This window comes from Tyto alba, unplaced genomic scaffold, assembly GCF_018691265.1.
Source record: "Tyto alba isolate M040663 unplaced genomic scaffold, T.alba_DEE_v4.0 Super-Scaffold_41, whole genome shotgun sequence".
Classification (NCBI taxonomy): domain Eukaryota; kingdom Metazoa; phylum Chordata; class Aves; order Strigiformes; family Tytonidae; genus Tyto; species Tyto alba.
Window position 1 is genome coordinate 9,544,051 of NW_024881317.1, and position 135,014 is coordinate 9,679,064.

At 41.0% G+C, this 135,014-nt stretch overlaps 3 protein-coding genes across 11 annotated transcripts; 2 read left to right on the plus strand and 1 right to left on the minus strand.

Annotated features, from left to right (window-relative positions):
* The first annotated feature begins 6,801 nt into the window (after positions 1-6,801).
* On the plus strand, positions 6,802-45,005 carry ZFAND6 (zinc finger AN1-type containing 6). 9 transcript variants are annotated; one of them, XM_042803940.1, is made up of 7 exons: positions 6,802-6,822; positions 9,750-9,837; positions 32,349-32,518; positions 33,744-33,855; positions 36,032-36,132; positions 43,330-43,443; positions 44,037-45,005. In XM_042803940.1, the coding sequence occupies exons 3-7, from the start codon at positions 32,368-32,370 to the stop codon at positions 44,183-44,185; spliced, it is 627 nt and encodes a 208-aa protein (XP_042659874.1). In that variant the 5' UTR covers positions 6,802-6,822; positions 9,750-9,837; positions 32,349-32,367; the 3' UTR covers positions 44,186-45,005. The 9 variants fall into 9 exon arrangements, with proteins under 9 accessions (XP_042659874.1, XP_042659875.1, XP_042659873.1 ...); XM_042803941.1 differs by lacking the exon at positions 6,802-6,822 and adding an exon at positions 6,847-6,889; XM_032983002.2 differs by lacking the exon at positions 6,802-6,822 and adding an exon at positions 7,413-7,544.
* A 3,150-nt stretch (positions 45,006-48,155) lies between these two features.
* On the plus strand, positions 48,156-65,543 carry FAH (fumarylacetoacetate hydrolase). The gene is made up of 14 exons (XM_009969782.3): positions 48,156-48,290; positions 50,537-50,647; positions 51,262-51,383; positions 52,536-52,585; positions 54,092-54,182; positions 54,686-54,783; positions 55,056-55,108; positions 57,085-57,184; positions 57,882-58,012; positions 58,788-58,863; positions 59,462-59,508; positions 60,486-60,587; positions 61,577-61,694; positions 65,405-65,543. The coding sequence occupies exons 1-14, from the start codon at positions 48,210-48,212 to the stop codon at positions 65,482-65,484; spliced, it is 1,260 nt and encodes a 419-aa protein (XP_009968084.2). The 5' UTR covers positions 48,156-48,209; the 3' UTR covers positions 65,485-65,543.
* Positions 65,544-72,771: 7,228 nt separating this feature from the next.
* On the minus strand, positions 72,772-106,845 carry CTXND1 (cortexin domain containing 1). Its single transcript, XM_032983014.2, has 3 exons — positions 106,650-106,845; positions 80,583-80,760; positions 72,772-75,859 (listed from the first exon to the last, which is right to left on the minus strand). The coding sequence occupies exon 3, from the start codon at positions 75,803-75,805 to the stop codon at positions 75,626-75,628; it is 180 nt and encodes a 59-aa protein (XP_032838905.1). The 5' UTR covers positions 75,806-75,859; positions 80,583-80,760; positions 106,650-106,845; the 3' UTR covers positions 72,772-75,625.
* Between the last annotated feature and the right edge of the window lie 28,169 nt (positions 106,846-135,014).

Consider the following 135,014-nt stretch of genomic DNA (forward strand, 5'->3'; position numbering starts at 1 on the left):
CCCAGTCCTATCTCGAACCCCAAGCCTGGCTCTCTGTCCCTTCTCATTGCCGGAGGGGAAGGGAGAGAGAGCTGCTGCATTGTGGTTGGCTGCCAATCAGGCCTAAACCACAAGAGGAGAACAGGAACATGATACTGCTTGCTCTCTGGCCCTTCCTTCTCCTTATCTAGAGAGTGCAGGGAGCGTGGTCTGTAACCTGTGTTCACTAGCAATTCCCTGGGAAACTGTCAGCATGGAGGTGAGAGATGGATAGACTCTGTCCCTCCTGATATGATATAACGACAAATAAAGTACACTTCAGAAAAGCAGTAAGGCTGTGTCTTATTTCTGACTAGGAAGACTTGGGGATTTCTGTGATTGCTTTAGGATGCTTGAATGAAAGGTACTGCCCAAAAGCAGACACAGTTATCAATCTTCCAATAGGCTTCTTTCCTAAGGTAGAATACCAGGACAGCAGTCATCCCATTTTAGCTTGATGTCCCCTATCAAAGTTTATAAGAAAGCTCAAAGCTGATCATGACAAAATACTTGGATATTACGGGACAAAAGTATGTACTCCAGGTATATTAAAATCCTCAGCTCCAAATTTCCTAAAGAAAGCATACAAAATCTCAAATGCATTATGAACATCTGTGAAGATATAGAAATGTCCTGGTTTATTACTTTTTCTAGTAAAACATTTTATTGTTTTTAAATCCACCAAAATCTGATGACATTTTGGCAAAGAGGATTAAATGTCTCACTTAAGGAAACACTGATCAGATATGCTTTGCTGTAAAACTTTTTATTGGCTGCAAATTTCAAGTCATTTCAGTTTCCAAGACTGCTTGAGAAAAAGACTTCAGGCGTTATAATTTTACAAGGAGTGAATAACTGCTTGGAGATTTTTGCAAAACAAATGGCTTGCTTATAAGCAATCAAAGCGATGTTTTAGCATATCTAATGAGGTAATTCCCTCAAGGAGCTGGAGAATACTGACACCAGATACTCCCTCTGTTGTTGCAGCAGATTTCTCTGGCACTGACAGATAGGCTATCTGAAATAGCAAGGTCAGATGGACAGTAACAGTACAAACAGGAGCATCAAACCTGTTGTAGTCTGGTGCTTTTGGCATTCCTAAGCAGGCAGGTAGACAGATGAACAGACATTTTTGTCATTTGGAACATTTGTATCTAGATCCTTGACAGACGCTTCGAGCATACTGTTTGCTTTCTAGTCACCAGGATGTGCCCAGGCACCAAGATTATTTACACAGAACAGCCCTCTGAATCCAAGAATCCAGCAACACAATATGAGTTAAGAGCTCTGCTACATGCAGTGCAGGCAATAGAAAGTTGCAAAAGCAAAAATTGGCCCAGAGCACCCTCAGGAATGCACTAAATTCTGCTAGCTTTTAAAGGCCTCGGACGGAGCGCTGCTATTAAGGGATCCTGCCCTGACAACAGGATCTTTGCTCCCCTTAAATTGCAACGACTAGAGCAGAGTCAGATAGGGCCAGCTTTCTTGTGTGCACGGAGACTTTTCTGTGGCCAAATGAATATTGCTGTCCTGTTAGAGTATCTCTAGTCCCTTTATACTCACAATCTAGCACCTGGCCTCCAGAGCAGTTGGTAGCCTCTGGGCTTTCTGTACAGTGACCTGTTTGTGCAGGGGTTTATGCAAGCATGGTATATGTATGCTTTCATGTTACAAAATTTAGGACTCCAGATTTTAGTTTTAAATGGTAATTAATACTAAAACCCTGCTTCTACATCAGGGTTGAAAGGCAAGCATATAGAGAGGCAGACGTATTAAGATGCTACTGTTAGGGGTAGGATTGAAGAGCACAGAGAGGCTCTCAGTGAGACTGGAGTTTGCTGTGTTAATGACTAGGCATGCATACCATGAGACACTTCTTCCCTGAAAGGCCTTATTATCTACATAGACAAAGCAAATTCAGGAGAGGAAAAAGTACAGAGGTATGAAATAATTTCTCTGCCTGAAGTTACTCATAAGGATGACAATGGCACGCTGTTCTTCTGAATACCAGGCCATGCTCAATGAACTATTTATCATGGATATTAAAAGCTTAAGTAGGGAGTCGTTAAGGCTTTAAAAGGCCCCAGCCCAGATTTCTAAACAAGGCTATCTAGAAAGAAGCTCCCAGACTTGTAACCATGTGGCAAAACAGCCTTCTTCATTTTGAAAGGTGCTGAGTAGCCCAGTAGTTCTGACTAGAACCAGACAGGAGCTCTGCTCTGTAGAGGACCTCCCTCCTACGCTGCTCCCTGCTCAAGAGAGACACTGAGCAGCTAGTTCGCTCCTGGGTCCCTTTTGCAGCTCCAAGAGTATTCGTGAGCCACTGGCTCTGAAGCGGGTGCCACCACTCTGCACAGGGCAGCTGGCTCCACTGGCTTCTCGGATGCTTTCAGGCAGCAGTGGGCATTGTCTTGACGTGCTTTGCTTGGCATCCTGCTTGTTTTTTACAGTTTTGCACCGGTTGTTCTCAAGCTTTATCTGTGTTTTCACATGTAGTCCTTGGTGATCACTCAGCTTTCCCCAGATCTCCTCCTCTTCTCCCACCCTTTGAGTGGCAGAAAAATATTAATTACTTTTAGGGATAGACTCATCTCTCTGCCTGGGAAACCACTATACAGAAAGTAAAAGCAGAGTATTGAACTTTTTGCACATTACAAGGCTTTTTTATTCTGACCATTTTCATAGCATACTTGATGAGTAAGACTCCAGAATGCCATACATAAATGCCAAGAAATGGGATTTTCGTTTGTGCATTTTTTTGATAAGAAATAGTCCCTGGGTTGTTTTGGAAAATGAATGCTGAAAGATGGAAATCCTAATGGTAATCAGTGTTTTTTCATTTCCATATGTGCATCTTTCTTGTAAACTATGTAGCATCAGCACAGTAAATATCCTTTATGTAATTTAAAAGTAAAATGCAGCAGGAAGCATGTTGTTAGTTCTTGATGAAAGCATCATATAAACAGAAGCATGAGGGAATCTGAAAAGATCCTGGGCCAATTTCTGCTCCTGGCTAAAATCCTACTACCCCCATGAAGTCAATGGCGTTCTGGGCTTGCAAATACAAGCAGAATTTGGACTCTAATTCTACAGATCTCTGAATGTGGGCATTGCAACAGAGAGCTGGCATTGCTGCTCTTGAAAGGCCACTGCCAAAAGACTGCTGGGCCCGGTTTCCAGTAGGCCTGGGTAACTGAAACTCCAGATCATCCTGTTAGGATTAGGCATATCTCAAAGGTCAAAGTGGCTGGGGAAAAAAAGTCCAGTGAGATTCAGAATCAAATGAAATCAAATTTAAGAATCAGTTCTTCAAGAAAGTCTTGTGCCTATGTCTTTTGGATTTTTATAGGCTCTCAGGAAATAGGGTCTGATTCTTCTTTCATTAAAGCCTATGGTAAAAATCTCAGCAGTCTCAGGGGCTGCATGCTGGGCCCCAAACAACCAGATTAGAACTGAAATGGTGTTAGCACTAAACACCTGATCCAGAGCCCACTGAAGTGAATAAAAGACTTTCTATTTACCAGCTCTGAAGATACATCTACCTCAAAATGAATACATTACTATGATATCTCAAGTGAGTTCTAAAGCTTTAGCAAAAGAAACAACAAGCTGCTATAGCAGAAGCAAGCATAAAAGGAACCAAAGAAAAAAGGTCCTCTGTGTTAGCAGACAGATTAAATGGATTTGGGAGAAGAGAGAAAAAATTAGAAAAATACCTCCTTTCGGAAAATTTGTCCCAATATTTTCGAAAGAGGTTTTTGAATAGATAGCCCTTAACACTGTGAAAATAAGTTGTGCTGAGATATCAAGGTGATGAGAGTCTTAAAATATGGCAGGCAGATCTAAATAATGCAGATCAAGGAGATTAAACACTGTTTCAGTTGTGACGTTATAAATGAGGAAGCAACATTCACTGGTTGTTCTATTTTGCCATACATCATCAAATCACTGGCACAGCTGGGAAACCTTTCACCTCCCTCCTGGGTGTTTCAGGTTGCACCAGGATCCCCTACTTAACTGTCTGGAGCTTCTTTTTGACTGCTCTGTTGAAGCAAAATCATGCCTAGTAGAATGAAATTGTTCCATGAAGATGAACATCCCATTGCATGACAAGATCCATATGCTTCTGGTGGTCCTATGTACTGCTGAACATTTGTGTACTCTTAAAAACCAAAACTATTCCTATCAATGAAGGTGGATGAATAGCCTCTAACTCCTCTGCAGTGGTCTACAGAAACAGTCTTCTGCTTTCATCTGCTGGCTCAGGGTCACTTTTGACTTCCCATGTTCTCTAACTGACTTCTGACCCTTTCTCAGAGTCAGGGGTGCCCTTCTCCGGGAGGTTAACAGCTTAGGCAATTCTCTGAATATACACTTCTCTCTTTCCTTATCCTACTTGATTTCAGCAAGGTTTTTTTAGCCTATTAGTCTTGAGGTCCTCAAATGAGAAAATTGAACTCTATTTCTTCAATATTATGTCTTTCTTTCACAGTGGATCAAGTTGTACATTTAATGTTTAACTACAACCTTTATTCTACCCCAAGAATAAGCCTGGCCATCTTGTTTATGAAATATCTCCCTCAGAGGCAGTTTGACTATTGGCTCTTTTTCTGAAGATAACATAAAACTTTGTGTTCCTTATTTCCTGATTGTTTGCCTCTCTTGAGTTGTGGCAGCTTCTACCCATACCAAATATACCGATTCTGAATGCTTCAAGAAATCTACTTACTCCAGCATTACTGTAACGGAGTTTTCTCATTTTGACACATCAGAAAATAGACAAGCTTGAAAAGAGACAACTTGAGGAAAAGCACATCTGAACATTCTGCTGCCCCCCCTTGACATTCGATGCCATAACTTAACATTTGTTCCACCATGTGTTGCTGGTCAATAACTCCTGGCAGGAGGTGTCTGTCTCATTCACTGTTTGCATTTGCCTTTTTATTCCCACTGCTGTACTGCCAGCTGTTGTGCTGGTTACTCACAACTGCAAAAGAATCAGTTGTCTTTTTTTCTAAACAGACACAGTAAATGTTCCACCCTACTATTCTGCATCTATATTTCTAACGATGAGATGAAACCTGGCACAAAGAAAGCAGTCTGAGTTGAATCAAAGAGAATTTAAGGTTTCAAAAAAATCATATTAAAAAAGATGATCATGGAGAGGCTCGGAGGAATGTGATCATCACTCCCCACAGCTCCTTATGATTACTGCCAAGACCATGAAAGCGCTCCAAATAATGTTGTGGGGAATGCTGTGATACCCACATGCAATGCAGGTCATCTTCTGTTCATGCAACCTGGCATTTGGAAGACTTATTGCATCAGCAAAGACAGCCAAGAGTGAATAATCTTTACCAAAATAGCTGTAAAGCGATGTTAGCACTTCCATGCTGGTTGCACCAGCATTTTCTGGTGTTGATCCAAGATACTCAAAACAAAAAAAATTAGGGGCCTTTTTCCCATTAAGGGCTTTTGCCAGGTTTAGGGATCTGTCTACTTGGCTCACAATGTTGACGATAGTGGGTTCTTACCAATGGAAGATGTTTGCTTGGACTTTCTTTACTGAAATCTTTGTGTCCTCTTGCAATGCCTTCCTTAGGATAGTGTCAAGTTCCTCTGCTCATAAAAGACCAAAAATTTTAAAACCTGTTCACTGTTCCCCTGGGAAATGGAAACATGTTTTACCCATCCTCGGCTTCTTTGGCTTCCCTTGAGCTTCACAACTGCTCACTTTTTTTTTCCTCCTTCAAAACCCTCTACAAATTCAGCAGCTCACACCCTGGCAGCTCCTCCAGTCTTGGCCTGCTCCTCTTCACTATCCACAGATAAAATTCCTCTTTTATTTGGCTTGTTTCATCTCTCTGGAATCCTGTCCTCCCTTCCTATCTGCTTTGAGCTGCCAAGTCACTCATCATCCTTAAATCTCACCTTTAAAACCTTCTTTCATGGTATACTTTACAGCCGCCTGTGACATGAAGCGAGACTGTGAATAGCAACATGAAAATGTTCCATATAAAACCAAACTGTGGTGTATTGTCTCTGAGCCCCACAAAGAAGAAAAAAAAAAAAAACAAAACAACAACAACAAAAAAAACCAAAACCAAAACAAAACAAAAAAAAACAGAAGCAAGTCATGTGACATAGTGTAGATAACAAGAAAACCCCCAGCTGACTTTTTACAGGGCCTGTAAAGCGGGTGAGCGGTGAGAGGGCCGCGGGGGCTGTACAGACCCCACAGAGCCGCCCTGAGCCCACCCAAGCGCAACCCACTGACAGGAAACCTCTTCACGGGTCTGAAACCCCCGTGGGCAGTGGGGGGTGGCAACAGGCAGCCACGCAGGATTTTTCCAGCAAAATTAGTTTATTTGGGCGGCGGAGAGTGGACGACGACGAAAGGCTGGGAGACCGCGCGGTGCGAGGGGGCGATCTCCTCACGGGCTGCTCCGCAACGGCCGGCGGCAGGCCCCGGCCACCAGCCTGAGGGGAGCCGGCCCCCGCGCCGAGCCAGGCCCCGCGCCCGCCCCGCCCGGTGCCGGCGGTAGCTGCCCGCTCCCGCCCCTGCGTTCGCCTCGGGCCATTCGCGGCGCCGGGGGTGGTGGGGGAAAACACGGGACGGGCCGCTGTCCCTTTAAATAGCATTCTGTGGTTCACGTCGCCGCCGTCTCCTTATAATAATTAGTCGTGGGCCGTAGCACCGCCTCCTCCTCCTCGCGGCCTCCCTTCCTCGGCTCTGCCAATCAGCGCCCGCCCGCGTCACTCTCAGGGCAAGGAAACACGGAGAAAGGGGAAAAAAAAAGTTTGGTGAGGAGCGAGCGGGGCCAGGCGGGGCCGGGCGGGCGGCGGCGGGACGCGGCGGGCCCGGGGGCAGGTGAGCGGAGCGCGGCCGGGCCGGGGCCGGGGGCGGGCGGGCTGGGGGCCCCTTTCTGTGGCGGGGCAGGCGGGGCGGCGGCGCCCGGGCGTCTCTGGGGAGCGTAGGGGGTTGTGGTGGGGCTGAAGGGAAGGCTCACCCCCCCCCCCTCCACCACTCTCTACTCCGCCGACCCCCGCACCCGGCAGGCCCGGGGTGGCGGTGGGGCCGGGCCGGGCCCAGGGCCCCGGGGTTCTTTTTCTCCCTTTTTTGGTCGTTCCTTCCTCCTCCTCTCACCCTCCCCGTCGGGCAGCTCCTCGCTGCGTGCGCAGGAGCCATCCCAGGGCAGAGGTGTTTGTACTCGTGTCCTTGGGTGGAAGGGGAGAGGCGGCCGGCCGGGCCGCGGCGCGCCGCCAGCCCTGCGCCGCCGCTCCCCTCCCTCCCTGGCCCCGGAGTTATTTTAGTTTGGCTGGGAGAGGCCGGGGGGGGGGGGAGAGCCGGCGGGGCCGGCTTCCTCGGCCGGTGGGTCTCCCAGCTTCTGTGGGGGATGGGACTGGAACGAGCGGCGGTGCCCGGGGAGCGGGAGGGCTTCCCCGTCTCGCCGCCGTGCCGGGGCCTTCCCCCGGGCTGGGGCTGTTGGTGGCCGCTGCAGTCGGGGTGCCCGTCTGCGCCTCGGGTAAGTTCAGTGCAGCGGTTTTGGCCGGGTTGGGGACGGGAGTATTCAGGAAGCAACATGTAGTTTGGGTCGTGGCACCCTTCCAACTGAACCAAGGGTTTAAGCCTGCATAGGCTGTCATCCTTTTGCGTTTTATTGTACGAAAAGTTCTTTTTGTTGCTGCTCTTGCGTTCGCTGAGGAACCCTGCGATATTTAACCAAACTTACCTCCCTTTAGCCTCTGCAAAACGCCTGGACTGATAGATAAGAGGTGGAGGCATCCACCCTTGTTTCCCCAGGATGTTAGGATGGGGGAATCTTAAAAAATAAAAAGCACTAATTATCTTACTGCTGATAACAATGCCAACAGCAACAAAATATAGAAGCTTCCACAAATGCGCTGATGTAATGTGGAGACGTTCAGCAGAACCGACAGTGGTTGCTTCTCCCCCTGCACAGACCGACTTGAAGCTCACCGTTATGTTGTGAAGTCCATTCCTTCGGTGTTTGTCTAGACTTGTCCTACAATAGATGCCATTGCATGAGTTACGGGCTGTAAAGAGTGTGCTGAGTATTTTCATTCTTCTAAGGATCTGTGCTCGCATCTTAACTGTACCAGACAGTGTACACTGTAGAGAGAAGGGTGCAGCTTGATAAGGTGCCCCATGAACTTCAGGGGAAAAAAAATAAAGAAGAAACTGTTCTCTTCCTCCTCCTTCCAAGCAAATGGTTTTGTTTGATGTCATCTTAAATAATTTCTTTCATAGAGTGCTAATATTCTTCTGAACTGTGGATGATGGTAACTCAACAATTGAGGAAGCAAATATGTCAATTCCTTCCTCAGTCTCTTTCCTGTTTCGTCTTTAACTTTTATAGCTTTGCTCTTTGAATTCTGCCCGATTTGTTCATCTAGTGCTGAGGTACCTACACCTGTTCTTTATATTAATTATCACCTAACCTAGAACAAGGGGGCTGGCTTTTTTCTGATCCATCATATATTTGTTCAGGACAAAATAAGTGTGTTTTGGGAGGATTTTTGTTCTTTATGAAACTGAATGTTAAAGTCTGTGGCATAATTCCTTGGGTTTACCGCTTTTCAGATAGAGGAGAAGAAATTCTTCAGTACTGAAGAAATTATGTCCTCTATATATTTCATAGAATACCTGTTGAAATATTTTTTGGCTTACAAAACTATGAATCATATTAAAATAATAACATTAAAATAAGTTTACTTATCGACTAATCATGAATTTATGGCAAAAATGAGCAATATTGTATGTTACATAATATACTTTTAAGACTGTGATCTAAGAATGTAAGTTTACATTCCCACTTCTTGTTACTTTATGGCCTCAGATGGCACATTCAAAACCTTATACAAATAGCTTGAATGAGATAGTGGCAAGTTATCAGAAGGAGAGTAGCTTTAACACAAACTACTGAAAAGTTGCTATGGTTACAGATAAAGGTAATCCTTGTTTCTGTGAAAGCATGTCCTTTTGTAACAGCTATATTAATCAGTCTGATTTCTGAGAGAATTGTAAGTATACAAACTTCTGGCTCCATTTTCTTGGCAGCTAATAGCTATGCAGCTATTTTATTTTTTTAAATACTGAATGGGCTATGACTTGCATTCAAGATACTTGATTTAAGCTATAAAGAATATTCTAGATTACATATAAATGTACTTGGAGCATGCTGAATTCAGTGGAAACTGTAGTATACTTTTTTTTTTCCCCACCCACAAGATATCTGATGTCAAGGAGAGTCTTCTAAAATGTTTAGATCCTTTCTCAAGGACTCTGACTGAAGCAAGTGATGTGGCCATCCATCACTGGAGGCCTTGGTGGTACAGCTGTGCAAGATATAATTCCATGTCCCGATTTAAAAAAAGCAAACAACAAAACAAAACCAAACCAAGATGGCAACTGTTGAGAGTGATTGAGACTGGCTACGGATGTGCCATTTTATACACCAGGGGATAATGGGGTGGGGGGGAAGTGATTCTCTTAACGGCTTATTCCCTACATAGAAGGCAGCATTTGCAATTTAACATGTGGATGAACTTTAAGTCCTTAGGGTAGCTAAGCTTTGGGTGGTTTGAGATTGCCCTGGAAGTTTTAGCATCTGTTTTTCTGGTGCGTCTGTACTGCTGTCCAGACAACTAACCAGTTCTCTCTGATGAAGACCTAGTACTTACCCCGTGCACCTCTTTGTTGTTTCCAGATTTGATTATTGCAGTAGTACATCTTGGATTGAAAGCAGCAAGAGAAATCTCAAAGTTCTTCAAGATTACTGCAATCTCATCAGTCTGGTATGTTGTTCTATTTAGACTCCTGGCATAGCAAGTTGAAATCTTTGTATGCGAGGGCCTCCCTAGTTACTCCTAAGAATACTGAAGTTTATAGGATCTTGGCTTTTCATCAGCGACTTCATTCTCAGGAAGTAATATGCTACTAAGGACTGTGGAACTGTGTATTGATGGGGTTGTATAGAAGACTGCTTGTGGTAGTGGTGTTCATAGCAGGACAACGAACCTGCACTCCAGAGCCTTCAGTCAACATACACTCTGAACTTGTTTTCATCTTACCTTTGCGGCCTGGAAATTCCAGGTATATCTGCAGACTTTTAAAACTAAAGTCGGGTTGGAAAGGAGCTATTGCTGTTGACTTTCTAGAGACTGCACACTGATGTGTTGAAGAATGTATAAGAATATGAAAAGGAATGTTTATTTCATCACACAAGGAATCTTTTTCCCCCGTCCTTATGTAGACATGGCCATCATGAAGTTTATGTTGTTTAAGTTTGATTAAAAAAATATTACTAATGTCTCAAAATCATTTTTCAAATGCCAAAGTTCTGAAATTCCTATATTAATGTGTTTTTAAAATGGATCTATTTCCAAAAATAACTTGTACAGCAAGTATATGATAACTTGTTTATAAACAGGATTGTGGCATCTGAGGGTGTTAAAAGGAATGGGAAACTAAATATTACTTTTAAAACAATCTCTAAGAATAAAAAAGCTAAAAGAGCTATAAGTGGTTGAAAATAATGAAAAATTCAGCACATGCTGTAGTGCTGACATAATTGACAAACAGAGGGTAAAGTCCTTTTCTACAATGCAAGTTCAGTATGTGTGTGCAGCAGTTCAGTTGCTTTGCTACTTATTAACGTGGACAGGATCCAGGAGGTGAAAGTATGCAAGACTGAAAACAGGTGCAAAATTGTGAAGAAAGCTCTTGTGGTTCACACTGATCCGTTGGGAACTGGACAGCAAGTAACCATCTTCATCTAATCCCCGAACAGCCATCACTTGTGGCTTTTTATCACTACTATTCTGGTCTCTGAACTGGTGACTTAAAGATGAAAGGCACTGTTCTTGATCTCTTGAGCTGTCAAGTCCTCCAAACTTGCTGTCTTCTGTATGTATAAGATTATAGAACAAATGGCCTTTTAGCTGTTCCATGATTACAGTAGTCAAATGAGAGTCAGATGCTTTCTCTTGTTGCTGTCCTCAGTGCAGAGTTCGGTGGCAGCAAACTAAATCTCTTTTACACTGCTGTCAAAGCTTCCCTGCTTAATGTACTTGCAGCTGCAATCTGCTATTTTCGTTTTTTTCTGCACTGCTACAGATATTGTAAGAGTAGCAAAGGCATAACTTGAGTCTGGACCTTAAAATGGTGCCTCTGCATTTTCACCAAAATGTTTGTGTTTACAGGGAAAATTGGTGGTTTATGTGCAGAAACTGAGTTATAAATTAGGCTTTTTAATGTCTAGTTTCACTAGGTCTCCTTTAGCATCAGATAATAACTTGAACAGCAATTTTTTTTATGCCCGGATTCCCAACAACTAGATGAGATGTGTTAACCTATGATTTCTAGTCCAGTGAGGTAGGGTCAATGGTGAACGTAGTTTAGATAACCCCTCTTCACAGATTTTTTTTTTTTTTTTTTTTTTAATTTTTATGCTAGTTTTGTGGGTTTTATTTGTTTTTGCATGAGATGAGGTAAGCAAATCCAGGAGGTCAGTGCTGAATGGAGGAGAATCTGCTTTGCCATTGCCCTGATGTTCTGGGTAAGCCATGCTCTTGCTTATCAGAAGCTGGCCAAATTTCTGCCAGATCAGTGACTGGGAGGCAGATGGAAGGGTCTGATGAGCACCAGAGCTGGGCTGAGGAAGTTGGCCAGACTGTGTGACTGGGAGGGGAAAGGTGGGGAGAAAAAAGGATGAAACTTCTCCTTTGTAGTGATAAGGAGCTGCTAGTTGCCTGTGTAACAGAAGCATGAGCTGAAGTATGGGATGTTTGATAATAAAACTTACCTTTCGTCACTGTTGCAATTACAAGGTGGCTAGACTTCTGTGGTAGCATACAGAGCTGGAAAGTTTTGGGGTAGTGTGTTTGGTTTGGGTTGTTTTCTCCTCCCCTTTTGAAAGTACTCAAACAATAACACTGAATTTAGAGTTGTCATGTCCTCTTCTGGCACTAAGCAGTTTGGTGGGTAAGATTCATGACTTCTGCTGTGGTTTTTATGGGCTTAAAGTTAATGTGCTCTAAACTGAAGCTTTCCAAGATTGGTTACTGAGATACTTGGAGGACACTTTACTGGTGTATTTTATTTGCATGAACTATGTTCTTGGGTTTGATTGCTTAGATAGCATTTGGTCAAAAAGGTATCATGTAAGTATGGCCTCACAGTTATCCTCAGGGGACCTGATTAGCTTCTAGCAGTACTGACTCTTCAGGGGTGCTGAATTCAGGTGCAAGGGTTAAGGTCTGTTTTTTTCAGCTTATATTTTAGGTTCTGTAGGGGAAGTTACATAAATTTTGTTAATTCTGTTCTTGTCGTGTTTCATACTTACAACTGTACAAATTGCTGCTTTTCAGTCATATTCGGATTTGTGGTGTGATAGTTGGATCTAAAATAGATGGTAACACAAGATGTGCTATTTGTCTGTTTTAGAGGAATTAAACGTCCTTCCTGAAGGTGTTTTTTATACTCTTTTGGTGTATGTGTCACAGCTTAAGGGAGTACTTAGCTGTAAATATTTTCCTGATGTTGGGTGGTATTTGCAGTAAAGCAGTGTGCTGAACTGCCTTGGGTTTGATTAATCTGCATTAGGAAAGTTAAAACAGATACCCATTTTTCAGTATGGGCAGTAGGTGAAATAAGGGAAGGCACGCTGCTCCAGTACTGGCTAGAGGAAAGGGGGCAAGAACCAAGGAGGAGTTTTTTCTCTCTGCACAGTACAAAAACAATGAAACCGTGCTTATGTTGACAAGTGCTGTATCTTCCTCTAGCTTAATATTTTTAGTTATTTTACACTAACACATGAAAGTGTTTTCTGTAAGGCAACCTTGCTAACCAAGTAAGTCTTGTGTAACTGTGATGATACTCTGTGGGTGCAGGAGGGAACGCTGTCTGTGTCCTGGCTCTTCCCCACATTGTTCGGAATGGGGCAAGGGTTTTCTCAAACAAGGTGTCATATCTGCACTTGTGAAACATTTATTAAGCCTTGTTTTGTTTTTACTCTTCTTGCATGATCCAGGCTTTTCACTTGATAGATGGGTAGGGAACTGCATCAGTGTTTACACCAAGGAAAAAGAAACACTCTTAATCTAAACGACAGGTTTTTGACCGATGTTAAGACGAATCTGTGCTGTGAAAAACACTGTTGATTGTCAGAATGTGAACAATCTTGCAAATTTGTTCAGCCAAGTGAAGCCTGAATAAGCACAAAAAGTTTCTGGCAGAAGCCATGGTACCTTGTGAGATGGAGACAGTCACTTCCTGCGGAGCTCCTCTTCTGCTGACTCATGCTTTAAATTGGTAGAAGAGTCTTTGGAACTGGCAACCCAACGTATTTTTAGGCGGAGTTACTAATTTATATAGTGTGCCCGGCTCGCCAGGGTAACTCCAGTCACTCTTTAAGAGTGGATGGGCTCGAAAGCCACATCTAATTTTATCCTGTTAAGTAGAGCGAGCGGCAGCTGTGTCACTGCAGCGGGAGAAGCGTCTCCAGCCCGGGTGCCCTCCTCGCCTCCACCCTCCACCCATCCGGCCCGAGCGCCTCGTGCTGGGCAGGGCGGGCGCCCCCCGGGAGCGGGGCTTCCAGCAGGCTCGGCGGGAGGCGCAGGGGGGCCGCCGGCGGCCTGGCCGCCCGCTGCCGCTCGCCGGGGCACTCGCTGGAGCTCGCTCGGGGCGACGCGTCGCCGGAGGTGGTAGTTTGTCACAGCCGGGAGCGGGGTCCTGGCCCTTTAAGAACCAGCTTGCCCAGGGTGTCCTAACCTGCTCAGCCGAACCTGCTAGCAAGGAAAAGTTCTTTAAATAATGGATACGCCGCTCCACCAATGGGGGAGCGGAGCCTGGCTGACGGGGTGGGGCTCCCTCGCCGCGCCCAATAGGAGCGGGGGAGGCGGGGTTCCGCGTCAAGGCTAGGTTGCGCCGAAGTACAGCTTCAAGTGAAGTTAATCTGGGGTGAAGCAAACAGAAAATTGTGAAGATTTTGTTGGTAGGAATTTTCCGGTTCTAATCGCGTCGTGTGGCGTTATTTCGCCCTCTGGGGCAGTGAAGTTCATGTGCGTGGGGCTTTTTTTCATTGTTTCGTTTTCTAATGATGGCAGAATATTAACATTTATGCAGGGAAGCAGAACAAAAGGGCTCTTTATACAGGAAATAAGGTGTTGAGAGGCTCAAACTTGACCGAGTTTCTTTTATCATCAGTTGGCTTGCACAGGGTTTTTTTGCGTGGAAGGATCGAGTCGTTTCACCTTATTTTATGGAGAAATTTTAATTCTAAAATCGCGAGGATAATGCTGCTGTTTGAGTTACACAATGTTACAGGAAGAGAGCTCGAATTTAACTCTAACTTCTCTGATTCTGATGAGATTTGAGCTAACTAATTATGACAGCTGTTGTGGGATTATTCAGTGATAGCATTTGCTCTAAGTCATTTGTCTTAAATTGTCTTTTGTTGTATCACTGAAGACTGCTGTGCTGTTGTCTGTATATTTGTTCTTGATGAATGTCTCATAGGTCTTTAGCATTTAGAACAAAGATATGTAAAAATTATGTAAAACACTGAAATTTTTGTTTTTTAAAAATCAGTTTTAGAGAGTGTCTGGGTCTGTCATAGCTCTGATTACAAACACAGGCAGTAAAATTATGTATTCTTGCCCAGTGTTGCAGCTACTACCCTTCCAGCCAAAAAAAAAAAAAAGGGAGGGGGGGATGGGGATTTTTCTTCTTTGGAATTGGTTAGAATCTCTTTTGAATCCTGTATTGCCTGCTGGTAGCAGGTGTTTTCTTTGAGGGAAGATTCTTCTCAGTTTCTGTACTGGGCTTATCATCTATGTTATTTTTAGTCACGCTTTCTGCATCTGAAGGGGCTTCAGGAACAGGAAAAGTACAATTTGCCATGGGTGGCATGGGATAGGGTGAGAGGGAGGAGAGCAGGAAGTGGAGAGTCAGGAAGCAGGGAGTATCTAATGTGAATGAAGACTTTAATTGTCATCCTTTCTGTATCTTTGACAAGCATGTTAGATGAGGCCACATACAGAACAATGCTTTCAGAATGGTGAACATATTTTCTTACTTCCCTAAATATTTCCTGTTTTTTATAAAAAGACTTGTGTCTATATACAGCTGCTCCTGGGAATTGGAAAGAAATACTCATGGCACTAATACTTGTTGAGTCTAAGTTTGATGGGGTTTGTATGATTAGTCAGGATGATAGAAGAATGGATGTGAAAATTGAGCAACTATCTTCTAAATGACGGTGGAAAGCAATTGCGTAGGCCTTTACTGAATGTAAACAAGTATGATTATTAAAGTATACCTCATTATTTCAGTTTTACATTGAGCCATTTTGTTTTCTCCCAAAATGCTGGCTATGGATTACTTTTATATATATGTCATAGTGTCTTGACATGCTGGCATCTTGCCATGGTCCAGTGGCTTAGGTCTGAATTACTAATTCACTCTTGCTGTCTGTTTTTATCTGTTTATAGCATGTTTTAATGTTCTAGATTGTATTTAAACTCTGAAAATACTGCTTTCAAAGGAGCAGTGACTTTATATGGTCTTTTAGCTGAGAGGTGGGCCAGATCTCATGTATCATGGGAGATATTTAAGACTGGAATATGTAAGTGTTTAGGTACCTGGATTGTGATTTATTTATTCACTGTCGAGTGGTGCCAGGCCTAGGCTGAGTGGCTAGATGAGATATCTGAGGTGAGAGCAAGAAGAATTAGTTTGCTATAGTTTCTGTAAACTTATGAGTATGTGTATTAGACTTGCTTAAACAAAAGGGAATAAACTTAAGTATTTGTGTGCTATTAAATACTATGTTTAGCCAAAAGCTGGTTTTACTTAGAACAAGAAAAAAGCTGAATATATGAGGCAACTTGATTCATATTCCTTGATGAACAAGTAGCCATTCTTCTTGGGTCCTCTCTGCCCCCCAACTTAGTTAGGAAAGATGTATTATCTGGGACCAATTTTCCTGATTTATTCAACACAGAAGTGAAATTCTCAACTCTCTCACCACATGTATACAATTCTAATGCAGGCTGTTTGTAGAAAGCAAATCTGCCCTAAAGGATAAACATACCACTTTGCTGGCACAGCTGTACAACTTCTGTATTCAGGCTACAGCAAATGTTTCTTGCCTGCATTCAAAGCCGTCGCTGGCAGGACCTGTGTTGTCCCTGCACAACGATTGGTTGTTCCAGCATTTCTTGTTCATAAAACCTTCTCCTGCACATGCTCCATCTGCAGATCTTAAACACTGTGAATGTGTTGTGTGCTGTGGGATTTATGTGTCTGCTTCTTGTGCCAGGATGGAATACACATATCCGATGTGAATGAGATTCTTAAAAGTGATTGTAAACCTGTGTACAAAATGCAGGACCACATTTTACGTCCCCTGTTTGAGGCAGAAGGGACATGTGCTCTACGGTCTACCAACTGCTAGTGGCACTTCCCAGTGTTGTGAAGTGGGTGGCCCACCATGTGCTGGGATGGTAACCCTGTGCTCTGGTTCTGTTTAATACTACGAGAAGACTGCACACCTCGTGGGATGATCTCTGTAAAACAGAGGGCAGACATCCATCCTGTGAACAGTGACGTGGGCTTCAGATCCCTACTTGAGTGCCCTGTGCTATGCGTGCAGGGGCCTGCTGCCACTTCCAGCAGAGTGGCTTGTGTGAGCACTGGAGGCAAAGTCAACTAGACAAGCTTAAATTGTTTTAAATTAGTGGCTCGAGCCAACCCAACTGGCTCTTTTTCCCTTCCCTTCTCTTCTTCCCCCTATTTCCCAAGTGGTTTAGTGATCATTTCTGCTAATTGCTGTGTGTCCAAGGCAGAAGGGAGTGTGAGAGAGGAATAATGTAATCTTAGAGAGTTTCAGCTATTTCCAAAGAGGGACCTTTGCCTGTAGTTTTAGAGATGGGGTTAGGCTGTTAACTACTAGCTTCTAGGAAAGATGTGGTGAAGGGGTGAGCTAAGGAGCCGTTGATCATTACAGCTGTGCAGTCGCAGGGAAGGTTGGTACTGGAGGGACAGCCCTCTCATGCAGATACAAGGACTCCTCAGGGAGATAGTTGGCCTCCTGTGGTGTGGAGCTCTGTCTGGGTGGGGCAGATGATCTGGCCAGTCATGTTTACACTGTAATAAGGTTTTGTGAAAATAAGCAGTTAATTACACATGACCTACAAAGGAATAAAAATAGCTTGGATCTGTTATTGCTTTAAAATCCATTTGAGGCATGAAACGTTGGGGGATTTTTAAACCTGCTTATTTTTTTTTTACCTTTAGAAATATCAGGAACATTAAGTCCTTCTTCCCTGTTCTTGTTGGATGTCTCAGATGTGTCATAAGCTTCTCAGCCCTTAATTGAAGGGGTGGGGTGATATATTTTTAACAGATCCCTTCTTCCAACTGTGTTTATAGGGCTTTTGAGCTAAATAGAGATTAGCAAAACCAAAGCTTTGACAGTGCAAAAATTGCTGCTTCTTCATCAAATTGTGTTTTCCTGCTTGTTCTCCAGTTGTTGACAGAAACAGATTTTTTTTTTTTTTTTCATTTGAGAAGCAACTTTTTTGGCTATCAAATTATGCATTAAGAGATAAACTGAGTTAAATTCCAACTTGATCCATCTTCTGCTCCATTTAGATCAACTTAAGACAATCTTTTGAGTGTTACTTAGACAAATGAACACTCGCATTTGAGTATTTCCTAAAAATAACTCCTTTTTAAGCAGCAGTTTTATTAAACATACAGCTCTTCCTTTAACTTAATGGTTCATCAGTCTTGCAGAAGTTGAAACTGTCTCCATGCTGAAGACCACCCCTGCTCAGCCATTTTGCCTTGTCAGGATGTATTTGTATCGCAGGACTCTCACCTTTAGGATATGGTATTTGTCAATCTGAAATGTAATAATCCTGTATCTGAAGAACTGAACTATAAATAAACAGTGTGGCTGACTTGGCAGGCCCCAGCAACCACCTGAACAATTTAACTAGCCCAGGGTTTAAGACAACACTGCACTGATGTGTCCTGTGATTCATGATGCTAATGCATTTTTATCTATGTGAAGGATTAAAATAACAAATATAAACTTAATAATCAAATTGGAGTGGGAGCTTAATACCAGTATTTTTGAGGACAGGAGTGAGGTGCTTTCAGCTAGTCTAAATGTTTTGCATTAGATGTGGGTTTTTTTTAAACAAGGACTAAAGTTTTCACCATTAGCATGAACAAGACAGGAGGCTAGACAGTTTGTGTGTGTTGCCATTGAATATAATTGGGCTGATGAAATCAGCATTTTGCATGGGGCAGGCAGATATTTTCCACTTAAGTTTTTAAATTGTGTTTGGAGGTGAGAGGCAAAAAGAGAGAACCACTGATTCTACAGGCAAAAATGTAGATTTTCTGTACCTGAATTGGACATATTCATGCCTTTATATACAAAAAGCTATCTTTGAGTTAGATTGTCAGAAGAAAGCATTTAACGAGTTGTTGTTGTGGTGTTTTTGAGGATGGGGTGGCAAGGGAGATAGGAGACTGCAAAGGATAAAATTTACTACCTCCTGTATGAATTTAAGGTGGTTTTCTAAAATCATATATAGAATCAAGACCTTAATGCAATGTGATATTATCATGTAGCAGAATGTTTTCTGTGCAACAGAATGACCTTGCGTTGGAATCTGCACCATTATCAAGGTGGGGGCAAAAGAAGTAGCTATGTTTTGAGCGTTAAGTGTTTGGAGATTGTTCTTCCTGCCTGGCTCCTACAGAATCAGGTAAGAAGCTTACAAGGTAGCTTTTATTGCTGAAACAGGGGAGTTTTCTAAGTGAACCTCACCAGACTTCTTATGTTGGGATTATGCTATCTGAGTATCATGCTTGTATGACATACTGTTGAATACTGATGTTAAGTCCTTGAATAAAGTGATTTTGTAGGTATTAGTTAGAATTAGTTATGAGACAAGTGTTATTGCCTTGGTAATTGTAAAGTAATTATAGTGATCTGTGATACCAAAACCATTTGATCACTAACTTACAAAAAAGAAAAAAATAAATTGTGGCAATATGGAAGGACTTACCTGGAACTTTTTTTAGGGAAGAGACTTTAGAATTGTTCAATGGGATTGTTTTGAATATCAGTGCATTTTCATGGGATTTGTTTAAAGTATCCTGGGAGAAGAGGAAGGTAGCATTATAACAATAGGTCAAGGTAAGTGTATTATTAGTTACATAAAAAACAAATTGTCAGCTGAGTGTGACAAACCATGCAGGGGCTGATACCAGTGCTGAGATCAAGGAGTGTTTGAGTCGTTGTGGACTGGCCTGGCAGCCGTGCATGAGATTTTTGCCATCCCAGTAAGTCTAGTCAAACTGTACTTAGTGCTCTGATTGCGATTTAAAATTCCTACACGTATCAGTGGAGTAATTGACTGGCTTTAAAAAATGTTTTGGAAAACAACAACAACAAAAAGTAATTTCACACTCTGGTCACGTGGTTGATTGTGCTGCCTTACTGCATTTGCCTTTCTCTAGCTTTGCGTCTGTGCAACTTTTGACTGTTATCTATGGTCTCTCTTACTGCAAGAACTAGCTTGTTATTTTGCAAAGTCATAATGTGACTGTGACCCATGGTCTTAAGTTTATACCTAGTCATCCCGTATATAAATAAATCCCTGATTAATTGCTACCAACTTATGCTTCTATCTCCTACCTCAGATCCCTCACCGCACAGTCAGAATGCTTGAAATGTCAGTCTGCTCTATTGAGGAATACCTCTGTCCTTGCTGCAGCTCTTGACACCTTAATTTCTCAGACTGTCAAGGCATGAGATGAAGAATTTATTGAAACTTCTGTGTATGACTTGATAGCTCTATCTGGTGAATTTACACAGGGTGGATATACAGTGTAAAATACGTGTTGCAGTGTTCCTGGATTTACTTAAGCAGCATCAAGGTAGTTGTTAAAATGGGTAAGTCTTCTCTTGAAACCCAGGGTTATGGTTTAAAATTAGTGATTTTTTAATGTAAAGGATACAAATATTCTTCAACAGTAGCATGGGGTTTTTTGCCTTCACAAAAGGAGTATGACACGAGATTTCTGGAGGACAGTGTTAAGGCATTGGGCTTTTGTTTTTCAAGCCGCAGCGAGGACGTGGTACTTGTGGAATGAGCCTAGGATAATGCAGCAGCTGAAGCTGCAGTGCCTGTAAAGGTATCTTTAGGCCAAGCTGAAGGTCATTGGTCTTGCTGATGTCCCTCTTGTTTCTGATCTTATACCATAATAAAAGGGAATATATTGTGCTCTTCCATTGTTTCTTGATAGAAGTCCTGTTGGCCAGTGTTTGTGAATGAAAGGGAATGAGCATTGTGATAAAGCCACACCTTGTTGACAGTTGAGGTTCAATACCTTGTGAGCAGATTTTGTTCTCTCTTCATCCATTATGAGGAGTGATACAGGCTTTAATACACAAAGGAAAATAATTGGAGAGATCTGGCTTGCATTTTCTATGTTTGTCTACTCCTTTATATCATGAATTTTTCCTTCCTTTAGGAAATGCTGTCATTCTGTCATGTGTCAATCTGTTCTCTGGCAGAATACAATCACTGTGGCAAGAGGATAAAAAGACAAGTCAGATGTACTTAGAGGTATTGTTCAAAATGCTTCTAAAAATGCAAATTTCTGTTTATGTGGCTTGAGGAAAAAGGGGGAATCCCATGGCACTACTTAACTTGGTCCTTTTGGATGCAAGTCCCTCCCTTAAAACCATTTATGGCTGTATTGTTCTATGTAGAATTATAGAAAGAACTCTGTACAAAGGTACCATCATAATAAATGGGGAGACAGTGGCATCCAGCCATGCTATTTTTAGGCTATTGTGCTCTTAACTTGCTGATCTAAGTGTTCTGGACAGTAAGTGGGGGAGACATTGTACTAGAAATGCATGCTCACATAGCTGAATCTTGTCTGAAAACAGAATGAATAGCAAATGTGGTTATCAGAAAGGTAGTTTACAGAGTTCTGCCTGGAGTGTTAGTAGGTGAAAAGGATGCCCTGGTGATTAAAGCACAGTGTTTGCAGTGCAGACTTTTATTCAAAAGCTGTCATCTCTGGCTTTCTTGTCAGTTGAGAAACTGAAATACGTGCAGTCTGTTCTGTATGGGCTTAGGAAAGAAGTGTAAAAAAAAAAAAACAAAACCTCTTTTCTGTTCCATGATGGCAGTGGGAAAAAATGCCAGTTGTCCTCAATCAAGTTTCTACCAATAGTTTTTAAGCCTTTCCTAAACAAACAGTGTAATGACCTCTCCATCTGATCAAGTGGTGTAGTTTTGGAAACCTTCAGAAAGGGGCGTCTCACACTGCAAATTTCTGATCATTCCTTAGCCCCTTACCTATGAATCTGACACTGTCTTGGATAGGTAAGTCTGACACAAGGCAACTCTTACTTAATTTTCACTCTGACTTCTTGGAGATGCGTGCATTTTTTGTTGATTTATACTATGAGTGAGGCTGTGCCTTAGAGTTCAGTTTTGATATTAATAAGGTAGTTTCATCTTCCTCTTGCAGTGCACTGTTAACCTTGACTCTTCTGGCACAGAGCTGTAGAGCTGGACCATAAACCAGATATAAGAACCAATCCAAGCTTTTGAAGAATGAAGTTCTCAAGGTAGATCAGTTCCTGGCCCAGCAACACTGTAGAAGAAGTATCTAAAGCCCCAAATTACCTATGTCATGAAACCATTGCAGTGGTTGCATATGTGTTAGTTGCACTTGGACATTTACATGTTGCAGTGTTTCAGGCTGTGTAAGGTGACAGTTGAGAGGAAACTAAGGAAAGACGCAAAACTTCATGCTGTGACCAGTTGGTATATTCATATATTCGGTGAAACTTGACAGTCTATTAAAAATATCAGTTGCTTGGCATGGTGGCTGCTGATCAACTGTATATTTTCATATGCTTTGTGCAGAGTGATAGGTTTTAGTATTTAGACATCCAGTAACTTTTTTGGGGATCGTGTAACCTGTCTGCCTCAGTAATTGAAATCATAATTAAGGAGAAAAAAACCAAACCAAAAACCAACAACAAACCCCCCTAGAATAGCATTAGGGTTAAGACAAAGTAGCACCTTTGAGTCCCTTGGCTAAATTTAAATGCATTGCAAAAGATGAGGAATGCAGCTTTGCCACAGGGAACATCATACTTATACCTCTTCTGCTGAAAACTTGTCCTTAAATACCCTCTTTGTTTGGTCAGGCTTTAGCTTTAGGTTGAGTTCCCCATCAAACCACAGTAAGGGTATTGTATAATTTTGAACACTTAAATTAGACATAGTGCATAATTCTAAATAGAGCAACACATCATGCATGATAATCACAGTGTTCTTGGAAGTTAAGTTGAATTCAAGATGCCCTAGCCAAAAATGATGACGATGATAGTTTTATTTATTAGCAGCTAGGAACCCTGATATTAGAGCAGGACCTCCCTTAGCATTAGGCCTACGTAGCACTGTAGCATTATAAGCTAATTAAAATTCTACATAGTGCTGTTTACAAAAACAAATTATAACGTGTTTTGTGCTTACTGTCAGTTCTCAGCAACAGGTGTTTTGTTAACAAGAAGCTGTCTATTTTGGGAACTCGTGTTAAAGCGGCTTTTATCTCTTCTGGGTTTGATATGCTTAAAATAAGTGAAACATGCTGTATTGAGAGAAGATTACTTATTCACTGAAGCTCAAAAGAAGCGATTACTGAATCTATATTCTTTCAGTAATTATGTGGGTAATCTTATAAGTGTTTGAATCCTTATATTTTTCATCAGTTTGTAAAGCCAAACCTGTTTTAAAATACAGCATCAAAGATAGTTTATGGAGTTGCCCTCCTGCATCCCTTAAACTTTGGTCTGGTATTTGAAGGGAATGTGGGGAATGTTAGAATCTCCTGATTCTAATTTTACACAACCTATGATTTCTGAAATGGCTGACTTCAATGTATGATGCCAAAGAAAGCAGAATGTAGCCTTGTCTTGTCTGCTTCAGAGTAGCTTTCTTTTACAGAGCATTTTAAAAGAAGGCATTTCTGTAATCTGACAGATTTCAAGTAAACTCTACATTTATAGGGCTCTGTAGAAATACGGAGAGCAATTTGAGGATTCCTGCAGTCTTTGGCTTAGGCACCTTAATGCCAAAGTACAGCCATGAAGCAGCACAAACTCTAGAAGAAAGAAAAGGACTCCTGAGGCAGCATCTGCAACTAGTTCAGCTTGATGCCGGTTCAGCTACACATGATGGAAACTGTGGTTTGTGCGAGTTGACGTAGCAGACTGCTGACAAGCAATTACCGAGATGGTTTGATTTTGCTAATGTTTGTAACTCCTGATTTTTTTATTCCTCTTGAGCAGAGACACCAGAGCAAGCACTCCCTAAAAGTATGCTCTTCTATTAGTAGTTGTGTGTTCTGTCACAAGTGTAACTTCATGTAAGGTTTCTGTGGCTGTCTTGTCAGAGACAGCCATCTTCCAAAAATGGACCTGTCAACCCTATTTGCCTCTAGCCTTAAGTCTTGGGTGATCTGGGTAGGCTAAACTGAGTGAGTACAACCTCACATTTTGGGAGAAAAATGCTTCGGTGACTCCTCTGGCTTGTGTATGAACATACAGTGCTTTGGGTAGGACAGCATGACCAGTGTGGCGGCTGGCCAGTGTCCTCTCTGCATTCCTCATATCCCTCTTGGACTTCTCTCACCATGACTCTCCCAGAGATACCAGTACAAAAACAGCTTCCCAAAACACGACATGCTCTTTTCTCACGTTCACTTTTCTTGGTCTGTAATTCACTCAGAAATTGACTTTATTTTGTACAGAACAGCTGTACTTAGTGTTGCTCTCAGTGCTTTTAATGTTTAACTAGTTATCTTTACTGAAGGTCACTGTTGTGTTTTGCTGTAAACAAGCCTGTCCATCTCCAAGGGGTTATTTGATGTTTTTTCTCCTGAATCCAAGAAGTGACTTTGGTGTGTGTGGGTTTTGGGTTTGTTTGTTTGTTTGTTTGTTTGTTTGTTTTCTCACTTGCATTCAGGTTGAGTTCTCCAAAAGGCAGGTTTGTCAGTGTAGATTTTCTGATGGTCATCACTGGAGACAGAAACTTCGAACATGCTAGTGATGTTCTTTTTGAAAGTATCTTTGTATTTCTCTGGGTTGGAGTTTCCTGGATTAACTGGGGTTGCCTACAAATGTATTGTGTTGCTGGGGAATTAACAAATAAGAGGCTATTAAGTTTTCTGAGAGAAAAAGTGATGTTTTGAATTTTACAAGGTTTGGGTACTGTCATATACAAGGGCCTAGTTCTAGTGGTACTGCAGTGTTAGCCTTTAGCAACTAACAAGTCTAAATGTACATATTTAAATATACTAACAATGATAATCCTTGGCATCTTGAGTTGTATTTTGCTGCTTTAGGGTCAAATTGAAATACATGATAAATGGGAGGAAAATTCTTGAAGGCTTTATACAGAGTGCTGCATTTAATCTTTTGGGTGCCACAGCAGTTACCAGATGCTCCAGCATAAAGTAGTTCCCGCAAAAACCCCACCATCACATAGTAAAAGCTGGTACCTCTGTGTTGGCTTTCTGGAATTCCAACACTTTCATGAAACTCCATTTGTCTGTACTCTGCCTCTTTGAAATCCCATGTAAACAAAATGTGATTCCTCCTACTAGTCAATAAAATGTACCTGTTGCATTGATCATTACTACTTTAGTATTACTCTTCAGTAGAGTAGTGAACTTCGTGGTACAGTGACTATACTAAAAAGTTTGGAAATTAAATAAGAAATACTTGCTTATACTTCTGGTTTTTGTTTGTAGAGTTTAGGTGGTCACTACAAGTAATTTGATGCATTTGCATGAGGTGAAAGAGAGTTTCTGAGGTACCCTGTTTTACAACAGTTAATCTTTGGTTCTAGTAATCCGTACTTTGCAAAGGTTGAGTGTGGCCACAAGTAGTAATTAGTTTCAAAGTAACATCTATTAATAGTGTATGCAGACAGGCATAGAAAGCTGAATCCTTATTATTAGTGATCTTCTTGATACCAGTATAGAATCTGTGCCTCTTTGTTCTTGCCTAGTAAGAGCAAAGGGGTGATAGTGAAATGTTCTCTTGTTCCTCGTGTAACCTTGAGTACAAGAGCAGACAGCTGTAGTTAGCAATATGCGTGCTTTAACACTAGAGGCTTTGTCTATACCAAGTGTTCCTCGGTTGTATAATGATGTAACATTGGTAGTATGATATTGTGGCTTAAATTAGTTATGAAAGTTGCTAATGTTCCTTCTCTTACTAAGACCTGAGCTCTCATATATGTGGCTCTTTTTTTCCACAAGTGTGATTCTTTCATAATCTTTTTACCATCTTAAATCCATGATTTACACTGTACAGGGAATGTAGCTTTCTTGAGGGTCCAAATTTTATTTATATTTTAATTCTTGTGCTGAAGGATTTAAACTTTTTGACTACTTAGAATTAGAAGTGAAGAAAAGACTACTGTTACTCTTTCCATCTTTTTGTAAAGTTTCTGCTAGAAGTGTCTAATAAGTGCTTGATTTAGCCTAAAATAAGCCTATCCATGAAACAAAAATAAAAAGCTGTTCAACAGGAATAGACTAGAACATAAGTAGATATTGGATGACTTGTCAAGTGAGTTGAGAGAACATCTTATGTAAGTCTTTGGTCACTAGTTTGAATATTTTGGTTTTGATATTGTCATATAAATTCTACTTCAGTAGTTCAAATTGCAACTTAAAACTGTATTTAGTTGCGAGCAGGAAGAAAACCAGAGATCTACTGGAATGATTTGAAAGCTTTAAAATGCACAGATTCTTTTGGTGCTGAGGAAGTTGGATCACTCCTGTGTTTTGAAAAATGCAGCAGCTGTGTGTTCTGCTGCTACAGGAACAAAGAGGTCACTGCCCTTACAGATCTGCTTGCATAGTTGGTCCTTAACCATATTCACTTTTTTAACTCAAAGCATTCTGATGAAATGGGGTCAGAGTGTAACTACACATGTAGCTATGCTGGCAAATCTGAACCAGCTGTAGTGTTTTAGCCAGGGTGGGCTGGAGATGAAATGAGATGTCTGACTGCAACCAGCAAGCGGGGCTGAACTGTAATGACTTAGGCCCCTATTCAAATCTGCCAGTTCTTGGCTCCATAGCAAGTTGCTGGGACATGGTAATGCCTTAAAGCAGCTACAAATGACTGCTCAGTGAATGTAAATTGGGGCCTTTTGGGAGAGAGCAATGGAGTAAAAAGAAAACAGGACTGTTCTGTAACTTGCTATTAATTTGTGAGCCTAGTGCTTTATATCGTGAGCATTGTCCTGCGACCAGCAGGACACCTGAGCAACTGTGTATCTGCAAGTTCTGCTATGAAGTGGTATCCTTGAATTCAGACACTGCTTTGATAACTTCTGCAGCAAGACTCAACAGAGCTCTGCTCTTAGGCCTTTATTTGCCATTTGTTTTGATAAGCCTGTAGAGGAATGCAGTTCATATTTATTGTTTTTTGTACCAACATGCCTCTTCATATGGTGATACAGCTGCTATCAGATATCTGTACCAGTACATGCTCTAAAATGAAATGTGTTTTTGTCTACACAACGTTGTATCTTTTATTTGTGCTGGGGATGAAACTTTATATGTTTAAGCAGCACAGATTACCATTTTTGCAGCTTCTTCCTTGCTTCATTAGTACTGAAGTAAAATGACCATTAGTACTGGTGCTACTTAAGTCAGTGCTCAACTGCTTTATTATAAGGTGATTATGATAGAGGAGGGAGTATTTTAATTACTTGTTTAAAAATTGGATTCATCCTTTGAGGTGTCAGCTGAAATTTGTCAGTGCGTTAATCTTTGACAGTGAAGAGAGCAGCTTACACTGAATGTTCTGCTTTCTTCAAGAAGCATTTTCAAAGCTGGCATCAGTATGGTTCAAACTGCATCTGGTTTGGTACTGCAGCTGAAGCAGAATGCTGTTTGGGTGGTCTCTTCTGCTTCAGCATTAGCATTTGGGAAAGATTCTCCCCCTAGCAGTCACAAATTTTAGGAGTGTTTGCAGAACACGAGGCTGTACTTCAGCTGGGGTAGCAGATGTGAGGATCTGCTCACTTTCCCTACCCCAGCTTTAAGTATGAGGACAACTAGAATTCAAGAGACCTTTATCTTTGAGGAAGACAGATGAAGGGAAGGCTGGCTTCTGTGCAGGATTTTTCTTTGTTGTTGGGGTAGGGGGAAGAGATTATTCCTAAACCTTGTGTGTTTAATCCTGCTAAATGCTGCTCTCTCTGATCTTACTTATTAACATTTGAAGCCTATAAAGCTAGGGTATCAGTTATCTGAAACTAGTAGCATATAAACATTTTAATTAAAAGGAAAAAGAAGAGGGAAAATAAGATCAGTATTGTGATGCATGCTCTGTGGGAAAGGGGTATACACAAGTATTTTATTACTTGCTTTGCAGAGTATTGGAAGATGTGTTTTGTTTTGTTGTTTTTTTTTTGTTTGTTTTTTTTTTTGTTTTTTTTTTTTTTTCCCAGAGAACCTGATGTCCAAAAGACTTATATTGATTTAGTGTTTCTACAGCTTCAGCTCTATATATTTTATAACCAGGAATGTCTTTATATGACTTAAATGTGGGTTTTGGTTGGTACAGAGAATAATTTACTCTCTAAAGTTTTGTCGTAGTGAGGGGGGAATGGTGGGACCTGTAGCAGCAGCAATAAGCAGGCCTTATAGGTGCATGAAGTTGTCTGTGTATGACAAGAGTAACAGGAATGGGTAGACTTTAAGCACCAAATTTGTAGGAAAGGAATTAAGCCTGCAGAGCTGTGTGCTACCATGCTTCTAGTGGCAATAAATACTTTTGAGAAGAAAATTAACAGAGATAATATCAGTTTAAGCTTGGCAGTTTTTAGCTAATACAAAAAAGAGGCCGTTTATTCCATAATTTTCAATGAAGTAAACATTCTGGAGTTGTGTTGAGGTGGAGGTGTTTAAGGCTCTTGCCCTTCCTTCTTCTTAGTGCTTGTACAACTGGTTATACAACTATACTGTAAAGCAAAGCAGGGAACATACTTAAAATATTGTAAAGATTTTGGTTGTTTTTTTTTTCTGTAAGATCAATCAATTATGCATTCGGAGTAACAGGATGACCCTATGAATGTTGTGCAAGCACAGCTCAGGGGGAACAGGCAGAGCCCAGAGGTATTTCCAGCAGCTTTACAAGCTCCACATCTTGTTTTGTGACACCTCAAACCAAGTGGTACATACATGTAGCCATGTTGATTCCAAGGCCTTGTTGTCACTTCGGCTATGAAGTTGGTTCAAGCTTTGTTTTGAAGCTATGGATAGGATATGTGCTAGGGATATGTTTTACAGTAGGCTTGATGCTCAGCAAGGGCTAGCTGCCCCTAAAAAGGGTCATCCTATTTTTAGCCTTGTCACTACTTTTTCACTGTGTATCAGTTCTCTAGACTTGATCTTCTGTCAGATCAGCAAGTTCTCCAGTCCACCAGAATAAATATTCCTGTATTTTCCATCCGATGGCTGAACTGATCTGACTCGAAGGGGCAGGTGTGCACAGCAGGGGCCAGGGCTGCAGGAGCAGGCTCACTCCTCTCACAGGATTTCCAAGGGTGCAATTTCAGGGACAGCCCACCATCACTGGCTTATGGGGTGGTTGGGCTCGGTGGTACTATGGATCTTCCTGCATGAGGAATTACGGACAGTTTTAAACTAAAAATCAGCTGAAGATGAGCCAAGAACTGGGACGAGGGGAGGTCTTCCCTCCCCCCAAAACATCTGTTCAGTGATCTCTTGCTGTTCATGCTTGCTGAGATGGGAACAGTACAGCTGCTCTGCTTGTGGCTGTTAGACTCCTGCCCGAGCGGTGAGGAAGAAAAGTCCCTCAGGCACAGTGCTGTGTCATCTTGGCCTTTGCCCTTGTGCAGTAATGGATGTGTACGGGAGAGGCATGTCTCAAGTGCAGTGGCAGCAACCAGCAGCGCTTGGATCTCTGTTCTCTTATATTTTCGATGCCTGGTGTTGGCCAGTGGTTCTCCTAATGCTTTAAGCCTGTTCTGCTGCTGAAACAAGTGGTTCCACATGCATCTTCAGCTAGACCCTTTCTCATGCCCACACAGCACACGTGATAAACACAAGCTCAGAAACCTGTCCATGTCAAAACTAATTGGCAAAAGATGGACTGATTGGTTTTCTAAATTTGGTCACTTCCTTGATTCATTTTGGTGCATGTGAGCACTGAGAGGGAGGAATCAGCATGGGAGAGGTAGTGAGAAGCTGTGGTGCAAGAGCTTATACAGGTTTGGCATTTCATGGCTTTCAGGTTCAGATAGATCAGTTCAAGCATCTCAGCAGCTTACAGACTGCTAAAGGGTGTGTTGTCCCTCCTGGTCACATGTCATTCCATGCATCAATTCTAGAGTTTTCCCCCTGTGTTTTGTGCCTCTTTTTTTTTTTTTTGTCTGTATATGTGAACTGATTGAACTCACTGAACTGTCAGAAAACTTTCTATGGTGTGATGGCCCTTATTTTCCTGGTGGGTTTTTTGGTGGCTCAGGGAACTAAGTGGGTGGGTGAGGGTCCAGCTGAGCACTGGAGCTTGTGTGGTGGATTGTATGTGATTTCCCCCTTCTGAATGCTACAAGCGGTTGTATTGGTTCCACTTCTGTCTTATTCGACTTCATAACATTGCATGAGTTTGATCCTATCTCTTCTCCATTTTATTCCCCAAACATTAGCACTGATGAAGGATCTTCCACTTCCTGTGGCTTTTAATAAAACTCTTCAGAAGAATCCCTGGCACTTCCCCTTGGACATTTAAGTGTTTTGGAGCCTCATGCCAGTGGCTTGTGCCTTGGATGGTGGCAGGATCCACTGGTTAATGAACTTGGGAACTGGCTTAGCTGGAACTCAGTCCAGCTTTTCTTGTTTTTCTTCCGGACATCTTTGTGCACCTTTCACAATTTGTTTATTGAATTGGAACAGACATTTTTTTCTATGTCCATGTTAGAAATTGCTATGCTGTGATTGCATTAGCACCTGGTCCCTTCAGAAATGGTTGTATTTGGAGAATGGGAAAATTTTCGGTAACTGGTGCTGTTATTGAGTTCCTATGTGCTGCTTGAAGCTAACTATTGAACAGGAAGGCAATCATGGTGAATTTTGAAAGTTAGGGTGGTAGGGTTGTAATGTGCTGCTGTCTAAAATTAAAAGGATTAATAATTGTATTGTGACATTGAATCTCTATTAGCCCTTGAAATATTCTGTTCAAAGTGTTGGTTTTTTGTTTTTTTTTTAATTAGTCTTTCAATCTTAAACATTCTATGCCAAGAGTGACTTGCATAAGGTTTCATCTTTAAATTGGTTTGAGTTATCAAAGCACAGGAGACTCCTGAAATGGCTTCGCTGAATGTTGGGCCCAGCACAAGAATTGAATTCCCACATGTGCTACTTGCAGTTTCATTCTAAAGGGCTGTCTGGAGAAAGGCAGGAATGAAAGTGCTCTTTCAGCTACAAGTACAGTACTTCAGCAAAATCAAATTTAGCTGTTGTTTGAGGTCAATGGGGGCTTTGTATGTCGAAAGCAAATGCTTCTGTATTGGGGTGGGGGAGTACAGTCAAACAGCTGAAATAAGCTTAATTGCAGGTTGAAGCTGCATAAGATACTATCAGAGATTTTTTTTTTTTTGGTCTTCCTGCCTGTACATCTTCCTTGTCTTATCTTGAATACTTTCTCATCCTTAGAGTACCTTCTTTCTGTGAACAGAAGACTTGACTGTCATTTCTGTGTTGCTGCTAGCTTTGCAACTGACAGGTTTGCTTTTTGAGGTATCAATTTCATATGCTTTGGGGAAATAAAAACAAAATACAATGGATGTGGGTGTGAGAGGAGATGAGGATATTTGTCTAAAACCAAAGTAATGGGAAACTTATTTGTATTTGGCTTCAAGTACATCTTATGTAAAGGGGAATCTTTTTACCATGGTGTACTTATTACTGTGGTTTAATCTAGTTTTATAACTTGGCAATTGGTGAAGTATTCAAATATCTTGAAACGCCTTCCCCTCTGGATTACTTTGCTTTTGAAATATATACTGATGTTACTTGAAAGATTGATTTTTATTTTTTTTAAATCTAGTAATATTGCTTATCTTTTGTTTGACTTGCAAGAATTAATATTACCCATGCTTCAGCCTAATTTTGAACTAAGAAATATGAACGATAGACCTAAGTTGATCTTAAATTAAATAATCGATGCCTTGAGATACTTAGTTTCTTAATGAGAAGGTTTTTTTCTTTCAAAAATGATACAATAAAGAGCAAGAATATATTGAGGGGGCGTAAAAAATGGAAGATTAATTTTATCACACTGAGTAATAGATGTCAATAACTGCCTTACAAGTTAGACCCTTTGAGAACAGTTAGGAGGCTCAGAACACTGTGGAAAATGGTCATTTGTTGTCATTTTATTGTAGTAAGAAGTTTTACAGTTCTTTACAAGCCAAGAACAAAAAATATAAATTGTACAGTGTTTATGAAAACTAAGGATGTTATATGAATTGTCTTGATAGTTATATCTTATTTTTCATTTTTAGTATATTTTCACAGAAAATTGCTATATAGAAGGTATGTGTACCTAATCTAATAATTGTGACTAAAAGGGTGATTTTTCTTTCTGCATGTGAAAAATCATAATATGGGTTTTGTGGTAAGTAGTTGTGTTGTCCTTCACTAATGACATGGTGACTAAACAGTAACTTGTGAATTCATGTGACTATTGTTAATTATGATTATTATGTAGTAAATAAGGATATGTTACCATGCTTGTCTTTCATTTTATAGTTCCCTTCCACAGTATCAGGTGTTCAGGTTTCAAGAAGAGTTCATTATAGGTGTTCCCCTTCCCTGCCTCCCCTTAACTTACTGCTAGAAGTAATACTTCCAATATTTTCTAAAATGATTTTTCTTTGTGAGCTATGTATTGACCATAAAATAGCAGGGCTGTAAGGGTTTGTATGTATGGGTCATGCAAATCAATCCATATGGCTGTATTTGTATTACTGGGCAGACTTCGTAGACTTTTTAGGAAAGAGCATTGGGTTACCTGCAAGGTATCTTTTATAGAAGATCTTTTTGCTGAGTTATAGGAAAATCCAAATTTTCAAATGTCAGCTGTAAAAGAAGGGTTTTATCAGGCTTCTAAATACTGGGTTGTATGTATCAATTCCAGGTTTATAGAAGAAGGGAAAATGGCTCAAGAAACTAACCGTAGCCAAGTGCCTATGCTTTGTTCCACTGGTTGCGGATTTTATGGGAATCCTCGTACAAATGGCATGTGTTCGGTGTGCTACAAAGAACATCTTCAAAGGCAGAACAGTAATGGTAGAATTAGCCCTCCTGGTAAGTAATGTTAACATACATCTGTTTGAAAAATGCAAAATGACACAGTAGACAGCAACTTGCTTCTTGATTGTGTCCAAATACCAGAAGTGTGGGAGCATTAGTGCAAACCATTTTATTCAAGTATCTTACTTTATGGAATGAGCTTGGGTGAAATGCTCGTAATATAATTGTGCTGTGATTAATCTGATCAGAAGTAGACTCCTGCTAATACCTTTTATATTAATCTGTTTCCAATTTGAAGATACAAAAATGCAGAAAGTACTATATCAACATATTTTTCCTGAAATTACTGGCAGTAGAGATAATGTTCAGCTTGGGGAATGTTTGTGAAAAGCATTTAAAGTGAGGATATTTAATTTCTACAGCCTGATGCTGCAGGATTAATCTGTAGACACTTTTTTAAGAACAGTTTCTCTTAACTTCAGATAGATACTTCTGTTCTTTTTGGCCCAGTGCTGCATGTAATAGGGTCTTTCCTACAAAGCAGATTTCCCATTGAAAGAAATGCTGTCTTTCTGCATTCACTCGAGAAAAAGCTAGAGGGATCTTCTCCTTTAAGTTAATGGTAGTGCCCTTAGAAAGAGGAATCCTTTCTCTGCTCTGTTCACTCCAATATTTTCAACTTCAGCATGTCCTTCTGGGAGATGAACGGTTAGGGAGTGCTTCCCTGGAGCTTCTAAAATGACTCTTCTGGCTTGGCTGAATACTGACAGCAAGGAATCTCATGGCACACTCTTGAAGACTTCCCTTCTTGATTTAATATTAACTTGACTTCTAAAATCAAAGGAATAGCTTCCATTGAAATGTGGGGATCTAGGTTCTACAACTTCAAAATGGATCCTAAGTTGACATTAGGATGCTACAGTACTGTTTCTCACAGATGCATCTTGGGTTTTTAAACAAAAACCTAGCTTATGTCAGAATACTGTAGTTTATGCTGAGAAAGCTGTTTGTAGATGCTTTAATTAGCAGAAAATACTATTTTAAAGATCCAGCTTCAAAATTTTGTGCTGTGTAACTTCTGGGGGCCTGGGGCTGGAACGTGATCAAAATATGGCCAAACGTAATTACTTTTTATAAAATTATGTTTCATTATGATATAGGCTGAGATTCAATTACTTTCCTGGCTGGTGTCATGGGATTCGAAGAATAATTGCATTGTATAACTTTTGTAATCCCAGGAAGTAGTGTAACACATTTTACATTAGTGTCTTCCTTCCAGCAACTTCTGTCAGTAGTATAACTGAGTCCTTACCGGTTCAGTGCACAGAAGGCAGTGCCCAGGAAACTCAGTCAACTTTAGATTCTACATCGACTCCATCTATGCAGCCAAGGTAAGCTGTTTCTGTCTTCTTTTGTGTTTTTATGTAAAAATCTATATAAAGATGATTAAATTAAGTGTATTGATACTGCATAATTAAATGCTAGGACCTGGATTAGGAAAACGTGTAAGATTTAAATGCTAACTTTAAAGCATGGGATCTCACAGTAAATAGTAGCTGATCTGTTAGCTACGTCTTCCATTCAAATGCAAATTAATCTTTAGAATTTAGCCTCAAATAGGAGCTTTGCCAGCTTCATGCTGTTCTACAGAGATTTGTCTGGCTAGTCTTCTGACTCCACAACGTGCAGTTGGTTGTACATTTACAAAAGGAGAGCTCTTTCCATTTTAGATATTTGAGGATTTTGTAAAATGGCAGAAAGCTGTTTACCAGAACTCTCAAATGTATGATAATGTGTTAACTAGTTGCTTTGAGAAAAGTGGAGTGTACTAGAACAGGGGAAATATATCTGAATCTTAGTACAAGTTGTGCCACTGAAATGATTTCTTATTAAACAATTTCCAACTGGATTATTCAAGGAGACATAATGTCCTCTTGTAAATCACTCAGACTTACTAAGTGCTCTCCATTTGTAAAAGCTAAATATTTGCTTATATTTAGTGGCTGCATTTCAGTTTAGAATGACATAACTAACAGTGACTTAAGTGCTTTGGAAATTTGAGAGAAAAATGTTAGTGTGTTATACTGTGGAAGCTAACTTACAGTAATATTCATTCCAACTTTCCTTTAAAAATCAGAATGTAGTAAAACACAGGCCAAGGGTGAATTCATCAGTTATTGTTGGCTGATTTTGTTCAGGCTGTTTTCTGCTCCTTAGTTTTTTTTATAGGAGGTGTTATCTCATGCTTGGATCCTGCATATGAACTGAGAGCTAGGTGCCATACTTGATGCTACATTTGGTCTTTCCATTTTTGGATTTCTAATTGGGGTAGAAAATAGATATCTTACCCTCATACAACTCTTCCGGTATGTGTGTTTTCAAAAAAAAAAAAAGAATTCATCCAGGTCAGTGCACAGAGGTGAACCAATCCAATTACAGTGCCTTGGGTTTGTTGTCTCACACAACCTTTATGATACCATGAAATGGGGGGGGGGTGGTGGTGGAAAAAAAAGGTATTTCTGATCGCTAGCTCGATTACTGGTTACAGGAGAAGTGAGTGGATGGTTGCTCTTAGACTTGAACTTCAAAAAAATCAGTGTCACTCATTCTTTTTTTCCAGAATAAATACAGGGATTCAACTTCAGTCTCTGGTAATACCTCAGAGTTCTGATACTCTGAGGAAATGTCTAGTAAATTGACAAGTCCTTTCGTAGGTGACCAAACCTGCAGTTCAAGACCTACATGCAATTCTTGGCAATTAAAATTGCGATTTCAGTGCCCTGGTTGTGTCATGGATTACTGGTAGGGCTCTGCTGGTTCATGGGCTGCTGGATAATCCAGTTTCTTGGATATAGAGTGAATCCCTAAGTGGAAGGGGAGAAACAAATTGGGCAACTGGGGTAGTGCTGCCTTTTGCTTGGGACTTCAGCTCTGTCTTAGTCCATAGTAGATCTGTTAGATGAGCAGTTTGGCTATGAGTCACTGTTGGTATTGAATCTCTCTCCCATAACTGTCCAAGGTATTAATCTGTGAATTTTCAGCCATGCTGTGATTTTTAGCAATGTGGCTGACAGGGTTGCGAAGTTTGTCCAGCACCACTTTACACTGTGAAAATCTACAGGGTTCTGAGTACAGCTGCAGGCGCCTTATTTCTGGAAACATTGATGTGCTGCAATTTTCTTGTTTGTATCACTAGAACACCAAAAGTAGCTCCTCTACAATTATCTTGCTGACTTATGTTATAAAAATCCTTGCATATTGAATGCTGCATTGTTGCTTCTGTGTGGAGGGATGGCATGCCAAACTACCCCAAAATATTTTTTCCTTTTTTATAGTTGGTTTAGTGCATTTGATATGAATTCAAGTATGTTTAACTTTTTCATTAACTCAGGTTGTCTAATATTGTTGGGATTCTGTGGTGTTTTTAAACGGTTGCAGAAGCAGCTTCAGAGCAAAAAGTTTTGGCATGGTCTTTCATCAAGACTACTCTGATGTATTTCTTTCAGGAATGCTCTATAGAACATGGACATGCCTCATAAAAATGATAACTTTTTTTTTGCCCGCCAGCCCTGTGTCAAGTCAGTCACTTTTAACAGAATCTGTAGCATCATCCCAACCGGATAATACAGCTGTGGACAAAACAGTACCTGAGACAGAAGATTTGCAAGGTTGGTGCCTAGTTTTCAGAGACAGAACTTATGAATAATGTTTTTTAAACTTTGACTGTTCTTAATATGTTCCTGTTCAAGAGATGGCTTATACTCCAACCAAATATTCTGTGAAATCAGAAGGCAAAATAAACTTTCTTTTCTTAAAAGGCAAGTCTTAAACCGAAAACTTTTATGTTTAACTGGTGATTTCATAACAATGTGACATAACAAGTGTGTTAACTAGGGTTGGAAATGAACGTCATACATCAATCTACTGTTCTGTCTTTATGCCACAGATATTACATGTAAACAGAGTTTCGAGTATCTGTTACTTCTCAGGGTAGTCGTTTGCAACAATCACCACAATTTGAGTGTATTTTGTGATACAGGGTGTTATGACAGCAGTTACAAGAACAATGTTAGTATATTATATAAACATGAAACACCTATAAAAGAACCTTTCACCTATGAACTGTAGTGGTGTAATATTTTTATCCACTGAAATTCACTTTATCAAATATAAAATTAGCAAGCCACAAACTCTGGTTGCTTGAAGGAAAGTAGCTGAGTGAGTAATTTCAACTATATTGGCCTAAAATTCTCATTGCTGCAACAGTGTAAAGATTTTTTTTTTTATCTTTGACTTTTTTCTTCTTTATGTGCAGGCTTGTAGAGCTTAAAACCAAAAAGCTTTTAATAGTATTTCTTAGGAAAATGCAAAAATCCCAGATAGTATATAAAATTTGCTCAGACTTGTAATCTGTAGACATTATAAAAGGTATTTAAAGGTAAGTCAGTAAGTATTCTGTCTTTACTTCTGCTGACACAGCTAAGGCTTTAGTGGGTAGAGTTATGTTTTGGTAGAGTACTCTAAACATAGGAGTTCGTTTTCTCCACAGATACAACATGTAATTCCTCTTAAAGATGCTAAATATAAGTTTTTTTTTTCATTGTACCTCTGGTATCAAAGTTCTGCTTTTCAGATACTTTTCTAAACCTGAGCTCTCCCTTTCTATAGGGTGTAATAGAGGAGTCATTATTCAGCTACTGTGCTGAGTAAGACCACCTACTCGGTCACACAAACAGTAGCTGTAAAGCTCAGAGAAAAGGTTTTATTGCTAATGCCACTTTGTATTAGCCTTTGAGATGTCAATTATTAGAAACATGCTTACTCTTAAAAAGATGTATTCTATATGTATGTTCTAATACCTGCTATTTAGTTTTTCTGGAGCTGAGAGCTCTTGTTGCCTCAGCTTTGACAGTGCACAGAAGACATGCTCTTAATAGTGATCAGTGATGTCTGGCCTTACCCAGCTTGAGAGAAGAGCAAGTACTGAAAGGGCTTATGCTTCTTAAGTTCTATATATTTGCACAGCAGAGGTAGGTTTGCAAGCTAGATTTTTAGTCGATATGCATCTGAGTAATACAGATACGGCTCTACTTCCATCCCTGGTTCTGTAGTATGGGGAACCAGGGATGTGCTGTGTGCCGGCTCTAACCCAGCTCCTGTGCAGGTACATCCCTTCCTGGGAATGCTCAGAAGTAGCACACCTCAGGCACATGAATATTGCACCTCAGGTTTATGTGGATATGGATGTGGCATATATCAGAGAATATAAAGGCAACTTTTGTAAGCTGATCTTCCTTACCAGCCTGTGGGGTTTTTGTGGTTGGTTTTTGTTGTGTTGTTTTGTTTTTTTTTTTTTTTTTCTTCCTGTTAGTCTCATGATTCTTCATCTTCCAGCCAGTGCCTGAATTAGTCTCTCTGTTTACATATGTATCTTACTCACTTGGCTTAGCTTTGAGCTGAAACTCTAGGTTTGCAGCATCTACTGTCTTTTTGCTTTGGTGGAAGGGTGGGCGGGGGAAGAGCTTTATTATTTTAAAATAATCTTTGATGCTTGTCCTGTAAGGTGGCTTAGGCCTGCGAAAAGACTTTTCCCAGAAAGTTTTCAGAGGAGTGTCTCTGTTCTTACCCATTTGGATAAATCTGTGCTTCTTCTAATTGTCCACCTCTAAAGCTAATTCTCCCTATGAGAAGATACGTTTCTCAGAAGTTTTGATTTCAGGGGCATATTCGCATTTTACAGTCTGTATTTCAAAAAGTGTCAGGTGTTTAGGTACTCAGCTGTGTCTTGTGTCCTTTTCTTTGTACCATAGTGATTTCTAAACTAAGAACATCACCACCGTGTAATTGCAGTTCTAAATTGCAATCCGTATTTATAACTCACTGTGGCAGGGTCAGTCTTGTTTCCTGAAGAGTTGCTTCTGTGCTGTCCCTTAACTTAAAACCATAGCAAAAGTAGTGTTTCTAGTTTGAAAGTATTTTGCTTGGAAAGTGTAAGTTTGGAAAGCAAGCAGCTTATAATGGGTGCTAAGTGGATTTAATTGATTTGTTGTCACAATTGTGCATCCTAAAGTTTTAAGAATGTAATAAACATATGAATAGTTATTTAGTATTGTCTGGCTTTGTATCATTTAAAAAAGAAAAAAAATGTCACAGAAATGCAGTAGTTGGTCACAGGCTGAAGAGCTTATTTATAATGCTACTTCTGTTGACATAGGGGAGGAAAAAAAGAAATTATGTCTGCTTTGATCATTTGTTCAGTATTTATTCTGATAAAAATCTTGCCTAGTTGGAATGCCTGTTCTGGCGCAAATTGTTCTGTGCTACTTGTATAATAAGTCAGTCTGTTGTATTTAGTTGAGGTCCACTTAACTTGCTGTTTAACAAAATTTACTAGGCTACAAAACCAGTGAAAGACTGTGTGAATAGTTAAGCTTTTTTAGATTACTATTATTATTTTTTTTTAAAGCAGATAAATGGGACTTGAGCTGTGTGCACACCAACCTTGCAGTTTGCAGACAAGCTAAAACTACAAAGGGATAAAAATCCCAAAGAGCTGTTGGGATTTGTTTGTCTCCATTGGATTTATGCATTGCAAGAGAGATAGAGGGAAATTATCAAATATGTTAATAAATCTAGATTTTACATGTAGTGATTGTGTGATAATACTTGTAACTATGGAACACTGCAGAAAGCCGAGATGCTAGATATGGTCTAATAGACTATTATTTTACTTTAATGTTCTTAAATGTCATGAACATACCATTAAAGATGCCCTAAAATGAATCTCATTAGGGTACAATGCAGCTTTTTTAGCTGCTTTCTTCTATTCTGATCACCTCTCCAGCTCATTTTACATTCCCCCCATGGGCTGCTCTACCTTCTGTTCAACATTACGGCCCTGTTTGGATTAGCCAGTCAAGATTCCCTGTTTGTTAGCCAGGGGATTAACGAGGCTGCCTCCCAGCAAGCCTGCAAGTGGATAAAGAGGGGCTTCACTTCTCTAGGAGTCTAAAACCATCCAGGTTAGGATTCATGCTTTATATTTCAGGGAGCTTTTTTAAAGGTAAGTGAAACTTGTCATAGAAGGCGGGAGCACTCCACCACATAGTTTATGGAGCTCTTAAAACTCAAGAACATAGGGCTAAAAGTATAAACCATCTTAACAGGTGGGCTCTCAGCTGCTTTGAGGCTGAAAACTTCTGAGAGCCAAAATAGCTGCTCTGATTTTTGAACTCGTGGAGAGGTCCATATATTGGCATTGCAAAATGCAATCAGTTGTGTAATATGGTGTGGTTACTATTTTGAAAAAATTAAAATACAGACTAAGATTTGAATAACTATCTAAAAGGGACGTGGCTGCACTTCTGAATGTAGCTGCCTGGTTTTGCCCTCATCTAGGTTTTTAGTGAGGTAGAACAGTTAAACTTAGTCAGCAATGACTGCATTAAAAAACTTGTTATTGAAACAATTAAGTTGCTACAGAATTTTATGTAGAGAGAACCTGGACCCAGGGTGAATGCTGTTGAACTACTGGTATCAACTTCAGTGGACCTTACAAGGGCTAGCTCAGTAGACCTTAGTGGAAAGGAATTGATGGATACTTTTGATTTTTATGACAGAACCAGGGGCTCAGAGGTAGAGTATGGTTATGATGGAAGTGTAGAAGATAATGTAGGATATCTTGATTTACTGGATGAATGCTTTGGGGAGAGAGGAAACATTAATGAGAGAGATTTAAAACTAAATTCTGTAGATAAGTCTGCTCTTATTTAATTTACCTCTTCCTAATGCTGAAACAGTATATTTTAGGCTGATTATTACTTCAGCTTAGTGTTAAAATGTTAGAAAGTATTGATCTTCTTTTTAGTATTAACTTCACATTTCATTTCTCTGGAGAAGTGGGTATTCTTCTTCCTAGGTCTGGTTCATACTCTTCCTGTGGGAACGAGGAACCTTTTTTTTTTTGAGAAGTTCTGCCTAGTAATGCAGGGGTTACAAATGTAAAAGGTCCAGAGTAAGGAGAGAGGAGAGAGCAGATGAGGTGTTGCGAATCTTGCAGCAAATGCATGGAGTTCTTTGGTGGGCAGTGGGGATGCAAGGGCTGGTGTATGCTTTATCTTGCAGGTGCTGTTTTCACAGTCCATTGGAATACACTGAAGTTCAAGCAGGGTTGGCATAAGCAAAGCTTCTGCTTTTAAGGGGAAATCCAGGCTCTGCTTGTTTTAATCAGCTATGAACATGCTCTGTGAAACAGGGAACTTCTAGTGGTCAGCCCAACTCGTGAGCTCGAGAAAAATGAGTGTGTTCATGCTTTATTCCTTTCTGGTTAGTTGGCAGCTTGTACTGGTCCTGCAAGTGCTTCTGTTCTCCAGCTAAAGGCAGAGCTGGGACGAGGGGAAGGGAGGGAAAGGGAGGGAATCAGTTCAAGCAAAGCAAGCAGCAGCATCCTGGAATCCAGACAAAGTACAGCAGCTGGGAGTGGCTGCAACATTTCCTTCGAGCTCCAAACTGGGCAGTATTGCCTTTTACCTGGCTTTTTCCTATTGCGTTCATCACAGCTAGCTTGTAGATGGATCACTGAAGACTGACACTTTGTCATCTAAAGGTGGCCTAGAGGTTGGGATATCCGTGATTATCAGAGAAGATTTGAGTCAAATCTCTAGCTTCTATGCAAAAGAAAATTGAGATCTAAAATTTATGGTTACTACAGTACATATAAGGTGACTTGTGGCAGCAGTAGAAGAATCTTCCCACTCAGTTCTACAGTGAGCAGCAGCCCTTAAATATTTTTAAACCTTTATAGTGAGAGTCATACGCACAAAGAAAATGTAAGTATGTATGTATTATCCTTGTCATTCAGGGAACAGTGCCAGTTTTTCCTAAATTTGGCTAATAGTTACAGAGGCTTTTAGTAAAACTTATGTTGAGGTAACTGGATTTTGCTACAACAGGAAATGCAAACTTGAGAATGTTAGCTGCTAAATGCTAATTCATGGCATGAAGCTTTCTTAATGAATTAATAAACACTGCAGTGTCTGTTCTGTATAACACTGCAAGAGTTCATTTTTATAGTTCTTCTGATACTTACCTTGCATCTTTTAATCGTTACTGCTTTTTATTCTTATCTTGCAAACCTTTGGATATTATCTGTCCGTTCAGAAATGTGCCCTTTATTGTCACTGAACCTTTTTTTGCACACTGTCAATTCTTAAAAATTTCAGGGCAAGGAAAAGCTCTGCTTGTAACATAGGTAGTGGGTTTTTTAAAGGATTTAATAAGCCATGTATAACAGTCTATCTTTGTTAGCTTAACCTTTGGAATATACTGTCCACGCAGGCAAAGTCTTTACAGGTGGTCAGGTATTTTGCTACCTACTGATGTTGCTTGGTACAGATGACAATATTTTGATACGTTGCAAAAGTGTAAAGTGCTCTTTCAAAAAAACCAAAAAAACAAAAAACCAAAAACCAAACAAAAAACAATCAACCCAACAACAGCAATGGAGGAAAAAACCAAACCAAACAACCCAAAACCACTACCACCCACCATCCTCCCTCATCCCCCTTCCCCCCCCCTACCCCCACCCCCCCCCAAAAAAACAACCAACCAACCAACCAAAACCAAACCTAAACATCAGAATAGCAGCACAGGAGAAAACCCCACCAGAATTGTCATGCAGAATAGCAGTCGACTGGCGTAGAACTAGCACAGAACGGAATCTGACAGTTTCTTCCTAACAAAAGTCCAGCTGCAGAGAGGTGCCTGCAGCTTTTCCCCTGACAAATGGCTGAGGTTGCTGTTGTATTCCCTTCTTTACAGCATTGGTTCTAGCTCTGCTTCCATTGACACTCCTCCCGGCTGGAGCTTGCTTTCATTCTTTGCCTCTTTGCTGCAAATACCCGTAGCTTCTGTGTACCTTATTCACTGGAGACTTGTCCTGCTGTGATCTAGCAATGGCTGGTAGGCAGAGATTGGCTCTTAGCCCTTCTTGAAATGAAGTTGGGGTTTTTGGTTTCTATTTCTGTTTTGTAATGTAAGGAATGTGCAAATACTTGAGGAGAAGCATCCAATTTCTATTTTTACCTGGGCCAGGCAAATACTACCATCACTTGTATATTCTCCCACACAACCTGTAACCTGTCTCTTTCAGATGTGAGAGAATATTATAGTAGGTTAAGAGTTGTTTTAGTGAAAGTGTCTTTAAAATTAGGTGTTTACCTGCCTCCTTCTGGGTTTCAGGATAGTGTATTTCCTTCCTGTAAGTCTGTGTATCTTGAGCTAATGGTATGTCACCCCAGGTAGTGACTAGCCCCTGTGTAGGCTTTTTCCAGGTATGCAAGAACAGCAACATCACAGTGGTAGAGATTGTTCTGAAACACTGCATTTTGTGTGACCTCAGCGTTGCAGCCTTCAGCAAAAATAATGTTGATTCAGTGATTGAAAGGGAGCGTTTTACTCAACTGATCCTAATAAATACAGTGCTTCTTACAAGCAGAATTTAGGACCTGGACTAGTAACACTGGTGGGGAAACATTTAGGCGTTGGATTCTCTTCCCAAATCTGACAGCACTGGATCTTACTCTTAAGCCTCATTTTAAATTATTCTGTTTGTTTATGGTATTTTTGTATTGTGAACTCCAAGCATTCATTGAATTATCTCCCTAAATTATACTGAAGGTCTAGAAGGAGTCAGTTCCACTACCCTGAGTCCATTACACTTCAGACATGGCAGCTGCAGCAAAATGGCTAACCTCAGAACCTAAACTTACAATATGGGCTCTAGATTATCATATGACTTAAATAGAGGAAGGGGAAGAAATCAGACATTTGTTTCCATTGTTCTTATTAACTTTTTTTAATGTTAGCTTCAGTGTCAGAGAATGCAGAGCCTACACCTGAAGAACAAGACAAGTCGCTTGACAAACCAAAACAGAAAAAGAATCGTTGTTTCATGTGCCGGAAGAAGGTTGGACTTACTGGTAAGAAATACTGATTTCATTTTTCTTAGACATATTTAGGCTTTAGAACTTTGAAAGATTCTAAGGGGAAAATGGGGCATGGTTATCTCTGTTGATTTAAAATAAAACTTGGCCAAAGGTGCTTTCAGCTGGCTCTTACTAGATTTAGTCATTCATGTATCATTTTGGGTTTCAACTTCCTGTCTTTAAGTGAAGTTTGTAATTCAAAATACTTGCCCTTGGAAGTCTGCCTAGCTGAGGAATTGGATGATAGTTTGCTGCCATTTACTAGCTAGCTTTGCCATGATTCAGTGAAAGGGCCTAAGTAAACTGAAGTTCTGCAGGGTGCAGATCCATAAACATAGAAAAAGATCAGGAAGACGCTAGGAATGTGTTTTGTGCTAGTGTATCATGCAACTGGTCAAGTCAAATCTTACTGTAATCGCTTAAAAATGTATTATTTGTGATTCTTATGCTTTCTGCAGCAGAGGCTCTTTGGCTGATTGGCACTGGTGACTGAGATTTATTGCTAGTGAGTGAACACATTCAGGATTTAAAACAAACCAGTATAATTAAGAATGTTGAAATGTCTAAGCTAATATTTCTGTCCACAGGGTTTGAATGTCGGTGTGGAAACGTTTACTGTGGTATGCACCGTTATTCAGATGTACACAGTTGCTCTTACAATTACAAAGCTGATGCTGCTGAGAAAATCAGAAAAGAGAATCCTGTAGTTGTTGGGGAAAAGATCCAGAAGATCTGAACTGCTGCTTCTGCTGGAATACAAAAATCTTCTGACCATCTGCAGATTAAATTGACTTGAGCTTTTTTCCTTAGTCATCAGGAACGTAGAGCAGTGTATCTTGCCTAGACCTTTTAATCATGCATGTCATCAGATGAATAGATTTTTTTTGTTTTTGTTTGTTTTGAAAATGACTCTGAACATTTATTTTCATTGCAGTTTTCTGTGGCTGAAGACTTAAGTAAACTTTACAAGTATTATCCTTTAAGATCATTTTCATTTTAGTTGAGTGCAGAGGGCTTTTATAACAAACGTGGAGAAAATATTGGAGGGCTGTGCTTTTCCAGGATAAAACATGCATGCGTTAACTTTGCAGTTTATTTTCATGTTGTATATAGCTTTTCTCTGCAGCACAATTTCCTTTTTTTTGATAATGCCTTGTATGGCACAACTAGTTATCAGTAACTGAATGTATTTTAATCATTATGGCTGCTTCTTTTTTTTTTTTTTTTTCCATTAACGAGAGGTTATACATGTTCGCATATTAGCTTGTTTGCACCCTCTACCTATTTATGTATGAATCATTTGTAATGAGAGTGTGTGCTGAGATTCTGTGTGTTTTGGTTTGTTTTTTGGTTTTGTTTTTTTTTTTTTTAAATTGGGTTTTGTGTTTGTGTGTGTGGGGGGAAGGCTGTATGCACTTCATTGACTGCAGGTTTCATTGGGATTACATCCATCGGTCTGTCTGTACACAAATATGAAGAATGATCTGAAGTACCTGTGCTGTATTTATGTTTATCCACGTCTTAACTTTGATTAAATAAAATTTAAAAAAATCAGAGCCCCTGTGGCTGTCACTGGCATCTGTAATTTGGATTTCTCTTGTTTTATTGTTACGGGGACCTTCCATTGGTAGTTCCTTTACTTACAATGTATTTTTATTCACAGAGACTGTATATATCCCAGTGCCAGCTAACTTCTGATTTATTTTTTTAACTTTTTCACCTACAACTATCAGACTGACTACAGCTTCCAGAAACGTTCTTCTCATTCAGTGATACATTCTGCCCAGGGAGTTCTCTGTGCTTCCTGTGCAGTGTGTTGCTTGTGCAGGAGTTGGGGGTCATTTGTGATGAGGTACTTAAGTTGAGGGCAGACCTACAGGTCCCACAGATGTGGCCAGTGACTGGGCTGTCTCTAAGTGCATGGGATTCTGGTTCTAGGAGATACAGCTGTGGGGTCTGTGATCCACTGCCTGACAGACAGCACGGCACAGGCTTCCTTGAAGTTAGGTGAGAGAATGGTTCTTGAGACAGTTTCTCCAGTGATATGTCCTTACTTCTGAGGTTTGAAATCTATAGACTTCGATGTTGATCGCTGCCACAACCACCCTCCACATGTTCCTTAGCAGATCTACAGACTTGTAAGTGATCCCCATTTGGGGGTAGGGGGAATTGTTCTCTTGTTGTCTTGTGAGGGTGCTCAGTAAGTTTCTTTTACGACTGCCTGTCTTGTCAGATCAGAGTCTGTGCCTCAGCCATTCAGCTACCCTGGTCATCTACATAACTTAAAAGTCGAGTGTTTCATGTAGTGTCATGGTAACAGCCAGTGCTGCTTGTTGCCAAACTTAACAGTACACTAAAGTAGAACTAATTTTTCTCCAGATGGTACTGATCTGCAGTTGAAATTTCACTTGGTGACTTGTTGCTGCTTTGAAGCATTTGTGAAATAAATGAGATTGCATGGCTTTATTTAAAACGTTAAATTTTTAATCAAAGCTGGCTACATCCTTTAAAATTCAGAATGCTCTTTAAAAGCTATGGTTGGCAATTAGTAGATAAAGCACTACATTTAGCATATAAACACTACGCAACAGAAGGAGGTTTCTCTCAGATAGCTGTGGAAAGTAATCTGCAAGACCCAATAATAAATGAAATATCTTGTTCTTGTGAAAATGGCTTAACCACAATCTATGAAGTGCACATGGCTTTTATAGTAAAGGAGGGAGTATTTCACTCTTTCCAGCAAGTTTCGGTAATGGGCTGTCTTTTTATGGGTCAAAGATCCTGTATTTCCTCAGAGCATTTGCTAAACTTCCTCTTACACAGCACGGAGCATGGAAGAGCAGCAGTGTCTTCTCTTTCATGGGTGCTTCTCAGCTTGCTTTCCTCTTTGTTGCTATTTCCCTATTCCCTAATCTCTCTTCTCTTTTTGACTTTTACCCCTTCCCTATTTCTGGTGTCTGTCTTCCTAAAAGTATCCTTTTCTCTCCTCTCCAATCTGCCTTTCATCTGACAGTGATACTGCTGGGCCAGGCAGAGAGCAGACACTGTAGATTTCACAATGGGGGGAAAACCAATCATGTTTGTATTTTCTGGTGTCTGGGAGATTGAAAGAAGAAAAAGTACAAGAAAAGCGACTGCCTTTAGAATTCACTTACTCCCTTTACCACCACCCCTCATGAAGCAACAACTCCTCTGGCCCTCCATTGTACAGTAGGAAACAAACTGTGCTGAGGGGAAGCTTGCCTTGCAGTGCCCGGCAGTGCTGACAGGGAAGCAGATCAGCATCGGGCAATTTGCTTCCACACCTATCATTCTCAAAGCGATCTAATAAACCTCTTTTGGCCTGGCTTGCGCAGGTTTCTGAGAGTTAAGAGTATTGACGCTTAAGAATTGCATGTAATCTTTGTTTGCTTTGGCACTGGCTCTGTGTTATCATGGTGGTTGATCTGCTGCTCGATCTGGGTAACTAGTGACGCTTTATATTTTGTGTCATCAGCTTGAGGTTAGCATATGAACATTTTAATATCAGCACATTCACAGCACTACAACGCACTTGAGTAAATACATCTTTTCAAGATGTGCTGCACAAGCTTTCAAGATGTTTTTGGTTTGTTTTTTGGGATAAGCAGGTTCTACCTAAGTCCTGTAACCTTTGCGTGAAGCATCTTCACTGTGTTAAAAACATTTCTGACAGTAAGTAGGATGGAGATGTACCTTAGCTACAGGAATTTTACAGGCATTTTTACAAGAGGTTGTGCTAGGCATTGTATTAATTAAGACCCCTTTTCAAGCAGCACCACGTGAGTTTGCATCTCCATTAGTGAAGAGCTGTCACAGATGGGCTGTCATCGATGCTGTTGTGTCATCTTACACTGAATATCTGGCTGTACAGCTTGCTGCATTTCTTCTAATGACTCTTGTCTTCCAAAAAAAAAAAAAAAATTGAGCAGGAAACCAGTTCTTTGCCTTGGCAGCCACAAGTGTCCAACCATTTTTATTGAAAAGGGGTGGTCCATGCTATTTAGTTCTAATTTCAATGATCTTTCCTTGTTGGTTTCTACTTTTCCTGAATACAGGTGAGTTTCCTTCTGCAGGTGGGAGAAAGCTGGGACTGGGAGCAGAAAGACCAACTTCCCTGTTCTTTATGGTTGATTACAGATATATCTCTGTTTTTAAGCTGCTGGAACTGTCTGGAGAAAATGGAAGGACTCACTCAGGTGCAGCGTTACAAAACTAAAAAGCAAAGTGCAGTTTCAGGTGTGAGTTGTGCAACTTCCTGGGGTTGCTGAGCTCCCGGTGGAAGAGCCGCTCGGCGGTGTGGGCACGGTCATTTCACCATCGCTCTGGCGCAGAAGTGACCCCTCAGGTCAGTGTGTGGGGTTACCTCCGCTCTTGGAGCTGTCTGCTCCCATCCTCCACCCACAGCAGCGTACCTGGGAACAGGCGGCCCCAGTTTCACGGGAGGGTTTATTGGGCAGGAAGAGCCCGTTGGTGTTTCTCCACTGCTCCCTCGCGGGGACCAGTTCACAGCTGCTGACTCATGCAAACCTCAGGCACTGATTAACCACTGCCCAGGGGAGCAGGCAGAGGGGTGGGATGGAGACGGATCAGCGATTGGTTTGGGGCTGAGGAGGGAGGGTGGGATTTGGTGCTTCCGTGCTCTGGGTTACAACATCTGGAGAGGATCTTCTGCTTAGGAAGTCGGGTAGCAGCCCGGGAGGTGGGTGCTCTCCGTCAGCAGAGACCGCTCGGGGTTCAGCATGTCTTTCATCCAGGTAGACAAGGACTCAGATTTTCCTCTCCAAAATCTCCCCTATGGGGTTTTCTCCACTAAGGAGGAGGTGAGTAACAGCAAACTTTGTCCTTGGGGTGTTGTAGTTGTTCCAAGGCTACGAATAAGAGCAGAAATTCATGCAACCTGGGATAAAGGAAAACTTCACAGCCTGAGACACTTGCACGGGCTTCCTGACTTGACAGCAAAACTGTAGCTGCCACATTGTCTTTTTTCTTAAAGTGGTTATTTTGATGACAGCTTCTTTGAAATTTCACAAAAGAAAAAGTTATGTTAATACTTAGAAGTACTTTGGATAATACAGTAGTTTTTGTATGGTTTTGACTGCTTTTGTGAGATCATTAGATCTGTGTTTGATCCTTTCTAAGTAGAGGCATGGCACAGTTCACACTGACTCTCTTTTAAACTCGATCCCTCATTTTCTTCGTGACCGAGTATAATCGCACAGTCACTCTTAAGAAGCCACATGAAATATTTATTTTAATCTGCTGTTAATTCTGTAGCACCCAGTCCCTCTTGCACAACATCAGTTGACATAAGGGAAGTCTGAATTGAAAACACTGGATTTGCAAACGAGTGTTGTTTTCTGGTCTGTCAAGAGCCTGCTTTTGGTGAGCTTGTTTGGTGGCTGCAAAAGCATTAAACCAGGGCACAAAATGTGCAGATGACCTGTTGTGTTTTATTGGGTATACAGGGCCAGGGCCTTATATATTTTATGATCACAGAAGAAAATATGGTTCAACTTTTATTCTAAGGAGATAGTAGCTGCCAATTCCCATTTTCATGAGGACTGAGCCCAGCTAGGCTGAACCTCACATCTCTCAGAGCCCGATGGGCTTATCCATGCTTATCCATTCTTTTTAAAAAAGAAAAAGAATTTAAACCAGAAGATTGTGTTTTCTGATGTGGTATTTTCCAAAGATAAAACCAAGATGGCTTGTTTAATCTCTTCCTAGACACGTGTGTTGCTATCTAGCAAGTTTGGATTATTTTTCTGCCTTCTCCAGTAACTGTTCTCTGAAGCAAACATCTTCACTCAAACCCTATGAAAAGACAGGCAAGGGCTTCCAGAAATTATTTAGGAAAGCAGTGTTCTAAAACTAGCACAACGTTTTAACGATTTCAAGCTAAAGCAGTTGATGTCTTTCCTGACCATCCCAGTTACAAATTAAGCTGACGTGACCTTTAGTTTTTTTTCTGCGGGAATGTTTGCTGAATAAATAATTATCACATTTTGAATCTTGTTTAGAAATTAAAGGTTATAAAATAGGTTTAATAGCATGGATTTTCACAGTTACTCCCTTTTGGTAAACCAGTTTTCATAACGTCTGCAACTAGTTTGTCTTTGCCTAAAGACACGAATAATTGAAATTTGCAGTGTTTTTTAGTGACATTTGCATGCCCCCTCCCCTCCCCGCCCCGTGCAGCTGTGGCAGAGCTGCAGTGGGATGGCCCGTGCTGCATCCCCGCCGTCGCCGCCGGCTCCGCACACGCTGGGCGCCGGCCCTGCCAGAGCTGCGCCGGGTGAAGAGGGACTTTGTGTCTTCGGTGGCATCTGGCCGGCGAGCGCAGCCACGCTCTGCCGTACGCGTGGGAAGCTGTGCCGGTGGCGAGGATCTAGGCCAGGGCTGGCGAGCAAGTGGTGGGCTCCTTGCATGGCATCAGGATGGGTTACGTAGGGCAGCCTCATTCGTTGTACAGAAATAATGTGGCTGAGCAAGATGTGCTACATTCCCAGTATCACCAGTGGAGTCCAGAGCACCCTTCGACTTCTGGGGAGGAGCTGTGGTGCAGAAATGCATGTTTCTCTCTCCAAATACATGGTTATAGGGATGAGATCAATCCTGTCCATAGTCCGTTGATGCTTCAGTTCCCCACCTGTAGGAGGAGTAGGATTTTCCTACTTCACGGTGTATTTCGGATGTATGGGCTTATTCTGCAATGCTTGTCATTAATGAGGGGTGAGCAAATACTCCTGGGGGAAAGGGAGCAGGGAAAGAAATCTCTGCTTCTTGTCTTGTCCTTCCCCAAAAAGATGGGGATGACGAGAAGGCTCTCTCCCATCTCTCGAGGTCTGCAGGGAGTCTGCAATGATGCTCTGTCTCAAGTTCTTAACATTTTTCAGCAGCTAGTCTCATCGACTAGCATTTAATGGTCAGTGGCAGTGCTATCAGACCCTTGTCCCTGGTGGATCGAACTCTCTGTGGTCACTGTCTTCCCTCATGCCCTCTTTGGAGGATTTGTGGGTACAAGCAAAAACTCTTCTTCTCTTCCACCCCTCTTGCTGCTTTGCAGCCTAGGCACAGGCTCGGGGTAGCAATTGGAGACCAGATTTTGGACCTCAGTGTCATTAAACATCTGTTCAATGGACCAGCTCTTGCCAAACATCAGCATGTCTTTGACCAGGTATTTATCAGAGTCTGTTTTTATAATTTCCATGCACATATTAGAAATACTCTGTAAGGGATTTTAGCAGCCTGTGGTGACATTATCAACATGAACTGAAAATGTGTGATCAGGCGGGTTCTGCTTACAGGGAAATCTCATCACACCTGCAATAGCAAGGAAAGCAGAGGCATCAGGGGTCCAGAGGACATTTTCCCTGAAAGTTCCATCAGACTTTGGCAATGCAAGGGTCTGACACAAAGTCTAAACATTAGTTCAATTCCGTTTGTGCCTTCAACGCTTCATGGCAAGGTATCGGATGGGATTTTAATGACAGGAGATTATGTTAAGGGTAAAAGTAAGTACAAATGACCTCTGGTTACAGCTAGCTGAGATCGCAAAGCTGCTAAGGTCTGAAGTAGTGTGTTAGGACAAGCACGATGCAAACACGCATCAGGTCCTGCTTCAGAGGACTTGGGGACAGGAGTGCAGGCAGTTCTGAGGAGGGAGGATGGGCAATCCGGGCAGGCACTGCCGCTATGAAAGTGCAGGACATCTTCCCTGCAGGCGAAGGTTAAGCACAAAAACATGGTCTTTTATCTGCCACCCCCCCACCTCTCTGTGTCGCCTGTCAGCCTACACTCAATGCCTTCATGGGGCTGGGCTGGGCGGCGTGGACGGAGGCGAGGGCTTTTCTCCAGAAGCTGCTGTCAGCCGGCGAGCCAGCCCTGAGGGACAACACGGAGCTGCGGAGGAGGTGAGGGAGCAGAGCATTGCTGCGGGGCGCGGTGGCCGTTCAGCGGTGCCCCGTGTCACCCCCATCACTCGGTGGTGATCCAAGGCACCAAAATCAAAAGTCTGAATGTGGCCACCTGCCACATGGGAATTAACTGGGGGTCTGAGCATGCTGAGAGCTTCTCTCTCCTAATTACGTCTCTGATTAATCCTTTAACTGCACACAGATCCGGGGTGTCCCCCTCCACCTGGGAACACGGAGCTCTGCGCTGGGGAGTGCCCAGACGTGCCGTCTCCCTGGGGAGGGCTGAGCTGGGCTGCCTGGGCTCCCGCTGCTCTCTGAGCACATCCCCGCCACCGTGGCCTTCGATGAAGACGTGGCTGCAAGGGTTTCCACTCCTCTGCTCCCACCTCCTCCAGCACTGCCCTGCCTGGAGCATCTTCTGGCGTGGGGAGACCACTCCGATTGCTTCTCAAAAACTGCCTGACTTGGCTAAAACCAAATCTGTTGTTGCAGATTGGCTTCAGATACAGGGCAGCACGCTGGTGCAGGGGTGGGAGGGGAGCACTGTGCTCGGCTCTGTGCTGCGCTGATGGAAAACGTGGGTGTCCATTAATCACACACCTTGTTTGTCTGGAGTGATGCTTTAAACACTGCAAGCCTGCCCCAGCAGCAAGCAGGAGCCATTCCTCCCTGTCTTGCTGGGGTGATTTGGGCATACGTGTGCAGGAGAGGGGTTGAACCACTGCTTGAACCGGGGCCCTTCCCTGAGCAGGCCCAGCAGTTCAAATTGGGCACCACACCCCATAAAATCATCCTTTCCACACAGCAGAGGCAGTAGTGACCTGCTCAGCTGTGTGCATGAGAATGGGGTGTTTCTCTGTGCCCCTTGGAAACCAGCCAGCTCACCCCAAGTGTGCCCCCCTTCCCGCTCGCACCCCAACGGGTGCTCCTGTCAGTTGTAACTATCCCAGGCAACAGCAGCCTGTGCAGTCATCTTAGTTTTTCTGCAAGTTTGGGGTTTTTTTTGTTTGTTTTGTTTTGTTTTGTTGCAAGGCTTTGCAAAATAAATCAAGGAGCTAGGAGAGCAACTCAGCCTCTTACATGCTTCTAAACCACTTAGGGGCAAGAGCTGCAAATTTTCTGAGAGCTGAAGTCTGTTTTTCATTTCAGAGCGTTTGTACCTCAAGCTTCTGCGACGATGCACTTGCCAGCCCACATTGGTGAGTCTCCCACAGCTGAGGGCTGCTCAGTGCTGCCCTTTGCTCCCACCCAGAGAAGCTGCTTTATTTCCAGCCTGCTCAGACAGACAGATCATAGCTGTGACAGGGAATGGGTTTTGCAGGAGCCAGAAGTAGATTATTGCACATAATGAAAGGTAGGTGCTGTCTGTGGCAAAAGAATAAAAGCCTGGGGAAGCTCAAGAGCAGCCAGAAAATTCCTGGATGCATTTTTCACTAAATCAGGACTGTCTGGTGCCACATAATTCTTGTCATCAGATTGGCATCACCAAAGGCCTTTGTGACTAGAGCCAGGAAAGAAACATTCAGTTTCCAACATTTTCCCCTTTTGCCATCAGAAAATAGTTCAGCTCTTCCAAAGTTTTGCAAGGCAGATACTCCAGCATAGCCTGGTAAACAAGTGTGAGTCTCCACTCCCAGGTGATTGCTTTGCATCCTAGATCTTACCTCCACTCGCATGAGGCCATGGACTGCTTTGGAGTTAGTGTATCTATATAGATACACAAACATTTTCCTGTTTTTAACAGAAATTTATATTTGGACCCAAGCCAACTTGATCAAAATCACTTGGGGGATGTGACCTTCCCAGAAGCAGGGATGTGAAGGTGTCCATTTCCCAGCCCAGCCCTGTTCCCACTGGGCTTCTGGCTCTTGTGGGGTACAGCCCTGGTTTGGGACAAAGTCTAGCCTGGCCCAAAGGAACCGTGCTGAGTTTCCCTAGTTGTGATACCCTCCTGAAAATAGTTTCAGGTTGAATATATCTTGTCAAAAAATTGCTGGCTCCTAGCGTTCGCAAGTGCTGCGAATGCCCTGGCAGTATGACATCAGCTGCATCATGCAGCTACAAGTTATTTAGGTTTCCATCACACTTATGTTCAGTGCTGCCCTGTGAATGATTTGTGCTCGTCCTGTGAGCAAGCACTGGTTGTATCCTCTGCTGGGGCTGCAAGATAAGTTACTGAGCTTGCGAAACAACGTAATGCAAAGGTCCCCTCCCAAGTTGAGTTTTTTCCCCCAGATGCCCTGATTTCCCATTTATCCGGAGGGTGGGGAGCTGTTTGCCAGGGATAGCAGCAGAGGGCAGCAGATGCCCTGAGTATGAGCCGGTTCCCTCCACCTGGGTACCACTGGCAGGACAGAAAGAGCAGTGGGACTGGGCTTGCCTCTGGAATGCTGGCTGCTGCTTTATGTCCTTGCACTTTCACCCCCTGCTTTTCTACTCAATGCTTAAAAAAAAAAAAAAAAAAAAAAAAAAAAGGCCAGTTTTGCATGCATAATTTATAGGTGAATTATTAATCACCACATTTATGCTATTAATTACATCCCCATGCTAATAATATCAAATGTTGTTACATGCCTCCGCTTAGCACTCTCACTGTCTCCTTTTCTGCTCTTTTCATTGCCGGCAGCATACTCTGTGCTTTAGCCCCAGAAGATGGGGGACTTGTCTACCATTGATCCCTATTTTATGGACTCTTTTCCACACAGGAGATTACACAGATTTCTATTCTTCACGCCAACATGCCACAAACATTGGGATCATGTTCAGAGGGAAGGAGAATGCTTTAATGCCTAACTGGTGGGTAATTCAGGTTTAGAACTGATGCAGCATTATTTTGTTTATCTGCACGTATATATATACTTTTTAAAAGATCTGAGTAGTCTTTCTGCAAAATACTGATTTGAGTTCATAGCAGATGAGAATCTGACTGTCAAGATTCTGATAACAACTGGAAATCACATTTCCCCAGGCTTAGCTGAGTTTGCATTGCATTTCATTGCAGCAGCTGCACTTATTGCAGTGCAGACCTCTGGTTCAAAGACAGATTTACCTAAGAAATTGTTTTTTGCTGAGCGACAAGAAGGCAGTGGCACAAAAGTGCATTAACACAGCCATGTGGTTTTGGACTATAGCTTGTTTATGTCTTTCTCTCAGAGCAAGTAAGGTGTGAATGTCCATGCCCATCTATGCAGAGCTCTCTCCTCGTACCTCGCATCTCTGAGGTGCTTCTACCCTGAAAAGCCGCTCTGGGTGACGATGGTTACACAGCTAACCCATGCTCTGTGGTGCTCTCTCACAAGGCTGCACTTACCTGTTGGTTATCACGGCCGGGCATCGTCTGTTGTGGTGTCTGGGACGCCCATCCGGAGACCTGTGGGGCAAATGAGACCTGACAATGGTGAGTCCATAGTAGGCTTTTAATGTGGCTTTGGTGTTTTTTGTTTTGTTTTGTTTTTCTTTAAATGTTTCTTCCACATAGAATATTGGAGAGGAAGGGTCTGGGGTGCCTTGTCTAAAGTCTAGCCTGGGATCAGGGCAAGAGAAAGCCTTGAGTTAAGTCCATCTTGTGTTTACAAGCCAGGCAGCATCAGCTTCTCTGTTTCTTCTGGCTGTTAGTTTTATGTCCCTACCTCCCTACCTACTGCAAAATACTCTTCCTTCTACTCACAGATAAACCTCCACTGTTTGGTGCTTGTAAACGTCTGGATATCGAGCTAGAAATGGTAAGATGGGGCTTTTTTCCCCCACGACTTGAAAAACATTAAAATAAAAACAGGAGATAAAAGGTAGGTTTAGCTGCTTCTAAAATGAATGTCTCATAAGATCCATTCTTGTGTTTCCCTCTGAGCAGTCTGTGCAGCAGGCAATAAAGATTTCTAGGGGGGGAAACTCTCCTCTGACAAGTTGCAGGGTGCATTAGCTCATTGAGTGGTTTGCTAATACAGCTTTCAGGCTGGAAACAGCTCATCTGGCCACATTTAAGCACTAGTGCAGCAGTCTGGAAGCAGGCAGGCATAATTCCTTCTATCAGACACCACAGCCTGCTGTCTGGTTAGCAGCTACCTCTGCACAGCAGCCAGGATCTTTTAATGGACGCTGGGGATTTTGGAAGTACAGGCTGTCAGTGCCTTGAATCTAGAGTAGATGAAGCCGTGAGTTCTTGGGAGTGCAATTCAAACTCCTCATCCTTCTGGCTGGAAAAATGAAACCTGTGCTGTGGGTGTTGTAACAAGACATCCTTGTAAGGTGCATCTTCTTGTGGCTTAGTGTGGTCCAGAATGGAGAGTTTTATAGGATTGTTCGTTATGTATTATATAATTTTTATATTATTTATTCCCCATCTATCCCCTTAAAAGAATAAAAAAATGTGGAAGAAATCTAATATTAAGGGAAATGGTACTAAAAATGAACTGAAAGCTTTTAATGCTGTATGCTTTGCAGATCAATGCTATAAAGTGAGAGGCAGTCCCATAAAGTGGGGTACACAAAGTGCTGCCCTACCTCTGTTTTGCGGCCTGAGTTTTACTGCTGGCTGCCGTGAAAGTGGATTTAGACCGATGAAGGCTTTGGAAGAAGAAACTTGCATGCTGTTGACAGAAAGAGATGACTGAGATTCCCTGCAGAATTCCCTGCCACATGCTCGGGCTGTACATTTTCTAAGGGAGCAAGCGCAGGCACGCGGTTCATGACCTGTTTTCCTTGGTGGGCACATCTCTCCACCTGCCTCCTCTTCCCCACTGTCATGACAGGCTCCAGCCACGTTCAGCATCCCCTCAGATGACTTTAAACTCTTTCCTGTTCACTGTCTGTAGCAGAGTCACTTCAGTGGGCAAACCTATCCTGCATCTGGATTGCAATGAGGAGACACTATTTTGCTCCTGCATTTTGACAACATCATGCCCTTGTTTAGTGACTGGCTCGTAGCAACACTGTGCTCTTAAGTATTTCAAGCCTGCCAGCTTCACGGAGGGGAAGAAAGAGGGAGTAGGGCGTGGGTTTTGTCTATTTGTGTGTGGGAAATAATGCAAAATCCCATCCTGCCATCCTCTGTTGCTTGTGTGTGTAACCCTCTGTGCCGTTGCCCTGGTTTCAGCTGGAATAAAGATAATTTTCTTCCTAGTAGCTGGTATAGTGCTGTGTTTTGGATTTAGGATAAGAATAATGTGTAAGAATAATGTTGATAACACACTGATGTTTTAGCTGTTGCTAAGCAGTGTTTATACTAAGTCAAGGGCATCTTAGTTTTCATGCTGCCTGGCCAGGGGAGGCTGGGGGTGCACAAGAAGCCGGGAGGGAACACGGCCAGGACAGCTGACCCAAACAAGCCAAAGGGGTATTCCGTACCATATGATGTCAAGCCCAGTGTATAAACTGGGGGGGATCTGGCTGGGGGGCACCGTGGCTTGGGGATTGGCTGGGGTTTGGTCAGTGGGTGGTGAGCAATTGTATTGTTCATCACTTGATTTGTATATTTTCTTATTATTTTCCCTTCCTTTTATGTCCTATTAAACTGTCTTTATCTCAACCCACACATTTTTCTTTTTTTTCCCCCGCTTCTCTCCCCCATCCCACTGGTGGAGGGGACAGTGAGCAAGCAGCTGCCTGGTGGTTAATTGCCAGCTGGGGTTAAACCACGACAGCAGTAAAGATTTTTAGCTTCAAAAATTTCCTTAATCAACATTTTGTTTTCCAATTTCAGGCATTCTTTGTAGGTCCTGGAAACAAGTATGGGGAGCCAATTCCTATCAGCAGAGCCCATGAGCACATCTTTGGGATGGTCCTTATGAATGACTGGAGCGGTAACCGCTGCTGCGGGAGTCTGCCTGGAGAGGGGGTTACAGCGTCACGGGAAACCTTAGAGAGGGATAAATTATATGTTTTAATAGTAGAATAGCAATCACTGAAACCGCTGGGTATGGTTGAAAGGGATGAAAATGAAATGCTGTCTGCATTTCTCAGGCTCTATCTCAATCCATCTTTGATCAATCAGTAGCAGCAGAAATTGCTGCCTAATGAAGATTTATTTACTTATGAAAGAGCTAATATCAGTCTAGTTTCTTCCAGCTAGGGATGGTGCAGCCCTAAGGATGGTGATTCCAAGAGAGGATTGATTTCAGTGTCAGGAGTAGGAAAAGGATTTGGCAATCACAAATCTCTCAGTCTCAACTAGTTAAATCTATGCAGAAATTGGCCCTACGTCTGGCATGGACCATTAGATGAGTGTAAAAGCATTATTTAAACTGGGATTAAAAATACTGGTTATATGAGGATGGCCTGACTAGTTTTAATTATTGACGACTTTTCTTCCTAATCTAACTGGTTTAAGAAAATTGGTTGAAGGGTCTGAAAGGGATGGATTTAAATCAGGATTTGGGCACAATAGCTAGAAAAGGGTGGTGATAACATTCCCAATCTGTGTTACATTTTCACAGATGTGATGGCTGCACAACTTCTAGGATATGTTTAACAGCATGGCTTTGGATTTTCTCTTCCTAGCCCGCGACATCCAGAAATGGGAATACGTTCCTTTGGGTCCATTCCTGAGCAAGAGCTTTGGCACAACCATCTCTCCTTGGGTTGTTACCATGGAAGCTCTCATGCCATTCGTGTTGCCAAACCCTGTCCAGGTTAGTGAGAGAAAGGGCTGAAATAAAGGAAAAGCAGTGCTAGAAAAATCTCAGCAGAACTGATAGGTCCCATCAGTAGAAATCACTGAGCTGTGTCAATGCCAAGAACTTTCTTCATAGAGTTTACAAGTGTGATCCCACTTCCAAACATATGAAAGCACCCTGGGCCCTCTGAGTCCAAATGCTCATTGATGTCACTGGCGCTGGCACATGGTTCCCTGAGCTGTCATCCTGCCTGCTTGAGCAGGGCAGAAAAATCAACCTTATACCACCTGGAAAATAAACTGATCAAAGAGCTTCTTGTTAGCGTTTGGTAGCACTTTGCATCCAGCAAGCAGTGGGGAGAGAGTATACTCAAGCCAAAACACTTTGTTCAAGCATTTCAAATCATCTGCATTATGTAGACATTTAGTTAAAATTGAAAAAGATAATAAAGAGTCTTGCAGAGAACTGTTCATCTTCTCTGTGCAGGCACAGAGCAAAGGTGTGTTAGCACTGTATTTGTTTTGGATTAACATCCACGCCATAATGATGGAGAGGGCTTTTGGAGACCACGTGCAGAAAAAGGAATCGGTTTATATGGATACCACATCTGCTCAGAAAGATCTTTAAAAGTGTGTGCATGAGAGCAAGCAAAGCAATAATCCAAGCAGTAACAACAGTGAAGTAAATGGGGTGTGCGGCACAGGCTGGTTAAACAAAAAGTCACTGGGATGGCTTGTGGAATTTTTCCTTTCTGCTTGTTTAGACTGTGATGCCTTTTACATGCTTTTAGGATCCAAAGCCGCTGCCCTACCTTCAGGATAAAGAACCCTACACTTTCGACATCAAGCTCTTTGTTGCTATTAAAGGTATGGCAGTGCTGAATGGGTTATAAAGCTGAAATTGCCAATTAAGGAATGCAGAAGCACCATGTATTTCAGACAGCTTGCTCTTGGCTCTGCAGTCCTCCTTTTCCACCTCTGCCCTGATTGCCTCCATCAGACAAAGAGGCAAAGCTCTCCATGCACCCGTTGGCCATGCAGCAATGTGTCAAGGAAGGAATGTCACCCAGGAGACCAGCAAACGATGAGGAGGCCCCTGTGGGGTCTGCCTGCATGAGCAGGAGTGAGCAGGGCAAGAAAGAGAAGATGTATGTGGGATTCAGATTTTACCCCAGCTCAGACCCCCCAGCTCATGGCCCTGCTGACCAGTAGGTTCGGGTGTTGCTGCTGTAGTAGAGCAGAGAGTAGGAAACAGGCAGCTTGATGTTGCCCCGGTGCCATCCACACGCTTGTTTTCTATGAAATGCTGGCCTTCATATCAACAGAAAATGTTATTATTTATTTCTTGCTAGGGATTACAATGATAAAAGAAGTCTCCATCCATCTGTAAAATCAAAAGACTCCAACATCTTTCATCCAACACAAACAAATTGCTTCCCTGTTTCTTATTTTGTATTTTCTGCAGGAGAAGGAATGAGCATGCCAACTACCATATGCAGATCCAATTTCAAAGTAAGACTCCAGTATCTTTTATTTGTTTGAAATCTTGCTGATGCCATCAGCTCCAGCCTTAGGCAATTTCAAACCCTGATTTTTGCATTAGCTGAAGATCAGCCCTGGTGCATGTGTGTGTGTAGGGGACAGAGGGAAAATGGTGAAGGGTGGTGGTAGCTCACCCCCAGTGAGATGGAAACACCTGAATGCCCAAGTGCTGAAGAAGGGGGCAGCTCGTTCCACGGCTTGGTTTGGGGTGTTCAGAGCATCGTAAATTGTGTGCTCTTTGGCAGGGAGCAGTGAGAGCAGAGGACTTGCTGGCAAAGGGAATGGCCTCTTGCCGTGCCGAGTTGCAATACAGCTTCACAGTCACAGCTGGTAGTTTAGATGCAGACTCGCTGCCGCAACACCGCTGCGAGCCCAGGTCTGCCCCAGCCCCTCTGCGGGCAGCGTGGTGGCTCTGCCTTTACAGGCTGATCGAAGCCAAGAAGTATATGTACCAGCTGCAGGATTTCTCAATCAATTTTATATTCATATTTGGTTCTTTGCATAGTAATTAACTTAATCAGCAAATCAGTAATAAGGAGATTTTTCTATAGAGCCATTAAAATACTGGACAGAATCATGGATCCTGGGTCAGCAGTGCTGCCTTAAAGAGGAAGAAGAAGAGGAGAAATGACATCCAGCTGGAAGAAGAGAAATTTTAAGAGTCTAAATTGCATGTTAAAATATGTGTTTTTTATGCACATAGCAACTCCCAGTCATCATTTAGAAAGCAATCAGCCAGGCCACAGTAACTACTGAGAATGCAGCACTAAGAAACTGCGGAGGTTGCTTTTAGGCTGCTCAAGGTTCCTAATTAAATAAGGAAACTTTTCTTTAGGGACAGTCTTGTCAGCATCATCCCGAGAATGCAATACATTCTGCATAGCCTAATGGCACCCCAGGGAGGTTTGTCCTTCATTACTTTATCCTCATCTTCCTCCTTCCTCCAGCACATGTATTGGACCATGAAACAGCAGCTGGCCCATCATTCGATCAACGGGTGCAACCTCAGCCCTGGAGATCTCCTGGCATCCGGCACAATCAGTGGACCCGTAAGTGTTTAAATGACAGTTACTGAGAACTGGTCAGCAGTCCGAAACCAACAGAGTAGGGCTTTGGGTGTAAGCCCTGCCTGATTTGAGTAGCCCTGAAAATATCTGCAGTTCTTTCCTAGACACTTTGCGCTGATGCTTTGGTAGCCCCAAAATCACACTGAGAAGTGGTGGGTTTTTTGTTGTTAAAGGCTTTCGTTTTATTAATCTCTCCTGTACTCCTTTCCCTGAGAACTATTTTACTACAGATGCAAATTAATTTCTGTGCACAAGCACTGACATGGCCCATTTATGCTCTACGAAATGCAGCTTTTTATTTCTGAGAAAATTGTAAAAAGTGCATGGGTATAAATTTTAGTTTCTCTAATACTACGTATTTGGAGCTAACCCGACAAGCTGTTATCCCCCTTGAACTGCCACATGGACAGCTGTTGCAATATATGGGTAACTTGCACTTTCTGAAACATCAAATATAACTCCTGTTCATGCTGTCTGACAGACAGCCTCAGTTAAGTTGTTTCCAAGTTGGGATACCTGTACTTCCATTTTGAGCATTTCCGAAGTGCTTTTTGCTTTCTTTGAACTATTGTACTGCAGATTGGCATTAAAGACTTATGAACATTTGCCAGCTTTGCTCTTCTGAAGAATAAAATGTAAATAAAAATCCAAAACATGACTACATACACTGGATTTGTAGAAGTGTCCTCAATTTGTTTCCATTCTTGCTGTAGCATACCCGAACTACTTTTACAGGGTTTAGCACTATGTTAAACACACCCACTAATGGCTGTAAGCATGGCTGTTTGTAGCAAGGAAGCAATTAAAATGGAAAGGCAGGAAAACAGGCCAACGTACCAATGAATTAATTCAACAGCAAAACTCTGTTCTGTAGAGCTAACTTATTTGTGGGTCTACTTCCAGCAGCAAGTAGCTTAACAGCAAGACAGACACTAAAAAATTGTTTATTTGTTTATGAATTCTTGCTGCAGGAGCCGGAGAGCTTCGGCTCCATGCTGGAGCTGTCCTGGAACGGAACAAAAGAAATCCCTCTTGGCAGTGGACAGTCTCGTAAATTCCTGCAGGATGGAGATGAAATCATTCTGACAGGTAATGGCCAAACAACTGCTCTTACACTGCACCAAGGACATGTTTCCACAGATTGATTGATCCCAGTAGCGCAAGAGCCTGGCGGGAACAGGGGCTGTTCTGTACATACCTGCCATGCCAGCAGAGTTGTTCCTGTCCTACCTGTCAGGAGGCAAAAGCAGGTGGATTGAAATTTCCCTGCAATAAATGCTTTCTGGATTAGATTATTTGCTTTGCCAAGTACTTGATGGTCTTGCTATGCCTGTGCATGAGAGCTAAGGGGGCGATGGAGGTAGGTTTGCTTTTATGGGCAAAAATCTCCTGGACTAGAAGCAGCTGATGCATTGTTGCCACCACAGTCCAAGTGTGCACATAGAGCAGAGCTTGTCAAATGCTGAAAAAATTTATTTTGTGAATAGTATTCAATTTGTAACATAGGCATAGTCAATGAAGTGTGTTGCAAATCAAGTATGTGGAAAATGGCATGAGGCCTGCTAGAACAGCTGACCAGCTTCTCTCTGAAAAGGGCTGTGCTTGAGAGCTGTTTCATGCTGGGCCATGGAGTTAATTTTCCTTGATAAAGTAAGGATTTTATGAATTAAAATCTACCATGGTGTTCTATGATCTAAATCCCACTCCTACTTCTTTTTAATGCAAAGACTAGTGCAAAACAAATCTATTTTTTCCTTTCCTCTCATCTTGTCAACCCCTTTATGGCTTTGAGGCAGCAAATATTTGGCAAGAACAGCCATGAGAAAATTTTGATTCAAGCCTGCGTGTGTCTTTGCTACACTGCCTACTGAATTTTTAAGTAATATCTTGTGGCTGTTGTGCATCATCAGATGAGACCCAGCCAGTGCCACACCTGGCTTTCAAGCAACTCCATCATGCTGGTGTGACGAGAGATAGTCTGCACAGAGAATAAAATGGCTCAAGAGATGAGAAAACACTTACAAAGGTGACTTAGGGCAGAGAAAATGTAAGTGACTCATGGCTAAGCAGAGACCTGAAGGACATGACAGTGTGATGCTAGCATGTGTTCACATACTTGTGCCTGCTTAATCTAGCCAGGACTTTCAGGATTTTTGCTAAAACAGTCTAAAGTTCCTCATTTTTTTTAGAAAGCTTTTCAACAAAAAACAAGTAATTTTCTGTGATGGAAAAAAAAAAAAAAAATAAGATGGATGTATTCCAGTCTCCTCATCATGGCTCCGTAAGTGGTTTTGGTAGTGCTGCAGCCAGAGTTCCAGTGCCTCCTACCTGGCAGTTTGTGGAATAGCTTTGAAAATCATATTTCTGTGAAGTGCTGCCAGTTTTGCAGAGGAAGATGCTGAAATGTCTGAAGATTGAGATGTACTGGAGAGGGACATAAATGATGAAACAGAGGAGTCCTCAATACCTCTGACATCCTTCAGCCTCCCAACAACCCAGTGACTACTCATGCTGCAATATGTAGGCATTTGATGCCACTGTCCATAGGCTCCTTATACATTCAGTGCAAAGAAACACTCCTCCAGCCATTCAGAGTACCACGTTGCCCTCCAGAGTCGCAGATCTCCCTCCAATAACTATGTCAGGAGCTGTAAATTAGGGTACAGTTAGGTGTTTGAACGTCCCACTGGAGTTACGTGCTGACATCCTTATTGGCAGTGAGCACCCTGCAGTTTTGGGAGATCAAGGTGGCCAGCTGAGGGACAAATGGGACTAGACCATGATCCATGTTGTTCTTCATGCCCAGAACAAGCTGTATTACTTAATAAATACTTTTAATCCTGAATGTCTTTAATGTTTAACGATGGCACATTGGCATTGTTGTTAACCTGGATGAAGGCACCGTTGCCCCAGTGAGACAGTCTCACGTTAATCGCTCTGCTGTGCTATTTTATGATAGCAACAATTTGTGATTGTAGTGATCAGGGCATCGTGCCATTCATGAGATCCAGGTGCTGCTGGGGCTGTCTGCTGGGACAGTTTGGGAGCTGCTCCTATTTACTGATGTATAGCAGGTCCGGTGCCTTAAGGCACCCTTGAGGCAGGGCTAGTGCTATTGCATCCTCTCCTGAGACAGTGCCATTAGCTCTTGCCAACTGCCCAACCCATAATTTCTAGTCTCCTATTTCAACTTTGTGTTCTCACTTCCCTTGTGGGAACTATTTCAGAGCCCTAACATGTAAAATGAGAAATACATTTTTCCCAAGAAGTGTGTCTTGGGGAGGGAGCATTGCAAGGGAAGGGTTGCTGGTGGTGTGCTGCAGTCAGCTGCAAAAATCTCTCTGTAGCTCCTTGGCACTCTGCTCAGGCCAATGCTGCTGGCAGCACAGAGCTTGCTTTGTTAAATGTGCTGCTCCTTGGTACTGCTCTAAATCATAGTTGATAGCAGGGATAACTAAACTGGACTGAAATAGTAAGCCAGTGCTCAAAGAAAAGCTGGCAGTGAAGCCTAATGAGACAAATGGAAACAGAGCTGAGCCTTAAAGCAAGTGTCTTACTCAAGTCTTGCTCACGAATGAGGATTACCCAGCAGATAGTGGGATGGTGTCTGTGGGCAGGCTGTTATGCAAGCACTTACAGACACTGCTGTCCTTGGAAAAACTTCATTTCAGCCTGGCTGTGAGAGCTGCACTGTGGGTTAGAGCTGGCAGGGTCTGTCCTCATGCTGCCGTAACCTTGGCTGCCCTGCAGCCTGAGCCCACCCATCCTCTTTGTCGGTGGAGGTTTCCACTGGTCCCTGTTAAGGGTGGGAATTAGGGTTAAAGTCTGTTCTGTTCAGCTCCCTCTTGGCTTCTCAAAGGCAGCTGGTTTTTATCACATGCAGGGAAGATGATGTATTCCATTATTTTAGGAAATCCATCTTTAACTATGAAATCAGTCCTTAAAATACAGCATATGCCACTTGTGTCCTTCCTTTGATCAGCTGCTGTAGCACAGAGCCACAGTAGGTCTCCTTGGCTGTTTCTTCCCAGAATAGTCTTCCCAGATGGGTGAGAAGCCCCTGGCTGTGTCTGCAGCTTTGCTAATGGATTCTGTTTCTGGAGCAGCTTGGCTGGCCTGTGGCAGCAAGAGGCACTGCAGCATCTCCGTCCTAATGTCATCTCTTCCACCACGCAGGAGTAGGGAGAGATTGAATCGTCCTGTAGTTAGAGATGTTGTCACAAGCCGGTAACTTCAGCAGCAGCCAGCAGACCTTCAGTGCCTGTTTATATTACAGACAATAAATGAGTATTTTGAGTCAGATAGATGCTCATTGAACTAAACTACTTTATTTTAGCAAGTGAAGCAGATTCTGCAAGGGTAGGTCCTGCTGTTTGAGGGGGTTTAATGGTCATCTTTCTGGCTATAAGCATCCCAATGTCCCAAGAGCAGTCCTAATGCTGCAGAAAGAGAATGCAGATTTACTTTATTAATTGCAAGGCTGAGCCAGGCAGCAAATCAGCTTGCCAGTTAGATTGATGATGCTGCAGGTTAGGCTTGAAAAACAGGAATATTGCACATCTTGTTTGCTCTTTGATCAATTCACTGAACTTGCATATTGCTGTGTTTAACATTTTCTGCCTCTTTTTTCATATTCCTGGGATACTTGAACTCTTCCAGGTATTTTTTGTTTTACTTCTCATTGCATTTCTGAAATGTTTCCACTCATTTTTGTTCTCTTTATGCCTTTCTTCACTTTTATTCCTGGTAAAATCCTGCCGTCCTTACAGAACAAGCTGTCTGTTATTTTCTGGCCTTAGGCTACTGCCAGGGCAATGGCTTCCGTGTGGGATTCGGCCAGTGCTCAGGAAAAATCCTTCCAGCCCTGTCGGATCCATGATGACTGGAGTAAGGTGACATCAGAGGATGAGGATCCTTCCACCTCTAACAGTCATGCCGTTTTACTCAGATTTATTATTTTTATATGAGTGATTGGAATCTTATTATTTTCAATCATCAATAAATATCTTAAAAATGAATGTGGCTCTCTGGTGTGATAACAAAAGGATTTCAACACTAGCTTAAAATTCTTGGAATAAGATGACTGAAATGGAAGGTGAGATTCTTAACTCTTCTACTATATTAATATTTTTTTCATAATTATAAAAAGAGGCTTTCAAGTAAACTTAAGTATTCCGAGTACTAGGTTGACAATAACAGCTGAGATTGCATGCTGATTTATTTTTTTCACAGTGTTAATATGCTCGAGGTAAAGTCCTGAAGGCAAGTTGCATATGGATACTAAAAACTTGTAGATCATCCTGTGTAAAAGACAGTTACGTGACTATGCCCTAAACTAATTTGTAACAAAGCAATTTGCAAATGTGATGATCAATACAACTGAAAGCAACATGAAAGCAAAACAAAAAAGTACTAGACAAGCTAACAACCTCATAAAATAGTGAAAACAGCAATTGTACTGTACAAAAAAAACCCGAACCCACCAGCAAACAACTAACAATGACCAAGAAGGCTCAGCACTAGACTCCTGCATCTTAGAAAGAAAATCTGTGCAGGCTTTGGAGTTCAGCCCTTGCACTGCAGCACCGGTGAGTTCCTGGGAATAAACCCCAGCAGGTTGCAGTCGCTGCCCTCCCCTTGCCCCGGGAGCAGGCGCATTGTCCCTACTCCTCCTGGCCTTACACAAGCAGGGACAACTCTCCATGCCCCAGAACAAAGATCGGTGCCAGCTCGGAGATGGGAGCCTGCGTTGGGGCACCCCTGAAAAGAGAGCATGGAGATACCGCGTGCATCTTTCCCTGGTTTTAGAGAAGGGAATTCCACAGTTCTCTCACCCTGTGCACCAGCTTCCCTGGGGTCAAGGAGGGAGGGTGAACTCCATGGCTGGAGCGATCCCCAGGCTCTCACTGGTGGCAGTCACACTTTGTCACCTAACAGGGGCTGTGGTAAGAGGACACCGAGGAGGCAGACTCCCCTCCTACGCTCCTAAAAGGCATCTTTTGCTGTGGCATCCCCTTGCAGCAGGCAGTAAACAAAGCCACATGCCACTTTTCTCAAGTGTAAAGGGCATCTGCTGTCTCCCACTGGTCTACAAATCAATTTAACTCTATGGCCAAGTGCCAAATCACATCAATTAGAGGATATTACTGACTGAAGGAGCTCAGGAGACCAGATAATGAACTCTGGTACAGTGCAAGGGGAACTTGTTAAATATTTGCTTGGTCCTCAAAGTGACGAGCCTGATGAGGCTGCTGGCATTCTGCAGTAACAGCAGGATGAGAATAGGCTGCTGCTTTCCCACAGCTGCCCCGTTGCTCTTCCCGAGGTCTGCCAGGTAGTTTTGCTGATGTGGGCCATGTGGGTATTTGATGTTATCCTGGGGAGCACCCAGTGCTGTTTGGGAATGTGAACCTCTTGGCCATGCAGGAGAGAAAAATTAATTTGAAATAAAGATTAATGAAAAAATGTGGCAGTGCAGATAAATCACTGCTAACAGGGCATGTTCACTGAAATGGGCTCTCTTCCAGTATGCAATAATAATAGTCCCTTTAAAGAATGATACTTGGAGGACCATCCTCAAATCAATTTAAATTTTTAGCCTAAGACATTCCACTGTCACCAGGAGGTATGATTTGGCCAGAAAAACAGTGTCTCATTGTTATTTATAAAGGAAAAGCTATTTCCCCTTCAGGCTCTTGTGGAAGCTGAACTAATAGGTAGATATTTATTTAATGTACTCTGACTCAGTTGTCCATTTATAGGATGCTTTGTGCTCTCTTTTGTGTGTCTCAAAGGACAACCACAAGTTGACACCTTCCATCTTGGACTTAGAAACAACTCATGCGATTCCTCTGAGCACAGCCTGGATTTAGTCCTGGCAGCTGCAGGAGGACACAGAAAGCATTTATCCAGCGGAAAAATTTCTCCACAGAAGCAACATCCACATTGCACGTTGCCATATTTGATGTGTTGGAAAGCAATGTCTGAGGAGAGGGGTGCACCCACAGGGAGACAAGAGCTGATGTTGGGGCAATATGTCATTCATCATGGGTTTCGACCTTGATGCAAGAAATTTTGCAGCCAGCAAGAACCACTGTGTCAATGCTTTCTGGGTGCAGGAATACTTATAGAAACTGTTCAATCCATAGTGCTCTTCCCTAGCTTTGTGCAAGGTAAAGGTGAGTCCTGTACATGGGCAACGAGTTCTTCTCCCAAAGAGACAACATGATGCTGCAGGTAGAAATTGGGCTCCTTTCTTGGACAGGCAGGAAGGCCAGTGGTGCTGAGAGCCCTGCTGCAAACCAAACCCTGGCAGGATGGAGGCACCCAGCTACAGACCCCCACCAAAGCTGGGTCCTGATCCAGAGCCAGGCTGCCACCCACAGCCCCAGCCCTGAGGGAACAGGGTGGCTTTCCATCCCGGGGCCACAAGGTCCCCTCGGTGATCCCAGGGTGGCAGAGCTGAGCTTCTCTAGTCTGGGGACATCTGGAGAAGTCCCAGGTTCCCAGAAGGTGGAGAATTTCTGGAAAGGAGCTCAGATACATTTCTGAGAGCAGGTTTCAGAGGTGAGCTGGAGAAAGTCCAAAACCTCGCTCAGGACTGAGCTCAGAGATATCTGCCGCCTGCTGCATGGATGGGGGCCAAAATGCCAGGAGGTGCTAAAAATGGAGATAAACTATTTTTATGCCCAAGGCCACTTTCTTTTCACCCCCAGGAGAAGGCAGTGGGCTTCATTCGGGTAGGCACTGGGGAGAAGTGGGGCCCATAGCTGGGCTGCCTTCGCCCAACTCAGTGATCCCAGAGCCACCAGCACTGCTGATTCTCACCCCTGCCAGGGTACCCCGTGTCGAGGAGCAAGTGAAGGGTATCTTGGTACTGCAATGTGCTGTCCTTAAAACAGCACTGCTGCTGCCTAGGACTGGCTGCACCACAGCCACAGCAGCCTCCAACACAAGGTTTGGGAAACACCCGGGTGTTCTGGGCACCTCCCACTTGCTCCACTTCCACTGGGGCAGCTGTGGCCACTTTGCACCCTTGGCCTTTAAACTGAAGGTCATGGGACTCCTTTTTGGTTTTGGGGGGAGGTGTCTACAGGGTAGGGATGAAGCTGAACGGGGTGAAAAGAGGAGGTGGCTCTTAGAGCAGGACGGTGCTTCGGCTTGGGTGTTCTCAGTTCAACATGCAGATCTGGTGCTTAAAAGTTTAATTTTGAAGTGCTGTTTCAGTGGGCTTGACCCTCTCTGCAGAGAACTTCCCCTCCAGTTCTGGAAGCTTTTGCTGCAATCAGGTTTGAGCATGGTGCTCTGCTTCTAGAGGTTACTTATTTTAATTTGATTTAAATCCGTTTGTTCCTTAGTTTGCTTATAACCTGGCTTCCAGCAAAAGTTAAAAATAAAAAAGTGAACCCAGATCTCCTTTTATTCTGCCCTGTCATAGCACCAGGTTTGTGACCTGGGTGTAGGGGGAGAAATTCCTCTTTGGATCTTCAGAAGCCTGGGGGAAAAATAAAACCTTTTTGCTGTGTCAGCCACTTGGGAGGCCTCGTTCAGAGTCACACAGTGTCATGTGGGAAGAGAGGCTCTACTTTCCTGAGCAGAGGAAACAGAAATGTAAATCCAAATGGAAACCACAGCTCTTAGGCTTGCCTGGAGCATCCTTCTGGCTGGCCGGGTGTTTCACACTCAAGCGAGGTCAGCAGTTCCCAGCCGTGACCGGTGCTGGAGCACAGCGATCCTGAGTGTGAGTAATGCTGGGATGTTGCATGAATGGTGGTGGAGGGATGCAGGAGGTGCTTTTGTGTTGTACTGCCTTATCATGGGGTGGTCGTAAATGCAAGGAATTGTACTGCCTGGTAATATTTCATCCAATTTTGTTGTTTTGGTGGTAATAAAACTAAGGGCAGCCTTTGTTTGATACTGTTTGAGATGCATTTGCTTGTAGATCAAAGCATCGTGTGGTTGGTGTGTAATGAAAAAGTTGGGTATAATTTATAATAGCACTGTTGGTATAATTAAGTGTCAAAAGAAAAGCACAAAATAAAACCCTAAAGCACATTTCAAAATTTAAAGGAAACAATGGGTTTTCTGTGTGAAATGCTGGCATTCTTCACCAAAAATAGTTTTCTGTAGAGATTCTAATTAGAGATGGATGCGATATCATGGAAAAAAAAAAAAAAAACAAACCAACAACCAGTTTTGATGGAAACGTTTGCGTCAGCAATATTCGTTATTCCTTCATTAACCAGGCAGTAATAATTCAAAGTAAAATGCTCTTTCAGTAGTTACTTAGGGTGAAGGTAGTGACTTTGAGGGACAGAGCTGGTAGGTGATATTCACACTGGTTTGGGGTTTAAGTGGTAAGGTAGGAGGCCGTTTCTCAGGCTTGATTGCTGCTTCTGTTCAGGATGCCCACACAGTTGCTGCTTGGAGAGAAAGAAATGGATCACTTCTGGAATTTTAAAACTGATTGAAGGTTTTTGAAGTACGTGAGGGACATGCTGAAGTACTGGCACCATGCTGCCCCATACAAATCTGCTGTGAGCTATTCCTCTTTTTCACATCCCCCCGTTCCCAAGAACATCTTCACTTCAACACTTTCTCTGTTATAAATGTCTTTGATTTTCCATGAAGTTTTAATTATAGACCTGTGCCTTCTAATTTTTATTCTGCTTCGTGTTACCTAACGGGTAGCTGTTATAGAGCTGGAGTAGACAAAGGTAATTTATAAGGGAAACATTGCAGGAGCAGAAGTCTCTGGTGGCAGCTGAGCACCCATTGGGTCAGCTTGTAAGATCGACATCTTTGCCAGTGAATATTAAGGGACTGGTTGGGAGCTGCCAGTGCAGGGAAGGTTTCTTGTCCCCCTCCTTGCAGTGTGCTGGATCCAGGGCAGATGTGCTTCAGGGCTCAGGACCGGCAGCTCTGTGGCCCCGCAGAGCAACAGATGCCCTGGAGCTGCCGCGTCCCAGGACCCTGCTGCAGGGGTGGCTCTGGGGTTCACCCCGGGGGCTCGTGGGGTGCCCAGCTCTGCTGCCCGCTTGCCCCTACCAGGCACTTTGCTCTGCACACGCAGCACGGCTGCTGCTCGAGGGATCCAATTAGTCTTAAATATAAAATATGTTTCAAAAAACTTGGCTTTCCTTTCGGCTTCAGCATACTTAATGCAATTTTAATACGTTTTTGATTGATTTCTGATTTCCAATTTCCCTCTGGGAGCTGCCTGGCCAAGTCCCAGCACAAAACATGGAGCTTTGTAACTGAGAAGTGCATCATTCAATATTTCCTAATGCCATTGAGGATTTAATTGAACTCTGAGAATAAATGAAACCAGGAATCTTAAACCATGTATTGCTTTAAAAATGTATGTGTGAACAGTGTTATCCTCCTGGTTAGTAAGAAGCAGTAGTGGTCAAAGGGTATCAACCATTTTTAACGCAAACAGTTTTTAAAAAATTAAAGAAGTGCAAATGAAAAAGAATGTTGACTGAAAACAAGAATTCCCATTGCAGCATTAAGATGTGGCTAAAATTTGGTTATTTAATGTCCTTTATTTAAATCAAATCACCTGAGATGCAAAACCACAGGACAGCTAATACAAGTGGTTTGAAGCCTGGCTTGACAAGGTCAGAGGGGGTAAGGAAGGAGAGAAGATGAATTTAAATTTTCTAGCCTGCAGTTAGCAGGATCTCCACACCGTGAGCAGCTCAGCTGAAGCCATTGCAACGGTGCTGCTGTGCTGAGGTCTGGTGCAAATCCAGCACCACCACGGCCCAGGGCTGAGCTGGGTGCGGAGCAGGGGAGCTGTGCATGGCTGGCACTCCATGTGCTGCCCAGCTGGCCTCAAAGGTGCAAAACTGCAGGGCTGGCTGCTCCTTTGGGGTGACTCCTTGCCCAGTCCACATGCAGGTCATGGTGTCACTGCTGCCCTTGGGGCTCTGAGTGGAGAAACTCAAGGCTTTGTAGGCTCATTTATCACTGCACGTTAGTGGGGGACTGCATGCAAGCTGCAGATAGCACAGGGGACCAGCATCAGTCTTGCTCCATGGAAGCTTAATCTGGGGCTGTCTTGAAAACTCATTGCCTTCATCTCTCATACACACTCTGTTTCCTAGAGCACCGGCTTCTAAAGTGAATCAGCTAAATACCTGAGGTCTGCTGCCCTCGCCACCCTCCCTATGTGTGCCATGGAGATTTCTGGAGTCTGAGCACAGCATTTTCCCCATCGAAGTCCTGTGTTGACTTCTGCACTCTAGTAAGGTGGATTGAAGTTACCTGCCGAGACCTGTAATGACCCAGCAAGCTGGGGACACATTTGGATGGCAGAGGCTACAGCAGCATTGCTTGTGCGGTTCCCCAGATAGCATCAGTCCCTGTGTCACAGTTCTCCAGGGCTTCTGCCCAAATTCAGCTACTGTTGGCTTCTCTTCAGATCTACTCTTAGATAGTAGTCATAGCAGTTGCTCTGAAAACAGAATAAAGACTCCAGCCTCTGCTTCTGACTAGGAGAGAGTTAATGATTTATCAGCGGGGTTTTGGGCATAAAGGTCCTTCTGCCAGAAGACTCGCTGCAGGGACAAGCAGATAAATAAAGCACCCAGCTTTCAGGCAACAGAGTCCTTTTGCAAGATGAAAGTGTTAGCAATTTGTCTCTTCATCAGAGGAGTTCCCTGGGCACTTTTTATTCGGCATATCCCATACTCTGTGGCTTCTTCAAAGAGACCCCACAGATGCTCCACACTCTTCATTTTCAGTTGCTAGCAGGAGGGGATTCCAGTCTCAGTGGTCCTATTTCTTTTGGTATGCAATTTGTTACTGATAATGAATTGCTGAAATACAGCATGCTGCAGTCTCCTGCTGAACTGAAGCTCAGCTCAGTGCTCTTCCTGACTAAGGCAGTAACCAGAAATAGCCACTCTGAGGGGGCTGACCTTCCAGCAGAGCCCCAGGAATACCTGGAGCTCCATCAGCTCTGTCCTGAACTCCTGGGAGTCTGCAGTGGTGTTGCTACACGAGGAGCAGTTCTCTCCTCTCACTTTCAAAGGAGAGCTGTCAGGAATATATATATATATTGAAAATCGTGTTGTGGGTGTTTTCTAAGAGGTCCTGGCAACTATAAGCAAACCACAACAGAGACAACAAGAAGGTTTTCCATGTTGAAGCTGTTTATTCTGTTAGATAAATACACTTGCAACAAGTTTGAATTATTTCCTCTGAGTGCAATTGCTGGTAGTATGGCATAATGATTAAAAAAGAACAAAAACTAGCAGAGGCACTTGTTGCATGCAGCTGAAATCACTACCAAGCCCAGCGGTGCAGCCCCTGGTAAAACAGCCCTTCCCCTGGCTGTGAGCGCAGCTTTGCTGAGAGGGCTGGCGGGCTCGGCATCAGGCAGGAGCTGCAATGATGCACCTCGGGTGGGCAAATCCCGGCAACTGAATGCGAGTAGGACAAAATTTCTGCTTTCAGCATGTTGGTTAGTATTGCTTTTGATTAGAGTGGTGAGGTTGTGTGCTTGTAACCAGTGGGGGAAGGCAGAAGTGAGAATGCATTTACATTATCTGTATAAAAACATTCTTATTGACTTTACACAGCCATGTGAAAAGATTGGACATGAATATGGAGATGTTTATGGAGACCTTTTCTGTCAACAGAAGGATGGACTTGACAGGCTATGCCAGGAAGTCAAGTGCCTTCTTATTAGAAAATAGTTCTATCCATAGGAGTCTTTGCATTAGAATTTTCATGAAAATCCATAAAATGGTTTTTGCAGATGGACAAACAGAGGAAGGGGGGGGAAAAACCGTGGCAAACATTCTTGCAAAGCAAACCTGTTAATTTGCTTACTCAGCATTTGTAACCTTTTGTTCTTGCATAGGCTTTGCTCCTGTGAGGACTGCGTGTTGCCCTCCCTGCCCTGCCAAGGACACAGCACATGACCGGCCTGGTCCCTGTGTAGTCAGGCAGTCTGCTCAGAGGCTTAAACTTAAGCGCATGTGTAAGTCCTTAGCTGAGCAGGGGCTTATCAGTGATGCATGACAAAGCCAGAGTTTTCTGCATGCAGATGAACACTGAGTGGAGTATTGGCATCGGGAGGTGTCATGACAAGCTCCATTATTGCCCTGCATCAGCTGTGAACACAGCCAGGTGACCTGCAAACTAAAAGTGTCTCTAGCCTGGAAATAGATTTATTTTCTTATTTTGTTTATTCTGTAACTAGCCTCACTAGTATCAAGGCAGGGTACAAGACTTAATGACAAAAAATGGGTTTTAAACTTCAGCTCAGGGAACAGAAGCAATCTTTGAGCTAGAGATTCTTTGAGTTAGAAGCTTGGTACGGATACACACACTCATGAATAAGAGACCAATGTGTTTGCTCAAAGTATGGTGAACATTAATGTTCACATCTGAAAAAGTCCTCAGTTACTGGTGATTAACAGACTAGCAGAAACTGAAGCTAATTAACAGCCTGATGAGCAATCTCCAGTGGGTAATTGAAGCAGTGGAGGCCTCTTGCTAGGGAATAGCAGGATTAAAGCCAGTCCTCGAAACTCCTGCCTCCTGAATGGGATCTCCTACCACAGAGATTAGCAAAAATCCCCACCTGCCTCATAACCTGCTATTTTGGGATCTCTGTACTCACAGTGCTGGGCACCTTACATCCAGATGGTTCTCAGAAATCAGTGGAATGTGTAACAAAGCCAGATGACATTGGCATAAATCAAAGTACTGCAATATTAATGAGAGAGTAAATGGTGGTCTGGACAAGTTCCCTGCCTGGGGAGAACTTCCCTTTCTGTCTACTAAGATTCAGACCTTCCCCATTAGTTTCACAAGGAAGAGTGGTAAATTACTACCTTATTTCTGTGTCCCTCTCTAAGGGTCTCCAAGTGCTTTCTGGTATTATGAGACATACAAAATAATGTTACATGAGTTAATATTGTTGTACCCATTTCACCAATGAGTAGACTTAGGCACATAAAGAAGTGACTTGTATGATCTTCAAACAAATCTACCAGAACTGAGAAGACTAGCCTACAAAGTCTACAACCTTTGGTTCAACCTTTCTCACCCACTGTGCATCGCCTTACAGCAAGAACCCAAAGGTCAGGTAGGATGGTAAGGAAAAGGAGAAACAGTGAAATGCCTTTCTTGCAGATTTGTGCTTTTAAGTCTTGTCTGCTCATGATGCTTGTTGTGGTTGTAGTACCTACTCTGTATTGCTTCAGCAATTCCTTACAATCCCATAAACCAAACATATAGTCACTAAAAAAGGCAGCTGTGGGGAAACCTTAGAATCTGGGGAACAGAGGACATGGGAATCCCTCAATCCCTACTCTTCAAAAGGTAAATAATAAATTTCCGTGAGAGATGGTGCTACAGGGTCAACAGTAGTCTATGACCCCCTTGAGAACTGTAGTCTGAGTGCTTCTGCATCCTGATCACTGGAAATATGCTGCAGTGGGGTAGAGAGTATATGTGCAGAACCAGGGGAGTCAAGAATAAATCTGCTTGTATAACCATACTTAACCAGGGGTGCTTTAACACTTCTACTTGGTGATGCTCTGGGATACAAAAATTATAAAGTCTGGGCCTTTTTTTGAAATGCAAATATAATCACTGAAGAACATATTTGAAGCAATCTATTTCCAGGAAAGACAAAATGTTCTTGTTGCTTTTCCAAATTCTGATGGTTACCTTGGATTTGTGGGGGATATTGAGGGGAGGACAAACTGTGCTAGACCAAGGGTTATATTAGGAAAAGTTTGGAGAGTCTTGTGCTACTTCAGTTGCAATGATAACTGTTTTCAGTAAATTAAGGGTTGCTGCATAGTATTAAACTGTGCTTCTAGAATGGCTTGATGATATTCTGTCTGTTGAGCAAGAATCATTTATGTTATGTACTCTTAGACATATTGCTGTTGCCCTGCATATCTGAAAATCGCTGTTTGTGTGTTAGCCTTCCTGGTGAGAAAAGGCCTCCTGGATTGCAGCATTTTATGGCTCTGTCTAGTGCAGTCCTTTCAGTCATCTAGATGCTGCTCCTCCCATGTAGACGTAGGGATGGCACTGTAAGGGTCCATGATGACTTTTGCACAGCGAATAATCATCACAATCAAGAAGAGGCAGAGGAAGACGAAACATGCTAATGTCAGTCCCTTGTCCACATCAACGTACACAGGCTCTGGGGTTGGTCCCTCCATTGCTTCTGCCACTCTTCATCTGGGTTTATATTTACTCCTAACATCATCAACCACCTGCAAAACAAACATGGTGTCAGATACAAGTGGTTGCTGCTCCTGAGTACAGGGAAACTCAGGGGTAGAACTGGAAACAGAAAATCTCTGTACTATATTCTTGTGGGAAAACAAACCTGCTGGGAGTGTCATAGCTCAGGTAACTGAGAGCTGTGAACAGAAGAAACCTTCTCTCTACCTTAATCTAGCCCATGAATGCTTCTTTCTAAATTTTAGACAATAAAAAGAGATGTTAACAAAGAGAAGTGGTGGTGAATGAACACTATCCATGTGAAATATAATTTCTTAAGAGGTACAGACACTGTTCTTGTCTCAGCAGTTCCCAATCATAAAAATATTTCTCTTCCTCTGCTAGTGTGAAAGAGCAGACAAATGGCAGAGCAGACTGTTTCTATCCCAATTCTCCTCTCTGTCCAAACATTCCCCATCTCTCACTGGCACAAAGCAAAGTGAAAATTATGCGTACTTGTTTTCCATAATATTTAATCTCTGGTACTTATAGGTTCTTCAGGCAATATAATATTTTTAGGAGCAATATAATTTTTAATGTGGATGTTTTATAACCCAGAGAGGTACAGGTGATTGTGATTAGTACAAGGATTATCTTATTTGATGCAGATGTCTGCATAGCTGAAGGTCCTTATCATCTGAATCCATAACCAAAAGGGCTTCAGCAGAGATTGACTTCCTTCTGCCTCTGCGAGTTCGCTTCTGAATAGTGATGCTGAAGGAGAGGAACTGACCTGACTTGTGAAATTGAGTCACTGCCCAGGGATGGGGAAAACTTTTCCTGACATCCACCTTTGATCAAGGTGAGAAGTGCTGAGGGTTACTACTGTAAAAAAGCAGGAATGTCTCTTTAAAACAAACAACAACAAAAAAGTGTATTTCACATCAAATGAAATAATCAGTCTGAGAACTGATCCCTGCTGCATTTGGAAAAGAGAGATGGGAAAGAGAAGATATTGAACCATAGGGAGAACTGGGTGAAACTTAGGTATCAAATGGTTGCTCTCTAAGTACATTAATGCAGTGAGGAAATACCAACTGCAGGTTTTATCTACACAGCCAAGTTTGCCTGGTTTCATTTCCAGTGAGCTGATGCTGCTGGCAGGGATATTTCAGTGGCAGTTCACATCTGGCTGGAGCATCGTGTTCTTGCAGCCTTGTGCTGTGCCAGCTGTGAGTAGGTGTCCCAGAGAGTCCTGAACTCTTGTGCCCTGCAAATTTTTCATGGGGTGAACTGAAGACCTTTTATTTTTGAAGTTCACAGTTCCTTCTCTGTCTCAATTTACTCCTTTTCAAGTTGTTTTCCAATCTCACCACCTCCTAGATCCTACAAGACCAGGATAAATCATCTAGGCCCTCTAGTCTATTTTAAGCTCAAGCATAGTAGATTTTTTTTAAATTTCCTGAAAGCACAGAAATTACTATAATAGCCAGTCCTGCAGCAGGGAGATGGAAGAGAAGCTGATGACACAAAGTGAATGAAACCAAGCAAACATCACATGTATTTACCAGTCACATCCTTAGGATGGACCAGTGAGTCTGGGCTCGTGAAGAAATCACTGAGGTGTGGGGTCAGGCTTGTAATGCTCACCTGGCCTAATCAGAGGTCTATTACTCCTAAAAGACTCTATTACCACTCTAATTCACCAGCCAAGAGATCTTACATTACAGTTTGACTTCATTTGGTGGAAAAGAGTCAGGACTGTCAGGAAGGCTGAGGATTAAGTATGGATACTTTTTTTTTTTGTGGAGAAAAAGAAAAAAAAAATGTTATCGGAACTACTAACATAGCCCAGTCTTTCCTGAAGTACTCTTGTGAAAGTCCAACAAGGATGGATTTGATTTTTTCCTCCCGACATTCTGGCTATTGTATTGTATAGTGTTATTTCACACTAAGTTACCTCCTGCAGAATATCAGAACTGCCTGGTAATTTCCATCAGTACTGATCTTTGATGAAAAATTGCATTTTCAGTCAAATGTACTTTCTTCTAAAATAATCTGAGATTTCAAGTAGAGATCCATTTCTTGGAGATTTTTGTCTTCAAAATAGCATCACACAATCTCATGGGAGCTGTGGTTCAAGTGTTGCATCCTTCTGCTTGCCTCTGCCCCCAGGACTGAGGCTGGGTGATGTTTCCTATGAAACACCAGAGTGATCATGCAGCCCCTTCTCCTACTGGAAGGGAAAAGCAAGTTATGGAAAGGATATGCCAGGCAGAAAGCTTTACCCAGAGAGCAGAGTGAAAGCATATGGCATCTGAGCAGTAGCTTGCACAGAAAATTCAAGTGACAGCTTGAATCTAATGGTTTCAGGTCTAGGTTAATCTGTTTTGTCAAAAAGTCAGCATTTTCAGTAGGAATATAAATATTTTTTTTTTCCAAAATGCTATATTCTTAAGGTTATATAAATCATATGCCTTCCCTCCTTCTGCTCTCCCCATAAACTTGGTAACGTTTCTACGCTGTGACTGCTATCCTGCATTAAGTCACTGCTCATGGAGAATATATTTCTTGGGGCTGGCCAGAAGGGCCTGGCTTTCCAAGATGCTCGCAGCTTGACTGCTCGCCTGAATCTGTCTGTGCACCAGCACTGCCAGAGAGGGAAACCTCCTCTGCAGGTCCAGCTTGTCAGAGCTGCACCAGCATAATGTTCGTGCTCATCAGAGTCATGGAGTGGAGTAGGTGTTAGAAGGCGTTTGGTGGTGTTCTGTGCTGTTAGATATTGCAATTGCATTTCAGTGGGCTGGGCAGTGTGGAGACAGTTACGGGCACTGAACAGATCTAGGTGTTGTAATAGGGTTATGTCTGAGGCAGTTGCCTCCAGATTAATTTCTTATTCCTAGAATGTACCATTGTCCTAGATCATGCATCTGAGGACCAGCAAGAGATGGTCCCCAAATGTGAAAGGAGTTATTTGCATGTGTTCACCAGGACTGGTCCCTCTTGAGAAAGTCTAGCTCCCTCATTTTACCATGGGCATGATGTTTGGCTATTATTTCCTAAAAACCCTTTAGCACCGCTGCACGTAGGGATCTGCCTGCGGATACACCAGTGCACAGGGAGGGAACAAGCTTGTTCCCATGTGAATATCCAGTACGTCTTGTGTCTCCCAGCAGTCAGCTGTGGCTGCTGCATGGCAATGATGTGCTTACATACACAAGGGAGGAAGGGTACAACAGCCACGTGCTGCTCTTCTCTGTCTGCCAGGTAAATGTGGTCTTCCATCTCTGTAATGACTGAACAACTTGTTCTATTTATTTTCCACTTACTTGGCCAGTGCCTCAACCTCACCTTTCATCTCCTTGGTGCCCAGCAGTACAAGCAGGCTTGGAAGGGCATGTGGAAGTGTCTTACAGGTTGAACAAGAGTTGGTCCGTGATGGAGGAGGCTCTATCTGCATATCCTACCATCTATCTCAGCCCCACGGGGAGGTGCTGTGAATGTTAGCAGAATGGTTTTGTAGATCCCAGTCTGGTTTTTGAAATACATCAGTGCTATTGAAACACTCTCGCTCCGGCTACAGTCTGGTTGGCTGGATGCTTTGCTCTTCTTTACCAGCACAGCCGATGTAGACAGCATATGTTTGGGGGAGGAGGGCGGGGGAGAAAAAATTAGCAGAAACAATTACAAACTTTCACACTTGAATGATCAAGTTATCTCTGAATAGCTGAATTGTAGAAAATTACTTCTTTTCCAGCTTGTCAGCACCAAGCTGTAGAGTTATATCTTTTTAATTTCTTCAGATTTGTTGAAAACATAATCTGGTTTAAGCAAAGCCAACAGATGAAGAAGGGCCATCGCTGGTTCCAGCTATTAGGCAGTTTAGCAGTCCTGAGGATATGCTGTTCTGTGAATCCCCATGTGTTTCATTACAGATTCTCCTCCTCCAACTCCTCTGTGAATAGATGAGTGCTGCAGGCAGACTCACCATCCCAGGGATGGAGCCGGGCTGGCTTGTGGTGGGCAGCATAATTCAGTGCCAGAAGTGACTCTGTGCTTGGCTCTCTGTGGATTTCAGAGGGCCAGGACCAGGCAGCAGCTCTGTCTCTTCAAAGGGGTTGGCATCATCTAGTTTTGATGCCCTGGTCCCCCTATCTTGGTCTTGTCTGACCATTCTTGCAGTCAGGAGACCCTGCAGCCTGGCAGTCGTGCAAGAACGGTCCAGGACTGTGGCCTGGGGATAAAGGGCTTTGGTACTTCAATGAAGAATCCATCCTGAGCATTTGGTCTTTGCTCTGCTGTTTGTTTTGTCTTTCCCAGCCCTCTTTTCATGAGGGATTGCCACAGAAGAGAGGATATATTCATTTTTTATGACGTTATGTACACAAGCAGACAGATATATGTTGGCATCCTATTTAGTATACCAGCTCTGTTACAGACTCTAATGCTTGTGCTCATCAGTGTGGCTGAATTTTGCAATCTTTCTTACCTATGCAAGATACTTTAAAACACATGGGTTTTTTCCAGACCTGACAATCTTGGCACTGTCACTTTAAATATAAGGTAATAATAGACCACATAGATTGCAGAGAGCTGGTCTAAACCATACCAGTTCCTATGCTGGTTAATCATGTTTCCACTCATCTCAACCCATAGGATATATTTCAAAACGTTTTCTTTTTTTCTTCTGTACTCCTTTCCCAAAACAACATATGTGCAGGGAGGGGAGGGAAGGGAAACTATGCGATTTCATATATGCAAGCAGATCCCTACCTTCCAGACCTGGGTAGGAAGCCTGTCACATCCCGGCATAACAGCATTGTGGAATTAAAATCCTGACTGCAGTCATATTTTAAAAGTTTTGTGGGTCAGTGTGGCTTTAATGGCGTTCAGGCTCCACTCAGGTTCATGTCTACCTAGACCTGGAAGCAGTTCTCCTCACCGGTGTGTTCTGGAAAAAAAAAAAAAAAAAAAAATCACAATTGCTCATCACGCGGGATGTGGGCGTTACGGATTTGTTAAGCAGTTGGGAATTGCTCCAGTGACAGCCTGAGGCAATTGGATACAGTCATATGCAAGATGGATTTATTTGTCAGACATTCCCTAGAAGAACATTTATGATACAAAGAGCGACATTTGAGCTCAAAATCATCATATCCTTATTTCTTCTTAAACAAGCAAAAAACCAATTTTTAATCCATAGTGGAAGATCAGCCAGGTCTGAATTGATACTGCCCAGGAGTCTGCATCTTTCATTAATTTTTGGATTTTTTAATGTTTTTTGGTGGTGGTGGTGGTTGTTTTCTTGTTTTGTTTTGTTTTTTACAGAAATGGCCAGAATTTAAGTGAAACATTTCAGTTGCTTAAACAAATCTGAACTGATATACCAGGACTTAAAAACTATTAAGTATATGAATTTTTTTCAGTCTGATTTAGATTGATGATACATTTTACACTCATACAAAGTAATTTCAACAAGACAAACCCTTGGAAACTTGCTGGATGACAAACTCATTTCCCCACTCAATTTTGCTACCTCTCTGAAATTTCTTATGGCCCAGAGCCCAGAACTCCTGTTCAACAGCACCACTCATCAACTCAAAGATTGCTCAAAACCTTACTTTTACTGATTGCTATATGGGCGTCAGGACTTTGCCATGGACCATATCTACCATGCTAAACCTCTCTGTGAGCATAGGCCAAAATGACAGCAACTGTTCTAAGGATATTACAGTCTAAATGTAAAGAAATTACAGTATTTAGCTCGGGGAGCACGTGGTGAGACAGGTGATGGCTGGGGACCCAGTGCTGGCGACCCAGCGCCGTTAGCACCAGCAGGACAGTGCAGTCACTTTGCAGAGAGCTTCTTGCAGGGCTCTTCTCCCACCTTTGGTGGGGACACATGGGAGGGTTTTGGGTGCTCAGTAAGTGACAGATGATGATGACACAAGGGCCAAAGGGAAGTGCAGATCAGCATTTTGGTAATGGAGATAAGTGGTGAGAAGAGCTGGGGAGAGGCTGTTGTGGCCCTTGGAAGAGGAGGTGGCTCACAGGTGTCTGGGGGAAGCTCTGAAGGAAGGAGCGGGAGTTTATGTCTGAAATACTATTTGGAACAGTAGTAGGGTGAGACATTTGTCAAAGCCAGAGGAGAGAAGGTTGTGGTAATTAAAGCTGTGAGGTGGCAAGAGCCTGCCTGGTTGTTTTCAGGGTGCCTGCAGAGATGATTACTCTGAGATGTTGGTACAGGAAGGAGTTTTAAGGTATAGGATGTGAAGGCTAGGGAGGGGAACAAGCCAAAAATGATCCCAGATCCCGGGTGAGGGGGCTCAGCAGGACAGGGTGTCGCTCTGGTGAGGGAGTAGAGGGGAATAGCTGGGAAGGATGGTGAAGTGCTGCTTCAGGGATGTATCTTGTGTGTGTGTCAGATGAACTTGCCTTCAATTTGGAGTTCAAATCTATAAAAGAGGAGTCCAGACACTTAATCATACTCCAATATTCTTAACAATCTAGTTTCGATTAAAACTCATTGCCTCTGAGCACAGCCAAATGATGTAGATAGATATAGACAAATGAGCTGCTTTCTAGATCCACAGAGCAATAATATGACTGCTATCTTAATTTAAAAATTAATTGTCCTGTTATACGTACAGTTCTTTCAGCAGAAAATCAATACTTTATTTCAGTAACTCTGACTTCCTATGAGCATGATTTCTCCTATGTACCTGTAGCACACAGGCAGGTTTAATCTTTGGTTTTATCCCAGTGTTTAGCTTTCTGTTTTTTTTTGTTTGGTTTTGTTTTTATTTTTTTTTCCCCTTGCTTTACATATTGACTTCAAATCTTTATGCTCGCCTTTGCTTATGCAGACTCATTTATTCAATCTAGCCCACTGAGTTATGGTCAAGAGAAAAATAATATTCCCTCAACACACTTGCTTTTAGCCAGTCATAAATTACTGGATGTCAATATTCCTCCTGAAGACTAAAGACATCATTTATGGGTGCCCAGAAAGTTGAAAACAAACACATAAATCAGTCTGGGGAAAGTGTTAAAAATTGCTGTTGCACAAATGTTTCCTTCTTACATAACCCCGTGGCAAGAACAACATTAATCTTCATTGAGAAAAAGATGCAACATACACTTAAAATAACCGTGGGGGCTACTTATAATTTGAGAACGTCCTAAATCAAATAATCATTTCTCACTCACTTGAGGAGCATGTGGTATTACATGTTAACAAAAGAAAAATTAAAAAACCACCTTGGGAGCAAGTTGCTGTTTAGAGCTATTGACCTAACTGATGGACAGTTGGGTTCTGGAGAGAAAAGCACCTCCATTCTCCCCAGGTTCAACTTGTGTGGATACTCTTTCATTAAACTTGTTTCAAGTGAGAACCTGAGAACCTCTGGGAAACTTTTTCAGAGAAAGAGACTAGAAGCAGTAGTTCAGAGGTAGCAGGGTGGGGTAGTATCAGTGATGGACCTTATGTATTGCTGGCTACTGGGCACAGCGGTGTGAAGTGCTAGGACTTAAGCAACATATATTAGCTAAATAAAGGCAGGTAAGCCAGGACTGAGGCTGTAATGTTGTCTTTGTATCAGCTGCTTTAACATCCATGGGGGAGCAGAAGAAAGGACATGCAGTGCTCCCTCAGGCCCCCGTTCAGGGGTTTTGCTAAATTTCCCTAGTAGTGTCCTCAGGTGGCCGGGCTCTGAGCAACGTGTGAGCCGATAGCCCAGCACAGCCCTGGGGAAAGGAGATCCATGTCTCCTGTGCATGCTGTGGGGACATTTCCTTGGCTCCCTCTTTGTGTCTCTGCTGTGGGTGTGAGAGCTGCAGTGGCACAGAAAGGACAGTTCAACCCCCATGAGGTACCCACTGCCACCCGAGGGGTGGTTGGGAGCACTGATTCATCAGGTACTGAAATCCCTTAATAGATGACGCCAGGAAAATGCAAAGCGATACCAATGATATGCAAAGTTTAGTTGGGCTTGAAAAGGAATGTCTGTCTGCAGTGGGACCATCCTTTATTCAATATGTATTTTGATGAAGGGTCTGAAGCTGCTTTTCGTATCACTTGGTGGTCTGATGCAGTGTGTGCTTCCCATTTCCTCACTGTGAGTGACAAACTTAAAGGAGTCTTAGAGAAACAAATGGATTTGGCTTTTAAGACAAGGTTTGTAAGGTCTGAATAGGTGTGATACAAACTCATTTTAATGGAGTATCTGCTGTTTAAACTCTCTACTCTTTAAATTCTATGGAAGGAGACAGACATGCCTGTTGGTCCTGTCAGTTATTTTATAAATTAAACTGTGGCTGTTAGCCAGGAGAACTATAAGCAAAGCTATGTGGAAATTTTTCACTGCAGCAAAGCTGACAGGGAGGAAGAAAGAAAACCATATTTTTTTTTCCACTCCTGCTCTGAAGATTTTAAAATTATTTAGTTAGTTAGTTAGTTAGTTATTTTTACAAAATAAAGGTGCATTTTGAGGAAGAACAGCAACTTGTTTTTATGTGAATACCTACCTTGTAGTGGTGATGTCCAATATCCTCTAACTTGCAGGATACCTCTCAAAGACACATTTTTTGCCTTTTCATCTTGAAAAGCTATATACGCCTGGATCAGATTGAGGTTGTGTCAATGTTTTGACATTTGAGGAACAGTATTGTGGATGAATGTTTACCAAAATAGCTGGGTTACACCTGTAGAACTACTACAAACATTGTCATGAAGAAGTCGTGTAGCCCTACTTCATTTCTGAATCACTTATTGAAAAGTTAAATTCTCACTAATGAAGGAAACTCTTAGTCAACAAGGTGTTAATTCAATAAGTCGGAAGCAAAACAGCAAAAGAACAGTTACAGGTAGCTTTGCTATAGTAAAAGATGTAGATTTTGTGTATGCAAGTACTTGTCAATCCATACTGGTAATTAATTCATAAGATTTGTCTAATACAGACTTTTCACAGATACTTCAGAGTATATTTGTGGGGAGAGGGATTTGAGCAAATAAACGTAAGCAAATACAAAGTTCAAAGTCCAGAGTATGTTTTAGTTCAAAACAAAATGATACAAGTTTTACCCATCAAATACACTGCTCATGCCTGTTCTTTTTCAGAACTGGTTTAGTCGGCGGAGGACAGTAATGATGGAAGCTTGTAGCTTGTGCTCATGCATGTAATTTACCATGCAATTTCTCTGTTTCTTTGTGGTGATCTAATCAGCGGTGTGATGCCAGCTGAACTACATCATAACTTAAACTGAAAAAATTTTGCAAAGGAGTCTTAAAGACTGAATGAATAAGTGATGAGATGTAGAGGTGTTCCTGTGCAGGGATATGGATTTGACTGCAAAGCAGGACACGATGTTATATACTGTTCAGCATCTGCTGCCAGGTCACTGGGCAAAAATGGACCTGCCGAAGCAACAGCCCCAAAGCCCAAAAATATTGGGTAAGGATGAAAAACCCTTAGAAAACATTGGTAAAAACAACCCTACTTAAACAGATTTATCTCTCTTCACTGGTATGAGGAACTGGAGAGAAAAATAATTGAAGATCTGAAATGAAAAGTTAGAGCACCCAGGTGATCTGAAATGTGATCTTTCACAGAGAGCAGTGCTTCGTGCTACGTGAGACAGCCAGAGAAGCTCACTGCTCCTCACCTTCTCCAACAGGAAAACCAGAATTGTTGTAGCATGTTAGCTAATTTTGGTTATAATTTGCCAACAGGAGAAGCAGAAATATCATTACTAGTTTTTCCCTGTTTTCTTTTCTCGAGAGAACAGTTTTTCTCTTACTGCTGTAAGAACTGGGAGAATGAAAATTGGCCCATTTTCAGAGATGCTGAGTGCCTGGAGCACCATCTGGAATCAGTGTGACCAGCCAAACAATTCAACATCACAGGAAATCTTCCTGTTTTCAGACCCACCCACCCAGCTCCCCCCACACCTCTTTCTTCCCCCTCCCCTCTTTCTGTACAATTTTGCATGTGAATGCTGCACAAAAGCTTCTTTCTGATGAGGATCCAGTTGGCATCCAGATAAACCATATTTTCAACTGTCTCCCAGTGGGGATGGATTGCATTTTCCTTCACAGAGAGGCCAGATGACTTTTATTACAAATGAACCAAAACCTTGAGGCAGGACATGCATTACATTTCCATGACAGTACTGGCAGGAGTGAAGGATCCTGATAAGAATTTAAGGATAATTGAGCTCTAGTCTCCAGCTCTGTAGGTAGATAACAAATATAGCCACCTCCAAATTCTGTGTGTCACCAAGCGAGTCTGGGTGAAAGGAGAAACAGCCCATTGCTCAGGAGAGCGAGGATCAGTCAGGATCCTGAGTCTATGTCCCAGCTGATCGTGGTCTCTGTCTTTTGTCCTTCCCAGGACATGGGGACTATATATGTACTAGTAAGTCAAATGTGTCCAAGACTATTTTTTGGCATTGAGGCTGGATGGCAAAGAGCAACCCATGCAAATACTGTTAAACTTGCTTGACCTCTATGACAGGTCATTATGCTATAATGTGGTTAGATAGAGGGATGACAAAATAAGCTTGTAAACGTAGAGTATCTTTGCGTTGCAGAATATATTTGAGAACTGCCAGATGGATGGGTGTAAAATACAGTTTCTGTTTAATCAAAGACAGAGAACAGACCAAAGTGATCTCTGAGAGTGGTAAAGCAATTGGCCACTTCTGGAATGAGCTTTGGTGGCATGTGGTGGGCAGAATACCGATTTAGTGACCACCAGCACGGTCTGACATTGAAGACTGTCCAAGTGGTTAAAAGTCACCCAGTGAGTCTTACCCTGGTAATCACTCCCATTTCTGGGGCATGCTCCCTGGGTCACCTCCAAGTCTGCAGTCCTCAGGCACCCAAGACCTGGGGGGCTGCTGCAAGATAGGCTGTAATGCAGCACCCCTGAAGTACCTCTGATCTGTGCCAGCGATGGCTTTGGCCATAGCTTTGTGCTTGGGGTTTTGAGGTGATTAATACCTTTCATTCCCTTGTTCCCTCTCATCTCAATCTGTATTGATGGTATTACCAAATACAGCCCTTGGCCTGAATATTACCTGTGTTTCTACATATGTTTTTTTTCTGATCATGCTTTAAATACAGTTGCAGCTATTTTATCACATCAAGAAAGGTTCTTTCCTTAGCTGGAAGCTTACTGACTATTCTATAAAACTTGTAGTCAGAGCCACTCTTTAATTAAGACTGTACTGAAAGGAGCTTTGATTCCAGCCATGTATTACAGCCTGATGGTTGTTTTCTTTGTCACTGCAGGAAATTATTGGAAGTGTAGTCCCTGTTTAAAAAGACTGTGTGCATTTACATTCCATCTCCACACTTCAGCTAGATCAGTAGCTTGTCAGTGGGTCACTGGGAATCAGACTGCCAGAACCTTTGTACATGTTCAATTTTTAAAAGTCTGTGTTTCTGGCACAGCACCTGACAGTCCTATACAGCCAATACCTTATTAATGCACCATTAGCCACAAGGAACATTTTAAAGTGAATCAAATGTGATGAGGGCTTGCCTGAACTGACTCAGCAGTTTGGAAGGTCTTCTCTCCCTTGCAGGGATCACACTAACTTCTGAATGTACTCCAACATCCCAAGCCTAAATTCTGGTTTTCCTCTTCTAGCCACCTTTATTATTTTAGTTTCTGGTGGAGTAGGTTCACTGTAATTTGAAAACAGGTCAGTGTGCTGAGGAATAGGTACCTTCTATTAGGGAGTTCTCGTTAGAACAACTGAAATGGTCAAAGGGATGATTAGCTGCTTTATAAGAGCCTGAAGAATACGGGATTCTTCAGTTTGGGAAAAGGGTGGCTAAGGAGTAATATGTATGAGTTACACAAAATCACAGATCAGGTGGGTGGGAAAATGTTTTCCTCATAATTAAAAAAAAAATCGCCAGTGTCCAAAAATAGGGAAACCTGGGGGCATTCAATGGAACTAGTAGGAAATCAGTTTGAAACAGAAAAAAAGTACTTTATTCTGAAACTTGATGCCACAGAAGACTGGAAATAGTACCAGCAGGCTCAAAAGGGGTTGGATGAGTTACAGGCAACAGGTCCATAAATAGACACTGAAAGTACTAGTCAGAATTCTTCCCTGTAACTTCCCTAACGCAATGGTTGTGGATGTTGGAGGATGGACTGCCAGACATGGCCAGGATTACATCATCTCCCAAATAAGCATCTCCCCCTGACACAACCAGAGACAGGTACTGGGCTGGATGAACCACTGGCCTGACCCAACAACAGATTTCTTATGGTCTTATTTCTTTGATTGCTAATGCTTTCAGGCCAACTCCTGGAAACTCCCCTTTAAAAACTAGAAAATATTAAAGGTCTGATCCAATTTCAGCTTCAAACTCTACATACATCTTTAAGTAACATAGCTCTAATACTTTTAAAACCAGACACTGATCTTTGCTTCTAGTTTAACTCTGTCTCTTTATATTTACATATTCAGTAAAATAATGAGATTCCTCAAAAGCTTTTCATGCATGGAAGGAAACTAAGCTCAAACAGCTCAGACCTATGAATAATAAGGTGAGATGTGTCCCAGTAGGTCTCTGCATGCCCCCTGACTGGTATTTGTTTATTGTCACAGGCTCATTTCATGTCTGTGCTCTTGGAGGTTTAGTTAATTGCATATGCAGGCAGTGGAGGCTAGTTGTCTTGCAGATCACTTGACTCTGGGCCTGAAACAAGTATGCATCTAAGAGAAATCAAATCCCCAAATCCACGTGTCCTGAAAAAGATCAAATTACCTTTGAACACCATCTCTCCAGACACATAACTCAGTACAGAGCATCCAGCCGATGATCTTTAAAACTATGCAGGGAGAAAGACATGATGATACCATTAGGATTAACTACGTTTTCCTGCCTTGTTTGGTGTACTTCTATGTTAAGATTTATGTTAAGATAGGAACTAACTGGACTGTAGTCATAATTCATTACAGAGCTAGCCTTTTCTAAGGCAAATTTTTATATATATGCAAATGCAGATCTGAAATTTTTTTTGGACTAAGTGTTCTTTCCTTCCCCTTGGATTGTTTTCCCTGCAAGGTCTTCTAGATGATCCTAGTGCTGTTCATTATGGTAAGGAATTACTCCAGATCTCCCACAGGTTCCATGTGCCACAGCTGGGTCTGGAAGGACAGGACATGCAGCTCAGAAACAGCGCTTGCTTTTCTTTGCTCAGCTGCAAATCTGCCTGGTGCTATTCCATCAGTGCTGGGTTCAGAACCTGCTCCTGCTCTCATGCCAGCAACAGTCAGGTTTCTTAAAACAGGGTTTTGATCAAGGAGGGTGAGAGTGAAGTGGCAGAAAGTCTTTATAACTCCATTGTGGTTCAGCATAGGCCATCACTTAGGTGGTGAATAAGGGCAACTGGTTTTCATCAGTTTTGCAGTGTTTCTGACATTAGCTGATTCATAGAAAGAACAAAGCCCATGATATTCTCCCATGTCATTGCAGATTAATACAAAGAATTACCTGGTTGCAGTGGCTGGGATAAAATTGTTTCCTCTTTACTGAAAAAAAAACCCTGTAATTGTATTTGTTTGTTTGTTTGTTTTCTGTATTGATGCAAAAATGAGATCTGTGCGTATACAGCCTGGGATGCAAAGGTGTGTGAGGTGCTCAGGTTTTGTGCAGCAGGAGCTAATGCAGGCCACGGGGATTCTCTATGACAGGGCAAGGCAAGGAGCTGTGCTTTGCTCCAGTCTGGCTATTTAGAGCAGGATTGTTCAAGTCACATGTAATGGGGAAGCACAAACCTCAATTTTAGCAGAGTTTAAGACTTAACACTTCTAAAGGAAGGCCAATAAAATCATACGATCTCTTCTATTTTTCTGAATAAGACGAAAGTAATTATTAACTAAGAGTAATATATTAGGCAAAGCTACAAGGAAGCTCCTTTAATAACAGAAAACTCCAACTCTGCCCCACAGTCTGTAAGCCAGGTCAGTGCCTGATGGTGCTGTGCTTTCTATTTAAGCTTGCGCTGCAAATTGAACTTTGCAAATTCAGATTTAGTCAAGCATCTCTATCCATTTACCTGACTACCCAACTGCACCCGCAGCTCTGAGGGGGGGGCAGCAGTGGAAAGTAGCCTGAGACTGCTGTAAAATTTTGTTCTTATAAATACACCAAGTCTCAAATCAAGAAAGACATGTGTTGGCCGGTTGCTAAAGAAGATGGAGTGAGGGAAGGAGGTTGGAGAGCCTGCTCACAAACAGCCTGAGGCATGTAAAGTTACCAAGGTCGGCATCCCCTTAGTGATATTGAGTAAATAATGGGGCTCATAGGGTAGAGGTGCCTAGGGCATCTTTCCTGGGTTGAATGAACATTGCAACTGTAAACCATCCAAAAGCAGAGAGATACACCACACTAAGCTAGAAAATAAAACTTTATGGGAATGTTAAAATATGGTCTGCACATTGCTAAATACCCTTCTTTGAATGACCTTTCCTTAGCAGAGAATAATGTTTGACTTGCATTTATTTGACTGCAAGCACCCTTGAACTAAATTAGTTTTGTAAATGTTGGACTGGCAGTGGGTGGGTTGGTTTCTAGAGAAGTTCTTTTAATAATAAAATGCCTCATAAAAACTGCATTGACTTCAACCAGGCAGAGACTGTGGGCAGCTAGAAACTTCCGATTATTTCACTTTAACCCAGTATTTTTGAGCTAACCAAAAAACTAAATGCCTGACAAATGTCATCATCTTTCTGGCAAATGTCCCCCATGAGCAGGAAAATAAAGGGCAGTATTAGTCACATTGATATCTGGTTGGTCAGGGCTTAGGAGAGGAAGACGGAGACCCTATAGGATATTCAGACTTAAAGTTTGTGCTTCCAGGACACCCCTATGAAATCAGTGGGCCATACAGGCTCACAGCCTACACTTGGCATTTCCCATATTATGCAGTGATATGACGAGCACAAACTTTAGCCCTCCTCCCCCTCAAATTTTTTTTTTTTTGAAAGTGCCACACACTGACTCACTACTGACTATGCAGTGTGAAAGAAGGTGGGTTTTGTGCATTGCTGAGTGGGTCCATATGTCTGAAGACACCATCTCTACATCTTCTGAGGCCAGGTCTGAGAGCTAAGTAGTCTCAGGAAGCCCTGATGAACTTTTTCTCTTAGGAAAGCTCTTCTGCCAGAAAGGATGCTCTAACTAGAACACCGCATTCCCAAGCCAAATTCCCCTTGGTATGACCTCCCCTTCTCTGCCAAATAATAAAACCTTCATTCTTTCTAAGGGAAGTCCAAGCAGAGTTTTGACTTTGAAAAATAAGTGACAGCAATTATCTGATATTCGATATGGCCAGTTCTATTGATATGCAATTTTTAGTAGGAAGTGTTTACGTATTCTAGTAGCAGCATAAGAAGTTAAGCCTGACAACAAAGAATGGTGTTCAAATTATTCCTTTGGCATCTACTGAAGGTACAGTCTAAAGTAACAAGTCTTTACAGAAATCTTAAGTCCTGATAGGCTGTTTTGTCCCTACTTAAAACTTCTCTAAGCTTATGAAGTAGTTTCCTGAACGCTACACTGGGGTTTGTTTTTTTTCTTTGTGACCTACTGCAGTGGATACCAATTGAATCATTTGCCAGGTTTCTAATATTTATAACCTTGAAACTGTATTAGCAATTTAATGCTGAAATGTAGCTTGCCTATGCATATCTCTCCATCAAATGACAACGTAAGTGCAGTGGATAGGAATGAATGCTGATCCACTTGTAAGAAATTGGGGACGTCCTACTACACATCACTCTGATACATGTATCTGCTAGTTTATGCTGCAGGGAGTCCCCTCCATTCTTTTCTATTTAAGGTTTTCCAAGAAAGCTAATTATGACACCAAGAAACTTGCATCAATGTCATTTAGGGAATATGAGCATTTGTATTTTCAGGAATTCTTGTGTGTTGCCCTGACTTTCAGATGTGGTTTGCTGGTCGTTGAAACTACATATGAATACATTTCAGTCCCTGAAGCCAGATGCATTTCAAAGCATAGTAACTTATTTCTCCTTCAAATTTTACTTCTTCCAGTAGAAGTGTAATGGTTTGCTATTCATACATGTTTAGGAAAATTCTTCCACTATACATTCACCCTTTTTACCCCCAGTCTGTTGGATAACTAATAGTCTCAGAGATCTGCTCTGTTATAGCAAGTGACTTTAAAAACCATCCTCCTTTCCCTTATTTTTTTAATTATTATTTTTTTTAAGCTTGAGAAGCAAGATTGCTTTTCTAACCCTGACAACTTAGCCTGGGAACTGGATCTAGGTTCTTTGCTACCTCATGAATCACCATCCTGGGAATGATTCTGCACTGGAACTTGGAACAGCCTGATAATTCAGGAGTCAGGAGACATCCCAGCTCCCCCACACACCCTGGCCTTACATATGGCATTGCTGCATTGCTATTGGATATAAAAAGCCTACAGAATCTGTTTCAGTCAGAAAGCAGCTGGGACTTTGAATGCAGATGAGAAGTAGACTTAATTCACTTGAGTAAAAAGAGGTCAATAGAAAACGAACATTATTTTCCTGTCCATAATTGCATTTTAGGTACATAATAAGTAGATGATGCTAACTATGTGCTAAAGGGTCCAACTGTTCTTAATTGATTAAAATAGCTTCTGAAGACTGTTTTTATTAAGGATTTAACACAATATAATGTTATACCATTGCACCAGGATGGGTCTGCAGTTAACTATGGCTCTCTTCTCTGGGTCAGGCAGCTTTGAATTAATGTAGTTTTTCACGATTCAGATACTATCACTTGGTAATGACAGACACCTACCTCTGTCCCACTGACCTCAACAGTGGGACAATAGCAATATGTCTGGGGCCTTTAGCACCAAAACCCTGCTGTCTCCCATGTGAGCTGAAGGAGTCTTTCCCAGGGGCTATATAAAGCTCAGCTGCTAGAAAGAGTTAGATGTTAGTGGTCAGACATGCCGAGTTGAGGGTATTGTGCCCAGCTGCTCTTTCCTTTCTTTCATTTCCCTCTTCCCCAATGCCAAATCTCTGGTATAAAAATCTGTGTTGTATCACCTCTGTCAAAAGTGTTAAACTTCCCCAATAATAACCCAGAGCAGGTCTGGGTGTGACCACGAGGGCAGTTATGCTGGCAAACTGCAGGGGGTCTACCAGGAAGGAGAAAGTGATGGATAGTTTGGGATGGACAGGTGGAAATTATCATTTATCTCAGGTCAGTAGGGTGCAGGTAGACATATCTGGCTCTATCCCAGTAAATAATGCATTGAGTTATAGAAGCATGGAGATAGGAATTGAGTTTCTCCTCTGTGGGACCTTCAGACCCAGAACTCCATCTATTCTGGGCTTATATTTAATTTCTCAGAGATGAGGGGGAGGAAAAAGTGATCTCCCCTTTAAGATGGGAGAGTAAAATCAAGAGTCTGTTTTCTCTGACTGTGCATGGAAGATTCTAGGAAAAGTAGTTTTCTGTGGGGTCCTAGAATGAAAATACTATTTATCCTACCCTTGTCTAGAATGAACCTTGTCTTTTGTTCTCCAGCCAAAGAATGAGAAGTACACTTCTGAAGGATCTTGAAGTTGGCTGCAATACAAGTTGCTCAATATTAATTTTAAAAAAACCCCAGAACTAGTATAATCATCATGGTAATACCAGCCCAGTGTTTTATCCCACCTTCTTCAAACAGAGTAAATAAATCATTGACTTAATAAATAATTTTCCATGAAGCATCATGGCAACTGCTCCAGTTTACTGGCATGCATGCAGGCAACAGAATCCTGGCAGAATTTGAACACATGCTTTTGAAAGGCAGAATCTCTGGGCTTTGTCTTTTAATTGCAAATCATTAAATTGCACAATCCATCTAGCTCTAGGCTCTCTGTCTCAGTCATGTCTTATGTTAACCTGTTGTCAAAACAAATTTGATTTGCAAGTATACAAGAGTCAGGTTGATATTTTTAAATCTGAATGCAATTTTCACATAAGGATTTAGGCACATGCCTTATTTTAAATATGTACTTAGGGCAGCCCTGAGAAGTAAAGCAGTAAGGCCAAGATACCTAATTGCATTTACATTCCTAAATTCTCATAGACTTTAATGAAAATAAGGATTTCTAGGCAGGATTTAGGAGCCAATCTATTCCTATGTCTTTTAACCTAAGTCCAGCTAATACTGTCAGACTTAAATGCAATATCTAAGTATTTGCTTGGTTTGCTGGATGGCACCTAGAATACACTGTACGTTGCAGTCTTTGTATTGGATATGGTACTTCTCTTTCCAATCTCCACCTCTGCTATTGAAAGTTAAGGCAGAAAACAGAAGCATTGCTAATTACAAGCAGGAAGAAACTTTCCAACTCTAAAAATGAATGTATTTATCTGAAATCTTCCCCAGAATTCAGATTATTTCCTCATATCTCAAGAAACAGTAATGAACTCCTTCCTCTAGGTCAATGTGTATGCATTAATTTAAATTCATGTGACAAATGATATCGGATTGAGCTGAAAAAACAAATAAATCTATGCTGCCCAGGCATATTAAAAAAAATGGGTCAAAATAACTTGCTTAGTAAATTAATACAAAGCCTTTGACATCATAACTGCTTCAGACTAACATCCACAGCTGGTAAATGGAAGTTTATCATCCTGAGTATTAAATGAAAGGAAGGTCAGAGCAATTAAGCAAATATATGACAAGCCTGACCTATCAGTCATTAGAAATTTAAATCCATGGGTACTTGTCTTCCAGGACAAAAACACTACTGCCTAGAGGAACATTAAAGAATGGTGGGCTTGGACCAAGTAGAAAGAATTCTATTTTGGAAGTCTTTTCTTCCTAACACACGACCTTTTCAAGAGCATTTAATTTACAAATATTAGACTTTTCTATTTTGTAACAGAATAATAAATCCTATCCCACACTTACTGAGACCACAGCCGCTTCAGTAGTTCACATCCCAATATTTTGATTTTATGCTGGCATAAACCTATGGCAAGACAGTGCTGTGCAAACTTTATAACCTCAAGGAATTATTTGGGACACAGTGAACTAGGCATAATTCTGTCCTCATTTATCCTCATAAACAACAAAGTCCATAAATCATCTTCCATCTACTTTGGCATGCAGTGGCACTCAGGAAAATGCTATGCAGAGCTCTCCATCATGCAAATGTAGGCTGGGACTCTGTGGCCAGTTAAGTCAGCAACATGAAAACTTGCTTCCAAACAGCAAGCAGAGAAAACCACAAGAGTAAATCTTCTTGATTCCTTCTTCTTTTCTTACTTTTTTTTTTTTTTCTGTATGTATAAAAAAAGACACCCCAAAACAAAATCCCAACAAACCCCACAAAACAATGCATGCATTTAGTAGAGCATCTACCTATGGATTTGTTTTTACCTTAGAAACAACCTTTTTCTCATTTCACACCCTCCAAGCTTGGTGAACTTTATTAGTCTTATTTTAAAATATGAGAGGACTGACCTGTATATAAGGATGTTTGGTTGTTTATTTTAAGGGTTTGACTCTGGGTGACAAAGTGATTCTCCATTCTGTTTTGAATGTTCACTGCTATATAAAGTGTCTAAACAAAACCCCAAACCAAACAGACATCCACCCACCCCCCCACACCCTCCAAAATGTAGTATTCTGACTTTGTAAGGATTTGTGATTACTTTGCAGGAATGTAGGTGAGTAGTTGAGAATCATCTGGAAAATAGGGGCCTTGATGAGCTCAAGCTCCGTATACAAACCCATTGGCTGAAATTTTACAGCAGTGGCCTAAATTTCTTGCCTTACACTCACAAGGTCCACGTGCAGTGTTGCCACAGAGAACATGAGTATGTTGATGCTTTGTCCCACACTTCAGCAAGATGAGCTCCCACTGTGCTGCCGGCGCCACCTTTCCCATCACACCTTATCTATAACACATGGTGAAGAAAATTACCCCGTCTTCCAGCACTCAGAAAGTTTAAATTGCAAACTATACTATTAAGCTTTTAATACAGCAAGTTAGGTGAGAAGGGGGGTTGTATTGCTGTGATTTGAACGCTGTTCGGAAATGCTGAGGCATATTAAAGTACTTCAATGTCATTTAATGAATAATAAATTTATTTATTATTGCTATGACACTCAAGCAGAGAAAACAACATCAGCTTGCATGGAAATATGTCGGCAACCACTATTCAGCAAACGAGTTGATTATATACAAATCTTTCCCATGGCTGAGATAGAAGTGTTTTCTTGAGTGCCTTCTGCTCATCTTTCCTTCCTCTTTGCAAAGGAGAAGTGTGGGTTTTCCCCTCTGCATTCACTTGTACTTCCTTACCTTTTTTAGTTCCAGCAACTGGAAACTATTTCTTCACCTTTCTTTTTAGTAATCTGGTGAAAAAGTGCTTTATTTAGTTCCAGCAACTGGAAACTATTTCTTCACCCTTCTTTTTAGTAATCTGGTGAAAAAGTGCTTTATTTCCTTCACAAATTCCTTTTCTAAACAGTAACCAGCAAGGACTTTACGGAGCAGTGATTTTTGCAGCACCCTTTCAGAGTCTCTGTAGTTGTTCTGCTGTACAAACAAATGCAGCATATTTTTGAGATGGATTGAAAGTAAATTATACCAGATTTTATGTTCTGTGCTTACACTAGTGTCATAGTTTTAAACAGTAGCTTCTCAGAAAGTTACTGAGATCTAAAAATCTAAAAAAGAGATTTGTAGAATTATTTTTCTATTTTGAAGACATGGCTATTATTCATTCAAACTCATTCTCACTTGCTAAACGTGCTCTTACAAAAACTTTATAGTTACTTAATACCCTGCATGCCAATTTGTATATGGGCTCACTGAATGACATATTAATCAAATACAAGTTTATGTTAGCCAGAACTCTGTAGAAAAAAATAAAGTGCTAATACAATCTGAAGAAATTAAGAATAGAAATCAGAAAATTCTGCTCAGAAAATCTGTTTAGAAATAGAATTTGTTCTTTGTATTCAGTTCTCCAAATCATAGGGGGAAAACCCATTAAGATAATCTTACAAAGAGATCAAGTAGAAAAAAGATTAGCCCATATGTTATATGAGAAAAGCCAAAAAATTGTAGAAACTTGACTGTCCCTCTCCTTTTCCCTCTGACATAAGGCTGTATTTAGAGCATTTATTGATTTTTATTTCATGATAATACAAATATGGGAAAGAACATCAAGATCACGATTAAGAAAGCCTAATTCTGATTTCTCTTGTCCTAGTAAGTATTGGACAAGATCTAGTTTTCCTCACCCCTACGCGTTTGGTCTTCTAATTTTATTCCTTGTTTTAAAATTCTCTTTGATTTGGCTTTCAAGGTGAGGAATATGCTTAATAGCAGGAGTGACATGGCACTGCACTAGGGAGAACTGGCACAGTCATCTGAAGCCTTGTTTGAAGCAGCTCCTGCTTTCTGATCTCTCTTACAGAAGCATTTTGCAAAAATCCATTATTTTAGAGAGAAATGCATCAGTAACGGAGGAAAAACAAAAGTTTAGAATAGAAAGATTTTTTTTTGCTGCTATGAAGTAAGGTGGGAGAATAAATGATAGATCATGTACAGGAAAGGTTGAAAATTAGTCTAGTCACTCAAAAAATTTTTGAAGGAACATCTATTCTTCTTTTCCCCTGATGGTTACTACTCTCTTTTATGGTTTAAACTGCTCTAAAAAATGCTGACTTTCTCTGCACAGTAGACCTTCCAGATATTTCAGAAAAAGTGCTATTGGGCAGTGTAATAAAATTGTCTGCTTACAATCATATACCTTGCTGCTGTTCAAAGATCTTCTTCTCTCAGGAATCCCAGTGAATTTAATAGAACTGGTGAAAAAACTTTTCTTTTCCTGATCAAACGTGTTACGTTTTCTAGACATCCAATGGGTGAGAGACTTTCTTGGATCAAATGATGAAGAGAGGAAAATGTGAAAGCATGTGATAGAGCTGCAGCTCTAGTTTGGTGCTTTAGAGGAATTCCTTCCAACACATCCCCTTCCTCTCTGAAGACCAGGGCACCTTGGTTCTATCTCCAGGGTGAGGCAAGCCTGGCTTTGCTCTGCTAGAATTAGACTCTGTATCAATGGGACAAAAACTTTTCAACTGTCTTGAAACATTCAATTTAAATTGCTCGTTTTTCAGCTTATACCAGCCCTACACAGAGAGATGGACTTAAACAAAAAGCTTTAGTGATTGGCATCTACTGAAAAAAGATATTTTATTCACACAAAAAGGCAAAAGACTAAATGTTTTTAGCCTTTTTTGAAACACACAGGCAAAACAAAAACACAAGCCATCATTGCTTTCCATTTCTAAATTATTCCTTTAAAAAAGTGTTTGGTTTGAAAAACCTAAAGCAGGCATAATCATTCTCTTTCTCAACGCTCCCATGCCCAACTGTCCACATAAAAGCTTTATTTTTGGTGGGTCAGTAGTAGGGAATGCAGAAAATCACAAGTCGGTGCAAAAACAGTGGGTTTTTTTGCATATGTGTGTTTTCTGACAGTCTCTAACCTTCACCTACCCACACAGAGACTGTGGTCTAAGCCACGCAGCATCACTTCAGTCATGCACCTGAGAAGGGTGGGCTTCAAGACCGCTGCAAGTTCACCTGGCTCAGAGTTAGATCTGGGATTATCCCTTTGTGACATAAAATGTCAATAATATATGCACCAACCTTGCCAAATCGCTGTTCTCTGCTTAGAAAGCGTTGACTTCACAAAACCTCCTTTTAGATGCCAAATTCGTTTCTTGCAATTCTTGTACTAGTCAGCTTCCAAATGGACTCTACAGCACTTTCCTACAGTGTTTGCTTCCAGTTGGCCAAGGCTTTGAAATGCACTAGAAAGGCTCATGTTTCCTGGAGATGAAAAGTTTCTCTTTACTTAATTCACCTGAAAAAGTGGCTTTCAGAGCTGTGTTAGCGCTATTTCTAGCAAAGTTCATACTGATGTCTTTCAGTTATTACTATCACATAACACAGCAATAACTGCAGATAGGGTAGTGAACTTTTTATTAGAATATTACTTCCAATATGGTAGGGTTATGTTTTCAAGACAGCCAGCAACCAAGGTAATGTATCTTTAGAAGTTACCTCTTGTCAGTTGAGACAGAGTAATGGACTTCCTATGAGCTCTCAGTCCATCTCAGAAAACCAAATAAGTTTAAACCACTAAATCACAGACTTCATAAAAAATCTCAGCCTAGGTTGATGACACCTGTGGTTCCCTTATACAGCCAGTCTTTCAAATTTAGTTTTAAACTGTAACTTCTGTGAATTTTAACTAAGAAGAATTCAATGAGGTCCTCTGTTGCCAAGCTGCCCAGTGAAGTCACTGGAGCATATATAAATGGTTTTCAGGGCAATGTATTTACATACACACTTTAATCTTGAATCTATAGGACCAGATTGCTACAATAACAACGGTAACTCTATTGTATATAAACGGCAAATCTGATCCTTCATATTTGGAAGTGATATGTAGGCTGATAGGTTTCAACTACTACACATACAGCGAGTCCAGACATTTGAAACCCAGGGAAATACCACAAAAGAGTTTGTTCCATGCTCAGTACATTTATACTTTATCACTAGCCAAAAGAAAAAAAGCCTAGCAGTCAGTTCAGGCATTTTCTTTTGAACAAGTGACTGATTAAATATCACCTGAAAACATAACATCACTTTTAGAGCAAGATCCTAGCTGCAAGGGAACCAAAAGAAAGCTGTTCTGTTGACTCAGATTGCACGTTTTAGCTCAATCTCTACTGTATTTAATCTGTGCTTCCCTCACCCATGGGCAGGAGTAGGGAGCAGTGCTTGTAAGGTACTATTTCTTCAAGTCTACAAGCTCAAGGAAGGAAGCTCAGAGGTGCCACATCTGTAGATGAGTGTTTCAAAAGAAAAAAAAAAAAAAAAGAATAGAAAAGCTTTGAGCATTCTTTGTTTCATAAGAAACTTGGTATATTCCCTTCATACTATGGATAAATGCTACAAAAATTTTACATTGTTTGTGGGCTTCAGTGCCTCTCAAGTCCTCCTTAGCAGCCCTTTTAATGGGCAACTGGTGGAAACCCCAAAGACAAACCCTCAGATTTGCATTATATATAAATATATAAAATGCCCTCTCTGTATTTTGCTGTTACTCAACCTCTTGCTTTTACAGACAGTGGCACTTTCTGCATGGATTGTGTGTCCCAACGGCTAGATAGTATCCTTTTAAATGTCATGGTGCCACAGGATAGTCTTGGAAACAAATACTAATATCAGCCATTCCTCTGACTGCTGTACAAGTCTTGTCCAGTAACTTGAAACGAAGCATTGTGGAACCATACCCCTTCCCTTAGCTGCCTGCTGAAATGGTCACCTGCTTCTGTCATGAGACGTGGGTGTATCCAAAAGGGACCCATTCAGGTGACACATTGCTTTTTCTCTTAGATGAAAGACAATAAATGATTTAGTACTAAATACTGTTCAAGAAAACTTTCCTATGGAATATATGCTGCTTTAATTTCCTTTCCAAATCTTGATTTATTGCAGTTTTTTTGGTTTTCTTTCAGAGATACTGCTTCGTTTGTGTGCATTTACTATTTCTTAGCAAAATCTCAGTTTTATGAGGCCTATACGAAGTAAGTGCTTAAAAAATAGGCAGACACATCCCCTTGCTGGTTTTCTCCAGTGGGCTACATTTTGAGATCTAAGAATGTCTAAAGGGCAGTTTAAATCAAATCACAGGCTATAGAGTGCTGTAGAAAACATTCTCCTTAGGCACAGTATTTCTTCATAAGAAAAGTTATTCCACCTACTTAAATTTCATCTGTAACTAAATTTTATTTGTGCTTGTATTATACTTTCATTCCTCTTTTAAAATATTATTTCCTTTGTTCAACACTTAATTTAAATCAAAACGCTATTAGAAAACAACAGGATGGCATACAACTTCATTGTCTGTAACAGTCCTGTTATAAATCTTTAATGTATGTGCAAGGACTTGGGCAAATATACCCACTGACAAAAGTCTGGCTATTTACACAGGAGAGGGTTGCTCACAAAGCCAAGTGTTTGCAAGGTCAGGATCTCTTGCACATTTTGTTCTGCACCACAAGCAGGGTAACTTTTGCAAATGCAAGTAGCTGTAGATTACCAAAAATATTCTCAATACACCTTCCACAGAAGTCTCTTAGGTTCTGATCCAAAGTCAGTGGGATTCTCCTCATTGCCTTCCACAGATTTGGGATCAAGACCCAAAGCAGAAGGCAGCTGGGTAAGAACTCCTTTACAGATTCAATTATGGGTTAGATTTTTTTTTTTACTTGCTATTACCAACCTGTTCCCATTCTCCAGGCAACTCTTAAAAGAGCTCATTACTGAGATCTGGCAGAAAGAAAATTATATGAAATGACAGCAGGTGTTTTCTGAACAGGAGAATCTGCTGCTTTCCAAAAAATACCAATCACGAACAAGAAGATGAGAACTGTAAATGCCGTAATAGTGTGACAGAGTCTGAATGAGAGGGAATATAAAGCTAGTCATCTTCAGTGTGCTGACCAAATGCAGCACATAAAAAGAGAAAGGAGAGATCTTTCTGAATACTCTTACAAGTGAACAAGGATTGGATCGGCTTTGCTTGAGTATTTCCTTTCTGGCTGCCTTTTGTTTGCAACTTGCAAAACTGCAATGATGATATAGTGAACTCAGTAGCAGAATACAGTCCAGAAAACAGTATTTTCTGGTGGTTTGCAGATGGAGACAGTGAAAATCCTTCCATTTATCTTCCAAGGAAACATTTCCACTGTCTCTAAAACACAAAGACAAGCATGTAAAATTGTAACAAAAAGATGAGGAAGCAATGTTTTGTAAACTTGTGCTTCTAAACATAGGGGTTATCTAACTTTTTAAACTTGTATGATTTTCATATGCAGTGATGCTGTTGAAGCTCTGGTGAGATTACTGTGCAAGGATCTCAAATAATTTTTTTCTAAAATGTTCTCATATGCTTGCAGATGAAAGTTTTGAAGCATAAATCCTAAAGAATCCCCCCCAAACGGACGATAAATAATGCAATGTTTATTTTTCCAGGGTTCGGTCTTTTTGGTTTGGTTTATCCAAGTTTCATGACTTTAAGTAGTTATGATTTGTCATTATTTGGACTTCTAATAACGGCAGACACTTTCCTGACAAGATCTTGCTGACAAAAATTGGCTCCTTCTGTGTTGAGGGCTAAGGCTTCCTCTTCAGTCCTGCTGTTTTTTGTAGTCTCTGGGGCTTCTGGCTCATGGCTCCCACCAGGCTTTTTAAAAATCACTGTTGAATGAGAGCAAGCACTGATAGAGGGAGTGGGAGCTTGAATTTGAACATGGAAACAAAAATTGGATGGGTGACATCAGCTACTTTGGACAATACAAACTAGATGTGTGATACAGCAAATTCTCCAGTAATCATGAAATCAATCAGATGGAGTAGGAAGAAAAAGGGGAGCCTTTTCCATCAGATAATTTAGATTTGCTTGAGCATGTGGTTCTTTACAGCCATCAACACTGATTGAAAGTCTAAAGCAAAGCAATAAGAGAAAACCTGTGATTTATGATAAAAAGATATAAATCCTTTTTCTGTTTCTAGCAGAAGAAATGTGAGCATCTGTGTTTTCAGCAACCTTCTGTCTCATTTCCTCATCTTTCCCTCTGAACAAAGTTCTGACTGACACTGGGGATATGATGTTTTTCCTGTCTAGGAATTTCTCTGGCTGACTACTATGAATTCAGAGTATCTGTGGATAGGACCTCCAGAAGCTTAGTCTTGCCAGGGCTATACAAAATAGAATTGAAACTTAAATGATAAAATAATACTGAGAAAAGGTATGTGTGTCTGCAGCCATTGTTCAAGCAAACCCTTGTTCAGTTTACACGCTGTTTCCTTTGTATTTATGTTCTAAAGGAATGAAAATATCTTTAAAGATTCCATGAAGTCATGAAGATTCAGAACTGACCACACAGCATTTGGAGTCTCCTTCAGATATTTCAGCGAAAATCAGATATCTGATTTACAGTCTGTCACTGATCATCAAGTTTATTAAGATACATACTTCCACAGCCTTATTTTAAAGTTCAATGTATGGAACCCTCAAAAAGTCAGATGCCAGAATTCTTGCCTAAAGCTTTAGGGAGCAGATACAGAAGGTGGAAGAATTGTAGAGCATTTCTTCTGCATCTTCTGAAGGTAAACCCACCTTACAGGTGCACTTTGAAGGTACTTAGCAAAATGTAGAACATGATCTTTCTAAGTGGTTTTTGGGTACATATCTATATCTTTTGAACAGCACTTAGAAAAGGCAAGTAAATTATTTTTCCTCCTGTTTAAAACAACAGCTCAGACAGCAATATTTAGGAAGTACTCAATCTTAGTCCTTTAATCCTCCTTGAATACTACTGCACTTCTGCTTTACACACAGTAGGTTCTGGGGCTTGTGTGGGTGTGGAAAGTGAAGAGAGTCACTGTGGCAAAGCATTCTGAATTGTAGCTCTTACAGAGTATTAAGCAACTGTTCTTGGTAAGAAGTGATAGTAGCAAACAATAGCATATTCATTTTGTTGTTGAAAATGGATTGTCTAAGCATATATCTGAAAATCCCAGTTAAATTCAATCTTGATGCTCACAGCAGATAAGTATAATGAAGATTCTAAGAGACTTGCTTTCATACATATGAATAAAATAATTATTATGCAGCATATCTAAGTAGTTGACACCATCACAAAGTCTACCCTTGAACAACAGGAAAGGAAGACAATGTCCTTTCTTTTGTAGTCGGAAGGAAATTATTGACTACATATGTGGCACATTTTGGACATCACTAGCTGTAAGATAGTTTTCTTTATAAGCATGTCAGCTTTATTAAGCGTGGTACAAAAAAATCTCTTGTACAAATAAATCTAAGCTTATCTCTGAGAATGTTCTCAATGTCATATCTTTTAATGAAACACTGTCTGCACCACTGGTTCCTGGTGCAACTATGACACACATATTTTCACTGTGCTTTGAAATTATGGAGCATGTTTATCCACCCACTGCAAATTCTTTATACAGTTTTGTAGTGGAAGTTTTGTCTCTGGTACTTAAATGACAAGATGGTGCAGTCGTATTTCATATTGTAAAGAAATGTTACCAGTGCTTCTACAAGTGAAAAAGTGGTAGAGAAGTAGTGATGTGAATTAAAGTAGTTTAGGTGACTACAAATGTTGAGCAACCACTGTTAATTAACTAAACTCACTTGAAATTCATTACTGGCAATCTAGGATAAAATTAGTAAACTTCCCTTTGTGTGTATCTCTCTAAGATTGCAATGCATTAAAGTGAATTTGACTTAGGCAAGGCTCTAGCCAGGATTACTTAAAAGACAGGATGAAGACATGAAAAGATTTGTTTACCAATATACTTATTCTAGACTGCTGAGAAATTAGATTTTATACCTAATGTTCTCCATTTAGATTTGACATGAACAATAATATCTGATAAATAATTCTAAGGTTCCAGTTCAGGAAACTCATTTTGATTAGAGACTCAAAGTTGCATGAAGGCATAAAACCAGCCATAATCTTATTTTCATCTTGTGATTCTCATTATGAATCCAGTATCTTTCCAACATCAACCATTATTTGCATTTCTTTTCCTCCTCCCATTTTGTTTCTCAGAGAAAATAATTTTAAAACAGCAACTTGTTAAATTACTAGAATTGGTTTACCTGAAAATGTCTGATAATAATGTCATCAAAACTGCGTGTTCTGAGTACATTATAGTTACAGGTAAAAGCCCTGCTATTTCCTCATGATAGATAAATCAATACTAGGTTTGTAATGATCATTAAGAGATACCTTATAATAAATCCTCGAATGTTCCAAATTCTTTATTGGCTTTGCTGGATATCTAGATGGAGAAAATGGGGACAAATGACAGACACCCTGATTGTGAGCTTGTTACTGGAAAAATTGTGCTGATCTTAGGTTCAGGTCCTTACATGACAGCAACTATAACACCTACCAAGTGCTTATAAACAGAAGGGGAGAAGTCAGGATGGGAGAAAAAGGGAAGAGGGGAGCAGATCAGGTTCAGATGTGATTCACCCTCCTTGTAGATTTGTCCATCTTCAAAGTTGTACAGTTAATGAAGAATAATTATCACTTATTAATTGCTCATTATCTTAATGATAGAAACTCAATAGCACCATATGGCACAAGGGTTCTCTTAAGGCAAAAAGGAGAAAATTCTCCTGTCTGCAGTGTCAGAGGAAGCAGCTCTTATCAGCACCTGAGTATCAATCTCAAAGAGAAAAGTCTGTAAGACAAGCATGTTGCATGTGGGTGGAAAGGTGCGATAGCTTCCAGGCTATTTCTCAGTGTCATTAACTGTGCCTAGGACTAAACATTACACACATCTTTAGCAGCATCTCTGTAAGAACTCTTCCAGCAGAAACTGAACTTCATTTGTCTAATTTCTGAAAATTATCCCTTCTAATAAAGTGACACTACAAATTTTGCTCAAAACTAAAATACAGATAAATCAAAGAGGAATTTTTTTCTTCATTATGTGAAGACTTCCTATATGTTTCCCAATAGTTTACAAGAAATAAACCCCAACTTTAAAACAAAAACTGAGCTGGAAAATTAAAGACTGCTTTCATTAGTGCTCTTTTACAAGAGGTCAATGGCTATTTAATATTGACATTTGACTGAACAGTAAGAAAAGAATCCATAACTTTTGGCACTTACATGTACTGCTCTTAAAAATTTAGCATGCATTGCCTTAAAGTTAAACATGCCTGAAGCCCAAGATGGCAGTTATTCTCAAGGCAGGCAGTTACTCTAAAGCCAGAGCCTCGTAAGTCACGGAGAAAGCTGTATCAAGAAACCAGAGGAATGCAGCCTAATATTAGTCCCTAAATTAACAGAACAAAAACTGCAGTGAAATTTGCTTTAAATGCTGCACAGAGTTTCTTCCAAAGGCCTCCAATTATTGTCCAAACTCTAATTTTGCAAACACTTTCAAACTAAGTAAAAAAATCCCTCTTATAAACCAAACTTTAAATCACACTTTCCTTCTCCTACCCAGTATGAGGAGAAAGCTCTTACTGCAGAGTACAGAAACAGAACATTTGAATCTAAAGAAAATCACAGCTATGCTATGATAAAGTACTGCTTATAAACATTTGTCTACAAAAAAGCATCTGCAATTTCAGACCACACTGAAGAATTTACCTCAAACTAGAAATTAGCCATATCTGCTGAAGTCAAATAAAAGTGTTATTCATCATCAAGGCACTCATTCACATAGTTGCAATCTACAATTTACCTTTATCCAAAGGCACAGACACTGTAAATCCAGCATTAGAGTAATAGTACAGAAAATAGTTTGCACCCAAGCATTGAGAGCATGCTGTAGAATTAAGAAAGAGAGCAGAAATGTATGCTGACATTAAGTTATTAAGCACCATCTCTGTTTAAACAGTCAGACATGACTATAGGAAAAAAGCTACAAACCTAACAGTATTAGTTCAGCACAGGACCATACAGCAAGCACACCCCTGCAATACACACACATCCACACAGTGTAAAACGATACAGTTAGTGTCACTGCATATCAGCTGAATTCCTGCACTTGATTTAGAAACAACAACAAAAAAATCACGCAGCTCTGACACTGCTCCCTGGCTGGAGGTTGTGCCTCTCCCAGCAAAAGCTGCAAGGCTTCAGCCCCTGATTAACCCAGGGAACCCGAGCCTGCTGCAAAATCCAAGTCACTTACTGCATTGTTTTTCAGCGGAGGGAAAGTGGCAGCTCTTCCCGGGCACACATGGCTCTCTCAGCCGGAGGGGTTCTCTATTCAGCACAATTCAGCTCCAAAGTCTCTGCATGTGGAGGGTAATTGCCTTTGCTCTGTACTGGGGTTTTCTGGCTGCAGTGACTGCTCACCCTATCCATTGCCTCTGGTGTATGCTAAGTAAGCAATCCCCTGGGTCTTCATAACGAAAGGATGAAGAGTCACAGCTCTGGAGAGCAGATAAGGTGTTCTGCTGAAAGTCTCTGTGCTTCCATGGCATTTTAAAGGCAAAGGGGCTGGGGATACCTTCATCTTGCCTTACAGTTCTTTATAGTGCAAGTTGTTATATTCTGTAATTTGCGGTCAAATTTGCAGCTGAATACTATTTTTAATGTTTCAGAGAGAGCTTGAGTTTACATTACAAATTCAAGCCAATTCATTTTTAAATGCTGAGGAACAAAGCCTTTCAATTTAACTTAATCTTCTGTTTTTCAGAAGTGCAAGTGAAGGGGAGGGGTTTCCTAGCTCTGAAACGGACTGTACCAGCCTCACTTACATAAAGGGTACAGTCAAAAAGTAGCAGCCTAAAACTTCACGGATTAACATCCCAGATTTAACACGCTCCAAGCTGCTCTAGTCTTGTCACCCATTCCCGTTGTCTGTAGTGTGTGTCGCTGTATGGTGCGGGGACTGGTCCTATGGGTAGAAATAATGAGCAGCAGTAATAAAGAGGCAGAAAGAGCAAGAGCATCAGTAAATAATTTCTCATTAGGAATCCTAATTTTTTCACTACGGTGACATGTTTGACTCTGTGCCTTTGGGAAGCCGTGGGGGAATTGCACTTGCTTTCCCTGTAACCAGCCTGAGTGAGGTGTACAGATGAGCGGATTTGTGAAACCAGACTGCCGCCCACTCCAACCCTGACCTTCAAAGGGACTCTCAGGAGAAAAGACCCATTCTGGTTCTGTGCTTTCCAGTTTCCCAGGCCTCCTGTGACCCGCTACTGCTAATTGTGCCTAATCACATGTGGTAAATTTGTGAAAAAAAATACACTGCAGTCCTGCAAGTAAAAACGTGGTGCTTTCTCCATATAGGTGCCCCAATAGATAACACAGCAATCATTAATTGAGACTTCTTAAGGTTAGGTGTTGTGTAAGGTGTTGATTTGCTCATCCCCCTAAGGCTCTTGGGCAGGGGAGGTTTTCTTTGCCACTGACAGGAGCATTAAGACCTCATGCAAACAGCAGCAGCTTCGTGTTGGCAAGAGGAGGCTTTAGCCCCCTTAGTAATGGCTTTGAGCATGCCCAGAGGCTGATTATCCTTTCAGATAGCATGGGGAAATCCCAGCCGTGAAAACAGTGTGGTTAATAAATTTTGCAGGAATATTAATTGGATCCTTTAGAAAAAGGGCAGTCAAGGACAGGCATCTAGAAAGCACGTCACATTTTTCCTTTGGGAAGTGTTTTATTAGCTGGACTTCAGCTTTTTGTGGAATTTCTGTATCAATGTAGCTTTCTACGATATCCCCTCAGCATCACTGATACTGTACTTACTGTTTTCAGCGCTGTCATTTCTGCCCGTGAAAATGCCAAAAATGCTCAGTCTTCCTTGCTGACAGATGTTGCTGGAAAGGTGCTCGTTTGCACTTTCACAGAAATAATATCTTGGAGGAGGGGGGAAATCAGCACACAAAATATCAGTGCCAGTGTCAGTGGGTTTCTATGAAATGAGAAGACACACCTCTAATAGAAAAACTGACCTTTTTTCTCTTTCTTGTACTTACAGCTGTGTTTAGCACCACAAGGCAACAAATTTGTTGAGTCATAGAAAGTAAGAACCAACAAAGGCGTCTTGAATTTTAAGTTTGATGTATGTAGTAATTAGGTATTAGGTGCTCGTTTCTTAACTCTTAAAATGCAGAAAAGACACAGTCCCTGTCCCAAGGAGTATCCAGTAAAAATCAGACAAAATGATGCAGATGTGTAACAACCAGGATTGCCAGGTAACAGCCTTGCTGCAAGAAGTACAAGAAAATCTGGTCAGGTTTGGGAGCTGCAGCATTGGTAGCAGAAGCAATTAACTCACACTGAAGGTTCTCAGCCTTTATAGGACCCTATAGAAAAGCACTCGAATTCTCTTCTTTATTCCTCTCTCAACCTTTTGGAGCATATTGATCCTTCCAATCAGACCATTTACTTTCCTTGGTTGGGGGATAAGCTATAATGGATTTCTTTGAAGTTTGAGTTGGACAAAAATAATTGAGTCAGCACAGTAATTAGGTGTGGACCTTTTTAACATTCCAGTAGACACCAGCCCTGGCCATGGGCAGATAAGTAATTATTCTAACAAGTATAATAATCTCATGTTCTGGAGCTATGGTGAGGGCAGAGGGAAGGATTATAGATTTCCATGGATCATTTTCCTCCAGTTTTCTGGGCTCCTTGCCTCAGGTCAATAACAGAGCAAACTCTGCTATGCTAACACATCACTTTACTTTCTGCTAGTAACAGTATTTTAAATCCTGAAAACAAAAAGAACTGAGCAACTGATTTACTGGGAGAGGCACAAAGGATGACAGCATTGACTCAAAGCCTTTAGGATACATTTTAAATTTAAAAGCACGGTTGCAGCCCCACTCAAAATGAAAAAAAAAAAAAAAAAAAAACAAACCAAAACAAACAAACCCCACACTCCAAAACTGTCTATGCAGTCATTTGAATGAAAAATAAATATGTTGTAAAATAACTATCACATTTAAGGAACAGACCAATAAATACCCTGGAAGTGGGGTGTTTTCAGTTTGTTGTGTAGGGAGGTACCAGTGACTAAGAAGCAGTGTTGCACAAGATAATTTAACTGAAGAGCTTTTTGAAGCCAATGGTAGAGTGCATTATATTTGCAAACTGCAATAAGAGAGAACTGAATTTTAACCTTCTTCTAGGGAAACGTAAAGGGCTTATAATTGACTCTGGACGTGTAATATTGAAGAGAGCCATATAGTGCAGAGTGCTTGTCCGTGAGAAAAGTAAACCAGTTCAAGTATGAATTTATGTTTATTGTAAGTTTATTTATTTGTTTGCCATAAATATATAAAGATTTATATAGTAATAATATAGTTGTGTCAAGAAGAGACTCCATAAGCTTAAAAGAACTGGAAGCAGCCTGGAGATGCCTTTATTGAATTACTCAGTGTGACGATACAGGACAGGTTTATTGTGGCTGCATTTAACAGCCCTAGCAATAGCCTGGTCTAACTTGTGGTAGCTATTGTACAACAAGGTGAAGAGCATGGCCTGCACAGTGGGCACTTGAGCTGGAGGTCAGTGTTTGCAGGAAGATTGCCTTATCACTCCTATTTTGGATGAGGAATAGAAAAATGGGGAGGAAGAGACTGAGCAAAGTGTCCTCGAGTCACTTGGAGTCTTCAGAGAATTCAGAAAGCACAACTTCAGGTTACAAAATGTCAAGGATGTTCTGCGCTTCCTTCCAAAGAGTTAGACAAAAGATCATATTTTTCCTTAGTTATTTAAATAAATTATGTAATTAAAATTTGAAATACTCTCTTGCTTCATCATCTTTCAACTGGCTTTCTGGTCAGCTGCTCACTGCAACCCATAGAAATCAAGCACTGGTAAAAGGACTTCCTTACTACGTGTCATCATATGATAGTAACTAGAGGAAAATCTGCCTGACATTGTGTCCTAAAAGAAAAGTGATTATAAAAATTAGATATTTGCACATTAAGAGTTAGGGCAATAATACTTTGTTTGATGCATGAGATCAAATTTGTGTACACACTGAATGAAGCCACAGTTAAACTCTGTTTAATCTGTGAGATGGACACCTATTCATAACTATAGTGCTAATAATCTGTAAACTGTTATTCCAGAATAATTCAACCTAAATTGAATGACAAACACCTTAATTTTCAACGTAAGTATATAACAACAGGAATGCAACTTTTAGGAATCTATTTTAAATACACATCTTTACTTATTTCAGGTGAATTTTCCTGAATATGCTTAGATAGGCAGACCCTGTAAAAGTGAATGCACAGGAGTCCTGCCTGTCCCCTCTAGAAGAACATTCCCAATCTTTCTTAAACTGATTTCATCCTATTCTATGTAAGATACTACAGCTTGTGGAGACGAGGAGCAAAAGGAACCAAGTATTTAGTCAGCAAAGCATCTCATTTGAATTAGAGACACATTTTCCAATTTCATGAGGCAATTAACTGGGGATCAATATCTTAATTAGCTTATACTTTTGTTTTAAATTAGGAGATTACATATTTTTCTATACTTTGTTTCTTCTTTCCTTCCTTTGTTACTCTTAGTGCTGTTACTCTTATTGACATGCCATAAATAAAGTGTGTTATTTAATCCATATTGTTTTCCAGTTAAAGTCATGAGTTCAGATTTACTTTCCTTACCCTTCCTATACGATTGTTCTCTCTCAGGTCAAGAGTGAGCAAAAATACTTCTGTCACAGGGGAAAATCCAGATATGTCCCCACTAAAACTGAAAGTAAGATCATGGAACTTGAACTTGGTCTAATAGAATATTCAAGATCATTTTGCAAAAATTGCAGTCCCCGTGCCCAAAAATGTATTAGGCCTTTCACAGGTCATGAAGAGGCAAGCCCAGCCCTAATAATCCTTCAGTTTGGCAAAGACATGTGCTCTGAGAGAATTTGGGATGTACTGTGGAGCTGTGGGAAGCTATGGTTTTATATTTCAGCATGAGGGAAAGGAGAGCAGAGTGTTACTGAGGAAAGCAGATGATGTGAATCGAAAGGTATGCAGACAGCTCTGATTGTCCATGAGATCAGAGAATGTCTTTTCTCCAAACACATTTTGCTTTTGGATCTTGCCACTGGATTTTTTGGGGGAGCTGATTGATACTAAACTCTGAAGGCTTATGTGTTCATTTTGGAGATGTTTTTGACTTGGCCAGCGATAATCATAGGCTGAAGGACAGCTTAAGTGGTGCAATTTTGATTTTGCCAACATGGGGTTGAGAACTTGAGGTTGTTGTGACGAGACAGGAGCTACTGAGAGTCCTGAACAGCAACTGAGGAGAGTGCTGTGACATTTCAAAGAGAGTGGTGTAGCTGCCTCTTGGCTATGCTGATGAAAAAAGGAAAGTGAGACCCGGTGGCTGTGAACAAACCACAGCCCCAGCTATCACACGCTGTGCCAGGACAGAGGCTGGGAATTCACAACTCTGATACAGATCATGGGATGACACTAGAACAAGCGACCAGTCTCTTACTGCTCTTCTGTGGCAGTTATTTATTGCACAGCAGTGAGAGATAGTGAAGTTCCTTTCCCATTTGAACAGAGTTAATTCTACCTATCAAACTTCCTTTGGTATTGAAAATTCAGAGGAATAAACCAAATTATTTTTATGTAGCCAGTTCCCGAAAGCCTCCAAGAGAACAAAAATTGAACGAGCTCTCCTGAGAAATATTTTCTTCTCTTTCTTCTGTGTCTTTGGGAAAATGTATGATCTGATGAGCTCCTTATCTGTGCATCTTTATTCTCTTCATAGCTGAAGTCAAACACTCAAAAGGCTGGGTCAAAAGAAGTGCAATAGCAGAGAAAGCAATCTGTCTGCAAAGGAAGGATTTAGTAAAATGGGTCTTTCATGCAGCCAGATTCTACAAAAAGAAAGGCAAGTGCAGTGCTCATGCTGTCCCATTAATGTTCTTCTGACTTAATCTAGAGTAGCCAGGATGAGTGAGGAATCCAGGTCTGAGGGTCCATAATTCTCTCCAAGGCTGACATGGGTAATGGTGGTCTTGTGTAAGTAATGCTTTAAAGAATCTGCTAGCAAATGTTAAAAAGTAACACTTTTGAGTTAACCCCCTAGCCCAGTGTTTCTGCAGGAGAGAACTGGATTGTTCCCTGTCTGTACAGTTTTTGTATGATGGGGCTGGGAACGCTGAGCAGAGAGCTAATGAGCCTTCATGGAAGCAGACAGATCTTGTTGTGTTGCAGAAGCTGATGTGCTCAGTCTCTCAGTGGCATCAAGTCAAAATAACTGTGGTTCCTACTCTGGGAGGTTGGTGACCTGGGACTTGAAGTAACAGTGATGGGAAATACTCTTTTGTTAATTTCAGATGGCCTCTGAGGGCAGACCCAGACTATTAGAATTTGTCTCAACACATGCATTTCAGCTTATTAGCTAATGTCTGGATACATCAAGTGGTTAACAGTTGGGTGTGAATCTACTTCAATTGCTCTGTATTAAGCAACAACTAAAACCTTGTGAATTAAGATGTCTAAGAAACAAAACTAAATTGAGAAATAATTATAGGAAGTTAGACTTACTTAAGAGGTAGAAACAATCTCAGACCAAAAATAGGTTATTACAGATGGTTCATAAGACCTGTAGGTAATAGGGTCTTATATTATGCCAGGCTCCCTTCAAATATTTGCCACTGCACATGGCATGTATCCCTTGGAACAGTATGCAGGTAAAAAATGCATTATATGTGGAATGTGTAAGTCATAGATGAGAAATAGCAGCTATGAACCATCTTATTCATCTGTGCATAATTTTCAGATTATGTTGTTGTTACTCAGTATCACAAGATTTTTATGACTGGGAAACCAAAATGAAAATATGGACTTGGAACAAAAAATGGTTCATCATGCCAAATGGAAGGTTTTTTTTCTAGAGAGCAAATCATGCCTTCCTGCCATGGGTGCTTTGGGGGTTCTGTGCAAGAAGCAGGTATCTTTTTGTAGTTCAGAGAACTGCAGGAAAAATACCTTAAAAGAACATAAACTTTCCAATGTGTCCCATTGCCAAATGGAATCTATATGGGCACGTTGGGTTGAAAAAAGGTCTGAAAGCATTTCCAAAAAAACCTTAGAAGTCAGACTGTTGTTCTCTTTAGCTTAGCATGAAACAAGGGAGAAAAAATTATTTGCTAGGATATGGGTTAAGAAAAGGTTGGAAATGTCAGAGAGAAGTTATGATTGTCTTCTGTACAAAGGCAATCTCATATTGCTTAAGCAGTGGTGAAAATACAAAATCAGTCATATAAATTGATGTCTAGTGGAAAATGTTCTTCTGTCTCCGTTCAAACTCACCTTCAAAAAAGAATTGTGTTCAGTGGGAAAAGGGTCATGGCTTTTACACACTTGATCTTTAGCACAAGGGAGAAGAAAGTCCCACCTGCACTCAGTTCCCTCCTGAGGTTTTGATTTGTGCTTAGAAGCAAACCACTGCATAAATGATAACCAGCCCCCAAGTCCCCAGATTTCCCTTGCTGATGTAAAAAGCATACCTAGGATCCAAACGGAGAAATCATAAACCCCAAACTCGCTGGCTGTTTTGCAACCACTTCAGTGGAACTAATGCTCCCTGGAAGTGCAGTTAAGCTAGGAACTGGCCTTTTGTTAGTGAGCTGAGAGTTGATGGGCTTTGGGTGGGACACATACTTGTTTTGCTGTCACAGTCCTTTTCTTTCTGTAGAGCATTTTCTAGCCATATGAAAGGCAGCATTTACATGCTCCCATTTTTTTTTTTTCATTAGACAAAATAATTTTCCAGGCTTATCCTCTGTGATTTCCAAGGGGTGCTGTAAAACAGCATGCCAAGCCCAATTTAGACAAGAACTATTATCTCTGAGGTATTCTAGCTGATGTGCTTGGTAAGATGGTATTTAAATTGCATCTGTGGGCTTATTATCTAGCTACACCACAAACCTCACTGTGGTCCTGAGATGAAGCCACATGAAGAGGATTTTTATTTTTCTCTTGTACCCGTTATATATTAGTCTGTTCTATAAGTCAGTGCTTGATTTGGCACAAATGATCAGCTCTGATCAGCGCTGTAGATGTTGAGGGAAGAGCAAAGATACACCTGTATCTTGATTTACCTACTACAGGTAGCTCCTTATAAAACATTATAGCCTTAAAAATTAATAGGCAATGGAGGGGAAAGCCTGCATTCAAATAATGATGAGTTTTCTGAGAGATACAGCTGATGCATTAAGACTTCATTCATTGCACTGTCATAGCAAAAGATGCAAGAAAAGTTTCAGTTACTAGTTCCAATGAAATCAGCCCAGCTTGGTGACAAAATAAATCAACCTCAGCCCTCAGACATATGATGAACAACAATTCCAGTTGAGATTTCCATTTCTTTATGATAAAACTGTCAAACATTATTAAAAAATCATGAACACAATATTTTCTGTAAACAAAGAACACTTCATTATAATATCTGCCATCCGACCTATGCCCAGCATATATGAACAATGAAAATTAAATGTCTTTCCTTGAAAAAGAAAATATAAAATAACAGAATGTAATTTTTTTACACACATAGAAGGACCTGGTTATATCACACGCACATTTATTCTGCTGCAAGCATCTTTTTAAATCAGAAAAAAATCTCCATTTCTCAGCTGTTTAAGAAAAAAGCTCTACTCCAGTAAAGTTGAGCTCAGTTATAACAGTTCATTACAGCAAATAAAATGCTCAATTCCCTAGAGAAAATTAACACTAAGAATGACAAGTTGTTTGTTGTTTTATGACCAAGTGTCTGTGAATGGTCCAGTGCTGAACTAATTTTTTTTAATTTTTGTTCATATTAGGATTATCTGTCCTTTACTAAAATAGTTTTTAAATCTCTGCCACGAATTGAAAGACCAGAAAAAAAATCCCTCTAGACCTCAGCCTTGTTATTGTAAGATGTTTTTTAGGGTTTTTAGCTTTTAATTCTCTTAGCAACATGCAACTTCTTCTCACACTTGTGAAAACTAAACAATGTTTGCTATTTATTTAGTGCTCATAGGTATTTTAATATAATGAAAACACAGAAAAAAAAAAAAAATCTAAGCCCAGTTGAGTGTGAGCCTGTTTGCACCAGAGAAACCATCCCAGTGTGACCGATATAAATCTCCATGGGAATCCCTTTGCAGACTTTCTCATTTACTATTCAGCTAAGAAGGGAATCAGAGCTTGTTCTATCCTTTTCTGGGAAGCCTTACACATCGATAACAAAAACTTTTACTTCTTTCTGCTACTCAGACCACATGGATGGATTTTTTTTCATCATGTGCCAAGGAAAAGAGAATGAATTCTTCTCAATGAGTCCTATTGTCTAGGAGAATCTGAAGACGTGGGACAGACTTTTCCTCAAGGGCATCCCAGCATCTGCTTCCACATCCTCCCCCAAAAGTGTCTCCACGGGAAGCCTTCGAAGGCTGGAAGAGGCTTTTTCCCTGCCATAGCGTCAGTGCACAGACACGGTCCTGAAGCTGTTCCTTGTATCAGTTCTCATCTACCTCTCCTGTAGTCCGATAACACAGTTCATCCGATGCACAAGGCTTTCAGCAGCACCGGTGCCAGGGGTTGGAGGGTCCAGCCACCGGGCGTCCCGGGGGCAGGCGGCGAGCGGGCCCTGGCAGCCGGCCGCACGGCGAGCCGCGCTTCGCTCCTGCCCCAGCTCTGCCAGCCGCGCCGCACCACTGCGCTCACGCGCCCGCGCCGTCTCTCGCGCTCGCCCACTCACTCCTTAGTGCATTAACATTGACATTCTTCTTGGAAAGGATGTGTTCTTCAGAAGCTCCTGACTGTGATGTGTGGCTATTTATAAATGCCAGCATGTTGAATAGTTTTGCTGCATTGCAAAGGAATGTTTCCTAATTCTTCAGCGAGATACTACATTTTATACAGGAGTTGGATGTTGGGTGGATTTTGCAGTGGCTCCAGGAATTTCTTACAAAGTACCACGAAGCTTCCGCCTTGGTGCTGAATTAGGAGAAAACTGTTCAGCCTTGCACTAGGTGTGAAGAGAGCCCTGGGTGTTAGTAGAAGTTAACTCCAGATGGATCCAGGGTACTTTAGGAGGCTACCTCTCACTGCTTCCGCTGTAGTGTGCCACCCTGTTAGCAGTGACTGGGAACGTGGGCATATTCAAGGTTTCAAAAGACACAAAATATTTTAATACAGCATTACGTGGACCTGAACAGGATAGAGTTATTGACAACAGTTGTTGCAGCCTTATGTCCTCTTTTGTTCCCACTGCAGCTTTTTGTAGCATCATGTCGGAGGTGTTCACCATAGAATTTAGCTGTTTCTACATGTCCGCTGCTAAATCTGACAGACATACTGAATTAAGCTACATTCTCCCAGAAAACTGGAAATGGATTTGCAAGTTGTTTTTCCTCTTCTGGGTATTTAAGCCTGTCTCCTTAGGTTTTAAGTGTATGTCTTGGTTTGGGCTTGGATTTGTCATATTTCTTATTTCAGCCCAAACCACGACAGAGTATCTCATTTTAATTGTAAGTAGCAGAAGTGGAGAGTTAGGCAAAGAAGTAGGATACAGTGTTTTCCATTTTCAGTGCATTGGTCTACCCACAAATAGTATATTTAAGAAGTCTTAAAAATATTTTCCATTTTATGCTAGAAGTGTTCTCTTGTATTCAGTCCCCCCAACTTTTTAAAAAATGCAAAAAAGTAAGGAACCCAGGTTATAGTGGAAAAATATTATTGGTATAAAATGGTTTATAAAAGGAAGTGATATGAAAATATTATAAATTGAGGGGGAGAAAAGAAAGATAAAGAAATAAGCAAAGGGAAAATTTTAGCAAGTGAATTTACAAAGCATGAAAGCTCTGGTTGCTAGGGTTTTTTTGAAGGAAGATACCTACTTATACAATACCTCAGGTGATGACTTGCCTAAGCCCTCACCTCATGAGAGTAGCAGAGAGCTGAGAAGACCTACAAAGGAAAGCAAATTTAAGATTCAGGGACCCTGCAGCACAGAAGTCTTTCCCACCAATGATCTAACCTATAAATCTGGGAATTGTTAGTATAACGTTCTAGATAGCTGATCTTAACTACTGTTGTTTGGACAACCAGGGGAATTAAGTGTACTGCTTTCATGAAGAGTTTATATGCTTCAGCCTGTGCATGTGAAGATTATTTATAGAGTTAAGTCCAAGAAATCTGTTTAGTCTGGGAGAAGATGGAAACCAGTGGGCAACAAAACGGTGATCAAGACATGATACCTGGGGTAAACAGCTTCAAGGGAGTTAAAATAACAACAACTCAATAATCAGTTGGGAAAATGCTATTTTCCAGGCCCCGAGCAGTTACACAGCTGGCTTGCCAAATCTGAGAGCCCAGAGATCAAAAAGAATATGAGTCTTAAAAGGGCTTCGTTGGAACGAGAAAGGAAGGAGTGGGTTGTGAGCAGATGCCTGGGGATGAGAGGAAGAGTCTGAAAAAGGAAGGGAATGCAGGCGAGCTCAAAGATGGAGATAACTGAACAGACTGGGAACGTGTGGGCTGAAACTCACTCCTGCACAGTGCTTATTTCAGCAGCAGGTGGAAGTAAATCCTAGTGTACCTGGGCATATGGTAACCAGAAATATCTGATTGCGGTAAGGATTTGCTCTGATACCCAGGCTTTTGATGGGGTTTGGTTTTCAGTAGACAGGGAAGGGGGCAAACTTGAATTTTGGAGCTGAAATTCCCTTGTAGTTTGGAATTCAGCTTTTTTTATGCCAATATTTCCCTGAATTATCCAGACTGTTTTTTTCTATGCAGTGGAGAAATTTCTTACCAGCTTTACTTACAAGGATTTGTAAAGTGCTAATACCTTTGTTCATCAAGCTACTGCATATTGGTTGAGCTGCAATAATTGCTGGTGTTTCTGTCCATTATTGGCTCATGGAAAAAAAAAAAAAGTCTTCAAGGTTTGCTTAAACTCTAAGTAAAAGAATATATCGCATTGAGGTGGACTAGAAAGTAAGTCCCTTTAGGTTGAACTCCTCTGGAAAACACACTGTGTTTGAATATGATTGTGACATATTTCCTCTTTTCCTTTCCCTTTTTCCTCTTTTTCCTTCCCTTTTTCCTTTAATGATGATCCTAAGCCATACAGGCTAAGACAAGCCATACTCAGCCGTTTGGTAAACTTCCACATGCAGTACTTCTCTGCAGTTAACATCACATCTGCCAATTCAACTCTCAGAAACTGCATTCAAAAGCAGTAGGTTTTTCTACTGAAAACAAAAGCTTGTTGAGACAACAGCATGTAAGCACAAGCATTGTCTGTGTGGGATGAACGTTTATGTTTGGAATGACTCCTTTAACTTTGAAGCCTTGAAAACCTTAATAAATATTTTGTAAGCTGATTCCCTGACTGGGGCTTGTTTGGGATTTTTTGGAATCCCATCATGCCTGCCTCCCACTCCATCCCACAGATTTGTCTTGTCTATCTGCTATTGCTCATCAGTTGAGCTGCAGGCTCCATAGAGCAAGGATTGTCATTATCTGCATGGCTCAATGAGTTGGCCACCACATGCTACAAAAATATTTGCTTGAAAACAATAACATCAGCTCATTCAAGTGGGATTCACTTAAGTATTGAATTATTGCTTTTCAATTTGGAATTTCTTGTTCAAATATTCAGGAAAATACTAAGTTTTCTGAGAGGAAATCCCTCTGCAGTATAAAAGCCATAGCCTATGGCAGAACAGAGGTCATTAATTGTGACTTCCATGTTGGAGTATGTGCAGTTGGAGCACAAAGCCTTAACTATGCTTCTAAGCTGTGGTGATATTCACCATTTTGGATTGAATCTTTCGCACATATTGGAATAAATATTGCATTTTTATGGGTGCTTAAAATTCTCCCCAGTGGACCTTAACAATAGTTCAGTTTGCTAAGCAGTTGCTAACAGACCCTTGTGGTGTAGCTGAGTCCATTCCCTATCTCCTCAATAAAATGAATGTGTGTGCCAGTTCTGTTATAGGCACACATCTGCCCCAGTCAGTGTCATTGTGGCATCAGATGTCCAGGTCCACCCACAAATTCATGTTAGCACGGAGTATTGAGCAATGCAACAGCTCATTTCTTCCCCATCTCTGTAGAGAACTAGCTTGTGAAGATAAAACTATGCTAGCTCATATAGCAGAGGATTAGAAAGTCTATCAGAAATACTGTGCTACAGTTTTCAGAGTGACATATTATCTTTGTTCATTTGCCTCTTCAAAATTAACATCTACCTAAGCAACTCTGTGCACCTTGGCTAAGGGCCAACCATGTTCTCAGCCCTATGGAGGGAAAAGGAAGGCTCAGGGCCGCTCCCAAGAAACTTCCATCACACGGGAGGCATTGACAGCCTCATGAAACCCATGGGAAGGCCACATCTTAAATCATCATAGATTAACAGCTCTGATTCGTTACTCAACAGCATCCTCACTGGAAGAAACATGTGGACTTGGAAAAAGTGAGTCTTGAAGTGTGGTTGAAAAAAAAAAGATGACATTAATGGTTCTGGCTCTGCACAGTACTCACAGAGAGCCTACTCTGACACCCTGCCAGGTATGTCCAGTGAGTGGGTAGGACTGGAGAGTCAGTTGTCAGCATGGTATTTTAATACTCAGATGTGCTGAAACAGCCATAACCCTCATTGACCTTTCCCCATGAAGACTTCTGGGCCTGGCAAGAAAAAAAAATAAATGTTCTGCATTCAGAGATGTTTGTGTAGGGGCTACAAACATGGGAACAATGTCTTCTCAGCACCAGCGGATGTCAGTTTAAGGGTGTGAGAACTGGGAGCAGCATGTCTGGTTTCAGGGAAGTTCATTGTGTTCCATGAATAGTGATTTTCAGAATTTCTGATGCATTTTTGCTTTGGCTCCATCTACAGCTCTTGACCCTTTCCCATGAATTCTCTTGCTTTTTTTTTCTACTCTTATTCAGCATAAAAGGACAAAGCATTGCATTTGGTTTTCAAATGTAATGAACTGTTTGAACTCACCATTGATAAAACCTTTTTCCTTGGGAAAAAAAAAATGTATCTATATAAATAAATAATGAAACATTTTAAATGATCAAAACCACTCAGCATCTCTAACTGATGTCATTTGGAGTCCTCCCATCAATAGTGATGTCAATTATAGCTGGGTGAAGGGCAGGAAAATATGCATAGGGTTTAAATATAATTTTTTTTTTAAATCTATGACTTGTTGAAAAGTGACATAGAACATGGGAGACAGAGATAAGGGCTAAATAAATATTTGAATAGATAAATTAATGGCGATATGCTTATATATGTAGGATAGGTTATGAAGAAGTTCATAACAGCTTTCTGGAGGTATTTAAGACTCTCAATCCACTTATAAATTTCCTTTTCTATTTGACAACAGGAACAATATATTGTCTATTACCAGGAGACAGTATGTGAGTAGGATCAGGAGGGTCTACTTTTGTTTCTTTCACAGTACCTTACTGAGCATAGCACCTTGACATGTATGAAACAAAAAAATATTGACTTTGATCTATAATTTTACTGCTGGATAGAGGGAAGGTGGTCCTAGCTGAAATAAAGTTGTAAAATATCCTTTTACACAGCTTTTATACAGCTATCTAATACTATTAACACTCACTGAATATCAAGGTAAAAATGTATTTTATCTTCTGACACCCATTCTTAAAGAAGGTACTCACAGAAAGAAATTACTTTCATCTACTTACACCATTCTGACAATCTGACTCCCTGTTTGTTTCCCAAATTGTTCTAATGTGAGCCATACAAAAGAAGCCTAGTGTCTCTGTATCTGTCCACACATTTTCTTCTTCCAGCGTGTATTCAAACAGTAATCTTGTGTCATAAGTAAGTAAATAAAATCAACAACATGTATTATTTCCTCTTTCTAGTCTGTGTTTGCTATCCAACATTACTTCATAACCCACTGAGTTTATTAGGGGATTTTTAAAAGGCATTTCTGCAAATGCTGGTCAGATGTAATTCCACTGGACTGAAAAATATCTTTTGACTTTGTGCTGTCCTGTGTCAAATCCAAATTCATGCCTGGGTAGATATTATTTCTTATTTTTACCAGATAAGACAGTGATACAGCAATACCACTGTTTCTGCAGCTCTCATATTTTGGGATCATTAGTTTAGCAAGCTCTTACTAACATGCTGTTATTTGTCTCTAAGAAGCATATCAGAGATGCCATAATGCAAGAATTTAGTTTTATGGATCCTAAACTCTTTTTCACTGCAAATATGAATTAGTGATTAGTGAGAAGTCTTTGCACTGGGACTGCATTTACCTCTTCATGTTACATCTTTTATTTACCTTGTATTCATCCTTTGCACAGGGGTGTATTTGCCTCAACATCTCAGATTTTTTGTTTACATCTAAATGATAGTTTCCCTTGAATGAATTGGTTTTGAGCTCTTTGTAGATCCAAAGGTAAACTTCTTATTTGTCTACATGGTAGTAAATAATGCCTTCTCCTCAGGGAAACTGGATTAATGGACAGAATCTACTGAAAAATTATTACTGCTAATAAACTAATCTATATCTTATTTCTGACCTTACATCAGTCTTTTACTCAGCAATGGAGCAGACTCAGGAAACAAATAATTACATTGTCCTAAGCACTGCACCTACGTTAACAAACATACCATTCCTTCATTAGCTTTCAGGTAAGATGGGCAACTTGCTCCATCCCTCTCTGCTGCTTCCGTCTCTGTGATCTGGACTCTTTGTGAAACTAAAAGTTATGTGTATAAGTCAGATTTTCAAGCCCAAATGTCTTCCTAGCTGCAAGCAATGTCCTTAATGGAAATGAAGAATGCAAAACATAAGTCTTGATAGGCAGAATACCTCAATGCTGCACAGTCACCAGACAAATATACTGTGTGTGTTAACACAGTGTGAACAGAGATGAAAATTTATTGAGGCAAATAAGCAAGAGATCTTAATAGTTAAGTAACATTATGCTTTTTTTAACATTTTGTTCAGTTTTGGTGCTTTTCTCCGTGGCTCATACAGAACAAGTCTTGTACACTATCAAGAGTTGCTCTCTTGGTGATTTAAATGATATTCAGTACCTCAGCCTCATTTTACTGTTCAATAACAGTCATTTCTTACAATGAGAAGGTCTCGCATCTTCATACTTCTTTAAACCACTCACCCTAATGAGAAGTTGCTCATTATGCAAGTACTGAACAATTTCATGTAATACTGACATGAAGTAGAGAAGATACCTTAAGAAATGCAATGTGAAATTCTCACAATTATAAACCTTTTTTTAATAAAAGCAAGTTTGAATACCAGGGGTTTTTATGTGGCGCATTGGCCCCATACCTTGCCTGTTTGTGGCTTCCTCTTCTGATTTAAAGCTTTACAAGTAATCAAGCACTGTATTCACAGTAAGAAATTGATGTCATATTATTTGTGGGATAATTTGGTGTTCTCAGCACTCCTGCAGGTCCAAAGGAACTGATCCTGCAGACCTACTCATTCACGAGTGAGGGACTTGGAGCCTAACACTTCTGGCTATTAACTCTGTTCCCATCCCACTGCATCCATAGGTGAGTGTGAACTTCGGGAGAGCCACACCCCAACCTCTAATGCTTCAACTTGGCATTTCATCCTTATATTTTATTTTTAATGTAAACATTTCAGGGCATGTGAATCTGTAAGCACTCGGGTTAACCTGTGATAAAACTGATCTATGAATCTTCTTCGTTAACCCCTTAAAATCACAAACCCAAGAGATTTTCTGGGACCTGATCCTTCTACTTCTGCAGCTAAACCTTGAGTTCAGAGTAATATTCTTGGTTCCAGTGGCTCAGCTGATAGATTAATACACAGTCCAACCTACACAATGAAAGCAGAATCTGGGCATTAATTTATATCTGTATGACATTTGTAGAATTTAAATAACCTCCCATGACCCTTGCGTGAATGTTATTTTTCATGTAATTACGGACAAAAATTATCTCGCCCATAAACCGGATGAACTGTGTTTAAATCCTTGATGTTAGGGAGTAGGATTTTGAAATGTAAGTTACATACAGAAGGAATATAACATCCAGAAGAAATTACTCTTGACAGGAAAAAGAAGTTGATTCACTGAGTTCTGTTTAGTTTTTAATTTGTAACAAACTTGCCTAATCTCAGTTTCTGCAGTTTCTGTTAAAATATTAAATAACATTATATCGAATACATCCCCTGTGACATTAAAGGAAATGGAAATCTTAGGTACACATTAGTTGCATTCCAAAATGTGACATATAGCTTAATAAACCTAACTTAAAGAAACTTAGAACAATGACATTTATGCTTTAATTAGAGCAAATGAAAGCCGTGCTGCACACTTTTAGGCAAACAATTTTTCTTGTGGGACTAGGCCTTTCTGACAAGGTGCAAATTTCTCTACAGTATGCCACATGTCAGTCTCATTACATTGGCAAAACTGACTTCCTGGAGATGGTCAGTGGCAAAACAAAATACAAGAATAAAAAGCATTATGAAAACTAACCAGACAGTATAGGCAGCTTTAAAGCAAGGCTTTCTCAAGAACAGATTGGAATTTCCCAGGAAAATGAAGTCATTTATTTGTCTTTAAGGAGAACACATTAAAAGGACCAGATATGTTCCAAACCCAACAATAACAGTTTAAGATGATAAATGTTATTTTAATGATCCCTATCTACTCTGGTATTCTAATCACAGCACATACGTTTAAAATAGAAAACATCAAAATCTGCAAAGAAACAATTGACATGAGATAAAAACCCCATCCAAAATCAGAGATAGATTAATAGATCTAATTTACTTTAAAGGTATTCACAAACTGTTATAAAAAACAGATTGGTCATAAGACTTAAAGTTGTTACCATATGCATCTCACAGATTCTGTGTTATGTTCCTTATGCTGGCAAACTGACTAATGATTTCAAGACTGCTCCCCAGACAAGAACATGACAATTTGTGTGTTGTGCGTTAAAGCTCTTTGTGCTCTGCAGCAGAATGAAACATAAATTTTGCAGAAGATTTTAGATGTTCTTTCACAATCTGGTCCGTTAGAAAGGAAATTGTGTAGGAGCCTAATATATATTTAAAAGTGAGACTCTTACTGAATGCAGATGGATGATGCAGTATGTATGCTGCACTTGCATTCACTTTAATTTTACTTTTTTTTTTTTTTAATGCTATGGCCACAATCTCAGTATTTTATTATCTCGCAGATTTTTATATTGAGAACTTCTGCAGACCATTTGGCTGTTGTCTTAGGTATGTCTGGCTTTTTCTTTTTTTTTTTTGCAGTTAGACAGAGTTTGGAGGCACTTGGGACCATAGGATAAGCAGAGCAGCCAGGCAGACTTCCTGAAAATAACAGCAATTGAATTGTTTACTCTGAAACCTAATGGCACTAATTAAAAATGTTAATATTGTCAACAGTCCAGTAACATTATCAATGCTAAGCACAAATAATTGGAAATGTAGCCAAAATAATATTTTTAAAAAGCTGATCATAAAATAAAATTGCAATTTCTTAGGGAATTCTAGAATCTCAACATAGTTTTTCATTATCGGTTTTAAACCCCTAACTTATAGAGGGGACTTATGTGGCAAAAATGCATTCAAGTGCAGAAAGCAGTGATGAACTTGCTTCATTTAATAGGACAGAAGAATTTGATGCTGACTTTTGCAATTTATCCTATTTTCACTTTTATACTGAAGTATTACTAAAATATATTACAAAAGACTAAGCCAGATACATAAGGATGGTAGATAAAACTGAATGTTTTCTCTAGTTGAAATTAACGATTCTGATATAACTGAAATAAAATTAGTAAATAAATAATGCTTCCAGCTTTTTTCCAAAATCTTTTTTGGCAAAAAAACCCATGTTCCAAAGGAACACTTTGATGAAACTGCAGATTCTGGAAAAAACTGTTCCATTCAAGAAATGTCAGCAACCTCTATCTTGGAGGTCATTCAGGCAATTTAATGAATACAAAAGCTAACACTTTCCCCCTCTCCACCTGCCCCATAATCAAGGACTACAGATATATTTTTTAAAGGGAAATTAATTTTGGAAAACACTAGAACTGTAAAACTGTAGAATGTGTGTGGCATCAGGCCAAGTACTTGATATTGGCTGTTAATTGGAACTCAAACTCTTACCCTTTCACAGGCATGCATGCCTGAAAAGGGATAAAACCAGGGTGGTTCTATGCAGGACTGTATGATACAGAAGTCCCTTAAAACCATTCCTGTAAATGGTCACACCTCGCTAGCAAGAGGTGCACATCTAACTTCCAAATCCTGGTGGAACAGGAACTTAAGAGTTAATTTACCTTAGACTTTAACAGCTCCAAGTATTATCAGAAAGCCCAGGTAGCTAGAGAACATGTTCTCGTGGTCCTCTGCACAGAAAAGATGATGCTGATGAGCTATGTGATGGATGTCAGACAATCTGGGAGTGGAGCTCCAACACATGTGAGCCAGTGGTGAGGGAAAGCCATGAATTCACTGAGTGTTATGTCTTCTGCTTGGCAGTGAAGACAAGAATAAACGAGCAGTTACCTCTCAGTTCTTCTCCTCTATTTTAATCCTGAGACATGTCCTGCAGCATCACACTTAAGAATTTGAAAACATTGAAGCACACCATTTAATTGTGGGTACTTAAATCTTTGTTTGACTATGGCAGAGTTTTGATGTGGAAGACACAATACAGAAGAATAGAAAATTTAGAGTTAATCTGAATTTAAAATTATGGGGTAAATATAGTGTGAACTTCAGAAAAATCATCATTATTTTAAGAAATTGTGGTCTTCCCCATTACCACTATTCTGTTGCAACACAACCAAGTGGAGTGGACTTTGCATGTGTGGCTGTGTGCAGCCACGTGATGGTTAGATGATCAATAATTCAACATGACCTTGAATTCTATCACCTGCAAACTAGTAATCACACAACTTATTTCTATTTTGCTATTGCTTTGAGCAGAAGATGGAAGGATTTGCCTTCTTCATGACTACTTTAGCAGCAGGGCTAATCTGATTCCATATGGTATTAATAGAAGTTCACTTTTTTAAAAACCATTTTGAATAATGTCTGAGAACAGCATTTGATATTAGTCATGATAGTATGAAAATATTGTATCAATATTCTTTCCATGAAAAATATTGTAAGAAAAGATGTATTTTGCAGATGCTAGTTTTCAGGACACATTCCTACTATTCAGTCACGTGTGCTCCTGGGGTAAGGCAGTGAGAGGTATAACAAATACCCTAAACACATACTGAAGAATGTGTTCACTGGGAATGAGAAGATAATGTTCTTCATTGGGAAAATGCAGAGTATTGAATCCTATTTTTAATTACAATCTTTCATTTCAGGATGAGATTCTCAAAGGCCTGGTTTCCTCAGGTCTTTTGAAGATCCCGAATTCAGTGAGGTAGCTGAGGGTACATAAGGGGATGCAGAACTTATCCAATTCTCATTTTGGCATTGGACAGTGTCAGAACTGTGTACACATTTCTCATTGCCAGGCCTTGACCATTCAGGAGGTGAATCTACCCACATGCCTCTAATATTCAGCAGCTTTTGGGCAGCCTGATCATGATTAGGAAGTCTTACTGTTCTCTATGAAAGTCATCTGATTCAGGCAACAGGAGCAGCAGATGAAACATTAGACTGATGCTGAGTATGATTAAAGGCAAATTTAGACAAGGATCAGCTGTGTCCAGCACCAATCCAGGAAGCACTGGGGACATTACTTTCCTTGATCCCATATTATTACTTAGACTCTGGCTAACCACATTTCACATAGCTCCCTCCTGCACTTGTTCAGTCTGTCTCCATCATGCACAGTCACTGCTACAGATGCTGGCAATGTAATTGTAGCATGGGGGAAAACATGTAGCCCTGTCCATCTAGATTCAGCTCCACAGCCTTAATATCCTCCCTACCAGGGTTTGGGAATTAGCATTATCTCTGTGGTCCTCTGTAGCCCCAATGCACCAAGGGCATTTCTCAAAAATCCTGTTCTCTGATTTTGTCTTCCATCACCGTTCAATACTCTAATTGACAGATTGTAACTTTGAGGTGAAGAACAACGTGTTTAGAATGGGAAATCCCTGACAAAACCCGTAAACATCATATTAGAAAATGATAGCTCAGGCTCTGAAGAATCAGTCACCAATCACCACTCTCCTTCTGGTCTCTCTGTCTTTATCTGTCCTTCTGCCTCACACCAATGGACAGGATAAAATATACCATGAAAGAGGCAGTATGAAAACACAGTGTCCTGCTCCATCCCACCGACAAAGCTTTAAAGGTGTGAGCATGTGGCCCTGGAGTGAATTCCATGCACACTCAGGGAAAACGCTGTTCTGGAGTGTCCAGAAGTGTGAATTGGTCTGCTAGCCAAACAGGAAAAGCCCAAAGTATCATTCTAGCCTTCATCACATTGCATTTGCAATATGGTGACTGAATTGTGAAACAGCTAACTACTTTTTCTTCTTCTTTTCTTAGACAAAGATGAATTGAAGAAGGAAGATGCTTATTTTCCAGTTTCCAAACCCCCAAAATGCATTTGTCTGATATTGTCCAGGAGCCTTATCCTCAACAAAACTTTGTGATGTGAAACACTCATGCATAGTGAATTCAGATGAGATGAACACAGTAAATTGCATTTCAATCTCTGGATACCCAGGATATTTTGTGATAGATTTCCCTACTATTTTGTCCAGTTCAAAGCACACACCCTAGGCACTGCTATTCCATAGTCTTTTTCTTATTCATTTCAGTGTGCCTTGCAGTGTTATTTGCACTGCACCGTTATCTTCTACCCCAAAAGATACAGCTATGAAACAGGAATCCATGTGCCAACTCTATCACTCCACTGTTTAAAATCCTGACAGCCTCTTGTTTGAGGGGATCAATACATGATCCAGCCCAGCTGGATAGAAATTAATTGATGTGAGATTTTACAACTAATTCAGAACACTGGGCTAATGCTACAAGGGGTTTTAATTATGCAGATGAAACCTCCTACTGCACGAATTCCCTTAGTCGCAGTTTGCTGGAAACTGCAACAGTACAGCAGAGGGAAGTATAACTCAGTACTTCCCTTGTCTGTACACTCTTTTCTCAAGCATTGCAGAGTTAGTGGACATTGTCAGAAACCAAATACTTGGCCAGGTGGATCTTCAGTTTGATTACTTGTTATATATTGGCAACTGTTTTTAACATAACTATACCAATACACCTTTATTTCTATATGTTAACAGATACAGTAAAAGAATTAGGTTATATTCAAGCTGACCTGGAAGGATGGATAAGAAAGAAAAATTATCTGTGGCTCTATATCCAGCTATTAAAATATTCAAGATGGCTGTTCCTTCTTTGTTAATGTAAAAGCAAGAACCATATGGTAAGGGATGCTCCATCACTTTTAAAGCACAATTTTGCTAATGTAGAAATTAATTATGCTGCATTCCATAACTCAGGGATTAGATTTTTGAACATAATTAAGTATGTACTGTCTGGTCTTTGAGACACAGGTACATGTGTTCAGTTTGTCTATTTCAGAAATAAAATCAAGTAGGAAGCTACCAAAAATATTTTGTGCAAGCTTTTAAATGAAAGGGTCTGCTGAGAATTTGCATAATATCTTACTTGTGAAATGTAACACCTGTCATAAATCATAATTCAATTTATAAGACAATTAAATGCATGTGCTTCTGTTCTGTTTTATGGTTCTTGGAAATTGTTATCTTGCATAGCTGGAGAAAGAGGGGCTAAAGAAAGCAGAGAAATGAGCACATTAGAATAGAAATATCAGACAGCTACTTCCTTCACATATTTGTTTTTTTCCAGCTATCCTGTGCTCAACTGAAATAGCACAGCATGCTTTGGATTTGTCATAATTTCTTATTTTTCTTAGGACACAGATTGCCTTCTGTGTCTCACGGGACTCAGAGAGTTTTGTTGCAATTAACTGTGAGAGATTTTCTGCCATTTTAGTCTTTTTGCAGTTTATGATCCTCAGTAAATCTCTCTGATGAGATAAAGGAAACTCTGTAAAGAGGATAGAATGTTGTTTATAAAACTTACCAAAATATTCTTCATAAATTCTCATTTCAAACAAGGCAAAGGCATCCACCAAGTTGGCAGCACTATTTTTCTAATATACCATGTTCTTAAAATATACTTTTCAAACTGTGTTGCCATAAAGGTAAACGTGTCCTGGTCCTACCATTAGTTTTATTGTATGTCAAAATGCATCAATCTTTTGTGGATTAGAGACAGATCAATTCTAGAAATACTGTAAATCTAGAAATCATGAACCAAGAAATTAAATACTTTTGTCAAGATGTGTGGATGCTACATTACTTGAATCTTTACATTTTATTGCATTCATAGACTTTGTCATAGAGCAGATGGGGCAGCAGGAATCTGGGAAACTGGCAGCTTGGTCCCAGCCTGACCAGCGAGTGAAAAAAGGTCTTTTCCATGCAAAAAGACCAGCTCCGATTTTATGTTCATTCTCCTTAAACTGACTGATTTTTTACTCCAGCTTGTATTATAGGACTAGTGAGATGGGGGGGATGCCACACCGTGGCAAAATTGTTAAAGAAAGTCTTCACCTTGCTGGAGCTAATAGTGACTTGCATGTTTGTTTCTGAAGAATTAGGCTCAGGCCCATATTTCTGCATGTGGAAAGGGATGAAGGTGTTCAGGACTATCTACTGATTTGGAACTTCATTTCTATGTCTCCAACCCAACAGGTATCACTTTAAATCACAATATCCAGATAAAAATATACCAGAAACATATCCCTTCAAATGAATGAGCTTTTATTTTATTTCAAATTGAGAAACATGGCATCTGAGGAAAAAAGGCTTGACTCATGTAGTTCTGACCTCTTTGTCAGTTTGCTGATTCAGGCCCCAGTGCTATTTCTGGGATCTATCCTTTTGTTCATGTCTTGAGGTTTTGGTAAGTAGACCAGTACTTTTTATAGCTTTTTGTTTTATACCCGGTTGCTTCACAGAATGGTTTCAGGGATGTAATTAGGTATGCATTGTGAAAACTATATTCCTATATGCTATGTACACAGTTCTGCCTGAGGTAACCACCAACAGTCTCTATCAGCTTAATGATGTCTATTGTTGGCAGTGCTTCTGCCAGTCAGTGGTGTTAGTATCAGGAAATAAACTGAAATCTGCTTAGCAAACATTGTAAAGAAAACAAGTTATGTGTTAATGTGTTTGCACCAGCTTTTCCTCTCTTAGGCTTGATTATCAAGTTTCATTGTTTAAATTTCAGTTGCTAATATGTAGTTAAATTTATACAAACTTAGCAGAAGCTTGAAATGTTAGAGCTGAAGTTAAGAGACAAAAGATGCCCATGTGTTTGGTTCTCAGTCCATACTTCTACGAGCATAGGAATACTTGTCTGATCTTGGTTACATTTCTTAGGTAAGAGGACTTCTGGCACAGACATGTCACCTTTAGGAGGGTTTCTCTAATAATGTCTTTTTCCCTAAAGGAAAACCACTGCAGAGTTTAACAGCAATAACTGTAGAGAACATCATAGAAATTACATTTCTATACCTCCAGGACTGAATAGAGATTAATATAACTTCCACATTCTTATCAAGGCATTTTATTGCATTTTATAGGAATAATACAATTTTCTCTTAAATTATATACGATAGTTTAAAGAACAAGGTTGCAATTTCCTTAGCAAATGCTTTTAAGACCTTCCTATGATAGTTCATGTCTTAAATTTCATCATTTTCTCTGTAGGTTATTTAGGCAAGTGTGGTCATCCATATGTGACGAAACAAATTAAAAAGGGCACGTAATGTTCCAGTTCTGAGTACTTGGGTGGATTGGGTTGCTTAATATACATTTATCACACTCATTCCAAACTATCCAAGACTTTCAGATGAATTGGGTACAATATATTAACTCAATTACAATGGAAACACAGATCAAAGAATGTAGCTCGGAGGTCTTATTAAAGTATGAGACTTTATTAAAATATCCCTGGTTTTGATTATACTGGATTAAAACGTCTGAAACTTCACTTAGCTTCTTTATGTCCCCAGAAAAAAAAATTCTATCTGGGAACTGTAGGTTCAAGGTTTCAGACCTTGAGTTTCAATTCTGTTAAAGTGGAATTGTCATAAATCAGTAAGAAAAGCTGAAGACCTTTTTATCCCTTTTTAACACTGAACACATATTCTCATTTGCTTCAATTTATTACCTTTCTCTTTTGCATATTTTGGTTTTGGACTTTACTAATTCACATGGAGTAAACCATCTTGGAAAGACTTCAGTTTTTAAAAGAAAATAATAAAAAACCCCTTTCCTCTATTTAAAAGAAATATTCTAGAATTACTAGTTCATGGCATGGGATGAAAACACATAGAAAGGTCCAAGTCCAGGTTTTCCAATTTTCAGGCCAGTACTGCACTTTCAAAGGAAAGGTGTTAATGAAAAGCAGTTACAGCATGCTGCAGTGCTCAGCTGCTCTATTTCTAGTTCTAGTGCTAAGATGTAGAATACACATGTATGCTGAACGCTACTATCAGTGATAATAGCCCTCTAAATTGGAAACAATCATTGTAAAGACACCTAACAGGCATTCTCTGGTACATAATAACAAGATTGAGATAAAAATCACTTTTTTTAATTCGTTTACTTTCCTGTTGCTACACATCATGTCAACACGTGTTTGTAATTATATTAATATGGTAAGTGAAGCACCCCCTGTTGTGCTACATGAACAGTAAAAATTTTGCATTTTGCTATCTTTCATATGCATTATATTTTGTGCTTGGTACTGTACAGCACTGTAATGTCTCTGCAAGAGCAGGGGTAGAATCCAGCGCTGTCCCTGCTTTTGTTCTGGGGAACCTCATTCCATAAGAATTAGGCTTTAAAGGTACACAGTTTGGCACGAATTTGGAGAAACAGGAATTCGGTAACTAGATTGATTCCATGCTTTACTGTGCATGTGTTCTTTGTATTACAGCAAAAGGAAAACACTGAGCATGCATTTCCACCATTACTAGAACACAATTTTAAGACCGTGTATGGTTTCTCTCTTCCGTTACCAGTGTTACAGATCCCAGAACAGATACAGAAAGGCTCAGAATGAGTTAGCAAAGAAGTAGTTCATTATAGATAAACAGAGAATAAAGAATAGTTCCATTCATTTATGAGTCGTTTCAGGAATTCTGAAAGACTCTGCTAATACTGCCTATTAGGATAGAGAAGATGGGGAGGAGAGAAAATCAATCTCATTTCTCAATCTATTTAAGTGAACAAAGAATTGCGTGTGGAACTGAATGGAGCAAGTCAACAAAGCTCACACCAAACAAAAAAGAAAAGCAGCTTTATTTGCATAATTATGTCTGAATCACAGTAGGTTTGACAGAACGTGTTCCATTCTAAGCCCTAAGGTCTTACTTAGGCGGAGCACAATATCAAATATACTGGCTGTAATGTGCTCTTTCTGGGCTAATCTAATGTCTCATGGGATATTATGCAAGGGGACAACACACACAGCTGAATGTTTTCATTGATTTATATTCAGTCGTCATATGGCTTATTCCATACGTCTGTCAAAAGCTATGATAGCACACCGTCAGATCTCTCTGGGTTTGTTTCTTCCGGGGTGGCTTCCTTATCTCTAAAATATAAATGAAATATGAAGTATTAATGCTTTTCTTGTAGGAGAAAGGTAAGGTTTAACCCATGGATAATTGCAGATGCTTTCACAGGACACTTCAGAAGTGCCTAATGTTATAAATTATGGTTTTATAAGGTGTTTTACTAACATAGTATTAGGGGTTTGGCCCTTTAGCCTTTATGCATGTATGTAACTTGACATAATGGGGACTCATGGAAGAGCTTTCATGAGCAGTACTACCTGTGCAATTTGAACACGAGACTTTATAAACATGTAAGGAATTGAGCTATGACCTGTTTCCTGTAGCAGGGCAAGCTACTCTGAATGTTGCATTCCTCATGAAAGGTAAGAACATAGAAATACTGTGACCAAGGTTCTTTCAAATCACAACAGTGTTTTATCTGAATGGAAATAAACTGTATTTACAAAATTGCTGATATTAACACAGTCTTTTGGTATTAGCAGGGTGAATGCCATAAGATAAGAATTAAGATTGCCTGCTGAGCATCCAAAACTCCATAGCATCAGGAGGCACTAAAGCAGTAAGATGCTTAGGAAAACAGCTCAACATCTGATAGGCAAAAGCACAATAAATCAAAGATAAACTAAACTTTCTAGATAAGCAGGAGCATTTTAACACTACTCTGATTAAACTCATCTACAGGAAATGAGTAAACACAGCCTCCATGCTTTCTCCATCTTTCTGCCAATTTACATCTTAACGGCTAAGCTGTTTCAAGTTACTTATTCAGCAAAGCAAGGGATTGATTTGCAACTTTTCATTTTGAGTGCTTCCATTAACTTCTACACGGCTGTTCAGGGCAACTGAGCACAGCCATGGTGAGGCGTTTAAAGATTAACAGGCCTTCGCAGCATTCCAGGGGTGTAAAAGAGCCATCAAAAATTTTCCTAGTTTTTTTCTGTCTTACATAAATACTACACAAATGCTAAAGTTAGTATACAGGTGGCTTTTCACAAATCTTGCAGTTTGTTAATTCTGTGATACTGTGTTTGTTTGTTTTGTTTTGCTTTGTTTTGTTTTGTTTTCCCTTTAAAGACTTGAGTTATGAGATTATGAGAAAAATCTCAGATTTCATTGAAAGTGTATTTTTAGTCCCTGTGTTTGTAATGGAAAGCCTTAAAATGTGAACTGAGTGAGTTACAAAGGATCAGTTGTTCAGCTGCACTGCATAGCTTGAATGTGAGCACAGTGTGAGGTAAACCACAGTTTTTGGAGGGATATGATACAGTTCCTATACTCCACCCCGGGGGAGTGCAGAATGACCTGTCTCTGAATTCCTGGATATTTTTTTTTAAGAACTCCAAGGGTTATTACATTTTCCTTTGTAATTCCAGGAAATCGGTATTATTAACAAAGGACTAAGGTGTTTCTGTACTGCACTAGCCATTTGAAGTACCAAGTCCTCCATCTTACAGTCAGACATAAGCTTAGTGTGTTTGTAATGTTGAAGATAACAAGAAAGCTCCTCTTTTCCCCCCCAAAAAAAGCTCTAGGTTTACTTCACACTTGACTGAACACCAGCCGTATGTCAGCCTGTGTGTGTTGATCCCAGGGCCCCACAGCAATGGTGCTCCCGAACCCTGAGGCGAGGAAGCAGTGGAGCTGTACTCATGGCGCTCCATCCCACTTCCATCTCCCAGAGAACATCCCCACCTCAGGGAAGAAGGGGACAACGACAGCGATAACATTGTCTAATAGTTCCCCTCCCTGCACCCCCTCAGTGGGGCATTCAGTTTTGGGTAGCGGTAAGCTGCACCCCAACCTCCCCCTCTCTGTTTTGGGGGCAGTGGGCAACACCCCAACTGCCCCACTGTTGCAGGTGGTGG

Excerpts from the sequence above, each read along its gene's own strand:
- FAH (XM_009969782.3), top strand. The coding sequence starts at position 48,210 with ATGTCTTTCATCCAGGTAGACAAGGACTCAGATTTTCCTCTCCAAAAT. Across the intron at positions 48,291-50,536 it reads TTTTCTCCACTAAGGAGGAG|CCTAGGCACAGGCTCGGGGT; the intron begins GTGAGTAACAGC and ends GCTGCTTTGCAG. Across the intron at positions 59,509-60,485 it reads TATGCAGATCCAATTTCAAA|CACATGTATTGGACCATGAA; the intron begins GTAAGACTCCAG and ends TCCTTCCTCCAG.
- CTXND1 (XM_032983014.2), bottom strand. The coding sequence starts at position 75,805 with ATGGAGGGACCAACCCCAGAGCCTGTGTACGTTGATGTGGACAAGGGA.
- ZFAND6 (XM_032982997.2), top strand. Across the intron at positions 33,856-36,031 it reads ACTCCATCTATGCAGCCAAG|CCCTGTGTCAAGTCAGTCAC; the intron begins GTAAGCTGTTTC and ends TTTGCCCGCCAG. Across the intron at positions 43,444-44,036 it reads GAAGAAGGTTGGACTTACTG|GGTTTGAATGTCGGTGTGGA; the intron begins GTAAGAAATACT and ends TTCTGTCCACAG.